Source organism: Ursus arctos, unplaced genomic scaffold, assembly GCF_023065955.2.
Source record: "Ursus arctos isolate Adak ecotype North America unplaced genomic scaffold, UrsArc2.0 scaffold_1, whole genome shotgun sequence".
Lineage (NCBI taxonomy): Eukaryota > Metazoa > Chordata > Mammalia > Carnivora > Ursidae > Ursus > Ursus arctos.
In genome coordinates this window covers 2,302,129-2,446,307 of record NW_026622763.1, presented here as the reverse complement: position 1 = coordinate 2,446,307, position 144,179 = coordinate 2,302,129, and positions in this window count along the sequence as shown.

Sequence of the window (144,179 nt, the reverse complement as noted above, 5' to 3'; positions counted from 1 at the left end):
ACAAGTATATAAAAAGATGCTGAATGTTACTAATAATCAAGGAAATACAAATCAAAACTACAATGAGATATCACCTCACACGAGCTAGGATGGCTATTAGTTTTAAAAAAAAAATTATTGTCAAGTATATGGGGAAATTGAAATCCTTGTATAGAATTGGCAGTAATATAAAATAGTGCAGCAACTGTGGGAAGTATGGCAATTACCCCAAAATTAAAAATATAACTGCCATGGGGCACCTGGGTGGTGCAGTCGTTAAGCGTCTGCCTTCGGCTCAGGGCATGATCCCAGAATCCCGGGATCAAGCCCCATGTCAGGCTCCTCTCCTGGGAGCCTGCTTCTTCCTCTCCCACTCCCCCTGCTTGTGTTCCCTCTCTCTCCGGCTGTCTCTCTCTGTCAAATAAATAAAATCTTAAAAAAAAAAAAAATAACTGCCAGGGATGTCTGGGTGGCTCAAATGGTTAAGTCTGCCTGTGGCACAGGTCATGGTCTCCAGGTCCTGGGACTGAGCCCCTTGTTGGGATCCCAGCTCAGCGGGCAGTCTGCTTCTCCCTCTCCCTCTGCCTCTCCCCCTGCTTGTGCTCTCTTGGTCTCTCTCTGTCTCTCTCAAATAAATAAATAAAATCTTTAAACCAAACAACTTTAAACCAAACTACCAAACCAAACAATAAATAGATATACACACACCATATACATATAAACAGATATATGGGATATATATATATATATATATATATATATATATATATATATATATACCATATGAATATGATGCAGCATCCCACCTCTGGATATTTACACAAAATAATTGAAATCATGATCCCAAGGAAATATTAGAGCCCTTATGTCCATTTTCAGCACCATTTACAAAAACCAAGATGAAACGACCTAAATATTTATCAACAGATGAATGGATAAAGAAAATGCATCTATATACAGATAATAGAATATTATTAATTACTTAAAAAGAAGGAAATCCTGCAATATACAACGTGGATGAAACTTGATGACATTATGCTAAGTGAAATAAGCCAGTTACTGAAGAACATATACTGCATGATTTTATTTATAGGAATTATCTAAAATAGTCAAACTCATAAACAGAAAGTAGAATGGTGGTTTCCAGGGACTGGGGGAAGGGGGAAATGGGGAGGTGCCAGTCAATGGGTATGAAGATTCAGTTATTCAAGATGAATAAGTTCTAGAGATATGCTGTACAACATCATGCCTGTGGTTAGCAATACTGTATTGTACACTTAAAAATCTGCTGAGAGTAGATCTACAAATTAAATTTTTTATTTTTTATTTATTTTTATTTTTTTTTAAAGATTTTATTTATTTATTTGACAGAGATAGAGACAGGCATCGAGAGAGGGAACACAAGCAGGGGGAGTGGGAGAGGAAGAAGCAGGCTCATAGCTGAAGAGCCTGATGTGGGGCTCGATCCCAGATCGCCGGGATCACGCCCTGAGCCGAAGGCAGACGCTTAACCGCTGTGCCACCCAGGCGCCCCTAAATTAAATTTTTTTAATCATAAGGAGCTGTTTTAACTCCATTGTATAGAAATACTCCATGTATGATTAATATTTTTATATATTAAATTATTAGATATTATTTAGGTTACATAAAGTACATATTCTTTCAAACTGGTTTAAATTCTGGTCAGATTATTGTCTTGAACCACTTTTTTACAAATATGCTATATTTTTAGTTTACCTGATTATAAACTTTATGTAGCTTTTTTTACAATAATAATTATTTTGTTATGTTAGTCACCATACAGTATATCCTTAGTTTTTGATGTAATGTTCCATGACTCATTATTTGCATATAACACCCAGTGCACCATGCAATAAATGCCTTCCTTAATACCCATCACCGACCTATACTAGTCCCCTACTCCCCTCCCCTCTGAAGTCCTCAGTTTGTTTCCCAGAGTCCACCCTCTCTCATGGTTCATTCCCCCTTTGGTTTCCCCCCCTTCATTCTTCCCTTCATTCTCCTACCTATCTTCCTATTTCTTGTGTTCCATAAATGAGTGAAACCATATGATAATTGTCTTTCTCTGCTTGACTTATTTCACTTAGCATTATCTCCTCCAGTCCCGTCCATGTTGCTGCAAATGTTGGGTAATCATTCTTTCTGATGACTGAGTAATATTCCATTGTATATATAGACCACATCTTCTTAATCCAGTCATCTGTTGAAGGGCATCTCAGCTCCTTCCACAATTTAGCTATTGTGGAAAATGCTGCTGTGAACATTGGGGTGCATATGGCCCTTGTCTTCACTACGTCTGTATCTTTGGGGTAAATACCCAGTAGTGCAATTGCTGGATCATAGGACAGCTCAATTTTTAACTTTTTAAGGGACCTCCACACTGTTTTCCAAAGTGGCTATACCTACTTGCATTTCCACCAACAATGTAGGAGGGATCCCCTTTCCCCACATGCTCCCCAACATTTGTTGTTTCCTGCCTTGTCAATTTTTTGCCATTCTAACTGGTGTAAGATGATATCTCAATGTGGTTTTGATTTGAATTTCCCTGATGGCTAATGATTTTGAACATTTTTTCATGTGTCTATTAGCCATTTGTATGTCTTTATTGGAAAAGTGTCTGTTCCTATCTTCTGCCAATTTTTTGATTTGATAATTTGTTTCTCGTGTATTGAGTTTGAGGAGTGCTTTGTAGATCTTGGATACTAGTCTTTTATCTGTAGTGTCATTTGCAAATATCTTCTCCCATTCTGTGGACTGCCTCTTAGTTTAAATATATATGGAAAACAAAGGTCTTATAATAGTCAACAAATTACTATAAAAAATAAACTTCGAAGACTTACTAGCCTACTTCAAGACTTTCTATAAAGCTTGAGTAATAAAGACAGTGTAGTATTAGTTAAAGAAGAAACACATATACTAATGGAATAGAATAGAGAGCCCAGAAATCCCACAAAATTAGTCAACTGATTGATGACAATGGCACAAAGTCAATTAGATGGATAAAAGAGAGTCTTTCAACAAATGTTGGTAAGGCAATTGGAGATCCATATTTTTTTTAAATGTACCTAGACCCTGACACTTTACATAAAAATTAACTCAAAATGGTCATAGGTCTAAATATAAAATGCAAATTTACAAACATTTTAGAAGAAAATATAGGAGAAAAATCTAGGTGACCCTGAGTTTGATAGTTTTCAAATAGAACATGAAAATTACCACCCAAAAACGAAAAACAAAAATTGATAATCTGGACTAACAAAATACTTCTGCATTGAGAAAGATACTGCTAAAAGAGAATGAAATAATGAATCATGGAACATTACATCAAAAACTAAGGATATACTGTATGGTGACTAACATAACATAATAAAAAATTACTATAAAAATGAAAAAAAGGGAGAACGAAAAGACAAGTCATGGATAAAGATAATTATAAAGCTCATATAAAGAACTTGTATCCAAAATTAGTTAAAAATATTTTGGTACCAGTTCAAGATGACAATGTAGAAAGATCCTGAACTCATCTCCTCCCATGGACAGACCAAACCTACAGCTCTGTATGAACAATTTTCTCCGGAAAAAAAAAAAAAGTCAGACAGAGTTACCCCCTCACATCAAGAAAATGAGAGGGGGAGAAAAGAAATAAAATGAGGGGGACACCCATGGAAGTGCATAGAAGAGGCTAAGAAAAATCTTACCATAAAAATCACCCCCAGAACTGAGACCCCCAACTGAGAGAGAAGTCAAAGATTTGAGCTTCTCTTTGAAGAGCAAAGGGTTTATTCTCCACATTGGGCACCCCAACAATTGAGAATAGCATCTAAAATATAAGTCCCCCAAAACATCTGTCCTTGAAGAGCAACAGGACTTGCACCATGAGGCCCACAGGCCTGTAGCAAACTGAGGAACAAATCTTAAGAGGTCTGCATGCAGACTCACTGATCCTAAGTCCCAGGACAGAAGAAATCCTTTGAAAATTGCCCAGGATTTATATGAAAAAGATTTATTTGCTAATTTTAAAGCATTGGTATGAGGAGTAGGGACCAGCACCACCATCTTTTTCTTTCTTTCTTTTTTAATTTTTATTCTTTTTTTTCTTTTCTTTCTCTCTCTCTCCCTCTCCCCCCCCCCTCTCTGGAGGGTGCCATCTGTGCACCTCTTCTGCTTCCCTCCAACCAGTGTGCACATCTTCATGCTTTCCATCTGCCATGTGCCAGAGTGCTAGTATCTCCTGGGGGGCAGTTAATATATTCATTCAATGCCTGGTTTTTATATCTGGTAACGTGGTTTTTGTTGCTGCCATCTAGGGGACACCCTTGTCTACCTGGCGGCCAGGAATGTTATGTTGCTGGGTCCCCTGAGACTGTAACAGTAGAAAGACAGTTCTTGGCAGACTACCATCCCCAGGGCACTACACAGGCAGCAGAGAGCAAAACACTCCCAGTCTTTCTGACAAAGAGTCCTATTTCCTTGTCCAGGAGCTTGGCCTGAGGGGCAAGCATCTGGCTTGACAAAGAAGGTAAGAGCTGAAGAAGGTGATTTCAGGTAATGGACACCAGTGAATGCAATCTTTGTGTATCCATCTGCCTGCTCCAGCTCAATGGTATCTTCCAAAAAGGAGCCTATATCCTTGCCTCATGCCCTGATTTCTGTAGCAACTTTGGAAGGGACACCTCCATATCACCTGGTTCTTGTGGCCTGTCAGGCTTATGTTCATGGGTCCCACAGGGCTATATCCAATGAAGAAAGAGTTCTCAAATAGCTACACCCTTAGGGCAAAGCAAGAGGCAACAGACCCAGAAGCTCAATTTTTCCATGAAAGAACCTATTAACTTATCATCGTAACTGCAGCCTGAGTGGCAGGTTTTTAATTAAACACATATCTCAGGTCTGGCCTTTTGTGAGACCTCAGAGGGTGGGGACTATCTTTGCTCTATCCCTCTGCCATGCACTGGAGCACCAGCATCTTTCAGAGGAAGGCATTTATACATGTTTAGTATCCCAGTTTTTACATCTGATATTCTATTTTTTTGATCACCTGGCTCTGGTGGTCAAGGGGTCTTGAATTCTTGAGTTCCATGGGATTACAACAATCAAATAGACAGTTCTTGGGAAGCCAGCACGCCCAGAGCACTGCAGAGACAGCAGACTGAAACACACCCCAGCCTTTCTCTGACAGAGGTCTACTTGCTAACCCTGGAGCTTTGGCCTCAGGGTCAGGCTTCAGATCTGGCACACATCTACAGTCTACAGAAGTTCTCTCAGGAATGTGGGCCTGGAAATGCCATCTTTGTACTTTCCCTCTGCCTCATGATAGCTCATTCACATCTCCCAGAAGGAGCATATACACTCTTCTGGAGCCCTGATTTTTATGACTGCCACCCAGGGACACATGCAGATTTTCTGGCTCTAATGGACAATAGGTCTTACATTTGTTGCACCACAGGACTGCACATGTTTGTATTTTTTTTAAAGGTGCTTCCTGAGGGTCTGGCTTCTAATCAGCCTGCATCTATGTGCAGAATCAAATCTTCCTTTTTGATAAGTCAAGCAGAGAAAGACAATTACTCATTTGTGGAACATAAGTAATAGCAGGGAGATTGGTAGGAGAAGGAAGGGAATAATGAAGGGGGGGTTAAACAGAAGGGGGAATGAACCACAAGAGACTATGGACTCTGGAAAACAAACTGAGGGCTTCAGAGGGGAGGTGGGGATGGGTTAGCCTGGTGATGGGTATTAAGAAGGACACATATTGCATGGAACACTGGGTGTTTTATGCAAACAATGAATCATAGAACACTACATCAAAAACTAATGATGTACTGTATGGTGACTAACATAACATAATTTTTTATTAAATCTTCCTTTTTGAAACACTAACTGGTCTTAGCACACTTTCAATGACTAGGAGTTATTAAAAATAAAATAGGCTGCTTGGACAACCATAAAGGTCTGAGAGATAATCAACAGCTAGGGCAGTGTTGAACAATAAGATTCATCTCCTACACAAGGCCAGCCATTTAAGACTAGGAGAGGTGGCTATTTCATCTAATGCATAGAAATCATTACAGAGTCAAGTGATATAAGGAAACATCTGAATATACTCCAAATGAAAGAATAAGATAAAACCTCAGGGGGAAAAATTAATGAAACAGAGATAAGTAATTTCCATGACAAAAAGTTCAAAGTAATAGTCATAAAGATGCTCACCAAGTTCAGGAGAAGAAAGAATAAATGCAGTTAGAACTTCGCTAAAGAGATTAAAAAATATAGGAAAGTACCAAACAAAAGTCAGAGTTGAATAAGGTAACTGAACTGAAAAATACACAAGAGGGATTCAATAGCAGACTAGATGAAACAGAAAAAAGGATCAGTTAACACAAAGACATGAAAAAGAAAGTCACCCTACCAGAGTAGCAAAATTAGAAGTAAATGAAAACAAAGTGAAAATGGTTGAAATGACTTATGGGACAACATCAAATAGACCAACATTCACCTTATAAGAGTCCCAGAGAGAAAAGAAAGAAAGGGGCAGAGAACTTATTTGAAGAAATAGTGGCTGAAAACTTTCCTAACCTTGGAAAGGAAACAGACATTCAGATCCAGGAAGTCCATACAGTTCCAAATAAGATGAACCCAAAGAGACTCACACCAACACACATTATAAGTCAAGTGAAAAAGAGTTAAAGGCAAGGAGAGAATCTTTAAAGCATCAAGAGGAAAACAACCAGTTGCATACAAGAGAACTGCATAAGACTATGAATAGAATTTTTCTTTTTCTTTAGCAGGAACTATGCAGGTCAGAAGAGAATGGTATAATATATTCCAAGTGCTGGGGAAAAAAAAAAAAAAACGCTTCCAACGAAGAATACTCTATCTAGCAAAGTTATCCTTCAGAATTGAAGGAAAGATAGAGAGTTTTTCCAGACAAGCAAGAGTTAAAGGAGTTAATCATTACTAAACTAGCCTTTCAAGAAATGTTAAAGAGACTTCTTTAAGCTGAAAATAAGGGCACTAATTAGTAACAAGAAAATATATGAAAGTATGAATGTCCCTGATAAAGACAAATATATAGTAAAGGTAGTGGATTAATCACTTTTTAAGCTAGTATGAAGGTTAAGACAAATGTAGTAAAAAAAATCATTGTAACAACAATAATTATTTAAGGGATACACAAGATGAAATGATGTAAAATGCAACATCAAAAACATAAGACATGGTTGGGGAGAGTAAAAATGTCAAACTTTAGAATATGTTCAAACTTATGTTGTGATCAACTTAACATAGATGGTTATAAATGTAAATTCTTATATGTAAGCCTCATGGCAACCACAAAGCAAAAATCTATAGTACGTACTCAAAAGATAATGAGAATGGAATCTAAGCATCACACCAGAGAAAGTCATCTAACCCCGAGGGAAGAGACCAAGGGAAGAAAGGGACAGAGGAAGTACAAAACAGAAAACAAGTAACAAAATGGCATTAAGTATATACCTATCAATATTTATTTTACTTTCAAATGGACTAAATTTCCCAATCAAAAATATATAATGGCTGAGTGTATAAAAATACAAGACCCATCTATATGCTGCCTCCAAGAGACTCACTTCAGCAGATGACACACTGAGACTAAAAGCGAAGGAATGGGCAAAGATGTTCCATGCAAATGGAAACTGAAAGAAAGTAATACCCATATCAGTCAAAATAGGTTTTAAAAGAAAAAATGTAATAAAAGACAAAAACAAGCATTGCATAATGATAAAGGAGTCAATCCAACAACAGGATATAACATTTGCAAATATCTATGCACCCAATGGAAGCACCTAAACATATAAAGCAAATATTAAGAGCTATAAAGGGAGTAATTAATGGCAATAAAATAGCAGTATGGAATTTAGGGTAGATGAAATGGGCGAAGAGGGTCAAAAGTTATAAAGTTTCAGTTATGAAATAAGCCATGGGGATGTAATATACAATGTGGTGACTATATTTAATAATACTTCATATTAGAAAGTTGTTAGGACTTCTTATTTTTAGCCATTCTGACCAGTATGAGGTGGTATCTCATTGTGGTTTTGACTTGTATTTCCCTGATGTCAAGTGATGGTGAGCATCTTTTCATGTATTTGTTGGCCATTTGGATGTCTTCTTTGAAGAAATATCTGTTCGTGTCTTCTGCCCATTTCTTGATTGGATTATTTGCTCTTATTTGGATTGTTTGCTAAGTTCTTTATAGATTTTGGATACTAGCCTTTTATCTGGTAAGATATTTGCAAATACCTTCTCCTATACTGTTGGTTGTTTTTTGGTTTTGTGGACTATTTCCTTTGCAGTGCAAAAGTTTTTATCTTGATGAAGTTCCAAGAGTTCTCTTTTGCCTTTGTTTCCCTTGCCTTTGGAGACATGTCTAGGAAGAAGTTGCTGTGGCTGAGGTCACAGAGATTGCCACTTGGGTTCTCCTCTAGGATTTTGATGGATTCCTTTCTTACATTTAGGTCTTTCATCCATTTTGAGGAAACAACAGGTGTTGGTGAAGATGCGGAGAAAGGGGAACCCTCTTACACTGTTGGAGGGAATGCAAGCTGGCGCAGCCACTCTGGAAAACGGCATGGAGGCTCCTCAAAAAGTTGAAAATAGAACTACCCTATGACCCAGCAATTGCACTATATGTTAATTAATTGAATTTAAATTAAAAGATAATGATATTAACATAGTGAAAAAAATAAAAAATAATGAAAAAATATTAATAACAAAATAAATTTTAACATAAATATATGACACAATAAATATACCAGAAAAAAAATAGAGTAAATTTTAAAAGTTCTCATCACAAGAAAAAAATTATATAACTATGTATTGTGACAGATGTTAATTAGACTTATTGTGGTGATTATTTCATAATACACACGAATATTGAATAATTATGTTGCACATTTGAAACTAATAAAATGTTGTATATCAGTTATACCTAAAAAAAAAATCTTAAAACTTAATGGTGAGAAAATGAACAACCAGATTAAAAATTTACAGCAGATCTAAACAGATACCTCACCAAAGAGGATGTTACACATGACAAATAATCATATTAAAGATATTAAACATCATTTCTCATGTATATACCACTACACACGTATTAGAATGGCTAAAATTTTAAAACCTGACCAAACCAATTGCTGGTGAGGTTGTAGTGCAATAGGAACTCTCTCTTTCTGGTGGGAATGCAAATATGTACAACCACTTCAAAAGATAGTTTTATAGTTTCTCTCAAAGCTAAGCATAGTGTTACCATACTACCCAGCACTACTGGTTATGCACCCACTGATTTAAAAAATATGTCCCCACAAAAAGTCTTGCATGTAAATATTTATAGCAGCTTTATTATTGCTAAAAACTTGAAGAAATAGAGATGCCCTTCAACAGGTAAATAAATAAGCAAAATGGAATACTATTCAGTAGTGAAAAGGAATTAGCTGTCAAAATGTACAAAGATGTGGACTAAAATATATATTTTTAAGTGAAAGAAGCTAGTCTAAAAAAGCTGCATGATTCTAGTGATATGACATTCTGGAAAACACAAAACTATACAGACAGTAAACAGATCAGTGGTTGCTATAGTTCAGGGGATGGGGATAAATATGTAAACACAGGAGAATTTTCCAGGCACTGAAAGTATTCTGTATGACATTTTAATGAAAAGTTTTCTATATGACTGCAACTGTCAAAATCCATAAAACGTTAAAGCAGAAAGAATGAACTTTAATGTAGGCAAATTAAAGGGGGAAGAAAAGCATTTTGGGGGCAATCCTCATGCTCAGTCTGTTGAGTGTTTGACTCTTGATTTCAGTTCAGGTCATGGTCTCAGAGCTGTGAGATCAAGCCCTGCATGGGGCTCTGTGCTCAGTGTGGAGTCTACTTGAGATTCTCCCTCTCCCTCTGCCCACCCTCACTCTCTCTCTCTCTCTCTCTCTCAAATAAATAAATAAATAAATAAATAATATCATTTTTAAAAAACCATATTTTGGAAATCTAGGGTTCCCAGGATGTAATGAGAACTGTAACAAAGAACTCTAATTTCATTGCATATATTTAAAACATCCTTACTGTGGAGGGTGTTATAAAATGTTGACTTGGGTATGAATGGAATATGTAAGATTATAGACAAAAGAAACTGAACATAGCACCTGATCTAGTATGAAAATATGGACTCTGAGAAACAAACTGAGGGCTTCAGAGGGGAGGGGGTGGAGGAATGGGATAGGCTGGTGATGGGTAGTAAGGAGGGCACGTATTGCATGGTGCATTGGGTGTTATACGCAAGTAATGAATCATCGAACTTTACATCAGAAACCAGGATGTACTGTATGGTGACTAACATAATATAATAAAAAAACATTAAAAAAAAGAAAAATAGTTTCCAGTGAAGACACGGCTTAACAATTCTGAAACTGCTATGTATGTATAGTAAAATTAAACAGTTAAGTAAAGGAATGGCTGATGATTAGAGCCAGGTTTCTCATTGTTAGAGTGGATGCTTTAAGATAATCAACAGAGAGGAATAGAATCATGTATCAGGTAATGGATTAGGTTTAGAAAATTGATATGAAGTTGTGTCTAGCTTAACATAGACACAGATGAATACACCTAAAATATTTATAGATATGTATAAGTGCATACATATATGTAGGGTAACATACATGTATGTATTTCTTTGCTCTATTAGCTGAGAGAGACTAAAACTGATGACAAATCTCAAGAATAGCAACAAACACCCTTAATGTCCAAATCTTGGTTCCTAATATTCTCCAATAAAAGAAACCAAGTTCCTTGTAGAAATGGCTGATTATAGGACTGGAACAGGAACCTGGAGCACCTTGTAGTGTCAGGAAGTGAGGAAGTGTGCACACACACAGTATGGGAATACATCAAGGGGACAAATGAACCAAATTAAAGTGCCCAATGACTAAAGCCGGAACAAAGTGAAGAATAAAATAAATAAAATATTACTGGATTATAATGTAAAATATAAAATACATATTCATGAACCTCTTTTTTTTCACAGTTTTATTTTATTTATTTATTTTTTATTATATTATGTTAGTCACCATACAGTACATCCCTAGTTTTTGATGTAAAGTTCCATGATTCATTACTTGCATATAACACCCAGTGCACCATGCAATACGTGCCCTCCTTAATACCCATCACCAGCCTATGAACCCCTTCTTATATAAAGGTCTTAGTCAACTCAAGATGCCATAACAAAATACTGTAAACTGGGTCCTTGAGCAACAGAAGCTTATTTCTTACAGTTCTGATGCTGGGAAGTTGAAGGTCAGCATGCCAGCAGAGTCAGGTTCTGATAAGATCTCTCCCTGGTTTGGAAATGGACACCTTCTTGCTATGTTCTTAGATGGCAGAGAAATCTTTTTGGGTGTTCTTTCTTTTTATTATTATTATTATATTATGTTAGTCACCATACAGTACATCCCTGGTTTTTGATGTAAAGTTCGATGATTCATTAGTTGCGTATAACACCCAGTGCACCATGCAATACGTGCCCTCCTTACTACCCATCACCAGCCTATCCCATTCCCCCCTCCCCTCCCCTCTGAAGCCCTCAGTTTGTTTCTCAGAGTCCATAGTCTCTCATGCTCCATTTCCCCTTCTGATTACCCCCCCCTTTCTTCATCCCTTTCTTCCCCTACCGATCTTCCTAGTTCTTATGTTCCACAGATGAGAGAAATCATATGATAATTGTCTTCCTCTGCTTGACTTATTTCACTTAGCGTTATCTCCTCCAGTGCCGTCCATGTTGCAGCAAATGTTGAGAATTCGTTCTTTTTGATAGCTGAGTAATATTCCATTAGGAACACAAATGTTATCATGATAGCCCCATCTTCATGACCCATCTAAACCCAATTACCTCCCAAAGACCCCATCTCTAAATGCTACCACATTAGATATGAAGTCTCCAACATATGAATAGGGGGCACAATTCAGTCCAACAGAATGAAATAGTGACAATTAAAAAAATCTCCCATACAACAGAATTCCAAACAACTTATGAAGATACTCTGTTCCCTAGGCTGTTGACTATATCCCCGCTCTTTAAGTGTGGGCTACATACAGTAAATTTCTTCCAGAAGGTGTAGTGCAGAAAGGGGGAATATTGTGGAGAAATCAAACAAACACTACTTCAGTAAAGTGATCAAGGTTAATATCCACAGTGATAAGTCACATGATAACATGTATCTTTGATACGATGTAATGAAAATGGCATTCCCTCTGTGGTTCCCTCCCCAAACTTGCAACACCAGTCTAACCACACACACACACACACACACACACACACACACACACACACCAGACAATTCCCAGTTTAGGGACATTATACAAAATACCTGACCAGTACTTATTAAAGCAGTCAAGGTCATCAAACATTTCTATTCCTCAGAGCTCAAATCATCCTACTTAATAAATGTTTTAATAAGATAAAAGTCCTTTTTTCATAATTGCTATAAATCATTCTGTCTAATATTAGAAATACTCCAGTCTATCCATCTGCTTATTATTCATGATTTTACTAAGACTGTAGGTCAAACATCCCCCTTCCAAGTATAATTTTGAATGCAACAAGGAGGCCCTTAATTATGTTGAGACTTTTGCATGAATATTAGCACAAAGGCTAAATCAAATCTATTTTCCAAAGTAGGTCTATAAAAGGGATTCCTATGTACTACTAAGATGCCTACACTAGTCTACACTATACTCTAGGAAATAACTGATAATGAGGGGAAAGGAGATCATGAGAATCAAATAGTGAGAGAAGTGTATAAATGACAGAAAGAGGGGAAATTTAGGGATAAAAAAGGGAACTGAGAGCCAGACAAGGGAAACTTAGGGACAGGGGATGGGACAGAAATGTGAAAAATGGAGTGAAGGGAAAACAATGTATGTGCACACACTCTGGGGCCTTAGCACCCCCACCCCATTGGATTTTACCAATCCATACAATGGGAGTTCCTGTTAACTTCATAAATAGATAAATGAACAAAGCTGCATAGAATACTGGTAGAGTTTGTGAATATGATGAATTTCCTATTTTATGGATTGATTTTGTTTGGTTGTTTTGGTTTGCAGGTGTTTTCTGTTTATTGTCAGAAACTCTAACTCAAGTTTTTATTTTAATTCAGATAGAGTTAACAGAGTGTTATATTTGTTTCAGGTGTACCATATAGTGATTCAATAATTCCACACATAACTCAGTTCTCATCACAAGTGCATTTCTTAAACTCTATCACCTATTTCACCCATTCCCCCCACCAACATCCCTTCTGGTAACCATTGCTTTGTTCTCTATAGTTAAGAGTGTTTCTTGGTATGCCTCTCTTTTTTTCCATTTGCTTATTTGTTTTGTTTCTTAAATTCCACATGAATGAATTCATATGGTATTTGACTTTCTCTGACTGATTTATGTTGCTTAGCATAATGCTCTCTAGCTCCATCTGTATAATTGCAAATGACAAGATTTCATTCACTTTTGTGGCTGAATAATATTCCGTTGTATATATATACAACTTCTTCTTTATCTAGTTATCTATCAACAGGCACTCAGGCTGCGTCCATAATTTAGCTACTGTAAATAATGCTGCTATAAACATTGAAGTGCATGTATCCCTTTGAATTAGTGTTTTTGGTTTTTTTTTTTTTTTTTGCTGTTTATTTTTCAAATTTTTATTTAAATTCTAGTTAGTTAACATATAGTGTAATACTGGTTTCAGGAGTAGAATTTAGTGATTCATCACTGCATATAACACCCAGTACTCAACAGAAGTGCCTTCCTTAATACCCATCACCCATTCAGCTCATCTGAATTAGTGTTGTTTTTTTATTTGGGGGATAAATACCCAGTATTATGAATAATGGATCACAGGGTAGTTCTATTTTTAGGATAGTTTAGGTAGTTCTATTTTAAGGAAACTCCATAGTGTTTTCTAGAGTGGCTGCACCAGTTTTCATTCCTACTAATAGTGCACGAGGGTTCCTTCTTCCACATCCTCACCAACATTTGTTGTTTCTTGTGTTTTTAATTTTAGCCATTCTGACAGGTATAAGTAACAATCTCATTGTAGTTTTGATTTGCATTTTCCTGATGATAATTAATAATGGGCATCTTTTCATGTATCTGTTGGCCATCTGTATGTCTTTGGAAAAATATCTGTTTATGTCTTCTGTCCCATTTTTAATTGGATTATTTGGTTTTGGGGTATTGAGTTGCAGAAGTTCCTGATATATTTTGGATACTAACCCTTTATCAGATATGACATTTGCAAATATAAACTCCCTTTCAGTAGGTTGCCTTTAGTTTTGTTTCCTTTGCTGTGCAGAAGCTTTTTATTTTGATGTAGTCCCAATAGTTTATTTTTGGTTTTGTTTTCCTTGCCTTAGGAGACATATCTAGAAAAATTTTGGTAATACCAACGTCAGAGAAATTAGTTCCTGTGCTCTCTTCTAGGATTTTTTGGGTTTCAGGTCTCATATTTAGGTCTTTAATGTATATTGAATTTATTTTTGTTTTTACTGTAAGAAAGTGGTCCAGTTTTCCCAACACAATTCATTGAAGAGACTGACTTTTTCCCATTGACTATTTCCCCCCTTTTGTCAAAGACTGATTGACCATGTAATTGTGGGTTTATTTCTGGGTTTTCTATTCTGTTCCATTAATCTATGTGTCTATTTTTGTGCCAGTGACATACTGTTTTAATTATTGCAGTTTTGTAAATTAACTTGAAGACTGGGATTGTGATACCTCCAGGTTTGTTTTTCTTTCTCAAGATTTCTTCTGCCATTCAGGGTTGGTTTTTTGTGTGGTTTTTTTTTGTGTGTGTGTGTGGTTCCATGCAAATTTCAGGATTATTTTTCTAGTTCTGTGAAAAATGCTCTTGGTACTTCAATTGAGAGGGAATTGAATGTGTAGATTGCTTTGGGTAGTGTAGACATTTTAACAATATTTGTTCTTTCAATTTCCTTATATCTTTTTCAATTTCCTTCATCAGTGTTTTACAGTCTTCAGAGTATGAGCCTTTCACCTCTTTGGTTAAGTACTATATTCCTAGGTACTTTATTATTTTTAGTGCAATTGTAAATGGAATTGATTTTTACTGGTGTATAGAAATTCAACAGATTTCTGTAGTTATTTTGTATCTTGCAACTTTACTGAATTCATTTATCAGTTTTAGATTTTTGGTGACATTTTTAGGGTTTCTGTACATATTATCATGTCATCTGCAAATAGAAATTTTACTTCTTCATTACCAATTTGGATGCCTTTTCTTTCTTTTTGTTGTCTGATTGCTGTGACTAGGACTTCCAGTGCTTTGTTGAATAAAAGTGTTGAAAGTGGATATCCTTCTCTTGTTCCTGACCTTAGGGAAAAAGGTCTCAGGTTTTCCTCATTTAGGATGATGTTAGCTGTGTTTTTTTCATATGTGAACTTTATTATGTTGAGATATGTTCCCTCTAAACCTACTTTGTTGAGTTTTAGCATGAATGAATGTTGTACTTTGTCAAATGATTTTTTTTTGCATCTATTGAAGTGATCATAGGGTTTTTATCCTTTTTCTTATTGATGTGATGTATCACATTGATTTATTTGCAAATTTTGAACCACCTTTGTATCTTGGAAAGAAATCCCACTTGCAGTTCCAAGATGGTGGAGGAGCAGGAGACCTCAAGTTCATCTGGTCCCAGGAATTCAGCTAGAGAGCTAACAAACCATTCTGAGTACCTATGAACACAACTGGAGAATGAAGAAAAGAGTAGCAGAAACTCTATGAACAGAAAAGCGACCACTTTCTGCAAGGAGGAGAAAAGATGGCGGAGGAGTAGGAGACCCTTTCTCAGCTGGTCCCCTGAATTGAGCTGGATATCTACCCTACCATTCTGAAAACCCACAGAATCAGACTGGGATGCAGGAAGATACACCTGGATCTCTACAAACGAACTTCCCCAGCACTGAATATTGAGGTACGAAAGGGGAGCTGTGAATCCATGCACAGATATTGGAAGATAAACAGAAGGGGGAGGGAGCCCACGGCCTTGGGCGCCAGGAAGCAGTAGCCACTTCCGCTGGGGAGCGGGCCAGACTCGAGGACCGGCACCCGCGAGAGAGCCGACTGAGACCGAGAGCCTGGGAATGCACGTGACCAGACTGAAAACTGGAGCTCCGGAGCGCTCACTGGTACCAGACTAAAACCAGGAGCTCAGGAGTGCATACGTGTCCAAACTGAAAACCTGAGCTCCGGAGCACACACTCAAACTAGACTGAAACTGAGAGCTCGGGAGTGTGCGCGCACGACCAGACTGAAAACCGGTGCTCCAGGGCGCGCACAAACAAAACTGAAACAGGGAGCTCGGGAGCGTGCACAGGAACCAGGGATGGCTGGCAGTGTTAGAAGCACAAAGGACAGAGATGGGCCAACCCTGGAAGTGAGGGCTGGGACACTGGCTGTAGAGTGCACATCCCGGGATGCTGCAGGGTTTTTAGCAGCATCGACAGAAACAGAGTAAAAGTGGCCAAAAGAGCTCAGTGGAGAGTGGACAGTGATCTCTCTGATCTGAGACAGAGGCTAGCATACAGCCACTGCTGCTGTGACTCTCAGAAGAGGCACAGAAAACTGCCAGGGAAAGCCACCAGAGAACAAAAGCCTGGAAACACCAGCTCACATTGTGCCCATCCCAATCGCTTCTCACAGGGGATGGAGCAATTCTATCCAAACAGGGTTGCCTGAATATCAGCACGGCAGGCCTCTCCCCCAGAAGGCAGGCTGAAAAATCAAGAAGCCCACATCCCTAAGGTCCTGATAAAACAAGTGAACACTGCCTGTGTCCTGGTCAATAATTTGGTCTCTGGGCATGCCCGCAACCTCTCCTCATCAGAATGACGAGGAGGAGAAATCCTCCCCCCAACAATAAAAAAGATAACGAGTCTGTGGCCTCTACCACAGAACCGATGGATATGGATATAACCAAATTGTCAGAAATGGAGTTCAGAGTAACCATGGTCAACACGATGTGTAGGCTTGAGAGACTATGGACACTGAGAAACAAACTGAGGGCATCAGAGGGGAGGGGGATGGGAGAATGGGATAGGCAGGTGATGGGTAGTAAGGAGGGCATGTATTGCATGGTGCACTGGGTGTTATATGCAACTAATGAATCATTGAACTTTACATCAAAAAAATAAAAATTAAAAATTAAAACTAAAACTAAAACAAATAAGTAAAACCTTAAAAAAAAGATGATGTGTAGGCTTGAAAAAACTATTAATGAAAATATTAATGAGAATATAGAATCTCTAAGGGCAGAAATGAGAGCAAGTCTGGCAGAAATTAAAAATGTCATGAATCAAAGGCAGTCTAAACTAGACACTCTGACAGTCAGGGTAAATGAGGCAAAAGAATGAATTAGTGAATTGGAGGATGGGTGGTAGAAGAGAAAGTTAAACCAGAAACTTGGCTCAAAAATTCCAATCACAAGAATGTAGATTACGGGAGATTACTGACTCAATGAAACATTCCAGTGTCAAAATCATTGGCATCCCTGAGGGGGTGGAGAAAGAGAGAGGTCTAGAAGAGATATTTGAACAAAATGTAGCTGAGAACTTCCCTACAAAGGAAACAAACATTTGTATCCAAGAAGCAGAGAGAATCCCTCCCAAGGTCAATGAGAACAGACCTACACCACGTCACGTCATAGTGTAAATTGGAAATATTAGATCCAAGGATACAGTATTGAAAGTGGCCAGGGGGAAGAAAATCCTTATGTACAGAGGGAAAAAATATCAGAATAACATCAGACCTGTCTACAAAGACCTGGCAGGCTAGGAAGGGTTGGCAGGGTATTTTCAAAGCTCTATCTGAGAAGAACATGGAGCCCAGGATCATTTATCCAGCAAGACTGTATTTCAGAATTGATGGAGAGATAAGGATCTTCCAGGATTGGCAGAAACTGAAGGAACTCATAACCACCAAACCAGCCCTATAGGAGATATTAAGGTGGGTTCTATAAAAGTAAAAAGGCCCCAATAGTTACAGAACTGAAATTTACAATCTATAGAAACAAAGACTTAACAGGAAACATGACATCATTAAAATCATCTCTTTCAATAATCACTCTCAATGTGAATGGCCTAAATGCTCCCATAAAATACCACAGGTTTGCAGATTGGATAAAAAGACATGACCCATCCATTTGCTGTCTACAAGAGACTCATTTTGAACCTAAAGATAAATCCAGACTGAAAGTAAAGGGATGGAAAACCATTATTCATGCCAAGGGACCTCAAAAGAAAGCTGGGATAGCAAATCTCATATCAGACAGATTAGATTTTAAACTAAAGACTATAGTTAGAGATACAGAAGGACACTATATTATTCTTAAAGGACGTATCCAGCAAGTGGATATGAAAATTATAAATATCTATGTCCCCAACAGAGGAGCAGCTAGATACATAAGCCAAATCTTAACCAGAATAAAAAGACATATAGATAATAATACGTTAATAGCAGGGGACCTCAACACTCCGCTCTCAGCAATAGACAGATCACCTAAGCAGAAAATCAACAAAGAAACAAGAGTGTTGAATGACATACTGAACCAGATGGACCTCATAAGTATATATGGAAGACTACACCCCAGAACAACAGAATACACATTCTTTTCTAATGCACATGGAACTTTCTCCAGAATACACCATAAACTGGATCACAAAACAGGTCTCAACTAATACCAAAAGACTGAGATCATTCCCTGCATATTCTCAGACCATAATTCTTTAAACTGGAACTCAATCACAAGGAAAAATTTGGAAGAAATTCAAACACTTTGAAACTAAGAACCATCCCACTCGAGAATGATTGGGTAAACCAGGAAATTAAAAATCAATTAAAACAATTCCTGGAGACCAATGAGAATGAAAACACATTGTTCCAAAACTTGTGGGAAACTGCAAAGGCTGTCCTAAGGGTAAATACATAGCCACCCAAGAATCACTCAAAAGAATAGAAAAATCTAAAATGCAGTTTTTATATTCTGAACTCAAGAAGCTGGGCTGGAACTGAAGAACAGCCTAAACCACTCACAAGAAAGCAGTTGATCAAGATTAGAGCAGTGATCAATGAATTAGAAACGAGGAGCACAGTAGAGCAAATCAACCAACACCAATGAAATAGGAAGGATCATTAGAAACTTTTATCAACAGCCTTATGCCAATAAATTAAACAACCTGGAAGAAATGGATGCCTTCTTGGAAACCTATAAACAACCAAGAATGAAAGAAGAAGAAATTGATTATTTAAACAGACCAATTAATTATGAAGAGATTGAAGCAGTGATCAAAAACCTCCTCAAAAACAAGAGTCCAGGGCCTGACGGATTCCCCGGGGAATTCTACTAAACATTCAAAGAAGAAATAATACCTATTCTCCTGAAGCTGTTTCCAAAAATAGAAACAGTAGGAAAACTACCAAACTCATTCGATGAGGCCAGTATTACCTTGATCCCCAAACCAGGCAAAGACCCCATCAAAAAGAATTACAGAATTATTTCCCTCATAAATATGGATGCTAAAATTCTCAACAAGATCCTAGCTAATAGGAACCAAAAGTACATTAAAAGGATTATCCATCAAGACCAAGTGGGTTTCACCCCTGGGACGCAAGGGTAGTTCAACTTACGCAAATTTATCAGTGTGATAGATCACATCAACAAGACAAGTGTCAAGAACCATATGATCCTCTCAACCAATACAGAAAAAGTATTTGACAAAATAAAGCATCCTTTCCTGATTAAAATACTTCAGAGTGTAGGGATAGAGGGTACATACCTCAATTTCACAAAAACCATTTATGAAAAGCCTACAGTGAATATCATTCCCAAAGGGGAAAAGCTGAAAGTGTTTCCCTTAATATCAGGAACACGACAAGAATGCCCACTCTCGCCACTATTATTCAGCATAGTACTAGACGTCCTTGCAACTGCAATCAGACAACAAAAAGGGATAAAAGGTATCCAAATCAGCAAAGAAGAAGTCAAACTGTCTCTCTTCGCAGGTGACATGATACTCTATATGGAAAACCCAAAAGAATCGACTCCCAAACTACTAGAAGTTATAGAGCAATTCAGTAATGTGGCGGGATACAAAATCAATGCTCAGATATCAGTTGCCTTTCTGTACACGAACAATGAGACTGAAGAAAGAGAAATTAGGGAATCCATTCTATTTCCAATAGCACCAAAAATCATACGTTATCTCAGAATTAACAAGAGACGTAAAGGATCTATATTCTAAAAATTACAAATCACTCTTCAAAGACATTGAAGAAGACACAAAAAAGATGGGGAAAAAAAGTCCATGCTCATGGATTGGAAGAATAATCATAGTTAAAATGTCTATGATACCTAGAGCAATGTACACTTTCAATGCCATCCTGATCAAAATACCAATGACATTTTTCAAAGAACTAGAACAAATAGTCCTTAAATTTGTGTGGAACCAGAAAAGACCGCAAATTGCCAAGGAATTATTGAAAAGGAAAAACAAAGGTGGGGGCATCACGTTAACAGATTTCAAGCTTTGCTACAAAGCTGTGATCACAAAGACAGCATGGTACTGGCACAAAAAAGGACACATAGACCAATGGAACAGACTAGAGACACCAGAAACGGACCCTTGGCTCTTTGGGCAACTAATCTTTGACAAAGCAGAAAAAAACATCCAGTGGAAAAAATAGTCTCTTCAATAAATGGTGCTGAGAAAATTGGACAGCTATATGCCAAAAAATGAAACTAGACCACTCTCTCACAGCGTACAGAAAGATAAACCCAAAATGGTTGAAAGACCTCAATGTGAGACAGGAATCCACCAAAATCCTAGAGGAGAACATAGGCTGGAACCCCTTTGACATCAGCCACAGCAACTTCTTTCATGACACATCTCCAAAGGCAAGAGAAGCAAAAGAAAAAATGAACTTGTGGGACTTCATCAAGATAAAAAGCTTTTGCACAGCCAAGTAAACCATCAAAAAAAACTAAGAGGTAGCCCACTGAATGGGAGAAGATATTTGCAAATGACTCTACAGATAAAAGACTGGTATCCAAGATCTACAAAGAACTTCTCAAACTCAATACACGTGAAACAAATAATCAAATCACTGACTCAATCTCTTCATAATTAATTGGCCTGTTTAAGAAATCAATTTCTTCCTTTTTCAGTCTTGGTAGTTTATAGGCAGAAGATATGAACAGACACTTTTCCAATGAAGACATACAAATGGCTAACAGACACATGAAAAAATGTTCAAAAACATTAGCCATCAGGGAAATTCAAATCAAAACCACCCTGAGATACCACCTTACGCTAGTAAGAATGGCAAAAATAGACAAGGCAAGAAACAACAATTGTTGGAGAGGATGTGGAGAAAGGGGATCCCTCCTACATTGTTGGTGGGAATGCAAGTTGGTACAGTCACTTTGGAAAACAGTGTGGATGTCCCTTAAAAAGTTATAAATTGAACTACCCTATGACCCAGCCATCACACTACTGGGTATTTACCCCAATGATACAGACGTAGTGAAGAGAAGGGCCACATGCACCCCAATGTTCATTGCAGCATTGTCCACAATAGCTAAATTGTGGAAGAAGCCGAGATGCCCTTCAACAGATGACTGGATTAAGAAGTTGGGGTCCATATATACAATGGAATATTACTCAGCTATCAGAAAGAACGAATTCTCAACATTTGCTGCAACATGGACGGCACTGGAAGAGATAATGCTAAGTGAAATAAGTCAAGCAGAGAAAGACAATTATCATATGATTTCTCTCATCTATGGAACATAAGAAATAAGATGATCGGTAGGGGAAGAAAGGGATAAAGAAAGGGGGTAATCAGAAGGGGGAGTTAAACATGAGAGACTATGGACTCTGAGAAATAAACTGAGGGCTTCAGAGGGGAGGGGGTTGGGGATATGGGATAGACCGGTGATGGGTAATAAGGAGGGCATGTATTGCACTAGGTGTTACACGCAACTAATGAGTCATCGAACTTTATATCAGAAACCGGGGATGTACTGTATGGTGACTAACATAATATAATAAAAAATCATTTAAAAAATAATCAAATAAAAAAAATGGGCAGAAGATATGAACAGACACTTTTCCAATGAAGACATACAAATGGCTAACAGACACATGAAAAAATATTCAAAATCATTAGCCATCAGGGAAATTCAAATCAAAACCACCCTGAGATACCACCTTACACTAATTAGAATGGCAAAAATTGACAAGGCAGGAAACAACAAATTTTGGAGCGGATGTGGAGAAAGGGGATCCCTCTTACACTGTTGGTGGGAATGCAAGTTGGTACAGCCACTTTGGAAAACAGTGTGGAGGTTCCTTAAAAAGTTAAAAATTGAGCTACCCTCTAATCCAGCCATTGCACTACTGGGTATTTACCACTAAGATACAGACACAGTGAGGATAAGGGCCATATGCACCCCAAAGTTCATAGCAGCATTGTCCACAATAGCTAAATCATGGAAGGAGCCGAGATGCCCTTCAACAGATGACTGGATTAAGAAGTCATGGTCCATATATACAATGGAATATAACTCAGCTATCAAAAAGAATGAGTTCTCAACATTTGCTGCAACATGGACGGCACTGGAGGAGATAATGCTAAGTGAAATAAGTCAAGCAGAAAAAGACAATTATCATATGGTTTCTCTCATCTATGGAACATAAGAACTAGGAAGATTGGTAGGGGAAGAAAGGGAAAAAGAAAAGGGGGGTAATCAGAAGGGGGAATGAAGCATGAGAGTCTATGGACTCTGAGAAACAAACTGAGGGCTTCAGAGGGGTGGGGAGTGGGGGAATGGGATAGGATGGTGATGGGTAATTACATCAAAAACCAGGAATGTACTGTATGGTGACTAACATAATATAATAAAAAAAAAACATTTAAAAAAAAAGAAGAAGATTTGGTCCATATATACAATGGAATATTACTCAGCTATCAGAAAGAAAGATTACCTAACTTTTGCAGCAACATGGACAGGACTGGTGGCGATTATGCTAAGTGAAATAAGCAGAGAAAGACAATTATCATATGGTTTCACTCATGTATGGAACATAAGAAATAGGAAGATCCATAGGAGAAGGAAGGGAAGAATGAAGGGGGTGCAAACAGAAGGGGGAATGAACCATGAGAGACAATGGACTCTGGGAAACGAACTGAGTGCTTAAGAGAGTATGGTCATGGGGGATTGGGCTAGGCGGGTGATGGGTATTAAGGAGGGCACATATTGCATAGTGCACTGTTATATGCAAATAGTGAATCATGGAACATCGCATCAAAAACTGGGAATGTACTGTGTGGTGACTAATATAACAAAATAAAAATCATTTTTAAAAAAAGAAATTCCACTTGCTTCTGGTGAATGTTGTTGTTGTTTAATGTATTGTTGAATTCAGTTTGCTAGTATTTTGTTGAGGATCTTTGCATCTATATTCATCAGAGATATGACCCTTTAGTTCTCTTTTTGTACTGTCTTTATCTGGTTTTGGTAAAGCATTAACTGCTGGCCTCAGAAAATGAATTTGAAGGTTTTTCTTCCTTGTCTATTTTTGGAATAGTTTGAAGAATAGGTATTAAATTTTCTTTGAATGTTCGGTAGAATTCTTCTGTGACGCCATCTGGTCCTGGACTTTTGTTTGTTGGGTGTTTCTTTAATACTGATTCAATTCCCTTGCTAGTAATAGGTCTGTTCAAACTTTGTATTTCTTCTTGCTTCAATTTTGTAGATTATATGTTTCTAGGAATTTATCCATTTCTTCTAGGTTGTCCAATTTGTTGGCATATAATTTTTATGAATTAATTTTAATTAATATGATATTAGTATTCTAATTATTCTTTTATAATTATTCCTATTTCTGTGATGTTTGTTGTTATTTCTCTGCTCTCATTCGTGATTATGTTTATTTGATTCCTTCCTCTTTATGTTTTTTTCTTCATGAGTCTGTCTACAGGTTTATCAATTTTGTTGAGTTTTTCAGAGAACCACCTGCTGGTTTCATTGATCTATTCTACTGGGGGTTTGTTTTGTTTTGTTATTTTCTATATCCTTTCTTTTTTTCTTTTCTTTTCTTTCTTTCTTTCTTTCTTTTTTTTTTTTTTTTTTTGTGAAAGAGAATGAGGGACTGCACAAGCAGGGGGCGGAGCAGAAAGAGATTCTCAAGCAGACTCCATACAGAGGGCAGAGCCCAATGAGGGGTTAATCTCACAACTCTGAGATCATTACCTGAGCCAAAATCAAGAGTCAGATGCCCAAATGACTGAGCCACCAAGGTGCCTCTATATCATTTATTTCTACTCTAATCTTTATTATTTCCTTTTTTCTGGTTTGAGGTTTTTTTTTTTTTTTTTTTTGTTCTCTTTCTAGCTCTTTAGGTGCAAAGCTAGGTTGTTTATTTGAGATTTTTCTTGCTTCTTGAAGTAAGCCTATATTGCTATAAACTTTCCTCTTCAAACCACTTTTGCTGCATTCCACAGACTTAAATTGTTGTGTTTTCATGTATTTTTTATTTCTTCTTTGATTCCTTGGCTGATCCATTTATTGTTTAGTAGCATGTTATTTAATCTCTATGTATTTGTGTTCTTTCTCAATTTTTTCTTGTCATCGATTTCCAGTTTCATAGCATTGTGGTCAGAAAAGATGGATGATGTATGATATGAACTTGATCTTTTTAAATTTGTTGAGACTTGTGTTGTGGCCTAATATGTGATCTATTCTAGAGAATATTCTATTTGTACTTGAAAGGAATGTGTATTATTAATTTCATTTATTGAGTTCTTCATCTCTAATTGGTTCTTTTTTATGTTTTTCATCTGTTAAGGGTCTTACTGATGTCCTTCACTCTTTTCTCAAATCCAGTATCTTTTCGATCATTATTTTAAATTCTCTATCAGGTATATTACTTATATCCGTCTCACTTAGGTCTCTTGATGTTGTTTTGTTGTTCTTTCATTTGGAACATATTCCTCTATCTCCTCATTTTATCTATCTTTCTGTGTCTGCTTCTGTGTGTCAGGAAAGACAGCTATGTTGCATGCACTGGAAGATAGTGGCCTTATGAAGAAGAAGTCCTATAGTGCCCTGATGTGTAGTGTCCCCTTTTCACCAGAACTAATACCTCAGGGGTGTCTGTCATGTGTGATGCATGCTCCCTGCTACTGTGACTGAACTGCTTTTTCCTTCAGTCCAGTGGTCCACAATGGCTCTTTTTGCCTTTTGTGGGCAGTGTTTGGTCCCCATGGTGTTAGTGGGCCAGTTTGGGAATACCTGGGACTTAAGATGAGTCAGACCAGGCATTTGCCAGAGATGCAGTTACACCAACCTGCAGGGTGCTTTCCCTGTGTTGTCCCCTGAGAAGCTTTCATTGGTGGGTGGGGCCTGCAGTCAGACCAGTTGACTGCTTCCAGCCCATTGTTGGGTCTTCTATCTGACTGGTGTGTGTGTGGTTATCTTTCTCTCTCTCTGAGAAAGGAGTGGTGCTGGCCACTGTAGGAGCTGCTAGCACACTGCCAGGCCTACAGCACTGCCCTGCATGGGCTCAGGCCAAAGGTGTATTAGAAAGGATTGATCCCCCAAAGCACAGTGATGCAGTGGTGGTGCAGAGGGGCAACAGTTCTAGCAAGCTTTGGGTGCTAAGATTGGGTCCCTGCAGCACAGGGACTGAGGCACCATCTAAAGGGTAGATCCTCGGAAGCACAGTATGGGGTGGGGAGGGTTGGCAGTGCTAGCAAGCTTTGCACACCCCAGGTCCTCTGGAGGAGTCCTGTAGCACCAGGACTGAAGCACAGTTAGTCCTCCACTGGAGGCACCTTGCCACAGGGAACTGAGGCAGGATATCCAGTGGGGTGGATCAGGAAGCTTGTGAGGGTGGTGCAGCAGTGTTAACAAGTAGGTAGCCATCCCTTAGGTGTCATGTTTAAGCTGGGAGGCAGGGAAAGGAAATGGTGCCTGCCAGTTCCTTTGTTCCTGGAAGAGTTTCCCCAGGGATTTCTGTCCCTCTGGGATACGCTCTGAGCTAGTAAATAACTCTCTTTCCCAGTATGCCCCAGGTACCTTTCAGACTGCTGTTTATATGCTATATTTCCATGGGCTGTTTGTTATGCTATCTTTTTATGGGTGGAAACTCAGTTTCCTCTCACCCACTGGCTCTCCCAGAGCTGAGCCCATTGATTTTTATAAATTCCAGGTTTTACATCCTGCTGGTTATAATAACTCATAAAATCAGACCCCTCTGGTTTTCAGAGCCAAACATTAGGGGGATTCATCTTCTCCTTGTGGGCGTCATGGTGTGGGAGTCTCTTTCTCTCCCTTTCCATGCCCAGAGTGTCCCTCCTACATGTAGACAGTCCTGTCAGTCCATTTAGGTCTCAACCATGCCTATGCCCTTCCTACCCTTTTCATTGTGGCCTCTTCTTTATATTTAATTGTGGGGTTTATTCAGCCAGTCTTCAGGTCATTGCCTGAGTGTTCTCTTGTTGTGTCCATGAGATGAGGTGAGCCTAGGCTCTTCCAACTCTGTCATCTTCCCTGGAAATCGAGGGAAGTTTTTTGATAAATTAACCTATTGTACCCTTTACCTCAAGCCGTACTATAAATATTATAGGGAAGCCTGTATGTGTTATCTTTGTCCTCAGTGTTCAGGGAAAACAGAGCCCCTAAATTCCTAGATGAAATTTTCCTGGGAGCCAGGAGTCAAAATACCCTTTTCCCAGAGAGCTGTGTCATAGATTCTTCCAGGATCCATTGATACATGTTGGGACAAACAAATATGATAGAGTAAACATCAGGCATGCATGCCAAAAATGACACCAATGCCATTGGGCCTCATTCTTTGGGGATACAGAAGGGAAGGTGGGAAGCATAACAGAGAAACAAACATTATCACTCCTGGATTTAGAATGAATGTAGGATTAACTTTTTGCCACTACAGTTAAGCATATGACTTAAATATCAGAGTGCTTGTGATGTATGGACTATGTCTTTCTCAGACTTCATATGAAAGAGTTCAGAGCATTTGTTTCATTGTAGATATCCAATTGGAGAAAAAAATAAAAAACAAATTAGCAAAATAACAGCAAAACACTCTGCCATTGGAATCAGTGGCAAAACTAAATAATTTCTTAATGGGTTATTGGGTTTCTATTAATGTAAAACTTTTAATAGGCAGTATTTCCTCCTTGAGTCAATAAGCATCATAATAAAAGGACACAAAATGAGCTCAATGCATGTTTTTTGTTCATATACATGACAGGCCTAAAGGACACACAGATCTTAGCTTATTTCAGGCAACAGGAAAGAATGATGCGTATGTTCCTATTTATAAACCAAGGTCCTATTTATACTTCTCTAGCAAAGGAACTTTATTTTTTCAATTAGCTTCTGCTGGGATTTAGAACATTGCCTTTATGAATAAATAATAATCTTCCATATGATTCAAGCCCTAATTTAAGCTCTCACTTTCTTTGGATGAAATCTGTAACAATGTAAGTTGGTTCAGGGTACTGAACACAAAGTGTGAGTCAGACAAGTAAGTTCAAATTGAGGTTTTGTCAAATATGCACTTCGTGAACTTGAATCACGTCTCTGAATCTCAACCACCTCATCTCTACAGACCTGTGTGAGGATGAAACAGGTACTGTAGTGTCATACTATGAATGCATAATTGCTCAATAAGTGACAGCAGTAACCAAGATAATACAATACGAGACATCCCAACACAATGGCAGGCATTGAATGAGCTCATTTTCCACAGAGCACCAAACAGAATCCATGAGTGTCAGCTTCTTCCCTTTTTCTCTTTTTCTGGAAGTCGTGTAAACCTCTCATGTATCCAGTTTTCACTACACAAGTGTAAATGGCACATTAACTTAGAAGTTTCTATGTCATTGATTCTTTTGTGGAATGGCCCAATTTAGTCTCCTTTCCAGGAAGACATGGGCCTCTATTTTCAAATCCCAAGGAAATTTTTCAGAGTTGTCCATAAAAAGTAGTTTATTATTCACCATTCTATAAGCACAATGGGTATCTGTCATGGATACTTATGGATACTTTAATTTCATTTTTCCTCATTGTATTTGTTGGGAACAGGAAAGGAATCCCATGAATGGTTGTTCTTGAAGTTTTTGTACACCAGTCAGGCACATCAGGAAGCAGATGGCTTATCTATTTGGGTTATTTGGAAAGAGTTAGTAAAGGGACTATTTACAAAATTGTTGTCATGGTATAGGGAAAGCACAAAGGATTGTAAGATACCCTGGGGGATAGTAATAATAGTCAGGTGAACCCGACAGGGCAAAGGTAGTAAATGGTTCCTGACTCCAAGAGGGGAGCCTGAGGGCAGCTTGCTCTGTGTGAAAAAAGGGAGGAGTGAATGAATGAGAATGAACACCCCAACTTCACTCACCTATCATCTTCTGCTATCATGGTGCCTCCCATTGACTGAACCAATTGGAAGCCAGAAAGAAAGGAGCCCATTCCAAGTGAGGCACAAAGAAAACTGACTGTATTGAATGTCTTGCTATATAATAAACTAACACACACCAATAGCTTAAAACAATATATATTTGTTAACTTACACTTTCTTCAGGTCACAAGCCTTGGCATAGGTTAGCTGGATTCTCTGGTTCAGGGTCTCATCAGGCTGCCATTTAGCTGTCAGCCAGGGCTGGGCTGTCATCAAAGGTTTGACTAGAGAAATATTTACTTCCTTCAGATTGTTGGCTGAATTACTTTCCCTGGGTGTTGCTGGGTGTTGGACAGTGTCCTTTCTCAAGTACTAGAGTTCTCTCACATATGACCTTTCACAAGCCTCCCATCACATGGCAACTTATTTCTCCAACATTAGCAAAGGAGAGTTTCTAGCTCCATTCTGCTAATGTGGAGTCTTATACAACACAACCTACTCATGGAAGGAAGAATCCATCACATTTACCATACTCTTTTTGTTAGAAGCAAGTCACAGGTTAAACCTACATCAAAGGGAAGAAATAACACAAAGGCATGGGCACAGTAAGTGAGAATTATTTGGGATCACCCAAGGATTTGTCCAACCCACTGAAGAAGAGTAGAAAAGGATAGAGAATGGGCCTGAAGGACCAACACACAATGCCCAGCACCCTGATGCCTGACCCTTCCAAATGTTGAATCATACATATAGATGAGATCTAGTCATGGAGTCTTGAAACTCATGTGGTCTTAACTACTAACTTTGGAACTGAAAAAGCTGCAGCATAGAAAGACACTAATTTTTTCAGGATCAGAGAGCCAAAAATCATTCCCAATTGTTCTTCCCATCTTGCCATGTTTCACAGTACTTTCCTGTCAGAACTCAAATTAGAAACCAGTCACATGGACTTTCAGCCCATGGATGTTTCCCATAGTCCACTTCATGATCAAGAAGTTAAAAAAAAAAAAAAAAAGAAGTTAGATGGGAAGGGGACCTGGGATTCAAAATTAGATGTCAATTCTGTTTGGAAAACATGATTCTAGAGGATATAACTTTTATATACTTCCATGTCTTCTCTATCTTTCTGCTAATAAGCTCTTAAATCTCACCATTCAACTTCCTGATGGTAGCCAACTCATTCTTCCCCAGAACACACAGACAAGAGAATTTTCCCCTCCCTTCAAACCAGCCAAGGAAGTCTTTGATCTGTGTGTTTATATTTCTCTCCGTCTTCAGTCACACAGTTACAAGCTGTCTTGTCAGCCTCCTTTGGTATTTATTGGGGAATTTGGGCCTACAAAAGTTTTCATGATTACAAGAGTTTTCACAAAACCTATAATAACTGACTTGCTTTACCAGAATGTAGTGGGTTGTTGTGGGATTTTGTTTGTTTGTTTGTTTGTTTTGTTTTGTTTTTTGAGGAGGAAGAGAAAGGAGACCCTTTGCTTTCCTTATAATCTTACCTTTCCATATTACCTTTTCCACCAAATTTTCCCTGGCTCTGTTTCCTGGAGAAAGAGCTGCACAGAAATGAAAAAACAGCCATAAATGATGGGGGTTCCTGGAGATACTAATGGCCTCAGGCTACATAGAAATGAATCACCAAACTTGGCAGCTCCTTCCTCATTGCTATTCCAACATTCCTTCTGGACAGGTTTTCAAATAAAGTACAGGGAAAGAAAAAGACATACACTGCATGCATATGCTCCCACAGGGAACATATATGATTGCTTAAGAAAAGAAGTTAGACAGGTGAGGGGCTTGAGATCAACTTGTCATTAGCTTCTAAATTTGCTTATTTCATCTTCCTTCATACTCTTTTCTAATAAAAATTTTTAAGTTTTTGGCACATATGGAATGAAGGGGGGAGGGGGAAGCAGCACTATCATATCCCATAAAGAAAAGAAGTTCTTTATAATCTAGTTACCAGGGGTCACAAACTTTTTCTAAAGATAAAATGTGCTTAAGCTATGGGGTGCCTGGGTGGCACAGTCAGTTGAGCATCTGACTCTTGGTTTTGGCTCAGGCCTGATCTCAGGGTCATGAGATTGAGCCCTGTGCTCAGCACAGAGCTGCTTGTGTTTCTCTCTCCCTCTCCCTCTGCCCCACCCCACTGCAGACTCTCTCTCTCTAAAATAAATAAAATTAATCTTAAAAAATAATTTTTAAATGTGCTTTAGTTCTCATTTCATAATTACAGAAATGAAGTATTGCAACAGAAAATACCTGGTCTGTTTTACAATGTTCTAATGAAATTGATAAGCAACAGATTATTTATTAATTAACAATGAAGATTTCTTTCATATCTACTACATCTAGACACTTTTTGAGTGAAAAGATAACAAACATATATTTTCCTATTTGTGGTGGTTAATTTTATGTATCAAATTGACTAGTCTATTGTGCCCAGTTGTCAGGTCAAATATCAGTCCAAATATTACTGTAAAGGTATTTTTAATATGTGATTAAATTTACATTGGTAAACTGAGTAAACAGATTATCCTTCATAATGTGCGTGGGTCTCATTTAATTACTTGGAGAGCTTAAGGGCAAAGACTGAGGCTTCCTGGAGAAGTTATCCTCAAGATTGCAACATAGAAGACCTGCATGATTTTCCAGATTCCTGCCCTCTGGAATTTAGATTAAAAACTAAAACATCAACTCTTACCTAAATCTCTAGCCCATGGACCTGCCCTATGGATTTTAGATTTGTCATTTCCCACAATTGCATGAGAAAATTCCTTAAAAAAGAGAGAGAGAGAAGCAAAAGGAGATATATAAATACATATACATATATATCCCCTTTTGGTTCTGTTTTTCTGGAGAATCCAACTACTACAAATTTTGATACTGGGAATGGTTCTGGAAGAAGAGAATCTTAAGGCTGAATTGTCTCAGTTGGTTCCAGGGCTACTGGAGTTGGTTATCTAATTTGATTAGATTTAAAGAGATCAATTAATCTATTTCCAGTAGTAAAGAGAGCACTAATAGCTTACAGTGTAATGTGGCAATAGAAATGCACAAAATAAAGTGATGCCACCAAGATGATAACATAGGTTATTCCTAACTTCACTCCTCCTCACAAGAATAAGTAACATCTATTCAAGAAAAAAGGAAGAGAGGGATCCTAGAACACCAGGGTAATGCAGAAGCACCTTTCTGCACCACAGAGACCAAAACAGACTGCATTAGAAGGGTAAGAGAAGCAGCTAAATGTTTACTACATTGCCCGTACCTAAACTAGTGTAGCACCATGTGGATATACCTCCTCTGAGTCTCTGATTTCCCCAATGGGAAAGGAGAACCCTAGGGGGGAAACCAGTCTCCTCCAGAAATGTGTGTCACTTTGTGGGAGCCCCTCCTCTAATCTTGCATCACAGGTACTACAGGGGAATCTATAGCACCCAGGCACTAGGAATCTTTCTATAACAGAGTAGTGGGGGGAAACTTGCAACAACCAGCATACAGATCCTAAAAGACCAACTTCATACCTATGGTACTAAAGTAGTAATCCCAACCAGTGGTTTTGCTCATCTACAGAATGAAGTCAGGGGCATACTCTGACCAGTGAACTCAGTGGAGTACAGATCTGTCTGACTGGAATCCTCAAGGAGTTTTGCTGGCTCTAGACCCCAGCTTGCTCATGCCTAGGCAAGGTGCTGAGTCATAACCCCACCCACTATAGAGAATGCCTTCCAGCCCCATCTGACCAGAAGGGCTGGCAACAACTCCTGGAAGCAGCGTGCCTCAGTGTTGCTTGAGCAAAAATGTTGGAAGGCAGAGCTGATTGTCCCTAGAATAAAATCAGTACTGGATGTGGAGGCTTTCCATGCTATGCACAGAAAAGGAGATTAATTTATAAACAAGACCAAGGGTAGCTCCCAGCCACTCCAAACTGGAAAGCCTATTTGTAAAATTGAGAGTAGCCTTGAGTGGTCACTCTTCCTCTATGTTAGGCAAGGTAGTTGAGATATACCTCTGCCTGCTGTGGAGAGTGTCTTCTAGCCCCATCTTACTACAAAGGCTGGTGAAAACATCTCAAAGTTGTGTGGACCCGCAGTGTTTGAGCTCAGAGAAAAGTAGACATAGCAGATAGTTTTCAGAGGAAAGCCAATGACTCTGGTTAGCCAAGTAAGTTGGAGTGTGTTTTGGCTTGGGTTAAGACAACAAAGAGCTTTACTGGTTTTAGAATTGTTTTTCCACTGTCTGGGCAGTGAATCTATTTTGTAATTCCTATCATTGCTAAACACAACCTTCAGCCTGTATGACCAGAGAATCTAAGCAGAGTACACAGGAAGATGTATAGCCCATTCAACAGTTCTACGTACAACGGCAATTGAACAGAGATCATAGCTCATGGCTTCCCCCAGCTACAGAGAAAAATTGGTGGCCTTTCCTGACCAAAAAATTTAATGGACACTCAGACCTATTTGGGCCCCCAAACAATGAGCTTGCAGGCCCTGGGTTTTGGACTGCCACCCTGCCAGGGTAGGGAAGCTAATTAATATCCCCATCTATTACTGAAAATAGTACCCAAACCAGAACACCCAGTAAGCCTAACCAGAGAATTCGCACAACCATGAAACCCATGCTACAGTCTCACATGGGTAGGGAACCAAGCCAGCAGTCTGATCCAACTAGTCTCAGCCAGTGGAACACTTCTCATCACCATCCTCAGAGCTCAAACAGTTGCCTTACCCTAAAATAGACCATAATAGCAGGCCTCACCTCCCTAACGAAATTTCCAGCAGACACACTCAGAAACCCAAAATGATCTGACTGGTAAAGAGCTGTCTCTGCCAAAGAAATCTGCAAAGTCTGGAAAAGGACCTATTATTCAAATGTACATATACCAACATAAGGAATCAAAGAGCACAAAAAACAGGTTAATATGACACCACCAAATGAAACCAAAAAAGCTCTATTAACTGATGCTAAAGAAGTGGAGCTCTATGAACTGTTAGAAAAGAATTCAGAATAATTCTCTTAAGGAAGTTAGGGAACTATGAGGAAACAAGGAAGACAACTAAACAAAATTAGGAAAACAATATCTGAACAAGAACAATATTTGACAAGAAAATAGAAACCATCAAATAAAACCAAACAGAAATTCTAGAGTTGAAAAATATAATAACTGAACTAAAGAATTCAACAGAGAGTTTCAAAAATAGATTTGACCATGCAAAAGAATCAGTGACCTGAAGGAGTTATTCAGTCAGAAAAACAAAAAGAAAAAAGAATGAAAAGAGCAAAGAAAGCCTCCAGAAATTCTGAGACACAATGAAAAGAAATGCTATTCATATGGGAATTCCAGACAGTAGAGAAAGAGAAAAGCAGAAAAGGCATATTTGAAACAATAACAGTGGGGGTGCCTGGGTGGCTCAGTCAGTTGAGCATCTGACTGTAGATTTTGGCTCAGGTTGTGACCTCAGATTTATTAGATCGAGCCCCACATTAGACTCTGCACTGGGAGTGGAGCCTGCTTAAAATTCTCTCTCTCCCTCTCCCTATGCCCCTATATCCACGCTCTCTATCTCAGATGATAGATGATAGATAGATAGATAGATAGATAGATGATAGATAGATAGATAGATAGATAGATAGATGATAGATGATGATAGATGATAGATGATAGATAGATAGATAGATAGATAGATAGATATAATTAAGTAATAACAGCTGAAAACTTCCTGAACCCGGGGAGAAAAATGGAAATCAAGATCCAGGACATACAAAGGATTCAAAATAGATTGAACCCAAATAGGGCTACATCAAGACACATTATAATTAAATTATCAAAAGTCAAAGACAAAAAAAGAATTTTAAGAGCACCAAGAGAAAAGAAATAGCATACAAGGGAAACCCCACAAGATAATTGGCAGATTTCTTAACAGAAACTTTTCAGGCCAAGAATCAACAGGATAACATATTCAAAATATTGAGGGGGGGAATCAACCAAGAATTCTATACTCAGTGAAGTTGTCCTTCAAAAATGGAGAAATAAACTTTTCTGAACAAACAGAAGCTGAAGGAGTTCATTACCACCAGACCTTCCTTACAAGATACAAAAGAAGTTCTTTGAATGGAAATTAAGGAACACTAATTATCATAGCAAGAACATAAAAAGGTAGAGTAAATCTCAGTGGTAATGGTAAATAAATAGTCATAGTTAGATTAGACAATATGATAAGAGGGGTATATAGCATACTTTATTTTAAAAGTTAAAAAAATAATGTAACAAAAGTAACTACAAATACAACAATTTGTTACTAGTTATACAAGATTAAAAAATGAAATTGTAACAGTAATAACCTAAATGTGAGGAGGAAAATAAGTAAAAGTATAAAGCATGTGAATTCTATTGAGTTGTTTTTATCAATTTAAAATAAGGTATTATAAGTTTAAAATATTTAATGTAAGCCTCATGGTAACCACAAGGGAAAAACTTGTAGTAATTACACAAAACAACATGATAAATAACCTAAAACATACTGATACCAAAAGACATTTAAAACCCAAAAAGAGTAGGATAAGAAATAAGGAAAAATGGATATACAAAATAACCAGAAAACAATTAACTAAATTGCAATAGTAAGTGCTTAGTTATCAATAGTTACTTTAAATATAAATGGATTAAATATTTCAATCAAAAGTCATAGAATGACTGAAGGAATAAATACAAACAAGATCCAACAAAATTCCAAGTACAAGAGACTCACTTTAGTTTTAAGGACACTCATAAACTGAGAGTGAAGGGATGGAAAAAGACATTTTAAGTAAATAGTAACTCCCAGAAGAGGAAGGAGAAGGAGAAGAAGAAAAAGAAGAAGATGAGGAGAAGGAGGAGTGGGAGGTGGAGGGGGAGGAGGGCAGGGGGGGAGGAGAAGGGAGGGGGAGGGAGGGGAGGAGTGAGGTGGAGGAGGAAGAGGAGGAGAGCTACTTATTGCAGAAAAAAATAGACTTTAAACTAAAATGGTAAAGAGACACAAGTCATTATTTAATGATAAAGGGGTCAATCCATCAAGAAGATATAACAAATATGAATATTTATGTTACCAACATTGAACACTCAAATATATAAGCAAAAACAAATGGAGCTAAAAGGTGAAATAAACAATAATAAAATAGTCATTGGGAACTTTAATACACCACTCTCAATAATGGATAGATACCCAGAAAATTGTTAAGGAAGCAGCAAAATAGAAAAATTGTTAGAAACATACAACTTACCAAGACTAACTCAGGAAGAATAATAAAATCTGAACAGATCAGTTACTATAAGGAGATTGAGTCAGTAATGAAAAATAATGAAAAATCCCCCAATGAAGAAAAGCCCCGGGCCATATAGTTTCATGGGTGATTTTACCAAATATTTAAAGAATTAACACCAATCATTCTCAAACTCTCCCAAAAAAATCAAAGAGGAAGGAATACTTTCAAACTCACTTTATTAGGCCAGGTATATCCTGATTTAAAAAAAAATCAGAAAAGTAAAATACTAGTAAAGAAAACTACAGGCCAATATCCTGATAAATATAGATGCAAAAACTCTTGATAAAATACTAGCAAACCAAATTCAGCAGCACATTAAAAGGATCATTCACCATGATCAAGTAGAATTCATTCTTGGGATGCAAGTGTGGTTTAACATATGCAAATAAATCAATGTAATACATCACATTAATAGAATGAAAAGAATTATACAATCATCTTCATATCTTTTTAAAAAGCATTGGGCAAAATTCAACATCCATTCATGATAAAAGTCTTAACAAATTAAGCATAAAAGGAACATATCACAATATAATAGAGCCATATACGACAAGTCCACAGCCAACATTATACTCAGTGGTGAAAGAATGAAAATTTTCCTCTATGATCAGGAACAAGATAAGGGTGCCCACTCTCACCATTCTTATTAAACAAAGAAAAGAGAACTAACATACAGCAACTCCATTTCTGAGTATTTATCCAAAGGAAAGCAAAACAAAACATCAACCCAAAGGAAATGTGCACCCACATTTCACGACAGCATTATGTACAATAGCCGGATATGAAAGCAATCCAAGTGTCCACTAATGGATGAATGGATAAGGAAACCTTGGTATATACATATACAGTGTAATATTATTCAGCAATTAAAAAAAAAAACAAAGAAATCCTGCAATTTGTGACATGAATGGACCTTGAATGCATTATGCTAAGAGAAATAAGTCAGATAAATTTGTCAGAGAAAGACAAATACTCAATCATCTAACTTACATATGGAATCTTGGAGAAGATAAAACAACTCTAAGAAAAGGAGATCAGATTTGTGGTTACCATAGGAGTGGATAAGGAAAGGAGGAATTAGGGGAAAATGATCAAAAGTACAAACTTTCAGTTATAAGATAAATAAGCGCTGTGAATGTAATGTAAAACATGATGAATGCAGCAAACACTACTATGTGATATATAGGGAAGTTGTTAAGACAGTGAATCCCAAAAGTTCTCATCATGAGGGGAAAACATTTTTCTTTATTATTTTCTTCTTTCTTTTCTTTCTATTGTATCCATATGAGAAGATAAGTGTTAGTTGAACCTATTGTAATTATTTCACAATGTATGTAAATCAAACCATAGTCCTGTGTGCCTTAAATTTATACAGTAAGGTATGTCAGTTATTTCTCAATAAAACTGGGGGGAAATGATTTTTTAGGGAAAAAAATTCCATGGAGAAATAATAGATCATCACTTTTTTTATACTGAGTATGGACCATAAAGATGAAAAGTAGTTCATGACAAGATTTCACTCTTTTTTTATGGCTGAATAGTATTTTATATATATATTATATAAAAATTATATATATATATATATATATATATATAATACACCACATCTTCTTTATCCTTTTATCTGTTGATGGACATTTGGGCTCTTTCCGTAATTTGGCTATTGTTGATAATGCTACTGTAAACATCAGAGTGCCTGTGTCCCTTCAAATTAGTGATTTGTATCCTTTTGTTAAATGCCTATTAGTACAAATGCAATGACATAGGTGAAGCTGGAGAATATTGTGTGAAGCTAAATGTCTGTCAGAAAAAGACAAATACCATATGATTTCATTCATATGTGGGATGTAAGAAACAAAACAAATCAACATACAGGGGGAAAAGAAGGAGAGGCAAACCAAGAAACAGACCCTTACTTATGGAGAATAAACTGATGGTTCCTAGAGGGGAGATGGGTGGAATAGTGGGTTAAATAGATAATGGGAATTAAGGCGTATACTTGTCATGATGAGCACTGGGTGTTATATGTAAGTGATGAATCACTAAATTCTATACCAGAAACCAACATTACACTGCATGTTAACTAACTGGAGTTTAAATAAAAATTTGGAGAAAAAAAAAAGAAGCATGGAGAAAGATTTAAGCTTACCTCATTAAAACTACACTGTGTCAAAATAAACTTCTTTCAAGTAACATCTTCATTAAAATATATAAAGGAAATAGAAATTCTAGAAAAGGAAATGAACAAAATACCACCATTGGATAATCCTAATCAAATACTCTTGAGAAGCAAGACTTTGAGTAACTATGTATTTGATAACTTAGAACATTTTTTGTCAAATTAACAAGCATAATGAGATTAACAAGCATAATGAATATTAACATAATGAGGAAAAAAACAGTATGAGCTCAGGGATTCCAATTCCCAGCTGAAGCACCACATAAATGACCTGAAAGCTTCTATGTATGCCCTGAAAGAAACTCATCTCCTGCAGCTGCAGAGATGGCATTGCTGAAAACCAAACTGAGAGTCTAATCCTGCAAATGGCTAAATTATAACACAAATTGAATTCCCAACTCTGGATATCTGGTCTTAAAGTGAGTACATTAATTGGGAAGGAATGGAATCCTGAAACTTGGAATGAGGAAATGCAGGAAAACTGATGAAGCTAGAGACATGGAGTGTGTAAATTCTAATGAGTCTTCTTTGACAGTAAGAGCATCATCTCCACCCCTGTATGAGATTAAGCCTGCTTTGCCTGAGGAAACTGTAATGCCTCCTTTAAGATATTTGTCTTCCAAGACACTGATGGCTTTCCTCAGAACCCATCCACTCCCTCTCATTTTTGGATCTACATCCAAGACTAGACTTAAGTCCTAGCAAGCTCTAAAAGATGAGGTAAAAAGTGTGGTCAATGAGGAGATACACCACACTCCTTAAGAACTACATGGTGTTTCCAATTTATACCAGCAGAAATATGGGGAATATGTGAGAATGACTATTAAAACTGTGGGTTAATGTAGTCCTAATTTTTGCTTTTGTTTCTCTCGCCTTAGGAGACATATCTAGAAAAATGTTGCTATGACTGATATCAAAGAGATTACTGCCTATGTTTTCTGCTAGGATTTTTATGGCTTCATGTCTCACATTTAAGCCTTTAATCCGTTTTGAGTTTATTTTTCTATTTGATGTTAGAAAGCTTCATTTTTTTGCATGTAGCTGTCCAGTTTTCCCAGTACCATTTATTAAAGAGACTTTTCTGCATTGTATATTCTTGCCTCCTTTGTCATATATTAATTGACCATATAAGCCTGGGTTTATTTCTGGACTCTCTACTTTATACCATTGATCTATGTGTATTTGGTCCAGTCCCATACTGTTTTGATTACTAAATGTTTGTAGCATATAATGAAATCTGAGATTGTGATACCTCCAATTTGTTTTTCTTTCTCAAGATTGTTTTGGCTATTCAGGGTATTTTGTGGTTCCGTACAAATTTTAATATTAAAAAGCTTTTACACAGCAAAGGAAACCATCAATAAAACAAAAAGGCAAACTATTGAGTGAGAGGAGATATTTATAAGTGATATATACAATAAGAGTTTAATAACCAAAATATATAAAGAACTTACACAACTCAACACAAACACACTCACACTCACACATACATATCCAATTTAAAAAATGGGTAGAGGCCCTGAATAGAAATTTTTTCCAAACAAGACATACAAATGGTCAATAGACACATGAAAAGATACTCAACATCAATTATCATCAGGGAAATTCAAATCAAAACCACAATGAGACATGACCTTACACCTGTCAGAATGGCTAAAATCACAAAGACAGGTGTGGTGAGGATGTGTGGGAAAAGTATCTTTCATACACTATTGAAAATGTAAACTGGTACAGCCAGTGTGGAAAACAGTATTTAGGTTCCTCAAAAAATTAAAAATATAAACACTATATGATTGATTAATTCCACTTTACCCAAGAAAGTGAAAACAGTAGTTCAAAAAGATACAGGCTTTCCCACGTTTTGCAGGAGTATTTACAATAACTAAAATATGAAAGCAACCTAAGCACCTTTTGATAGATGAGTGGATAAAGGTGTGTGTGTGTGTGTGTGTGTGTGTGTGTGTGTGTGTGTGTGTAAGAGAGAGGGAGGGAGAGAGAGAGATGGAATATTGCACAGCTATAAAAAAGGATGAGTTCTTGCCATTTGCAAATGGATGGACCTAGAGGGTATTATGCTAACTAAAATAAGTTAGACAGAAAAAAACAAATACCACATGAAATACATATACTCATATGTTAGAATCCAAAAAAGAAATAAACAAAAAGCAGAATCAGACCCACAAATACAGAGAACAAATTAATGGTTGCCAGAGAAAAGGGGGTGGGAGGACAGGCAAAATGAGTGTGAGAGGTACAGGTTTCCAGTTTGGGAATGGATAAGTCACAGGAATAAAAAGGGCAGCATAATCAGTGATATCATATGGTATTTTATGGTGACAGATAGTAGCTACACTTGTGGTGAGCATAACGTATAGAGATGTTGAATCACTATGCTGCATACCTGAAATTAATGCAACATTGTATCAACTATACTAAAAAAAAACTTACAAAAAAGGAGTGTGGGGGAATAGCAAAAGGAACATAAAGTTAGATCAGGCCTAATTTGCATAAATGAGCCCTAAGCAGAGATTCTAGATTAATGCTGCAGTTTGGGGGGTTAGAAAATATCTAATCACTTGATTGGTTGATGGAAACATGGACCAAAAGGTGGCCTACACTAAATGAAGTTGAAGTGGTGACTTGCCTTGGTATAAAGTAAAGAAAAGGATTCAAAGTCTTGAATAGTGGAATGATAGAATGGATTTATTATTTAAGACATGCTCACTCACCCCAAAGGGGTCCAGAGGACACACCTTGCATCATGACTGTTAGAAATAAAATTGTGAGGGGGAGTCCTAGAATCTTTGAAGAGTTCTGTGGCTGTGCTTGTCCATAGGCTAGAAATTATTATGAGAATTGCTGCTATTGAATCGAGAAACCTAGACATAATGGAGATAATTGGATCTCAGGGTGGCAGGGACCAAGTGATGTCACTTAAAGAAAAGGTGGGCACAGTTACTATAATGGATAGCAGATTTAAAATAGTATTCAGAATAGTCTGATTCACAGAGACTTGTGGCATTGGCTAGATGATCATAGTGTCCTCAGAAGTAAAAATTATGGCAGTCTAGTAAATTCTTACTTAATCCATGTAAGTAGAAGAGGTCTAGGTCAAGAGAACTAAAATCTAACTTGAATTATAAAAGCAAAGTCACCACCCCTCAACCTATTCCCAGAATTGTGACAGTTTGCAGGTCAAGAACCCCCTGAATAAAGGGAGTCTGGTCCCCTTAAAGAAGGATCCTGGGACACTGCCAGAAATGTCTACTGCTAATCTTTCTTTCAGCCTTTCCCCAGTGGATTACAGCCTTTTTCCAGGGTGACCGCATTGAGGTAAATGAAATAACCACACTTTGGGGGTATTACAGACACTGGCTCTATACTGACACTAATTTTAGGAGACTAAAAATGTTACCATGGTCCACCAGTCAGAGAATGGGTTTTTGGAGGTCATATGATCAATGAAATTTTAACTCAGGTCCATTTCACATGACCAAAGGTCCTCAAACCCATCCTGTGGTTATTTCCCCAATTCCAGAATGTCTGATTGCACCGGACATACTTAGCAACCAGCAGAATCCCTGTTTTGGTTATATAACCTGTGAGGACTATTAAGATTAAAAAAAAAAAAGTTGAAGCTGCTAGAACTCTCTCTACCTAGGAGAATAATAAACCAAATGCAATACTGCATTTCTGGAGGGATTCAGAGATTATGCCACCATCAAGGATTTAAAGGATGCAGGAATGTTAATTCCCACCACATTCCCATTCACCCCCCCCCCCGTGTGACCCATGCAGAAAACAAATAGATCTTAGAGAATGAAAGTGGGTTGTCATAAGCTTAACCAGGTGATGATTCAATTGCAACTGCTGTACCAGGTGTGTTTTCATGGCTTGAGCAAATTAACACATCCCCTGGTACTTGGTATGCAGCTATTATTTCTGACAAATGCTTTTTTTCCTCCATACCTGTTAATATAGACCACCAGAAGCATTTTGCTTTTAGCTGCCAAAACTAGAAATACACCTTTACTGTCTTATGTCAGGGGTATATCAACTCTTTAGCCCTTTGCCATAATTTAGTCTGCAGGAATCTTGATTACCTTTCTCTCCCACATGATATCAACTTAGTCCATTACATTAATGACATTATGCTCAATGGACCTAGTGACCAGAGTAGCTACTGCTCTTGATTTATTGGTAAGATATTTGTATGTCAGAGGGTGGGGAATAAATCTGACAAAAATCCAGGGGTCCTCTATCAGAAAAATATCTAGGGGCCCCATGAGCTCCAATTCTGTCCCCTTGATCTAGTAGAGCATATGTAGCCCAATTATCAAAGATGACATTTTAAATGCTAAAAAGGAGGTCTTTGTGACATCACTACCACTTCTGGGTTCCAGGTCCTCACTATTTCTAGCACAATCACCTGGAAAACTAGCATTTGCCAGTACCACTGTGGATATAATGTGGCAAAGTGGTTAGAAGCCCTCATGCTCTGGCTCCAGGAAGATGTGGGCTGCAATCCTGTCCTACTACTGAGCTTTGTGACTTTGAGCAAGTTGTTTAAATTTTCAGTGACAGGGGCCCCTGGGTGGCGCAGTTGTTAAGTGTCTGCCTTCGGCTCAGGGCGTGATCCCGGGATTCTGGGATCGAGCCCCACATCAGGCTTCTCTGCTGGGAGCCTGCTTCTTCCTCTCCCACTCCCCTGCTTGTGTTCCCTCTCTCGCTGGCTGTCTCTCTCTCTGTCAAATAAATAAATAAAATCTTTAAAAAAAATAAATAAATTTTCAGTGACAAATTTCTACATTTTAAAAATCAAAATAATAGTACCCACCACTAGAGGTGTTGGGTAGATTAAATGAGAAAATGCATAAGTAGCTCTTCCTGAGTTTCCAGGCTTAATAATTGTTATACTCTCATTATGATGTAGGAAAGATGTTAGGATTTGAAACTGCTGGCCAAGAAAGAATTCTTGTGTTGTCTTTGGTGTGAAAGGGTGGTTATATTAAAACATGGGGACATGACCCATAGGCAGAAATTGCTGCACTGGGGTCATGAGGAGTGGCTCGTTACATACTTTTAAGTTGGGAGGGGGTTAGGGATAACATCAGTTTCTAAGGAATTTTGGGAGCTAGGCATCTTGGACCTTGAGGGGCTAGCTATTGTTACGGAAAGGTCATTTATTACTGTCTAATAAAACCTTAGTCATGAGCCCCTTCAGATGTATATTGGTGGGTTGTACGCTTGGGGGATGATTTCCAACATGTATTTTAGCAAGGTAGAGATAAAGGAAGTTTCCAAAGGAATTTTTTTTATTTTAAGTAGACTTACAGGATCTTGGGGTTCTGATTAAGATTGCGTTTTGCCCTTAACAAAGTATTAACATTGAGGCAGCCACGCTCATATAGGAATGCTACTCTGCCTGTTTCAAGGAATGGACTGTAAGTAGTAAGGAAATTTAGATTTTTCTTTTGCCTTTGTTTCCCACATCTATCATATAAAATGCCAGAAATGAACATAGCTCTCTTAACAAAAGGAAGCCAAGAAACTTCCTCCCATGGTCTAATATGTATGAAAGTGTAATTGCTGTTAAAGAAATTTAAATTTTGTCTATTTTTAGCAATCACGGTACTCTACTAATTCACATTGGAATTTTACAAATTAAGAAATTTTTTTGGCACACCAGTGATGCCAACCCATGTTTCCATACAATACTTGAATCTCTATTTTTTTCCAATTAAAAATGTTAAGGTAATCCATGCATAAGTCAAAAAAATCAAATGTGTAATGGAATTTAGTGTGTTCCTATTAAGATGATTTCCTATCCCTAATCCCAATTTCCCTATTCTCTTCCATAAAAATGACCACCACGACCAACTTTTTATGTTCTTCCAAAGATAGATACTAGATTCTCTCTCTTTCTATCTCACTTTTTCCCTTTTCCTCCATTATTAGTTCCATGATATTCTCATTGATCTGCATTTTGATTTTGTTATATTTATGAGGATACATAAAACTTCACTTTATTCTTTTTAATATCTGCATGATATTCTGTTATAAGAATATCTTATTGGGGCACCTGGGTGACTCAGTCAGTTAAGCATCTGCCTTTGGCTCAGGTCATCATCCCAGGGTCCTGGGATCGAGTCCCACATAGGACTCCCCCTGCTCTGTGGGGAGATTGCTTCTGTCTCTCCCTCTGCTGCTCCCCTTGCTTGTGTGCTCTCTATTTCTTTCTGTCAAATAAAATCTCTTTAAAACAAAAAAGACTATCTTATTTATTTTTGTTTCCAATTTTTGCTCCTAAACATTGTTTAAATTAATATTTTATACATATATTTTCACATATATGTACCTGTAGAAAAATTCTTAGAACTAACAATGTAGGATACAAATATTATCCTTTTTTTTTCAAAATGGGTTATAAGAACTTTTATTCTCACTAAAAGTTTAAGGAATATGGATTTTCCTATACTCTCATCATTATAATAAGCAATCAAATTTTTGAGCAATTAAATAGATGAAAATGGATTGGCGGTTAAGATGGTGGAGGAGTAGGGGACCCATTCTACAGCTGGGCCCCTGAGTCAAGTTGGATAGGTACCAGACCAGCCTGAACATCCACAGAATCAGCCTGAGATGCAGGAAGATACATCTGGAACTCTACAAATGAACATCTCCAGCGCTGAGTATTGAGTTATGAAGCAGGGAGCCCTGAAACCACGCACAGATATCGGAAGATAAATGGAAGGGGGAGGGAGCTGCTGTGTTCAGGCACCAGGAAGCAGTAGCCACCTGCACAGGGGAGCGGGCAGACTCACAGACCAGCACACGCGAGAGAGCAGACTGAGACAGTGAGCCTGGGAATGCGTGCCACCAGACTGAAATGGAACTCTGGTGCGCTCACTGGAACCAGACTGAGACCAGGAGCTCCAGGAGTGCACAGGGGCAGCTGGTGGCTGGCGGCTGGCAGTGTTAGAAACACAAAGGACACAGATGCACCGGCCCTGGAAGTGAGGGCTGGGACGCCAGGTGTGGGGCGCACATCCCGGGATGCTGCAGGGTTGAGCAGCATAAACAGAAACAGAGTTAAAGTGGCCAGAACATCAGTGGAGAATGGTCCACGATACCTCTGTTCTGAGACAGAGGCTGAGATTTGGCCACTGCTGCTCTGACTCTCAGAAGAGGCAGAGAAACTGCCAGGGAAAGCTGTCAGAGAACAAACGCCTGGAAATACCAGCTCACAGTGTGCCCATCCCCATCCCCCCTCGCAGGGGACATGGAGACTCTACCAAAACAGGGTTGCCTGAGTATCGGCATGACAGGCCCCTCCCCCAGAAGGCAGGCTGAAAAATCAAGAAACCCACACTCCTAAGGTCCCTATAAAACAAGGGTGCACGGCCTCGGTCCTGGTCAATAATTTGGGCTTTGGAAAACCCCGCAACCTCTCCTCATCAGAATGATGAGGGGAAATCCCTCACCCCAACAAAGAAAAGACAATGAGTCTGTGGCCTCTGCCACAGAACTCATGGATATGGATATAACCAAATTATCAGAAATGGAATTCAGAGTAACAATGGTCAAGATGATGTGCAGACTTGAAAAAAGTATTAATTAAAATGTTAATGAGAATATAGAATCTCTAAGGGCAGAAATGAGAGTGAATCTGGCAGAAATTAAAAATTCTATGAGCCAAATGTGGTCAAAACTAGAGGCTCTGACGGCCAGGGTGAATGAGGAAGAAGAACGTATCAGTGATTTGGAGGATGGGTTAGTAGAAGAAAAAGCTAAAATAGAATCTGGACTTAAAAGAATCCAATCTCGAGAATGTAGGTTACAGGAGATTATTGACTCAATGAAACGTTCCAATGTCAGAATCATCAGCATCCCTGAGGGGGTGGAGAAAAACAGAGGTCTAGAAGAGATATTTGAACAAATTGTAGCTAGAAACTTCCCCAATCTAGCAAGGGAAACAAACATTCATGTCCAACAGGGAGAGAGGACCCCTCCCAAGCTCAACTACGACAAACCTATGCCACGTCATGTCATAGTGCAATTCACAAATATTAGATCCAAGATTACAGTAGTGAAAACAGCCAGGGGAAAGAAATTTCTCACGTACCAAGGCAAAGGTATTAGAATTACGTCAGACCTGTCTACACAGACCTAGAATGAGAGAAAGGGGGGGGGGGCATTTTAAAAACCCTTTCAGAGAAAAGCATGCAGCCAAGGATTCTTTATCCAGCAAGGCTGTCATTCAGAATGGATGGAGAAATAAAGACCTTCCAGAATCGCCAGTCATTGACCAATTTCATAACCATGAAACCAGCCCTACAGAAGATATTAAGGGGGGTTCTATAAAGGTAAAAAGGCCCCAAGAGTGATACAGAAGAGAAAGTCACAACCGATAGAAATAAAGACTTTACTGACAACATGGCTTCATTAAAATCATATCTCTCAATATTCAGTCTCAATGTAAATGGCCTAAATGCTCCCATCAATGACACAGGGTTGCAGATTGGATAAAAAGACATGACCCACCCATATGCTGTCTACAAGAGACTCATTTGAACCTAAGGATACATTCAGACTGAAAGTAAAGGGATGGAATATAATCTTTCCTGCCAATGGACCTCAAAAGAAAGCTGGGGTAGCAATTCTTATATCAGATAGATTAGATTTTAAACTAAAGACTATAGTTAGAGACACAGAAGGGCACTATATTATTCTTAAAAGATGTATCCAACAAGTGGATATGACAATTATAAATATCTATGCCCCCACAAGGGGAGCAGCAAGATACACAAGCTAACCCTTAACCAGAATAAAGAGACATATAGATAAAAATACATTAATAGTAGGGGACCTCAAGACCCCACTATCAGAAATAGTCAGAACACCCATGCAAAAACTCGAAAGGAAAAAAAAGCTTTGAATGCCTTACTCGACGAGTTGGACCTCATAGATATATATAGAACACTACACTCCAGAACCAAAGAATACTCATTCTATTCTAATGCCCATGGAACATTCTCAAGAATAGACCATGTGCTGGGACACAAAACAGGTCTCAACCGATACCAAAAGACTGAAATTATTCCCTGCATATTCTCAGAACAAAACGCTTTGAAATTGGAACTCAACCACACGGAAAAATTTGGAAGAAACTCAAACACTTGGAGACTAAGAACCATCCTGCTCAGGAATGATTCGATAAACCAGGAAATCAAAAATCAAGTTAAACAATTTATGGAGACCTACGAGAATGAAAACACAACGGTCCAAAACCTATGGGATACTGCAAAGGCAGTCCTAAGGGGGAAATACATAGCCATCCAAGCCTCACTCAAAAGAATAGAAAAATCTAAAATGCAGTTTTTATATTCTCACCTCAAGAAGCTGGAACAGCAACAGAGGGACAGGCCTAATCCACACACGAGGAAGCAGTTGACCAACATTAGAGCAGAAATCAATGAATTAGAAACCAGGAGTACAGTAGAGCAGATCAACAGAACTAGAAGCTGGTTCTTTGAGAGAATCAATAAAATTGACAAACTGCTGGCAAGACTTATCCAAAAGAATAGAGAAAGGACCCAAATTAATAGAACTATGAATGAAAAAGGAGAGGTCATGACCAACACCAATGAAATTGGAAGGATTATTAGAAACTATTATCAAGAGCTATATGCCAATAAATTAAGCAAACTGAAGAGATGGAGGCCTTCCTAGAAACCTATAAATTACCAAGACTAAAACAGGAAGAAATTGATTTTTTAAACAGGCCAATAAATTATGAAGAGATTGAGTCAGTGATAAACAATCTTCCAAAAAATTAAACTCCAGGCCCAGACAGTTTTCCTGGGGAATTCTACAAAACATTCAAAGAAGAAATAATACTTATTCTCCTAAAGCTATTTCAAAATATATGAACAGAAGGAAAGCTACCAAACTCATTCTATGAGGCCAAAATTACCTTGAACCCCAAAACCAGGAAAAGACCCCATCAAAAAGGAGAATTACAGACCGATTTCCCTAATGAATATGGATGCCAAAATCCTCAACACAATCCTGGATAATAAAATCCAACTGTACATTAAAAGGATTATCCATCATGACCAAGTGGAATTCATCCCTGGGATACAAGGGTGGTACAACATTTGCAAATCTATCAGTGTCTTAGATTTTATCCAGAAACAAAAATTCAGAAATCATATGATTCTCTTAATAGATGCAGAAAAAGCATTTGACAAAATACAGCATCTTTTCCTGATTAAAACCCTTCAGAGTGTAGGAATAGAGGGTACATTTCTCAAGCTCATAAAAGCCATCTATAAAAAGCCTACTGCAAATATTATTCTCAATGGGGAAAAGCTGGAAGCCTTTCCCTTAAGATCAGGAACACCACAAGGATGCCCACTCTCGCCACTGTTATTCAACATAGTACTAGAAGTCCTTGCAACAGCAATCAGACAAAAAAAGGGATAAAAGGTATCCAAATAGCCAAAGAAGAAATCAAACTGTCTCTCTTCGCAGATGACATAATAATCTATATGGAAAACCAAAAAGAATCCACTCCCAAACTAATAGAAGTTATAGAGAAATTCAGTAACGTGGCGGGAACAAAATCAATGCTCAGAAATCAGTTGCATTTCTATACACGAATAATGAGACTGAAGAAAGAGAAATTAGGGAATCCATCCCATTTACAATAGCACCAAAAACCATACGTTACCTTGGAATTAACTTAACCAGAGACATAAAGGATCTGTATTCTAGAAACTATAAATCACTCTTGAAAGACATTGAGGAAGACACAAAAAGATGGAAAAATATTCCATGCTCAAGGATCAGAAGAATTAACATAGTTAAAATGTCCATGCTACCCAGAGCAATCTACACTTTCAATGCTATCCCAATAAAAATACCAATGACATTTTTCAAAGAACTGGAAGAAACAGTCCTTAAATTTGTATGGAACCAGAAAAGGCCCCGAATCACCAAGGAACTGTTGAAAAGGAAAAACAAAGCTGGGGGCATCACAATGCGGGATTTCGAGCTGTAGTACAAAGCCGTAATCACAAAGACAGCATGGTACTGGCACAAAAACAGACACATAGACCGATGGAAAAGACTAGAGAATCCAGAAATGGACCCTAAGCTCTTTGGGCAACTAATCTTTGATAAAGCATGAAAAAAACATCCGGTGGAAAAAAGACAGTCTCTTCAATCAATGTTGCCGGGGATATTGGACAGCTACATGCAAAAGAATGAAATTTGACCACTCCCTCACACCATTAACAAAGATAAACTCCAAATGGATGAAAGACCTCGATGTGAGAAAGGAATCCATCAAAATCCTAGAGGAGAACATAGGCAGCAACCTCTACGACATCGGCTAAAGCAACCTTTTTCATGACACATCTCCAAAGGCAAGAGATACAAAATAAAATGAACTTGTGGGGCTTCATCAAGATCAAAAGCTTCTGCACAGCCAAGGAAACAGTCCAAAAAACTAAGAGCCAGCCCACGGAATGGGAGAATATATTTGCAAATGATGCTACAGATAAAAGACTGGTATCCAAGATCTACAAAGAACTTCTCAAACTCAATGCACGAGAAACAAATAAACAAATCATAAAATGGGCAGAAGATATGAACAGACACTTTTCCAATTATGACATACAAATGGCTAACAGACACGTGAAAAAATGTTTAAAATCATTAGCCATCAGGGAAATTCAAATCAAAACCACACTAAGATACCACCTTATGCCATTTAGAATGGCAAAAATTAACAAGGCAGGAAACAGCAATTGCTGGAGAGGTTGTGGAGAAAGGGCAGCCCTCCTGCATTATTGGTGGGAATGAAGGTTGGTGCTGCCACTCTGGAAAACAGTGTGGAGGTCCCTTAAAAAGTTAAAAATTGAGCTACCCTATGACCCAGCCATTGCACTACTGGGTATTTACCCCAAAGATACAGACGTAGTGAAGACAAGGGTCATATGCACCCCAATGTTCATAGCAGCATTGTCCACAATAGCTAAATCGTGGAAGGAGCCGAGATGCCCTTCAACAGATGACTGGATTAAGAAGCTGGGGTCCATATATACAATGGAATATTACTCAGCTATCAAAAAGAACGTGTTCCCAACATTTGCTGCAACATGGATGGGACTGGAGGAGATAATGTTAAGTGAAATAAGTCAAGCCGAGAAAGACAATTATCATATGATTTCTCTCATCTATGGAACATAAGAACTAGGAAGATCGGTAGGGGAAGAAAGGGATAAAGAAAGGGGGGTAATCAGAAGGGGGAATGAAGCATGAGAGACTATGGACTCTGAGAAACAAACTGATGGCTTCAGAGTGGAGGGGAGTGGGGGATTGGGATAGACTGGTGATGGGTAGTAAGGAGGGCACATATTGCATGGTGCCTTGGGTGGTATACGCAACTAATGAATTATCGAACTTTACATCAGAAACGAGGGATGTACTGTATGGTGACTAACATAATATAATAAAAAAATTAAAAATAAATAAATAAATAAATAAATAAATAAATAAATATGCTATCTCAATAAATGAATTCATTAAAGTCTCAGGATACAAAGACAACATACAGAAATCTGTTACATTTCTGTATATTAACAATGAAGCACCAGAAAGAGAAATCAAGAAAACAATCCCATTTACAATTGCACCAAAAATAATAGAGTCCCCAGGAATAAACTTAACCAGAGAGGTTAAACATCTGTCCTCTGAAAACTATAAAACATTGATGAAATAAAATAAAAAGGACACAAAGAAATGGAAAGATCTTCCTGTTCATGCATTGGAAGAACAAATATTATTAAAATGTCTATATTACCTAAGGTAATCTACAGATTTAATGCAATTCTTATCAAAATACCACCAGCATTTTCACAGAACTAGAACAAACAATCTTAAAACTTGTATGGAACCACAAAAAACCCTGAATAGCTGAAACATTCTTGGGAAAGAAAAGCAAAGCTGGAGGCATCACAATTCGAGACTTCCAATTATACTACAAGGCTGTAGTAATCAAAATATTATGGTAATGGCACAAAAATAGACACATACATCAATGGAGCTGAATAGAAAACCCAGAAATAGGCCCACAATTATATGGCCAATTAATCTTCGACAAAGCAGGAAAGAATAACCAATGGGAAAAAAGGCAATCTCTTCAACAAACAGTGCTGGGAAAACTGGAAAGCTACATGTAAAAAAATTAAACAACCATTTCCCTACACCACACACAAAAACAAATCCAAAATGGATGAAAGACCTAAACATAATACCTGAAATCATAAAAATTCTACAAGACAGCACAGGCAGTAATTTCTCTGACATTAGCTATAGCAACATTTCTCTAGATATGTCCCCTTAGGCAAAGAAAACAAAAGCAAAAATAAATTATTGAGACTACATCAAAAGAAAATCTTCTGCACAACAAAAAATAATCAACAAAACTAAAAGACAACCTACTAAATGGGAGAAGGTATTTGCAAATTATATATTCAATAAGTGTCAGTACCTAAAATACGTAAGGAAGTTCTACAACTCAATATCAACAACAAAATTCAATTAAAAATGGACCAGAATACATGAACAGACATTTCTCTGAAGAAGACATACAGATGATAAATAGACACATGAAAAGATGCTCAACATCATTGATCATCAGGGAAATGCAAATTGAAACTACAATGAGATATCACCTTTCACTTGTCAGAATGACTAAAATTAAAAACACAAGAAACAAGTGTTGGCGATGATGTAGAGAAAAAAGGAAACCTCGTGCACTGCTGATGGGATTGCAAATTGGTGCAACCTCTGTGGAAAACAGTATGGAGTTTCCTCAAAAAGTTAAAAATAGAACTACTCTATGATCCAGTAATTACACTACTGGGTATTTATCCAAACAACACTAATTCAAAGAGATACATGTACCCTATGTTTATAGCAGTATTATTTACAATAATGAAATTATAGAAGTGGCTCAAGTGTCCATTGATAGTGGAATGGTTAAAGAAGTGGTATCTATACACAGTGGAATATTCTTCAGCCATAAAAAAAGAATGAAATCTTGCCATTTGCAATGACATTGATGGAACTACAGAATATAATGCTAAGTATAGTAAGTCAGTCAGGGAAAGACAAATACCATATGATTTCACTCATGTAGAATTTAATAAAGAAATGAGGAATGGAAAAAGAGAGGTCGAGAAACAGACTCTTGACTACTGAGAACAAATTGGTAGTTACCAGAGGGGAGGAAGGTGGGAATGGGTAAAATAGGTGATGGGGATTAAAGAGTTCATTTGTCATAATGAGCACTGGGTAATGTATGGAATTGTTGAATCACTAAATTATACACCTGAGGGGCGCCTGGGTGGCACAGCGGTTAAGCATCTGCCTTCGGCTCAGGGCGTGATCCCGGCATTATGGGATCGAGCCCCACATCAGGCTCCTCTGCTACGAGCCTGCTTCTTCCTCTCCCACTTCCCCTGCTTGTGTTCCCTCTCTCACTGGCTGTCTCTATCTCTGTCAAATAAATAAATAAAATCTTTTAAAAAAATAAATTGTACACCTGACACTAATATAACACTGTATGTTAACTATACTGGAATTAAAATTATTTAATTAAATTAATTAAATTAAATTAAATTAAATTAAATTACAATAGCTAGGGGTGCCTGGCTCAGTCATTAAGCATCTGCCTTCAGCTCAGGGTGTGATCCTGGTGTTCTGGGAGTGAGCCCCACATCAGGATCCTCCACTGGGAGCCTGCTTCTTCCTCTCCCACTCCCCCTGCTTGTGTTCCCTCTCTCGCTGGCTGTCTCTATCTCTGTCAAATGAATAAATAAAATCTTTTAAAAAATTACAATAGCTAAACAAAATTGGTAAATCTTCAGGTAGACTAACCAAGTTAAAAAAAGAGAGAGAGAGAACTCAAATCAATAAAATTACAAATAAAATAGGAGTCATTACAACTGACAACAGAAATACAAAAGGTTATGAGACTATTATGAAAAAATGTATGTAAATAAATTGGAGACTCTAGAAGAAATGAATTCATTTATAAACATATAAACAATCCAAATTCAATCAAGAAGATATAAGAAATCTGAGCAGACCAATAAGGAGTAAGAAGATTGAATCAGTAATTTTATAAATATATATACATATATAATATATATACATATAATGAGAAGAAAGAAAGAAAGAAAGAAAGAAAGAAAGAAAGAAAGAAAGAAAGAAAGAAAATAGAGAAAGTAATGATTTTATTGGTGAATTCTAACAAACATTTAAAGAATTAATACCAATTTTTTTCAAACTCTTCCAAAAATTTGAAGTGAGGAGACACTCCTAAACTCATTTTACAAGGCCAGCATTATATTGATCCCAAAAACAGATTAGGAAAAAACAAGAAAAGTACAGGCTATTTAATTTTCCTGATGAAGATAGATGCAGGAATTCTCAACAAAATACCAGCAAATTGAATTTTACAGCATAATCATATAAAATGATTATACCCCATGATCAAGGGGATTCATCCCTAGGATGCAAAGATGGTTCAACATTTACAAATTAATACATATGATACATGTGATACACCACATTAATAGAATGGAAGATAAAACTACATAATATACTCCACAGCTGCAGAAAATGCATTAACAAATTCAACATCATTTTATGATAAAAATTCTCAATAAATTGGATATAAAGAAAATGTACTTCAATACAATGAAAGTCCTCTATGACAAGCCTACACCTAACATTGTATTCCGTGAGAGGCTGAAAGCCTATGCTCTGAGATCAGAAACAAGATAGTATGCTCGCTCTCACCACTATTATTCAACATAGTAGTGGAAGTCCTAGCCACAACAATCAAGCAAGAAAAAAAGATAAAAGCTATTTAAGTTGGAAAGGAAGAAGTAAAATTATCTCTACTGATGACATGATCTTATAGATAGAAAACCCCAAAGATTCCACTAAAAGAAAAATAAAGAAAACATCTGTTAGGGAGGTGGCAGTTCAAGATGGCAGTAAAGGAAGACCCTGATTTTACCTACTCCCACAGACACACCAAATCTGCAACTTCATACAGTAAAATCCTCTCTGAAAAAGACCTGAAAACTACATGAACTCAACTCCTGAGCTCCTCCACAATAGTTCACCTTTGGTGTGTTAACCCACAATCAGAAGGGACCTCACAAACACAGAGTGTTTTTTCCGAAGAACAAGGGGGTTCCCATCAGGCACCCCAACCTTGGGACTTGCACTAGAGACATCAGCTCTGGCTTAGAAACTAACAGGGCTTGTCAAAGAGACACAAAGTGCTGTAGGAAACTGAGACTCCACTCTTAACTCATACACAGACCCCAAGATTCAGCACAAAAGCAGTAGGTGGAAAAGTGCTTAAACCCTATCCAAAAATGATTTATTTGTTAAAGTTAAAGCATCTGCCAGAGGGACTGGGGTCTGTTGGAAATCTCTCTGGGGATGGAAGAACTGGCAGGGGTCATTTTTTGCATTCTCCCTCTATCTTGTTTTGCTTGACTCACCCCTGCACTCCCTATGTAGACTCACCCCATCAAACCCAGCAGGAGACTCTGCCCCAGCCTAGTGCTCCCTGGCAGCCCTACCCCACCAAATCTTGCTGGCAGATGTTATGAATTCAGCACTCCCCTGCAGCTGTGTCCTGACCCAAAGCACCCCATGGCCCCACAAAACTCAGTAGATACATGTGGTCTACACAGGAGATATCTTTTGAACACCTGGCACTCGTGGCCAGGGGTTTGTGTTTCTGGGCCCCATGGGACTATAACAATTGAAGAGAGAGTTCTTAACAGGCTACCACCCCACAGCATTATGGCGAGAACAGACTGAAATACAACCCCAGTTTTTTTTCACCTTTGATGGATTGATTGATTATTGACGTGTAATTAACATACAGTGTTATATTAGTTTCAGGTATACAATATAATGATTAAACAATTCCATACATTACTCAGTGCTCATCATGATAACAGTACTCTTAATTCTCTTTTCTATTTTACCCATCCCCCCATTCGCCTTCCCTCTGGCAACCAACAGTTTGTTCCCTGTATTTAAGACAAAATTCAATGTCCATTTATGATAAAAACTCAAGAAACTATGCATAGAAGGAACATATCTCAACATATTAAAAATCATGTATGACAAGCTCACAGCTAACACTATATTTAAATGGTGAAATGTTAAAAACTTTTCCTCTAATATCAGCTCTCACCACTTTCCTTCAACATAGTATTGGAAGTCCTACCTGGAGCAATTATTCAAGAAAAAGAAATAAGACATCCAAATTGGAAAGGAAGAAGTAAAACTGTCATTACTTGTGAACAACATGATTTTAAATACTGAAAAATCCCAAGATTACACAAAAAAACCCTGTTAGAATAAATTAATTCAATAAAGTGACAGAATACAAAATCAATATTCAAAAATCTGTTGTATTTTAGTAAACAATGAACTCTCAGAAAGAGAAATTAAGAAAAATATCTCACTTACAATTGCATCAAAAATAATAAAATACCTAGGTATAAATTTAATCAAGTAGCTAAAAGACCTGTACACTGAAAATTATGAGACGGGGATTAAAAAACTGAAGAAGATGCAAATAAATGAAAATATAGTCCATGTTCATGGATTTGAAAAATTAATATTGTTAAAACATCCATATTACCCAAAACAATATGTAGATTCAATGCAATCCTTATCAAAATTCCAATGGCATTTCTCACAGAAATAGAAAAAAAAAAAAATCCTAAAATTCAGTGGAACCACAAAAGATCCAAGTAGCCAAAATGACTGTGAGAAGGAAGAACAAAACTGGAGGCATCACACTCCTCATTTCAAATTGTATTTTAAATCTATAGTAATCTAAACAGAATAGTATTGGTATAAAAACAGACACAGAGATCAGTGGGCAGAGTAGAGAGCCCAGAAATAAACCCACATGTACATGTTCAATTCATTTACAACAAAAGGTGCAAGAATATACAATGGGGAAAGGACAGTCTCTTTCATAAATGGTGTCAGGAAAACTGTATATCACATGCAAAATAATGAAACTAGACCACTATCTTACATTATACACAAAAATCAACTCAAAATTAATATAGGATCAACCATAAAGCTCCTAGAAAAAAATATAGGTAAAGAAAATACAGGTAAACTTCTTGACATTATTTTTGGTGATTTTTTTTTTCTGATCTGATTCTAAACACAACAGCAACAAAAGCAAAAAAAATAAACAAATGGGACTACATCAAACTAAAAAGTTCTGCACAGCAAAGGAAACCATCAACAAAATAAAAATGCAATCTAGTGAATGGGAGAAGATATTTGCAAATGACCTATCTGATAAGGGGTTAATATCCAAAATATATTTTAAAAAAGTATACAACTCAATAACAAAAAACAAACAATTTGGGGGCGCCTGGGTGGCACAGCGGTTAAGCGTCTGCCTTCGGCTCAGGGCGTGATCCCGGCGTTATGGGATCGAGACCCACATCGGGCTCCTCTGCTATGAGCCTGCTTCTTCCTCTCCCACTCCCCCTGCTTGTGTTCCCTCTCTCGCTGGCTGTCTCTATCTCTGTCAAATAAATAAATAAATAAAATCTTTAAAAAAAAAAAAAAAAACAATTTGGATAAAAACCGGGCATAAGAACTTTTTCCAAAGAAGACATACATATGGCCAATATGCATGTGAAAAGATGCTCAATATCAATAATCATCAGAGAAATGCAAATCAAAGCTGTAATGAGATAGTATCTCACACATGTCAGAATGGCTATTATCAAGAAGATAAGATATAAAAGCATTGGTGATAGTGTGGAGAAAGGGATACCCTCATGCACTGTTGTTGGGGATTCAAATTGGTGCAGCCACCAGGGAAACAGTATGAAGGTCCCTTTAAAAACTAAAAATAGAACTACTATAAGATCTAACAATTTTATTCCTGGGTATTTTTCTGAAGAAAATGAAAACACTAATTTAAAAAGATATATGAACCCCTATGTTTATTGCAGCTTTATTCACAATAGCAAAGATATGGAAACAACCAAAGTGTCCATCAATGGATGAATGGATAAAGAAGATGTGGTGTATATATACAGACAACGGAATGCTACTCAGCCATAAAAAAATAATAGAAGTTTTCCTCTGGTGACAATATGGTTGGACCTTGAGTGCATTACACTGATTGACATAAGTCATTCAGAGAAAGACAAATACTGTATGATTTTATACATAGGTGCACTCTGAAAAACAAACTTAATTCATAGATGCAGAGAACAGATTGGTAGTTGCCAGATGAGAGGGAGGTTAGGGGAATGGACAGAATGGGAAAAGGGGATCGAGTGTATAAACATCCAGTCATAAAATAAGTTATGAAGATGTAATATACAGCATGGCAATTATAGGTAATATTGTTGTATCACATATTATGTAACGTTATGTAGCAACAGGGGGGAAATGAGGCTTATGGTGGTTATCATTTCACAATGAATACAAATATCAAATCATTATATTGTACAACTGTAAATAATAATATGTCATATGTCAATCACACCTCAAATAAATAAATAAATAAATAAATAAATAAATAAATCTACACAAATTAAAAAAACTTTAGAACTAATAAATTCAGTAAAGTTGTAGGATGTAAAACCAACACTTTAAAAACAATTGTGTTTTATACACTAGCAACAAACTATCTGAAAAAGAAATGAAGAAAACAATCCATCCCATTTGCAATAACATCCAAAAGGTAAAATACCTAGGAATAAATTTTTTATTAAGTTCAATTAGCTTACGTATAGCACATCATTAGTTTTTAATTTGATATAGTGTTCAATGATTCATTGGTTGCATATAACACCAGTGTTCAATTTAACCAAGGAGGTAAAAGAGGTGCACAATGAAAATTTTAAGAAAGTCCACAAGGAAACCTCTAAGAAAATAACTCAAAAAATATAGTAAAAATTGTTCATCATTAAATATCTATTTAACCAAAAGAAAAATTGATGAATAGAAGAAGGGGAAAAAAGATGACAAATAAAAATAAATAATAACATGGCCATTTACCTTAATTGTCTTATCAGTAATAACTTCAAATGTATATGGATTAGACACCACTAAAGGAGATTGACAAAAACCTTGGCTTAATTATATGTCTATAAGAGACAAATTTTAAGCTAAAAGACTCAAATAGTTTGAAAGCAAAAGAATGGAAAATGTCATGTCACACAACTAAAAGAGAGATGGAGTGGCTAATACTAATATCAGGCAAAATATATTTTATACATAAATATTACTAGGGACAAAGAAAGACATTCTGTAATGATAAAATGTGAATTCATCAAGAATACATAACAATTATAGGTACATGCACCTAAAAACAGAGCCCTAAAACCCATAATAAATAAATAGATATATTGATAAATACATGATAGACTAGATAAGTAGATGATAGATGATGGATAGATAGATAGATGATAGATGATGATAGATAGATGATAGATAGATGATAGATAGATGATAGATAGATAGATAGATAGATAGATGATAGATAGATGATAGATAGATAATAGATATAGATAGATTAGATAGATGATAGATAGATAGATGATAGATAGATAGATAGATAGATAGATGATAGATAGATAGATAGATAGATAGATAGATGATAGATAGATAGATGATAGATGATAGATAGATAGATGATAGATAGATAGATAGATAGATAGATAGATAGATAGATGATAGATACATAATTTAAGGGAGAAACACATAATTCAGCAATCATAGTTGAAGATATCAATACCTCGCTTTCAACACAGAACTATACAGAAGATCATTAAGGATATAAGACTTGAACAGCACACTACATCAACTATACCTAACACATATCTGCTAAAACCCCCACCCAACAAGAACAGCATACACATTCTTCTCAAGTGCATATGAAATATTCTCTAGATAGACCAAATGTTAGGATATAAAACAAGTTCCATTAAGTTTGAAAGAATTGAAATCATACAAAATATAACCTCTGACCGTAGTGGATTGAAATTTAAAACTAATAAAAGAAGGACATTTGTGAAAAACACAAATTTGTGGAAATTAAACAATACACTCTTAAATAGGTAATGGACAAAGAAGAAAGCAGTAGAGACATTAGGAAATACTTTGAGATGAATGACAACAAAAATACAACATACCAAATACTATTAGATGCAAATACACCAGTGCTAAGTTTTTAGTTGACATGCAATTAGTGACCTATTCATCTACCTTAATAAACTAGAAAAAGAAATACAAACTTAAACCAAAACAAGCAGGAAGGAGGAAATTAAGACTAATACCTAATAAAGATTAGAATGGAAATAAATGAAACAGAATACAGAAAAATAGAGAAAATCTATTAAGTCAAAAGCTGTTTATTTGGAAATATCAACAAAATTGACAAAACTTTAGCCATACTGAGCAAAAAAAAAAATCAAATTCCTAATATCAAGAAAGAATGAAGAGATATTACTCTCACCTGATAGAAATAAAAAAAAAATTATAAGGGAATAGTGTAAAGAACTACATGTTACAAACGTAAACAATCTAGATGGGATGGACACATTCTGAGAAAGAAACAAACTTCCAAAACTAATTCAAGAAGAAATATAAATTCTGGACAGAACTCAAAGTTAGAAAATAGAAATAAGAATAATAAGACTGAAGAAAGAGAAATTAGGGAATCCATCCCATTTACAATGGCACCAAAAACCAGACATTACCTTGGAACTAACTAAACCAGAGAGGTAAAGGATCTATATTCTAGAAACTATAAATCACTCTTGAAAGACATTGAAGAAGACACAAAAAGATGGAAAAATATTCCATGCTCATGGATCAGAAGAATTAACATAGTTAAAATGTCCATACCACCCAGAGCAATCTACACTTTCAATGCCATCCCGATCACAATACCAATGACATTTTTCAAAGAACTGGAACAAATAGTCCTTAAATTTGTATGGAACCAGAAAAGGCCCCGAATCACCAAGGAACTGTTGAAAAGGAAAAACAAAGCTGGGGGCATCACAATGCGGGATTTCGAGCTGTCTACAAAGCTGTGATCACAAAGACAGCATGGTACTGGCACAAAAACAGACATATAGACCAATGGAACCAAATAGAGAACCCAGAAATGGACCCTTGGCTCTTTGGGCAACTAATCTTTGACAAAGCAGGAAAAAACATCTGGTGGAAAAAAGACAGTGTCTTCAATCAATGGTGCTGGGAAAATTGGACAGCTACATGCAAAAGAATGAAACTTGACCACTCTCTCACACCATACACAAAGATAAACTCCAAATGGATGAAAGACCTCGATGTGAGACAGGACGCCATCAAAATCCTAGAGGAGAACATAGGCAGCAACCTCTATGACATCAGCCAAAGCAAACTTTTTCACGACACATCTCCAAAGGCAAGAGATACAAAACAAAATGAACTTGTGGGGCTTCATCAAGATCAAAAGCTTCTGCACAGCCAAGGAAGCAGTCAAAAAAACTAAGAGCCAGCCCACAGAATGGGAGAATATATTTGCAAATGATGCTACAGAGAAAAGACTGGTATCCAAGATCTACAAAGAACTTCTCAAACTCAATACAAGAGAAACAAATAAACAAATCATAAAATGGGCAGAAGATATGAACAGACACTTTTCCAATGAAGACGTACAAATGGCTAACAGACACATGAAAAAAATGTTCAAAATCATTAGCCATCAGGGAAATTCAAATCAAAACCACACTAAGATACCACCTTACGCCAGTTAGAATGGCAAAAAATGACAAGGCAAGAAACAACAATTGCTGGAGAGGATGTGGAGAAAGGGGATCCCTCCTACATTGTTGGTGGGAATGCAAGTTGCTACAGCCACTCTGGAAAACAGTGTGGAGGTCCCTTAAAAAGTTGAAAGTTGTGGGGGCGCCTGTGTGGCACAGCGGTTATGCATCTGCCTTCAGCTCAGGGCGTGATCCCAGCGTTATGGGATCGAGCCCCACGTCCGGCTCCTCCGCTATGAGCCTGCTTCTTCCTCTCCCACTCCCCCTGCTTGTGTTCCCTCTCTCGCTGGCTGTCTCTATCTCTGTCAAATAAACAAATAAAATCTTTAAAAAAAAAAAGTTAAAAGTTGAGCTACCCTATGATCCAGCCATTGCACTACTAGGTATTTACCCCAAAGATATAGACATAGTGAAGAGAACGGCCATATGCACCCCAATGTTCATAGCAGCATTGTTCACCATAGCTAAATCGTGGAAGGAACCAAGATGCCCTTCAACAGATGACTGGATTAAGAAGTTGTGGTCCATATATACAATGGAATATTACTCAGCTATCAGAAAGAACAAGTTCTCAACATTTGCTGCAACATGGACAGCATTGGAGGAGATACTGCTAAGTGAAATAAGTCAAGCAGAGAAAAACAATTATCATATGATTTCTCTCATCTATGGAACATAAGAACTAGGAAGATCAGTAGGGGAAGAAAGGGATAAAGAAAGGGGGTAATCAGAAGGGGGAATGAAGCATGAGAGACTATGGACTCTGAGAAACAAACTGAGGGCTTCAGAGGGGAAGGGGGGAAGGGATAGACTGGTGATGAGTAGTAAGGAGGGCACGTATTGCATGGTGCACTGGGTGTTATACGCAACTAATGAATCATCAAACTTTACATAAAAAACCAGGGATGTACTGTATGGCGACCAACATAATATAATGAAAAAACATTAAAGAAAAAGGAAATAAGAATTTTAAAACTTTCCACAAGCTAAAGTCCTGGTCCACATGGCCTCACTAGTGAATTCTTCCAAACACTAAAAGAAGAGTTAACACCAATCTTTCACAAGATCTTCTTAAAAAATAGAATAGCAAGGAATATTTCTCAACTCACTGAATGAAGCTAATATGTATTGAAATTAAACCCAAAGAAATCACCACACACAGGTACACAAAAATTGGAAGAAGAAAAAAATAAATCCTTACCGAAATTCTTAGCAACTGAATCCAGGAATATATAAAAAGAATTATAAACCTGAACAAGTGAGATTTTTGTCAGGGATGAAAGTTGGGTTTGACATTTTAAAAACAATCAGTGATAACTAGAAATAATAATAAAAGTTTATTTTAGCAGGGTGGCAAGAGCAAAATGGAAGAACCACCAAATTGTTCATCCCCTGTAAGAACATTCTTTTAAAATAATAATAATAATCATGAGAAACTGTCCAAACTAACTTTGTAGGAGCTTTTGCAAACAAATAGAGATTAAAAGCATCCAAGGAAAGATTCAATCAAGAAAATTCCATTATAAAAATAGCAGAAAAGTTTTGCAGGGTTTTGCTCACCTTCACCACCTACACAGCATGCTGTCAGTCTTGGTCTTAAGTGGCAACAACCTGGCCACCAGTAAACCCATTGACTGGTGGGAGAAAGCAGAACAGACCTTATTTACAAATGACTGTGCACCTCTTTCAAACCTGACTGGGAAGTACCTGAAGGACTTCTTTTTTATTATCTCCCATTTAGCCAGTAATGCAGATAGGAAAAGCAGCTAGCACTGTTCATTAAGCTATGCAGGAACTATAAACCCATAGATGCAGAGGCAAGATTCCAGGTGGTGACATACAGTAGACCATCTAAGGCCCAGATGAAATGCTAGGATGAAGCTCATTGGTAAATTAGGACATTCAAAATTAGCTACATGTACAGAATAATTTAGAAAGCTATCCAGGTTGCCTGCACACTCAAGTAGAATGCATGTGTAGAAAAGCCCTGAGAAGACCTGGAGCTTGGAATATTTTTCCATCTTTTTGTGTCTTCCTCAATGTCTTTCAAGAGTGATTTATAGTTTCTAGAATATAGATCCTTTACACCATGCAAATGATGTCCAGGCCAAGAGGAAGCCTACCTAATTGATGAAAATTTGGCCCAGCACAAAGCCAATCTGATTTGTCTCAGCTATCAGCTCCTGACATTAGAAAAAATCTCTATAAAAACATTAGCTGAGGGGCACCTGGGTGGCTCAGTGGGTTGTGTCTGACTCTTGATTTCAGCTCAGGTCATGATCTCAGGGTTGTGATATTGAGCCTTTCATCAGGCTCCATGCTAGGTGCAGAGCCTGCTTAAGATTCTCTCTCTACACCCCCACTCCTTCTCAACCTCTCTAAAAATAAAAAGTAAAAAAATAAAAGCAAGACCTTTCTGATTAAAAATTACATTAGAGAAATACTTTTTTCTTTCTTTTTTACTTAAATTCAATTAATTAACATATAATGTATTATTAGTTTGAGAGGTAGAGGTCAGTAATTCATCAGTCGTATATAATACCCAGTTCTCATTACATCAAGGAAATGCTTTTTAAAAAATATTAGCTGAGGGGCGCCTGGGTGGCACAGCAGTTAAGCGTCTGCCTTCAGCTCAGGGCGTGATCCTGGCGTTATGGGATCGAGCCCCACATCAGGCTGCTCTGCTATGAGCCTGCTTCTTCCTCTCCCACTCCCCCTGCTTGTGTTCCCTCTCTCGCTGGCTGTCTCTCTCTCTCTGTCGAATAAATAAATAAAATCTATAAAAAAATAAATAAATAAAGGAAGAAACAAAGTATTCCCTCTGTTCCTCAGGTATTTTTCTAAATTGCATGTGCTGGTGGATGCAAAAATTCTCAATAAAAAAAAAACAGCAAATCAAATCTAACAGCACATTAAAAAATCATTCACCACAATCAAGCAGGATTTATTCTGGAGCTGCAAGTGTTGTTCAATATTTGCAAATCAATCAACATGATACATCACAGTAATAAAAGAAAGGATAAGAACCATATTATCCTTCTGCATCCCAATAGATGCAGAAAAAGCATTTGACAAAGCACAACATCCATGCATGATAAAATCCTCAAAAAAATAGAGATAGAGGGAACGTACCTCAACATCATAAAAGCTATATATGAAAGACCCACAGCTAATATCATCCTCACTGGGGAAAAACTGAGAGCTTTTCCTCTACGGTAGGAACAAGACAGGGATGTTCAGTCTCACCACTGCTATTCAACATAGTCCTAGAAGACCTAGCCTCATTAATCAGAAAACAAAAAGAAATGAAATGTATCCAAATCAGCAAGGAAGACGTCAAACTTTCACTACTTGCAGATGAGATGATACTCTATATAGAAAACCCTAAAGACTCCACCAAAAAATTGCTAGAACTGGACTCTGAGAAACAAACTGAGGGCTTCAGAGGGGAGAGGGAGGAATGGAATAGACTGGTTATGGGTAGTATTGCATGGTGCACTGGGTGTTATACGCAACTAATGAATCATCGAACCTTACATCAAAAACCAGGGATATGGGGCGCCTGGGTGGCACAGCGGTTGGGCGTCTGCCTTCGGCTCAGGGCGTGATCCCGGCGTTCTGGGATCAAGCCCCACATCAGGCTCCTCCACTATGAGCCTGCTTCTTCCTCTCCCACTCCGCCTGCTTGTGTTCCCTCTCTCGCTGGCTGTCTCTATCTCTGTTGAATAAATAAATAAAATCTTTTAAAAAAAAAAAAACAGGGATGTACTGTATGGTGACTAACATAATATAATAAAAAAATTTTTTTTAAAGAAAAAAAAAAGAACTGATACACGAATTCAGTAAAGCCCAGGATAAAAAATCAACATACAGAAATCTGTTGCATTTCTATATATCAATGAAGCAGCCAAAAAAGAAATCAAGGAATCAATCCTATTTACAATTGGACCAAAACCCATAAGATATCCAATAATAATAATAGATCTAACCAAAGAGGGAAAAGATCTGTACTCTGAAAACTATATAAATTTTAAAATGCTGCTAGCAACTGAAAAATGTGCATTCACCTATTGACAGGCACCTTTGCCTAGCAGGATATTTTCTCCTTGGGGCTCACCTCCACTACTGTCCTTTTCCACCATCTATCTGCCCATCATCCCTTCCTTCTTTTGCTCCTTTCATTCTGCAGGAGAAACAACAGGTACAAAAACCCAATGGAATGAGACACCATGGGGACTGGGATCTATAATTTCAAGTGTTTCGGTTAGTAGGGTAATCTCACTCTTAATTCACAGAGTGATTTACTGAGCTCCTATGAAAACTTGGATGTGAACTGGATTGTCAGATCAACTTTATAACTACTGGGGCCTTACAAGAAATAAATACCAGGCAGGAGGGTTATGAACTAATCTTCAACCACATCTCCCCTTCTTATAGGTACATTTCACTCCTCCAAGTGGAGGAGTCCTGTTATTCCCCATCCTGCCTCAACATTTTAATATTAGAACCAATGAACACTGAACTACTCTGATCAATTGCTCTAAAGTTTATAAATGCTTACATTCTTTTTTGTTGTTGTTGTTTTGTTTTATTTGTTCATTTATTGCCACCTTCTCCCATTTTGTCCACACCCACCTGCCTCTAGCAACCAAAACTAAGTTGTTCTCTGTATCTATGAGTTCATTTGTTTGTCTTTTTAGATTCTGCATATAAGTGAGATCACACAGTATTTGTCTTTCTCTGCCTGACTACTTCACCTAGTGTAACACCCTCAAGGTCCATACATGTTGTAATAAAAGGCAAGATTGCCTTCTTTTTTATGACTGAATAGCATTTCAATATACGTATAATTTTTCTATACTCATGACTGAGTAGTATTTCAGTATATATATGTATATATACATATGTATATATACAACATGTATGTGTAATTGCATTTTCTATATCCATTATTTTTTATAATAATATTTTTTTATTAAATTATGTTAGTCACCATACAGTACATCCCTGGTTTTTATCTAAAGTTCAATGATTCATTAGTTGCGTATAACACCCAGTGCACCATTCAATACGTGCCCTCCTTACTACCCATCACCGGTCTATCCCATTCCCCCACCCTCGTTCCCTCCAAAGCCCTCAGTTTGTTTCTCAGAGTCCATAGTCTCTCATGCTTCATTCCCCCTTCTGATTACCCCCCTTTCTTTATCCCTTTCTTCCCCTACTGATCTTCCTAGTTCTTATGTTCCATAGATGAGAGAAATCATATGATAATTGTCTTTCTCTGCTTGACTTATTTCACTTAGCAGTATTTCCTCCAATGCCGTCCATGTTGCAGCAAATATTGAGAACTCATTCTTTCTGATAGCTGAGTAATATTCCATTGTATATATGGACCACATCTTCTTAATCCAGTCATCTGTTGAAGGGCATCTCGGCTCCTTCCATGATATAGCTATTGTGGACAATGCTGCTATGAACATTGGGGTGCATATGGCCCTTCTCTTCACTACTTCTGTATCTTTGGGGTAAATACCTAGTAGTGCAATGGCTGGATCATAGGGTAGCTCAATTTTTAACTTTTTAAGGGACCTCCACACTCTTTTCCAGAGTGGCTGTACCAACCTGTATTCCCACCAACAATGTAGGAGGGATCCCCTTTCTCCACATCCTCTCCAGCAATTGTTGTTTCTTGCCTTGTCAATTTTTGCCATTCTAAGTGGCGTAAGGTGGTATCTTAGTGTGGTTTTGATTTGAATTTCCCTGATGGCTAATGATTTTGAACATTTTTTCATGCGTCTGTTAGCCACTTGTATGTCTTCATTGGAAAAGTGTCTGTTCATATCTTCTGCCCATTTTATGATTTGTTTATTTGTTTCTCATGTATTGAATTTGAGAAGTTCTTTGTAGATCTTGGATACCAGTCTTTTATCTGTAGTGTCATTTGCAAGTATCTTCTCCCATTCTGTGGGCTGCCTCTTAGTTTTTTTGACTGTTTCCTTGGCTGTGCAGAAGCTTTTTATCTTGATGAAGTCCCACAAGTTCATTTTATCTTTTGTTTCTCTTGCCTTTGGAGATGTGTCATGAAAAAGATTGCTTTGGCCAATGTCATAGAGGTTGCTGCCTATGCTCTCCTCTAGGATTTTGGTTGATTCCTGTCTCACATCGAGGTCTTTCATCCATTTGGAGTTTATCTTTGTCTATGGTGTGAGAGAGTGGTCAAGTTTCATTCTTTTGCATGTAGCTGTCCAATTTTCCCAGCACCATTTATTGAAGAGACTGACTTTTTTGCACTGGATGTTTTTTCCTGCTTTATCAAATATTAGTTGCCCAAAGAGCCGAGGGTCCATTTCTAGGCTCTCTATTCTGTTCCATTGGTCTATGTGTCTGTTTTTGTGCCAGTACCATGCTGTCTTTGTGATCACAGCTTTGTAGTACAACTTGAAATCTGGCATTGTGATGCCCCCAGCTTTGTTTTTCCTTTTCAACACTTCCTTGGTAATTCGTGGCCTATTCTGGTTCCACACAAATTTAAGGGCTGTTTGTTCCAGTTCTTTGAAAAATGTCATTGGTATTTTGATCGGGATGGCATTGAAAGTGTAGATTTCTCTGGGTAGCATGGACGTTTTAACCATGTTAATTCTTCCAATCCATGAGCATGGAATATTTTTCCATCTTTTTGTGTCTTCTTCAATATCTTTAAAGAGTGATTTATAGTTCCTAGAATATAGATCATTTATGTCTCTGGTTAAGTTAATTCCAAGGTAATGTATGATTTTTGGTCCTATTTTAAATGGGATGGATTCCCTAATTTCTCTTTCTTCAGTCTCATTGTTCATGTATAGAAATGCAACTGATTTCTGAGCATTGATTTTGTATCCCACCACATTACTGAATTGCTCTATATGAATGCCAACATTCTCAACAAGAGCCTTGCTAATAGTATCCAACAGTACATTAAAAGGATTATCCATCATGACCAAGTGGGATTCATCCCTGGGATACAAGGGTGGTTCAACATTCTCAAATCTATCAGTGTGATAGATTATATCAACAAGAAAAAAACCAAAAATCATATGATTCTCTCAATAGATGCAGAAAAAGCATTTGACAAAATACAGCATCCTTTCCTGATTAAAACCCTTCAGAGTGTAGGCATAGAGGATACATTCCTCAATTTCATAAAAACCATCTATGAAAAGCCTACAGCAAATATCATTCTCAATGGGGAAAAGCTGGAAGCCTTTCCCTTAAGGTCAGGAACACAAGGATGCCCACTCTTGCCACTATTATTCAACATAGTACTAGAAGTCCTTGCAACAGCAATCAGACAACAAAGAGGGATAAAAGGTATCTAAATCGGCAAAGAAGAAGTCAAACTGTCTCTCATCGCAGGTGACATGATACTCTATATGGAAAACCCAAAAGAATCCACCCCCAAACTACTAGAAGTTATAGAGCAATTCAGTAATGTTACGGGATACAAACAATGCTTACATTCTATTTCTGTACTTGTCTCATCCCAGTTTAGGGGCCAGCAATATTCCACAGACCACATCAGAGCAGCACTGCTCTCTAGGGTGTCTGGGTACTAGAGTTAGAGGAACTGACTCTCAGTGCTGCACCTGAGGAGGGGAGCCACAGCAGTATAACTGTCGGGTGAATGTATACACCAAAGATAACAGAAATTGAGACTGACTGAAACTTGAACTCAAATATGCAAACTCATTCCAAGCTCCTTTCTGTCTGCCTCTCTGTTGAGAAAGATGTCTTATAGGTAAAACATTTAAATACATTGTTACATATACTGTTACAGCATTTTACTTGTTTCTAAAAACACCCTGCTGTTTAAGAAGTCAGAGTTTATACAGTTACTATTATGTATCTTTCTTCTCTAGCACACCTTCTAATCACCTGGTCCTTATTTATGAAGGGAAGGAATCAATTAGTGTTCTTCGAGTATTACAGTGGAAATGAACCTTAATAGTCTCCTCCTAAGACCAATCTTTGAGTTGAAAAACAAAGCTATTCCTCCAGTGCTTCTGTTTGGAGGAAGGGGCCCAACTCTGCAGGGGTCCAACTCTGAAGACACACAACCAGTTGGTTATGTTAGGAGTGAGTGGATCCACTGTTTGCTGTCTCACTCAGCCATAGTCCCAAACACAGCTCACGTGGGGGCATGGGACCATGGAAATCTACATCCATTGATCTGATGCATCTGAAAATCCCCTTCAAGCCTGGGAAACATGATTTCCAGGATTCTACTTATGGAGATTCTTATCCAATAGATCAAGAGTGGACCCAGGAACACGTATTTAAACAAGCTTCTTATGTAGGTGGTATAAAAGAAAAAATTTGGCACCAGACAATTGTTAAAAACAGCAGGACAGATTTTTTTTAAGCTACTGCAATAGGGGATAGAAACTTCAACATAGAACTGAGCTCAACACAGAACACAGCAGACAGGTGGGGATCTATAGCCAATAAGCAGAGTGAGGGGTCTGTGGATGGAGAATTACTATTAGGAACTATTACTCAAGGATTAGACATCAGGGTAAGGGAATTCTTCTTAAACAGGTTTAGTAGAATGCTTGATAAAGGCAGGCCAAGGACTGGGACATCAAAAAGAGTGATGAGGAGCTTGCCAGCTATCAAGGATAGGGTTTCTCACTAAATTGACAGGATTCAGGCAGTTGAAGGGCCCAAGCCAATGCCTAGTCAAGCAGGGCACTCAGAGGAGCCTGAAAGGGATGCTTACATTTATGATGTTTGAAAAAAAAAAAAGAGTCCTGAATTTCTTCCAAGTATGGAAGAGCCTGCTTGTGATTCTTTTATAGACACCATTCATCTCTTCCTATCCCCTCCTGATCAGACTTTCTATGATATATACACTCTCTAAAGTCAGGCTTTGTGCTTTTATGGAAAGCAAGCAAATCTATATGAGTCATAGATCCTCCACTTGGTTTCAGATTCTGCTCTATACATCTGTGACAGTTCCTTGAGATTCTCAGGCTCAATTCCTGGATTCCTAGAATCCAGCATGGCCATGTCTGCCTCATTCCTTCCTCAAGTCACTCCTGCAGCGTGATGTTGCCAAAGGAAAGTACTGGAACAGGTGTCTAGGTTGACCCCATTTGTCTATCTGCATCCCATCAAATTTAGATGACCTAGAAGTCACATTATCTCAGATCTACTTTGCTCAACTGTACAATGAGGATAATACTACCTATCTTCTAAGAAGTTTTAAGAATTGAAAGAATTAATAGATGTCAAAATACTTTGAAAGCTGTAAAACTCTCTGCCTCTACCAACATAATCTTTTATTGCTCTCTTCCTCCCAGATATATTTGCACCCTTCATCAATAATTATGCTTAGAATCTAACGAATACCGTCTGAGTTATGAATGCAGAGGAAGGAAGAGCTCATATATTGACAGTCTCTTGATTCATGAAGGAAAAATAATTAAGAGTCATATAAAAGTATGATTTATGATTGCTTAGCTCTATTAAGTATAGAAAGAGAGTTAAATTCTTCAGGAGGTAATCCAAAGAGCCTGAGAACTTGGCACCTGATGAGCTTACTCTCCCCAAACACACACACACACACACACACACACGCACACACGCACACATGCACACACACATGCACACAAACACCTTATTACTCAGCCAATTTATATGTACTCTTTAAGTTAAAACTCTTACCTTAAGTTTACCTCCTCTGTGTAGTCTTTCTGGGAGGGGGTCTAACTACTGTCTTTATCGCTACATCTGCAGCAACAACTATCTCTCTGTGTTGGGCATATTTCTGTGCATGCATATTTCTCCTGGGCCTTTCCTGAGGGTGCAGTGAGTCTACATCAGGCTCCAATCTGAATACAGGTGGCCCAGAACTACAACATTAGTCTCAACCAGAGAGGACTGGTAGGGAAGAGCACAGGTTTTCAAATCAAAGGGTTGGGTGCATGCTGGATTCACAATGGGGTAGAGTGATGGGAAAAGTAAAAAACTGAATGACTAGTGATTGCTCAAATGCCAGGAGATCCCAGATGCAAAATAACTGCTGCTGTTGTGGCTTACAGAAGACCCAGTGGACTTTGGAATACAAGCACTGAATTCACTAGTGGTTGCCCTCTAGAGGATTCCTATCTGGACAACCTCCACATCCCACAGTCTGTTTAGTTTCTCAAAACTCTTTTTCCTGCAGGTTAGAGTAAGATTTGATTCACTTCCTTTACCCAGAAAAACTGCCTTGTTGCTCCAAGAAGCCCAGATATTTTTGAAGAAATGTTGAGAGGGAAATGAATGTGGGTTTCTGTCTTTTTCAAAGCACCAAACACAGGGAAGGAGGCTGTGGGAGAATCAGCCTTAGGTTCTTTGGCAATCCACGCAATTGCTGTTACTCTTTGCCCTTTGGCCATACACATCCTAGGTAATTTATAAGTGCTTTGTAATTTTGGTTGGTCTTCTAGTGCACTGTTTGTTATATTTTCTAGTCCTGTCAAGAATAGCAGAATTCTTTATTTAATAAAAAAGACACCAAAAGATTGTCTTTGTAAAAATTTTAATGGAAGGGATAGTTGCCAGTGTATATGCTGCCCCAATTTGCCCCCCAGTTCATGAAGGAATGAGAATGGAGCTGAGGGAATAATTGCTTTATTACTGAAGGTAGACACAGAAAAGGGTGTATAACCAGGGTAGCCATGCCTAGCTGCCACACTGAGGGAATAAATAACAAATGCTTTTTTATTAGGAAAAAACGTTGATGGATTAGCTATTGCCATCTGTAGGAATTAGTATGTGGGACAATCAGTGAAGAGGTAAGATTGTGAGGAGGGAGGGGAACAATGCCTTGTCAGTTAAGCAGGGTTGCAGGAGATAAATGTGTAGTACAGTTCCAGGGCAAAAATATTTTGGGGGCTGTGGAAACACAGCTGACTGGTGAAAAGCAGAATCCCTGCCTCTATTTCCCCCTACCCTCTCTGAAATCTGACTATGCTAATATTCTAAGTTTGAAGACCTGAACTGTTTCTCTGCTGACCTTGGAACGTTGTCCAAACCCCTCATCCTCCCTCTCTCTAGACACATACTCTGCTCCAACCCCATGCTATCTGATGTTCTAGCCAAGTTTAAATAATTAGAAACATTCTGGATTTTCCATCATTTAAAAAAATTATTTGAGTATATTTAGCACAAAATTTTGCATTAATTTCAGGTGTACAACATGGTGTTTCAACTTCTCTATATGTTATGCTACACTCACTACAAGTATAGCTACCATCTGCCGTCATGCAACACTATTACAATATCATTGACTATATTACCAATGCTGTGTCTCATATTCCTGTGTCGTATTCATTCCATAACTGGAAGCCTGTACCTTTCAGTCCCCTTCACCCATTTTTCCCATCCCCTACCCCTCCTCTCTGGCAGCCATCAGGGTGGTTTTTTTTTTTTTTTTCTGTATTTACAGGTCTGATTCTGCTTTTCATTTGTTTATTCATTTGTGGGGTTTGTTGTTTGTTTGTTTTTTTATTTAGATTCCACATATGAGTGAAATCATGTGGTATTTGTCCTTCTCAATCTGATTTATTTCACTTGGCATAACACCCATTTTTTGAGAGTTTAAATGAAATGTAATTCACATACTATACAATTCATTGGTTTTTCAATATAGTCACAGATATGTGCAATCATCATCACAGTCAACTGTAGAACATTTTCATGAAATGTTATAACCTTTTAGCTATCACCTCTTTAGATGTCCCCACTCTACCTTCAGCCCTCAGTAACCACTCATCTACTTCCTGTCATTATAGATTTTCCTGTTCTGGGCATATCATATGAAGAAAATCATATACTATGTTATTACCTATGACTGGTTTCTTTCATTTAGCATGTGTTCAAGTTTCATCCATGTGGTAGCATGTATCAAAACTTCATTCCTTTTTATAACTGAATAATATTCCATTGTATAGATACACTATATATTGCTTACCCATTCATCAGTTTATAGGCATTTATGCTGTTTACATCTTTTGGCTATTAAAAATAACACTATGTCTACACAAAACCTTGTACATCAATGTTTTGTGTAGACATAGTGTTATTTCTCTCAGGTATATAAGGAGGGGTGGAATTGCTGTGCCATGTAGTAACTCCATACTTGATCATTTGAGGAATTGTCATACTCTTTTCCAAAGTGGCTATACCATTTCACATTCCTACTAACAAGAATCCTGAATTCTCCTCCTCATCACCAATACTTGCTACTATCTAACTTTTTTTTAAATTCTAGTCATCCTAGTGGGTGTGAAAAATAGTATCTCACTGTAGTTTCGATTTGCATTTTTGTGATTACTAACGAAGCTATACATCTTTTCATGTACTTATTGGCCATTTGTGTATTTTCCTTCAAGAAATATCTATTCATGGGGCGCCTGGGTGGTGCAGTCATTAAGCGTCTGCCTTCGGGTCAGGGCGTGATCCCAGTGTTTGGGATTGAGCCCCACATCAGGCTCCTCTGCTGGGAGCCTGCTTCTTTCTCTCCCACTCCCCCTGCTTGTGTTCCCTCTCTCACTGGCTATCTCTCTATATCAAATAAATAAATAAAATCTTTAAAAAAAGAAATATCTATTCAGATCTTTTGTGCATTTTTTAATGGAGTTATTTGTCATTTTTATATTGACTTGAAAGAATCATTTATATAGTCTGGATACATGTTCTTTTTCAGATATATGATTTGCAGATATTTTCTTCCATTTGGTGTGTTGTCCTTTCACTCTCTTGATTGTGTGCTTTGAAAAACAAAAAAATTTAATTTTGATGAAGTTTTTTTATTGTCCATGGTTTTGATATCCAAGAATCCTTTGTCAGACACAAGTTTATAGAGATTGACCTTATTTTTCCTGTAATATTTCTATAGTTTTGCCTTTTATATTTAGGTCTTTGACTCATCCAAGTTACTTTTTTCTATAACAGGTAAAGTAAGGCTTAAACAATCTTTTTTTTTTTTTTTTTTGGATGTGGCTATTCATTTGTCCCAGCACTATGTGTTGAAAAGCCTGTTCTTTCCTCCTTGAATGGTCTTGGCACCATTGTCAAAAGTCAGTTGATCATAGATGTGTGTGTTTATTTCTGGACTCTTCTAATTCCATTACATTGATCTATATGCCTACCGTTATGCCTGTATCACAGTGTATTGATTACTGTTACTTTGCAGTTGGTTTTGAACTAAGGAAGTGTAAGTTTTGTTTTTTGTCTTTAGTTTTTTTTTTTTTTTCAAAATTGTTTTGGCTATTCTGAGTCCCTTGCAATTCCATCTGAATTTTAAAACTGGCTCTTCAATTTCTTTTTTTATTATGTTTTTTATTTAAATTCCAGTATTGTTAACATACCATGTTATATTATTTCTAGGGGTACAATATAGTGATTCAACAATTCCATATATTACTCCAGTGCTCATCATGGTAAGTGTACTCTGGATCCCCATCACCTATTTCACCCAGCCCCACTCCCACTTCCCCTCTGGTAACCATCAGTTTGGTCTCTATAGTTAAGAATTCTGGTTTTTTTTTTTTTAAGATTTTATTTATTTGACAGAGAGAGAGACAGCCAGTGAGAGAGGGAACACAAGCAGGGGGAGTGGGAGAGGAAGAAGCAGGCTCCCAGCAGAAGAACCTGACGTGGGGCTAGATCCCAGAACTCCGGGATCACTCCCTGAGCCGAAGGCAGACGCTTAACGACTGAGCCACCCAGGCGCCCCTATAGTTAATAAATCTTTCCTTTGTTTCTCTCTTTTTTCCCCTTTGCTTGTTTTGTTTCCTAAATTCCAAATTTGAGTGAAATCATATACTATTTGTCTTTTTCTGAGTGGCTTATTTCACTTAGCATTACACTCTGTAGCTCCATCCATGTCATTACAAATGGCAAGATTTCATTTTTTATGGCTGAATAATATTCCATTGTGTATATATTTAAATAAATATATACCAATTCTTCTTCATCCATTCACCTATCACGGACACTTGGGCTGCTTCCATAACTTCATTATTGTAAATAATGCTGCTATAAACTTAAGGGTGCAAGTATCCCTTTGAATTAGTGTTTTCATATTTTGGGGGGTAAATACCCAGTAGTGTGACTACTGGATCATATGGTAGCTCTATTTTAAAATTTTGAGGAAACTCCATACTGTTCTCCAGAGTGGCTGCACCAGCTTGCATTTCCACCAGCAGTGCAAGAGGGTTCCTTTTCCTCTACATCCTCAGTAACACCTGCAGTTTTTGTGTTGTTGACTTTAACCATTCTGACAAGTGTGAGGTGATATCTTATTGTAGTTTTGATTTGCATTTCCCTGGGGATGAGTGATGTTGAGTAGTGTCTCATGTGTCTTTTGGCCATCCTATCTTCTTTTGAGAAATATCTATTCATGTTTTCTGCTCATTTTTAACTGGAGCATTTGTTTTTTGGGTGTTGAGTTGTAGAAGTTCCTTATGTATTTTAGATACTGACCCCTTATCAGGTATGTCATTTGAAAATATCTTCCTCCATTCCATAGGTTGTCTTTCAGTTTAGTTGATTGTTTCCTATGCTGTACAGGAGCTTTAATTTTGAGGTAGCCCCCGTAGTTTATTTTTGCTTTTGTTTCCCTTGACTCAGGAGGCATATCTAGAAAAATGTTGCCATAGCCAATGTCAGAGATTACTTCCTACACTCTCTTCTAGGATTTTTATGGTTTCAGCTCTCACACTTAGGTCCTTCATCCATTTTGAAGTTTTTTGTGTTTGGTGTAAAAAAGTGGTCCAGTTTCATTCTTCTGCATATTGCTTTCCAGTTTTCCCAACACCATTTGTTGAAAAGACTGTCTTATTCCCATGCATATTCTTTCCTGCTTTATTGGACTTTATATGGACTAATTGACCATATATTTCTGGGTTTTCCTGGGTTCTCTGTTGTGTTCCATTGATCTATGTGTCTATTGTTTATACCATTTTGATCACTACAGCTTTGTAATACAGCTTGAAGTCTGAAATTGTGATACTTCCAGTTTTGTACTTTTTCTTTTCCAAGATTTTTTTGGCTATTTGGGGTCTTTCTTGGTTCCATACAAATTTTAGGATTATTTATTCTAATTCTGTGGAAAATATTGTTGGTATTTTTTTTCAAATTTTTATTTAAATTGTAGTTAGCTAACATACAGCACAATATTGGTTTCAGGAATAGAATTCATTGGTTCATCACTTACATATAACACCCAGTGCTCATCATAACAGGTGCCCTCTTAATACCCATCATCCAACTAGCCCATCCTCCATCCACCTCTCTCAATCAACCCTCAGTTTCTCTATTGTTAAGATTCTCCTATGGTTTGTTTCCCTCTCTCTCTCTTTTTTCTCCCTCCTATATGTTCATCTTAAATTCCACTTATGAGGGGCACCTGGGTGGTTCAGTCAGTTAAGCGTCTGTCCTAGGCTCAGATCATGATCCCAGGATCCTGAGATGGAGCCCCACGTCAGGCTTCCTGCTCACTGGGAGTCTACTTCTCCCTCTCCCTGTACCTCTCCCCCCACTCATGAGCACTCTCTCTCTCTTGCTCACTCTCTCTCTCAAATAAACAATTAAGATCTTTTTTAAAATTCTGCATATGAGTGAGATCATGTGATATTTATCTTTCTCTGACTGACTTATTTCATTTAGCATAATATACTCTAGCTCCATCCACATCATTTCAAATGGCAGGATTTCATTCAGGGATTGCATTAAACATGTAGTTTTCTCTGGGTAGTATAGACATTTTTAACAATATTTTTTCTTCCAATCCATGATTAGCATCTCAATTTCTATAAAGAAGTCACCTGAGATTCTTATGGGGATTGTGTTGAATCTGTAGATCAATTTAGTATTTGGCATTTTAACAACGCTATTCTTGCAATCCATGAGCACGGGTTGTTTTTACTACTACTTAGATTTTCCTTAATTTTCTTCAACAATGTTTTGCAGTTCAATTCTCACTGGAGACCTCACTCTTTCCTACTTGTGCTCCTTGAGGAGATGAAGGAGCTTCATCTGGCTGACTGCCTATTGTCTCTAGGTGAGGGAAACAGAGACTCTAGGAAATGGAGGCAAAGATATCTTCCCACGCACTTCTTGCAATGGGATCTCTCTTGCACGTTACCCTGCAACACAAGTGTCCCTGGGTGAGGGAGAGGAGTCTCAGGACTGGTGGGGAAGGTCAAGACTTCCTTAGCTGAAGCTGCTTGTTATGGCAGAATCACCCTTCCTGATCCACTTCTCCAATCTTGATATGGTTGAGAGCAATAGGTCATTTAGAATGCCTTGATGACTAATGCAAAACATAAACTCAAGCCTTTATTCTAGAAATTTTTAATATCATGTTTGCAAAGATACAGAGGCAGTGTTTCCAATATATCAAACATTACAGGATCAATTTCTCTTTTTTTAAAATAATTTTTTTATTATATTATGTTAGTCACCATACAGTACATCCCTAGTTTTTGATGTAAAGTTCCATGATTCATTACTTGCATATAACACCCAGTGCACCATGCAATACGCGCCCTCCTTAATAATACCCATCACCAGCCTATCCCTTTCCCCTACCCCCCTCCCCTCTGAAGTCCTCATTTTTTTTCCCAGAGTCCATAGTCTCTCATGGTTCATTCTCCCTTCTGTTTAACCCCCCCCCCTTCTTCCTTCCTTTCTTCTCCTACCGATCTTCCTACTTCTTATGTTCCATCTTGACCAGTGTCTGCTGGCCACATCCTTCACAAGTACTCCAAACAGATTAGGGGGACTTGCTTTCTTTGTGAGTCAGCAAGTGTGAAATGGTCTCTCTCTCTCTTCAAGTTGTCTTCCATCTGCCTAGGGTGTCATTATTATTATTATTATTATTGATAGAAAGAGATAGCGAGAGAGGGAACACAAGCATGGGGGAGCTGAAGAGGAAGAAGCAAGACTCCCCGCTGAGAAGAGAGCCCAATGTGAGGCTCGATCCCAGGACGCTGGGATCATGACCTGAGCTGAAGACAGACGCTTAACAACTGAGCCACTCAGGCACCCCTGCCTAGGGTGTCATTATTAACCACAGGAAACACCAGCTGCACCATGCAGGAAAAGTGTCTTCAGATGTATGATGCAGACAGCAAGTCCTGCACAGTCTTGAAGAAGACAGAGGGTATTGGGGCTACAGAGAACTCCCTTCCACACACACTTCCTGAGCCTCTCTTCAGTGCTAGGCCCTGTCTTTGAGGTTGAGTATGTGGTGGTAAAAGCCATGCTTTCTTCCCTCCAATGATCTCCCAGTCCAGGGAGGAGAAAGACGGTATGGCCAGAATTATGAAAAAACACAGGATGGTGAAGGATTATGATAGAGAAGCCAAGTAGCTATAATCAGAGGTTTTTCTAAAATAAGTGCTCTTCAACTGAGTCTTTAAAAGACAAAAAGTTACTGTCACAAAGGAAAAGGAATGCATTCCAGGCTGAAAGGGCAGCAGGAGTGAAAACATGGAAAAATCTGCATGGCTTATGTGAGAAGAGGTGCAGACAAGACAGGAGAGGAGGGAGAGGGTACCTCTATACTTTGAACTGCACTGAATGTAGGACACGCACTGAGCTGAGAATTCCCAGAAGAGAAGCATTAGGCTGGTTGAAGAAAAGAAAGCATGTCACTCTAGGTACCAAAATGGTATGGGGTATAAATGAGTATGCTCTGCTGCAGCATATGTCCCCTGGTAAATGGCTGCTGAGATGCTCTGCCATGGGAAAGAATAATAAGAAAGCTCTTATTTCAGCAATGCTTCCAAATGCCCCTTCTTTCCATTTTAATTCATGTTTCTTTTTACATTCCTATCCTTTTTCAGGTTAAAATTCTAATCTGTCAAGAACTATAGACTCTCTCTATGGATAAATACATATATACATCATATAAATACATATACACACTATTTTTATACAATTTCAGAAGTTTCATGCTTTTGCTGAAATGTGTCCATAAACACCAGGGTCAATCATTATAACCTGAAAACTGAACTCCAGTAAGTTTCTATGCTCAGTGATCCTCTCAGTGGGCATCAGGAATATAGCCAACATCCACACCAAGGGAGACAGAAAGACGGACAGACAAACGTTAGATACAGATGACAGATTAATAGGTGGATAGTAATAGATACATGTTCTATGTGTTATAAAGTCATGACAGTGTCTAAAAGAAAAGGAAAATTTTTATCACAATACATATTCCTTGTTTTCCTTCCCAATAATTGGTCTATGCACACATGGCTTTCATGTTCTGAAAGCAGTTTTTTTAATAGAATCTAATATGCCTCTCCTGACACAAGGTGGAAAGTAGGAATATTTCCTCCACCTAGCCAGGGTAAGTTGGGGTTTTAGTATGATGCTATTTTGCAAGCATTCCAGGAGCTGGGGTAAAATCAACCTGGGGATGACTGTACTGTCATGACTACAGGGAGATTCATATTTTGGTAATTATCCTAATGTTACTAAGGTACCTGATGCAGATGATGTCTGAATGGCTATGAATCAAGGCACCTTCTTATGTTTTTAACAAGTCGTGTGTGTGTGTGTGTGTGTGTGTGTGTGTGTGTGTGTTGAGAAACTGGGATTGAAAGAGCAGATGATTCATTTTTTTTAAAGATTTTATTTATTTATTCGACAGAGATAGAGACAGCCAGCGAGAGAGGGAACACAAGCAGGGGGAGTGGGAGAGGAAGAAGCAGGCTCATAGCGGAGGAGCCTGATGTGGGGCTCGATCCCAGAACGCCGGGATCACGCCCTGAGCCGAAGGCAGACGCTTAACCGCTGTGCCACCCAGGCGCCCCAGATGATTCATTTTTAGATTCCACATGCAGAAAGCATTATTTACATCTACTGTCTCTCTGATCTGGTATATATCAATATTTATTGCTAATTCAATGTCAGAATCTGACCTTATCTTTTTAGTCAATATATGCTTCTTAGAGCAACAAATCTCAGTAACCACCACAGTTTAAATCAATATCTGTTTATTATCTATTTATCACCTACAAGTCAACCTTCGTACATTTCAGGTACTTGGTCACTAGATTTCTAAGGATTTCCACTGAGATCCCTATTGAGATCAAAGACTTCATCTTACCAGCTTTAAAGCTGAATATAAAAACTGAAATAAAAGCAATACAACAGGAAAGGCTTATAAGTGGTTTGATGAGCCAGAAAACTGTTGCGTTGTAAAATATTTGCAGCAGAAGAGACAAATTTATTTAAGTATATCCACACAATATATCTTTAATACTAGGGTAGGCCTCTATCTTGCTGTAGAGATCAAGTGACCTAAAAACATGTTAAGCAGCATATAACATCAAGGTTGGCCTTTCCCACCGTAAGGCTCTTAACTTCAGTTGTGGGAGTTATGTTAAGGATGGAACCATGGACCAAATCAGATCGTGCCACCTAACAATGCCTTCTTCGTGGCTCTAGCAGGTAACTGGGCTCAGACCAATGTCTGATGCAGTGAACCCTGGGTCACCACAGAGATTTGAGTCAGTAATGACATAAAGTGGTGCTGGCTCTAGACTCTAACAGCTCCTCAGTCCTGGCAGCTCATCCCAGCAAGTGCATTCTTCAGAGGACTCACACTGGCTTTGGTTTCTTCTTTGATTCATGGATTACTTAAAAGTGAACTGCTTAATCTCCAAACATTTGGGGATTTTCTAGTTTTCTTTCTGTTGAGTTTTAATTGATTTGAGTTTTAATTTGACTCCACTGTGGAAAAAGAACATACTGATATGATTTCTGTTCTTTATATTTTGTTACAATGTGCTTTATAGCCTAGCCTATGGTCTCTTTTGATAAACATTTAAGATATTGAAATATCTTGACTATAATGTATATTCTAAAGTTGTTGGTATGTCCTCCCAGGTCAGTTGGTTTAAGTTTGTTTATTGTGTTGTTTAAATATTCCATATTTTTACCACTTTGAGTTTGTTTATCGTATCAGTAGAGAACGTTGTTGAAATATCCAAGTACAATTGTTATTTTTTCTATTTCTTTATTGCCATAAATTTTTGCTTTATATTTTTAAGGCTCAGATCAATATAGATATAAAATGTTTACATAATTCAGTTAAATTGATGCACTTATTGAGCTGCCTGGGCGGCATAGTCAGTTAAGAATCAGACTCTTGGTTTCCACTCAGGTCCTGAACTCAGGGTCATGTAATCAACCCATGTCAGGCTCCTCCACACACTGTTGTGTGCTTCTTTTACTGTGCTTGGTTTCTTTCACTGAATATATGTCTGTGAAATTTATTCACATTATTGCATGTGAGTGTAGTTCACTTTTTTCTTTCTGTTAGTACTCTGTCATGTGAATATATAGCAATTTATTTATGTATTGCTATGATCTGAATGTTTGTGCCCCACAAAATATATATGTTGAAAACCCAATGCCCAAGGTGCTAGGATTGGAAGATGAGACCTTTGAGAGGTGATTAAGTCATAACAGCAGAGCACTTGTGAATGAGATTGGTGCCTCCGTAGAAGAGGTTCCAGAGAGTTTGCTTCCACCATGTGAGGTGAGGACAAAGCAAGAAATTAGCCGTCTGCAGCCTACAGCAGGGTTTTCACCAGACCCTGACCATGCTGGCACCCCAATCTTGGACTTGCAGCCTCCAGAACTATAAGGAATAAATTTCTGTTGCTTATACACCACCCAGTCTGTGGTATTTTGTTATTCCAATATTTTTAAATATTTTTTATAAACGCATACATGCATTCCTTCCCCGCATATACTTACAGGAGTATAATTGCTGGGTCTTATGTTTATTTCATCCTCAGTAGATAGCACTAAACAAATTATCCCAAGTGTTCATTTCAGTTGCTGATCTTTCCAGCAGTGTAACCAAGTTCTTGATCTTCACACCCTTGCCAACATATGGCCAATGTCTTTTTCACTGTATTCAGTACAGTGGTGTCTCATGAATATAATTTCCATCAATCTAATGACTAATAAAGTGATGTACCTCTCTTATGTTTATTTATTATTTAGATATACTATTTTGTGAAATGCTATTACAGTACTTAGCTCATTTTTCAGTTAAGATGCTTTTCTTTTTCTAAATGGCTTGTAAGAATTCTTTTTTGTATTCTACATATGAATCCTTTGGCATCTATATCTTTTGCAGATGTCTTCTACAGTCTGGGGTTTGCTTTTTCCCCTTTCACTTCATGATGACTTTCTATCAACAGACTATTTTTTTTATTTTAGTTAATGTAAGATTTTAGATCGCGTGTGTGTGTGTGTGTATGTGTGTGTGTGTGTGTGTAGTTGACACAAGATGTTACATTACTTTCAGTTGTACTTAATAGTGATTCCACAAGTCTATACATTATGCTCTGCTTATCACAAGTGAGCTACCATCTGTCCCCGTACAACACTCCTCAATGACTATATTCCCTATGCTGCACTTTTTGTCCCCATGACCACTCATTTCATAATGGGAAGCCTATATCTCCCAATGCCCTTCACCCATTTCACCCATCCTCCCTTTTCCTCTGACAACCATCAGCTTATTCTCTGTATTTATGGGTAAACAGACTATTTTTAATATTAGTACATTACAACCTATTAATTTCTTTTTCCTTCATTGTAATTAGTGTTTTTGTGTTCAAGAAATCTTTGCTTATCCCAAGTTATTCTCTTATGTGTTTTTCTAAAAATTTATTTCTTGTTTCATATGTATTTATTTTACCTTTTAAATTCAAATAAACATTGAACACTATAACAAAACTAATGATGTATTATATGTTGGCTAATTGAGCTCAAACAAATAAAAAACAACAAAATAAAATAAATTCAAATTAAATTCATCTTAAATCATTTTTACATATAGTATAAAGTATCTAGTATTCTTTTTTCTATATGAAAATCCATTTGATCCAATAGCATATATTGAAAAGTTTATCCTTCCTCGCTGCACTGCATTATCACCTTTGCTATAAATCTACCATTTATATGTGTAGAAATCTCTGTGTTTTAATTGGATTAATTTAATTGGGTTTTAAAAACATATAAAATTTATATTTAAAAAAATTATTTTTTTAAAGATTTTATTTATTTATTTGACAGAGATAGAGACAGCCAGCAAGAGAGGGAACACAAGCAGGGGGAGTGGGAGAGGAAGAAGCAGGCTCATAGCGGAGGAGACTGATGTGGGGCTCGATCCCATAATGCCAGGATCACGCCCTGAGCCGAAGGCAGACGCTTAACCGCTGTGCCACCCAGGAGCCCCTAAAAAAATTTTTTTTAATAGCATGAAATTAATTTTTATTTTTTTACTGTAACTTTTTTTATAATATATTTTTATTATGTTATGTTAGTCACCATACAGTATATTTTATATATTACAGGTACATTTGCATTTAAATGTACCTTCTTCCTATTTATTTTATTTTTTCTCATTTTTTTGTAACTTTTCTCTAGTTCTATACTTTTTTATGGTATTAATCTAGATTTGTATTTGTCCCATTCTCCTCTTCATTAAAAGATTTTCTAAATATATGTGGATATATACTCCATGTCAAAGCAGTATACATCCTTGATTTATTATAGTCTGCCTGAAATTATTGCTTTAATGCCTTCTGAACAGTGAAAGAATCTGAAAATGATTTAACATTATTTATTTACCTTTCTTACACCTTTTGTACAAATATATTGTCATGTATTTCTACATAGACTTTGACCCTATAAGACATTTGAATCCTGTTTCAGTCAATATTTATTTGGATTTGTCTACATATTTATCTTCTCCTGTTATTTTTTTTTTCACTTCTTTCTCCTCTAACAGGCTTCCAGTAGGAAACATTTCCCCTTCTTTAAGAATTCTGTTAAAGGAAATACTAATTTCTGTACTGAAGGTCAAGAAATTCTTTCAGTCTTTCAGTTTGTATGAAAATGTCTCTATTTTGCCTTATTTTTTTTTGAAGAATAACACCAGTAACATATATTTTAGATGTTTTCACCATGTTCAATCTATCTCTTAAGCTCTTACTTTTTAAAAATTGTTAAATTTTCCCATGACACCTTTGGGTCAATATTCCGGTTCGTTTTCCTTTGCCTAGCCTGCTAAGTATAACCTGTTAAAAATACACTTAACTCTATTTTTAAAAATTCTTAATTTCATTATATTTTTCATTTATAATATGGTTATTTTATTTTTCAATAGATTCTAGTTGTCTGATGGAATTATCCAGAATTTTTAAAAGATTATTTATTTATTATTTATTTATTTATTTATTTATTTGAGAGAGAGAGCTCAGGAGCAAGGGGGGGGGGTAAACAGAGAGGGAGAAGTGGACTCCCCACTGAGCAGGGAGCCCAATGTAGGGCTCAATCCCAGTAACCTGAGCCAAAGCCAGATGCTTAACCAAATGAGCCACCCAGGCACTCCAGAATTATCCATAATTTTATCTATTTTCATGAACATATTAATCATAGCCCTTTTAAACCCCTGGTAACACCAATATCTGGGTTTTTTCCATTATCCATTTTTTTTCTATGAACTTAGAGTCTTTGGTCCTTTTTCTTGACATGCCTGGTAACATTATCTAAATATCCATATTCCATGTATGAAATAAACATGGATAATGTCATCCTCCAGGGAGGAGTTGTCCTTCTGAGAGGCTGGTGGCCTAGGGAACATCACTTGATGTGGTTAAGGTATGGTTCAGGCTTTGTTGTTTCATAAGTTCCCAGTTTCCCCTACCCCTAAGGCACAGTTCTTGCTGTGATCACCCCTCTGGTAATCATCAGTTTGTTCTCTATAATTAAGAGTCTGTTTATTGGTTTGTTTCTCTCTCTCTTTTTTTCACTTTTCTCATTTGTTTTGTTTCTTAAATTCCACAAATGAGTAAAATTGTATGGTATTTGTCTTTTTCTAACTGATTTATTTCACTTAGCATTATACTATTTCCATCCATGTCATTACAAATGTCAAGATTTCATTCTTTTCCAGTCTTTTTTTATAGCTGAATAAAATATTCTATTGTATATAATATCTATACCTATATCAATATCTATATCTATATATATTTGATGAACACCTTTAGTATTCATTTGTCTGGGAAACTTTTTATCTCTCCTTCTATCCTGAAGGATAGCCTTGGTGGATAGAGTATTCTTGGCTGCAGATTTTTCCCATTCAGCACTTTGAATATGTCATGCCACTCTACTCCCTTCTGTCTCACAAAGTTTCTCCTGAAAAATCTCTGCTAGCATTATGAGTTTTCCCTTGTAAGGTACAAACTACTATTGTCTTGTTGCTTTTAAAACATTTTCTCTACTACTATTATTTACCAATTTATTTTTTAAAGATTTTATTTATTTATTTGACAGAGAGAAAGAGAGAGAGAGCATGCACAAGTAGGCAGAGCAGCAGGCAGAGGGAAAGGGAGAAACAAGCTCCCTGCTGATCAGGGAGCCTGATGTGAGACTCAATCCCAGGACCCTGGGACCATGACCTGAGCTGAAGGCAGATGCTTAACCAACTGAGCCACCCAGGTGCCCATATTATTTACCAATTTAAATACAATATATCTTGGTGTGGTTTTACTTTTGTTGATTTTGATGGGAGTTCTCTTTGCCTTATGGGTCTGGACATCTGTTTCTTTTCCCAGATTAGGGAAGTTATTGTTTCTTCAAATAAATTTTCTGCCCCATTTTCTTTCTCTTCTTCTATTAACTCCTACAATATGAATGTTACTACATTTGATGGAGTCATTAAATTCCCTAACTCTATTCTTGTTTTGCATAATTATTTTTTCTCTCCTTAGTTCAGCTTGATTACTTTCCATTACTCTGTCTTCTAGGTCACTTATTCATCTGTTTCTTCCATCCTGCTCTTCATTCCATCTAGTATGTTTCTCATTCATTTATCTCTGTTATGTTATTCCTTATCTCTGTGTTGTGTCTCATTCATATCTTCACTCTTTTCTCAAGTCCAGTGAGTATACTTATGATCATTGCTTTAAATTCTCTATCAGCCATTATACTTAATATATGTTTCACTTAGATCTCTGACTATGGCCTTGTCCTGTTCTTTCATTTGGGATAAATTGCTCTGTCTGTTATTTTGTCTGCTTCTCTGTGTCTGTTACTGTGCACTAAGAAAGCCAGCTATGTTCTCTGCTCTTGAAAGTAGTGACTTTAAGAAGAAGAGGTCCTACAGTGCTTTGCTGTGCCCTGCAGTGCAGTGTCCCCTGTTCACCAGAGCCTGGCACTTTAGAAGAGTATCCTATGTGTGTCATTTATGCCCTGATGTTGTGTCTGAGTCACTTTTCCTTTCAGTGCCATTGTCTTCACTTACTCCCTGCCTGTTGTGGGTTGTGCTTGCTCTTTGTGGTGTTTATGGGACCTAGGTAGTCCAGCTCTGAAGGGGTATGCCCTCTGGGGAACTTGAGAGCAGAGCAGCAGTGTTAGCAAAATTTGCACTGGGCCACTAGTCCTATATTAGATCCCCTAAAGCACTACATTGTCTGGGGGTTTCATGCTGGAGCAGCCAGGATGTGAGGCTGGGGGTGGTATATGGAGATGTGTGGGCATGGCTGGGCCTGGCAGGTGTTGTTGGCCAGGGGCATGTGGCAGGGTGTGGTGTGTAGCAGTGGCTGAGCACAGCATGGTGGCTGGGCACAACGTGATGGCCACTGTGCACTTGGTAGCTAGGCAGGGTGCTCTCTGACAAAACTTGTCCTGAGCCTAGGTCCAAGGCTAGTAGGCTTGGAGCAGGTGAGTAGTCAGGAGAACCCTTGGGCATGGCACACTGTTAGGTAGCAAGGGTCTGTGCAGCACTGCCTCCCACAGGTGTCCCTGTGCTTATGCTGGGGAGGGGGGAGGAAAATAGCACCTGCCATCTCCCTTGTTTTTGCAGAAGTCCCCCAACATGCTCCAAAATCAATATGAATGGATCTGTCTCACATTTGCCCCAGGTGTTGTCTATAATATTTTTATGTTGCTTCTCTGCACAGGCTGCTTTCTCTTTAAGGGTGGCAACTCAACTATCACTCACCCTTCTGGCTCACTCAGCTGATTCTGCTGACCCCCAAAGCTCCAGGCTCTGAATCCCACTGATTTTACAAACTTATGGAATTCGGCCCCTCCAGTTTTTAAAGTTATATGTTATGGTGATTAGTATTCCCTGTGTGAGCTCCCTGGTGCGTGTCTCTGCCCTCTCCATACACAGCACACTCCCCCGTTCAGGAAGCCTCCCTCCACCTTTCTGACCTTCCTAAACTTTCAGCTGCAACTTCTTCTCTGTATTTAGTTGTGGAGTTTGTTCTACCAGTCTTTGAATTGCTCTCCAGTTATTGGCTTGGACGTGGATGATATCCAGTTGTAAATGTTGGATAGGTGAGCTCAAGGTCCTCCTATTCCACCATCTTTCCAAGCTTCTTTGGAGTTATTTTGTGTGAAAAGTGCAGAAAAGGGAATGACATTTACTTAGAACAGCTGCACTCACCTTGAAGCTCTGAGGATGCCAGAAATTTCCACGACTTTTGTTTGTTTTGCTACATGTAGGAAAAACTAAATTTAATATTGGACACTTCCAGGAGAATTATAATTGTGAATCAAAAGAGTGTTTGTGATAATCAAGCACATTGGATACGTACTACACCTTTTAAGCATTTCTTTTTCCCAGTGATAATGGGAATTTCTTTTTCTTGGCTATAATGTGTACATTTCGACAGTTCCTGAGTCTTATTTATTGTAGGTTTTAAGAATCTCCCAGGGTCATCTCTTGGAGCATAGTAGAATTAGTTAGTATAAATATCTTATTTGCTCTAAGCAGAACTGCTGGGTAAAATATAATTTAAAATAGAAGGTATTGAAAGAAAGAGAGATTCTCAAGTAGCAGAAATAAATAAGGACTGTACAACCAATAACTCAATGAGGTGAGCTAATGCCTCTGAGGCCCAGAGGGAGAAAAAATTGAATATAGGGACTAGAAACAGAGTTTGACCAACCAAACGACAGTAAAAGAGGCAGCCTTGGACCCATGTAAGGCAAGAAGGTAACCCTGAGAATTCTGCATAAACCTGGTAGTGATGTATCATTATTATTTATCATTTTTATACACCAGGCAATGTCATATGTATTTCATATGTATTAATTTATTTGATTCTCATAATAGCTATTTTTGCATGTATTATGTAGAATGGCTCTATTTCAAAGATGCCAAAACATAGATAATTGTTCCAACATAAAAGAAGCATTTTTTTCTGTCTCCAATAGGAGTGTTGGATTGTACAGATATCAGCAGGATGGTCTTTCTCAGAATTATTCAAAGTCAAGCTGATGGAAGCTTTGCTATCTTCAGACTTGTTTTCCAAGATCATATTGAAATTAGTGTCTATTCCAGACAACAGACTAGAGAAAGGAGAGTAAAGATACCCATTGAAGGTTTGTATGGGCCCGGTTGGATGTGGTTCACATCATTTACACCCAAAATTCATTAAAAGTTACATGACTGCAACCAACACCAAAGAAGGGTAGGAAGTATATTCCACTTTTGTGCCCTGGAAGAGTAGGAAACAGGTTTGGTGAAGAACCAGCAGTCTCTACTGTAAACCTGAGAAAGGTCATATTATTATCATTGTTTCATATATGAGAAGCTTGAATACAGAGCAACTAACTTATGGAAATTACAGAGCATTTGGGATTGAAATCCAAATTGTCTGGTTCTCAATCCTACAGTGTTCTTGCCTATTTGGAACACACCATTATACATACTAACTTTCTTCATAAAAGAAGAAATTATAAACTACAACTACCAAACCAGGAAAGTAGGAGGAAAACAATACTCCTACTCTGGTAGAAAAAGCAGACTCTCTCACACACACACACACACACACACACACACACACAAACAACTCCTGACCATGCCAGGTGCTGATGCTAATCTCAAATTTGCACTGCTACATGGTATAAGACTTAAAACTAAAAAAATAAATAATAATAATGATTAATAATAATATATAAATTGGTTCTTGACCTTAAAAAGACTTTGAGATGTCCAGCAAAAGCAAAAGTAAAATGAATTTGAAGATCCACTTCCACAATGTAGAACTTATGTGAATAACAAAGGGGGGAGAAAATATGAGTTCATTTGAAGCTATTCAAGGAAATTAACTCAGGGTAAAGATAAGTTCAAAGGTACAACTATAAGATTCCTTGTTAAGACCTTTCAGATGGACAATAAATGTTTCTCAGAATCTTTAGGGGACTGTCCAGCAGCAATCTCACACATAGCCTATCTCAAGAACACATGGAAATGAATTTTAATTTGATTTAATTATATTTGTATTAATTATTATATATGAAATTATACTAGCTTGACCTAAAAGGAACTACAATTCAAAATAAGTGTTTTCTGAGCCCTCAACTTTCTATGGGAAGAAAACAGTTTAAAGGGACACCTGGGTGGCTCAGTCAGTTAAGTGTCTGCCTTCGACTCAGGTCATGATCCCAGAGTCCTGGGATCAAGCCCCACATTGGGCTCCCTGCTCAGCAGGGAGTCTGCTTCTCCTTCTCCCTCTACCCCTCACCCCACTGGTGTTCTCTCTTTCTCACTCTCTCTCTCAAATAATAAACAAAATCTTAAAAAAAGAAAAAAAAAGAAAACAGTTTAAGAATGCTACTCAACTGCAAACAGAAGCAATTCTCTGGTATTTTTTGTTTATTTTTGGAGAAGCAATTCTTATGGAAGAGGGAGAAGAATTCACAGGGCAGAGCCAAAAGCCATGGAAAACCATTCCCAGGGACCAGGACTAGAAACGTGTACTGAATCAATTCCAAGACTAGTATGGACCAGTGACTGACATATGACTTCTCTTCCACAACATTTTGTTTACTAATTTGTCTATTGTGATTAACTGATCTCTTTATTATCATATGTTAGGTGATGAGATATTTCTGTGTCTCTTTACTTCACAGGTCTTCCATTTAGGAAGGACAATACCTGAGGTGTGCCTGAGGGACAGTATCCAAACAGTGTTGCTCACATCTGGACCTGATATGGGTGACAAGATCCTGGCTTCAGGCCTGAACACAAAGCCTCACTGGAAATAGATTTGGGGAGTTCTGGAGGAGGTGAGCATATTTTGCATGTGGGAGGAGTATGAGTCTTGAATGCCAGAGAGAGAACATGAAAACTATTTGGCAGACATGCCACACAATAACACATGTCCCTCCCTCATTGAATCTGTGATAACTTGTGATGACGTGTTAACCAATAGAATTGTGGTACAAATGATGCTGTGTCAATTTTAGGTCTCAGCATTCAAAATGCAGGGTTTCTGTTTTGCATTTTTGGGAGCTCTGAACTGTCCTGTAGAAAGTCTGGCTACCTTATGTAAGAGACCATCTATAGATCAAATGGAGAAGCTAAGTAGCAAAGGGGAGGCCCTGAAACTACATGGCAGAAGAGAGAGTAGCCTAGACATACCACAAGCATCCCAACTGAGCTAAACTTCCAGCCATCTCCACTAAGGTGTCAGACATGGGAATAAATGATCTTACACATTCTAGCCCAGTTAAGCACCTAGATAATTACATCCATAGTCAATATCACATGGAACAGAGAAATGATCTGCTTGAACTCCCCAGATAAAATCGTTGTTGTTTTAAACCATTGTTTTAAGGGATGCCTTGTTATGCAGCAAAAGAAAACCAAAATAATTGATGGTTTAATCTATTCTATATAGAAGTTCCCAGGCTCATTGTGCAAATTGATTCACCCTTTAGTTCTCCAACCTATTCTTCCCCTGTTCTTCCAGCTGGTCCCCATGGCCTCTACGCAGGCAATGAACTAGCTATGCTGTATCTTGGTTGATGTAAAACCTCTTCCCCTATTTTAGGGAAGCTCTTGTTTTTCCCCCAAAAAAGCAGTAAATCTAAGAAAGGAACAATAATAACACAGAATAAAATCAGGTGCCCCAATGATTAAACAAAAGAGACAGATAAAAGGAGAGAAAGAAGGGTGAGGAGGGGGAAGTCTGCTGTATGAATATTAAGCAACGAATCAACATGTGGCACCTATTAAATGTATATTTATGTATATGAATTTATGGCAAATGTTATGGTCCATATGGAGAAAGTTGTCCACCTGCCAAGAGGTGCACTTATTTGAAATGGCCAGATGTTTCTACCTAAACCCAGAAAGCAATTTTGGAGCCATGAAAAGCTAGTTGAGGTGGAGTGCACTTGCAAAGAAAACTATTACTTAGAGAGATTTCAAATTCCTCTGACTTATATTGTCTCAGAAATACAAAATAATGAGACAATTAAGTGTCACAAAAATACACTAAATTAATCTGAAAGCCAGATGCCTATTAAGGCATAAGTCAACCATTTATAAAATATATTTTGGATATTTTTAATTTTGAAAATCTCAAAAATATACAAATTCAAATGAATATTATAATGACCTTCCTTTTACCCATCTGCTTGGTTCAAAAATTACCCACTCTTGGTCAAACTTGTTTTATTTATTCATTCACCCACGTTCCCACTTGACAAATTATTCTAAAGAAGATCCAGAGAGAATGACACCAGCAAAATAGTAGAATAGAGGCTTTTTCACATGACATTTTCACATTACCTGTGTCACTATTCCCTTAAGGTGGTGAGAGAGATCTCCTTGGCCTACATTTTCTCTCACAGAGAAAAGCAAGAGCATATGAGTGAGCCCAGATTCTCCAGCTGTGTGAGAGACTGACAAAGAGGACTACCTCATTCTCACCTCATTTGGAGTACTGCGGTGTGTTGCACAACTGTGGGGGAAGGATGGGCTGGGAGGACAGCAATGAGGGCCCTCAGAAGGAGCAAAGGGACACAGACTGTCCTGAACATTTCATGAAGTCCATCAGAAAGTCTGCCACTGGGCTACCAGGGATGCCTCAGTGATGATTCCCCAACTGGCACAAAAGCACCCCACACTCCATGTGCCCCATCCTTACACATTAGCTCCCTATGTGTGCCCTCAATGGTGGCAAGTGTGAGCTTTGCAGATGGTTAGTGAGCACATGTGGAAAGCTGGCCTGACAATGTGAGATTGGGAGAAAGCACACAAATTTGATCATTCAGTATTGCTCTAATGAGAGCAAATGGGAGGTTGTCAGCACCTTGCCTGCCTTTGCAGGACTGAGAAGGCCAAACAATGAAAATCCTCCCAAGGGGAAACAAAAAGTATAGAGCAGGGATATCAATAGACAAGGTTTGGGATAGCTTCAAAATCCCCGACAGGGTTGCCAGAAGGTGTTTCTCTTCAAAGCCAATCAGTACAGACAGGGAGGAGGTAATTGTTTCAGATGTGAAATCAATAATGCAAGACTTCAAAGAACATGAAAAAATCAAGAAAACATGACAACACCAAGGGAAGACAATAATTTTCCTGTAACTGACCTGAAATGAATGAAGATTTGCAATATGTCTGATAAAGATTTCAAGAGTTGTTTCAAGGAAGCTTGATGAAGTACAATAAAACAAAGGAAGACAATTCAACAAAAGCAGGGGGAAAAACAATATATGAACAAAATAAATTTACAGAGATGCAAATCATAAATATAATATATAATGAATAATATCAAAAAATGAAATAAACACCATCAATAACAGAATCATTAAAAAAAAAGAATCAGTGAAGTTAGACAGGCCATTGGAAACTATCCACTCAGAGGTGAACAAAGAAAAGAGAATGAAAAAGAGTGAAGGAATTCTATATGAATTATGGGATACCATCAAGTGAAATAATCCAAGCATTACTGGAAAACCAGAAGAAAAGAGCAGAAATTGTATTTTAAAAAATAATGGCTGAGAACTTGCCAAAACTGGGGAGCAATTGGAACACCCAATTTCATGAAACTAATAAACCCCAAAATGATTCCCCTAAAAGATTTCCTCCAAGGCATATTTCATAGAACTGTCTAAAATCAAAGACAAACACTGCTATGTTTATTACAGCATTATTTACAATAGCCAAGACATGGAAGCAACCTAAGTGTCTATCAATAGACAAATGGATAAAGATATCTCTCTCTCTCTCTCTCTCTCTCTCTCTCTCTCACACACACACACACACACACACAGAGGAATATTACATAGCTGTAAAAACAAGAATGAGATCTTGCCATTTGTGACAACATGGATGCACTAAGAAGGTATTATGCCAAGTGAAATAAATCAGAATAAGAAAGACAGATACCATATTATTTCACTCATCTATGGAATCTAAAAAACAAAACAAATGAATAAATAAACAAAAAACAGAAGTAGACCCATAAATATAGAGAACAAACTGATGGTTGCCAGAGGGGAAATGGGCAAAATGGATGAAGGAAAGCAGGAGGTACCAGCTTCCAATTATGGCATGAATAAGCCACAGGAATAAAAGGCATAGCATAAAGAATATAGTCAATGATAGTGTAATAGTGTTGTATGGTGACCAATGGTAGCTACACTTGTGATAAGCATACCATAATGTATAGAGAAGTTGAATCACTATGTTATATATTTGAAACCAATGCAACATTACGTGTCAACTATACTCAAATAAAAAAAAATAAGTTTTGGCAATAATGTGGAGAAAAGGGAACCCTCTGCACCAGTGGTGGGGATGTAAACTGGTACAAACATCATGGACAATGGTATGGAGATTCCTCAAATTTAAAAACAGAACTACCATACGATACAGCAATCCCACTTCTGTGTATATACATGAAGGAAATAAAATTACTATCTTGAAAAGGTATATGCACCCTCATGTTGTTGCAGTTTTATTCACAAAAGCCAAGATACAGAAAAACCTAAATATCCACTGACAGACGAATGGATAAGGCTGTGTGTCTGTGTGTATTCAGCCATGAGAAATAAGGAAATCGTACATTTGCAACTATATGGATAAACCTAGAGAGCATTATGCTAAGTGAAATTAGTAAGACAGAGAAAGACAAGTGCTGCATGATGTCACATATATGTGAAATCTTAAAATGTAGAACTCACAGATACAGGGAGTAGGATGGTTGTTTCTGGGGCTGGGGAATGGGGAGATGCTGGTAAAAGAGTATAAACATTCAGTCATAAGATGAATAAGCTCTGGGGATCTAATGTGCTACATTGTGGTTCTAGTTAATAATACTGTGCTGTGTACTTGAAATTTACTAAGAGAATAGTGTGGTTAAGTGTTATCACTGCAAACAAACTAACAAAAAATGTGAGGTGATCAATGTGTTAATTCACCTGATTGCAGTAATCATTTCACAGCATATATGTATGTCAAATTAAGTTATGCACTTTAAATATATTCGAGTTTGTTTATATAACTCAATAAAGCTGAAAAAATATTTTCTATTGACCATTAAAAAAACCCATGGCATCATATAGTTTTATCCACAAACATTTCCGTGTGTGTCATTAGAAAGAGAAAAATAGGGGAGGAGAAAAGACGGCGGACTAGTAGGACACCCTTTCTCAGCTGGTCCCTAGCCGAGCTGGATATCTACCAGACCATCCAGAAAACCCACGGAATCAGCCTGAGATGCAGGAAGATACATCTGGATCTCTAGTAAAGAACATCTCCAGTGCTGAATATTGAGATATGAAATGGGGAGCCATGAATCTGCGCATAGATATCAGAGGATAAATGGAAGGGGGAGGGAGCTGACATGCTCGGGGGCCAGAGGCAGTGGCCACTTGCACTGGGGAGTGGGCCGGACTTGTGGACCACCACCCATGAAAGAGCAGACTGAGCTCTCTTCCCTTGAGCCCAGGAACACACATGTGACCAGACTGAAAATCGGAGCTCCTGGAATCAGACTAAAACCGAGATCTTGGGAGCGCATGCAGCGCTCCAGAGCATATGTGAACCATACTGAAACAGGGAGCTCGAGAGAGCACGGGAACTGGGGGCGGCTGGCAGTGTTAGAAGCACAAAGGACAGAGATGTACCAGCCATGGAAGTGAGGGCTGGGACACCGGCTGTGGGTTGCACATCCCGGGACACTGCAAGTTTTTTGGCAGCACTGACAGAAACAGAGTTAAAGTGGCCAAGAGAGCTCAGTGGAGAGCAGACTGCAATCTCTCTGTTCTGAGACAGAGGCTCGGATTCAGCCACTATTGCTCTGACTCTCAGAAGAGTCACAGAAAACCGCCAGGGAAAGCAGCCAGAGAACAACAGCCCAGAAATACCAGCTCACATTGTGCCCATCCCCTACCCCCTAGCAGGGGACAGGGCAAATTTACCCAAACAGGGTTGCCTCAATATCAGTGCAGCAGGCCCCTCCCCCAGAAGGCAGGCTGAAAAATAAAGAAGCCCACATCCCTAAGGTCCCTATAAAACAAGTGCACACTGCCTGTCTCCTGGTCAATAATTTGGTCCCTGGGCATCCCCGCAACCTCTCCTCATCAGAATGACGAGGAGGAGAAATCCCCCCCAGCAAAGAAAAGATAATAAGTCTGTGGCCTCTGCCACAGAAATGATGGATATGGATATAACCAAATTGTCAGAAATGGAGTTCAGAGTAACAATGGTCAAGATGCTGTGTAGGCTTGAAAAAAACATTAATGAAAATATTAACAAAAATATAGAATCTCTAAGGGCGGAAATGAGAGCGAGTATGGCAGAAATTAAAACTGCTATGAATCAAATGCAGTCTAAACTAGACACTCTGACAGCCAGGGTAAATGAGGCAGAAGAACAAATTAGTGAATTGGAGGATGGGATGGTAGAAGAGAAAGGTAAAACAGAAACTTGCTCAAAAAAAAAAATCCAATCTCAAGAATGCAGATTATGGGAGATTACTGACTCAATGAAATGTTTCCATGTCAGCATCATCAGCATCCCCGAGGGGGTGGAGAAAGAGAGAGGTCTAGAAGAGATATTTGAACAAACTGAAGCTGAGAACTTCCCTAATCTGGCAAAGGAAACAAGCATTCACGTCCAAGAAGAAGAGAGAACTCCTCCCAAGGTCAATGAGAATAGATCTACACCACGTCACGTCATAGTGCAATTCGTAAACATTAGATCCAAGGATACAGTATTGAAAGCAGCCAGGGGGAAGAAAATCCTTACGTACAGAGGGAAAATATCAGAATAACGTCAGACCTGTCTACAGAGACCTGGCAGGCTAGGAAGGATTGGCAGGGTATTTTCAGCAAGGCTGTCTTCAGAATTGATGGAGAGATAAGGACCTTCCAGGATTGGCAGAAACTGAAGGAATTCATAACCACCAAACCAGCCCTACAGGAGATATTAAGGGGGGTTCTATAAAAGTAAAAAGGCCCCAAGAGTGATACATAACAGAAATTTTCAATCTATAGAAACAAAGATTTCACAGGGAACATGATATCATTAAAATCATATCTCTCAATAATCAGTCTCAATGTGAATGGCCTAAATGCTCCCATAAAATACCACAGGGTTGCAGATTGGATAAAAAGACATGACCCATCCATTTGCTGTCTACAAGAGACTCATCTTGAACCTAAAGATACATCCAGACTGAAAGTGAAGGGATGGAAAACCATTTTTAATGCCAAGGGACTTCAAAAGAATGCTGGGGTAGCAATTCTCATATCAGACAGATTAGATTTTAAACTAAAGACTATTGTAAGAGATACAGAAGGACGCTATATTATTCTTAAAGGATGTATCCAACAAGTGGATATGACAATTAAATATCTATGCCCCCAACAGGGGAGCAGATAGATACACAAGCCAACACGTAACCAGAATAGAGAGACATATAGATAATAATAGAATAATAGTAGGGGACCTCAACACTCTGCTCTCAGCAAAAGACAGATCACCTAAGCAGAAAATCAACAAAGAAACAGGAGTTTTGAATGACATACTGGACCAGATGTACCTCATAGATATATATAAAACACTATACCCCAGAACAACAGAATACTCATTCTTTTCGAATGCACAGGGAACTTTCTCCAGAATAGACCATATACTGGGTCAAAAACAGGTCTCAACTGATACCAAAAGACTGAGATTATTCCCTGCATATTCTCAGACCACAGTGCTTTGAAACTGGAACTCAATCACAAGGAAAAACTTGGAAGAAACTCAAACACTTGGAAACTAAGAACCATCCTGCTCAAGAATTATTGGGTAAACCAGGAAATTAAAAATCTATTTAAACAATTTATGGAGACCAACGACCACAAAAACACATCACTCCAAAACCTACGGGACACTGCAAAGGCAGTGCTAAGGGGAAAATACATAGCCATCCAAGCCTCACACATAAGAATAGAAAAATCTAAAATGCAGTTTTTATATTCTCACCTCAAGAAGCTGGAGCTGGAAGAAAAGAACAGGCCTAACTCACGCACAAGAAGGCGGTTGATCAAGATTAGAGCAGAGATCAATTAATTAGAAACCAGGAGCACAGTAGATCAACAGAACTAGAAGCTGGTTCTTTGAAAGAATAAATAAGATCAATAACCCACTTGCCAGACTTATTCAAAAGAATAGAGGAAGGACCCCATTTCATAAAATTATCTATGAAGGGAGAGATCACAACCAACACCAATGAAATAGGAAGGATCATTAGAAACTGTTATCAGTGGCTTGATGCCAATAAATTAAACAACGTGGAAGAAATGGAGGCCATCCTGGAAACCTATAAACTACAAAGACTGAAACAGGAAGAAATTGATTATTTAAATAGACTGATCAATTTTGAAGAGCTTGATGCAGTGATCAAAAACCTCCCCAAAAGCAAGAGTCCAGGGCCTGACGGATTCCCCGGGGAATTCTACTAAATATTCAAAGAAGAAATAATACCTGTTCTCCTGAAGCTGTTTGCAAAAAGAGAAACAGAAGGAAAACTACCAAACTCATTCTCTGAGGCCAGTATTAACTTAATCCCCAAACCGAGCAAAGACCCCATCAAATGGAGAATTACAGACCGATATCCCTGATGAATAGGATTCCAAATTCTCAACAAGATCCTAGCTAATAGGATCCAACAGTACATTAAAAGGATTATCCATCATGACCAAGTGGGAATCATCCATGTGATGCAGGGGTTTTTCTACATTCGTAAATGGATCCGTGTGATAGATCATATCAACAAGAAAAGAGTCAAGACCCATATGATCCTCTCAATTGATGCAGAAAAAGCATTTGACAAAATACAGCATCCTTTCCTGATTAAAACCCTTCAGAGTGTAGGGATAGAGGGTACATTCCTCAATTTCATAAAAACCATCTATGAAAAGCCTACAGCAAATATCATTCTCAATGGGGAAAAGCTGAAAGCCTTTCCCTTAGATCAGGAACACGGCAAGGATGCTGACTCTTGCCATTATTATTCCACATAGTACTAGAAGTCCTTGAAACAGCAATCAGACAACAAAAAGGGATAAATGGTATCCAAATCAGCAAAGAAGAAGTCAAACTATCTCTCTTTTTAGATGACATGATAGTCTATATGGAAACCTCAAAAGACTCCACCACCAAACTACTAGAACTTATAGAGCAATTCAGTAATGTGGCGGGATACAAAATTGATGCTCAGAAATCAGTTGCATTTCTATACATGAAAAATAAGACTGAAGAAAGAGAAATTAGGGAATCCATTCCATTTACAATAGCACCAAAAATCATACGTTATCTCGGATTAACTTAACCAGAGACGCTAATGATCTATATTCTAGAAACTACAAATCACTCTTGAAAGACATTGTAGAAGACACAAAAAGATGGAAAAATATTCCATGCTCATGGATCGGAAGAATAAACATAGTTAAAATGTCTATGCTACCCAGAGCAATGTATACATTCAACCCCATCCCGATTAAAATACCAATGACATTTTTCAAAGAACTGGAACAAACAGCCCTTAAATTTGTGTGGAACCAGAAAAGGACTGAATAGCCAAGGAAGAGTTGAAAAGGAAAAACAAAGCTATACTACAAAGCTGTGATCACAATGACAACATGGTACTGGCACAAAAACAGACACATAGACCAATTAACTGAATAGAGAACCCAGAAATGGACCCTCGGCTCTTTGGGCAACTAATCTTTGAGAAAGCAGGAAAAAACATCCAGGGGGAAAAAAAAAAAAACAGTCTCTTCAATAAACGGTGCTGGGAAAATTGGACAGCTATATGCCAAAGAATGAAACTTGACCACTCTCTCACACCATACACAAAGATAAACTCCAAATGGATGAAAGACCTCAATGTGAGACAGCAATCCATCAGAATCATAGAGGAGAACATAGGTTGCAACCTCTTTGACATCGGCCACAGCAACTTTTTTCATGACACATCTCCAAAGGCAAGAGAAACAAAAGAACAAATGAACTTGTGGGACTTCATCAAGATAAAAAGCTTCTTCTTAATCCAGTCGTCTGTTGAAGGGCTGGATTAAGAAGAAGCTTTTTATCTTGATGAAGTCCCACAAGTTCATTTGTTCTTTTGTTTCTCTTGCCTTTGGAGATGTGTCATGAAAAAACTGGCTGCTGGATTAAGAAGCTGTGGTCCATATATACAATGGAATATTACTCAGCTATCAGAAAGAACGAGTTCTCAACATTTGCTGCAACATGGATGGCACTGAAGGAGATAATGCTAAGTGAAATAAGTCAAGCAGAGAAAGACAATTATCATATGATTTCTCTCATCCCTGGAACATAAGAACTAGGAAGATCGGTAAGGGAAGAAAGGGATAAAGAAACGGCGGGTAATCAGAAGGGAGAATGAAGCATGAGAGACTATGGACTCTGAGAAACAAACTAAGGGCTTCAATGGGGAGGGGGGTGGGGGAATGAGATAGATTGGTGATGGGTAGTAAGGAGGGCATGTATTGTATGGTGCACTGGGTGTTATATGCAAGTAATGAATTATCGAACTTTACATCAGAAACCAGGGATGTACTGTATGGTGACTAACATAATATAATATAAAAACATTAAAAAAATACTTATTAGGTAATTCTAAAAAAAAAAAAAGATAAAAAGCTTCTGCACAGCCAAGGAAACAGTCAATACAACTAAGAGGCAGCCCACAGAATGGGAGAAGAAATTTTGCAAATGACACTACAGATAAAAGACTGGTATCCAAGATCTACAAAGAACTTCTCAAGCTCAATACACGGGAATCAAATAATCAAATCAACAAATGGGCAGAAGATATGAACAGACACTTTTCCAATGAAGACATACAAATGGCAAACAGACACATGAAAAAATATTCAAAATCATTAGGCATCAGGGAAATTCTAATCAAACCACCCATGCATCCCGGGAATAAATCCCACCTGGTCGTGGTGAATAATCCTTTTAAAGTACTGTTGGATCCTACTGGCTAGGATCTTGTTGAGTATTTTGGCATCCACGTTCATCAGGAATATTGATCTGTAATTCTCCTTTTCGATGGGGTCTTTGTCTGGTTTTGGGATCAGGGTAATGATGGCTTCATAGAATGAATATGGAAGTTTTCCTTCCATTTCTATTTTTTAAACAGTTTCAGTAGAACAGGTATGATTTCTTCTTTAAGTGTTTGCTACAATTCCCCTGGGAAGCCATCTGGCCCTGGATCCTTATTTTTTGGGAGGTTTTTGATTACTGCTTCAACATATAGCTGCTGGTAAGAAGTTCTAATAATTGTCCCCATTTCCTCGGTATTAGTCATGATTTCTCCACATTCATTCACGATTTTATTAATTTGGGTCCTTTCTCTCTTTTTTTGAATAAGTATGGCCAGAGGTATATCGATCTTATTAATTCTTTCACAAAATAGCTTCTAGTTTAATTGATCTGTTCTACTGTTCTTGTAGCTTCTATTTCATTGATTTCTTCTCTAATCTTCATTATTTCTCTTCTCATGCTTGGTTTAGGTTTAATTTTCTGTCTTTCTCCACCTCCTTTAGGTGTAAGGTTAGCTTGTGTATTTGGGATTTTTCTAATTTTTTGAGAGAGGCTTGGATGGCCATTGTACTTCCCTTTAAGGACCTTCTTTGCAGAATCCTATAGGCTTTGAAACAATGTGTTTTCATTTCCATTACTTTGCATGAATTGTTTAAGTTCTTCTTTAATTTCCTGGTTGACCCAGGAGACTCTTTAACCTCTAACTGTTTGAGTTCCTTCCAAATTTCTTCTTGTGGTTGAGTTCCATTTTCAAAGGATTCTGATCTGAACATGTGCAAGGAATAATCTCATTCTTTTTATATCAGTTGAGACCTGATTTTTGACCCAGGATGTGGTCTATTCTGGAGAAAGTTCCATGTGCAGGTGAGAAGAATGAGTATTCTGTTGTTTTAGGGTGGAATGTCCTGTATATATCTATGAAGCCCATCTTGTCCAGAGTGTCATTCAAAGCTCTTGTTTCTTTGTTGATCTTCTGCTTAGATGATCTGTCCATGGCTGTGAGTGGAGTGTTGAGATATCCTTCTATTAATGTATTATTATCAATATGTTTCTTTATTTTGGTTATTAGTTGGTTTATGTAATTAGCTGCTCCCATGTTGGGGACATTGATATTGACAATTGTTTGATTTTCTTGTTGGATAGACCCTTTAAGTATGATATGGTGTCCCTCTACATCTCTTACTACATCTTTGGTTTAAACTCTAATTTGTCTGATATGAGGATTGCTACCCCAGATTTCTTTTGAGGTTCATTGGTGTGGTAAATAGTTCTCCATCCCCTCACTTTCAATCTGGAGGTGTCTTTAGGTTCATAATGAGTCTCTTGTAGACAGCATATGGATAGGTCCTACTTCCTTATCCAATCTGAAAACCCGTGTCTCTTTTCTTTAATGAATGAATGAATTAATTAATTTTTAATGTTTTTTATTATATTATGTTAGTCACCATACAGTACATCCCCGGTTTCAGATGTAAAGTTTGATGATTCATTAGTTGCGTATAACACCCAGTGCACCATGCAATACGTGCCCTCCTTACTACCCATCACCAGTCTATCCCATTCGCCCACCCCCCTCCCCTCTGAGGCCCTCAGTTTGTTTCTCATAGTCTTAGTCTCACATGCTTCATTCCACCTTCGGATTACCGCCCCTTTCTTTATCCCTTTTTTCCCCTACTGATCTTCCTAGTTCTTATGTTCCAGGGATGAGAGAAATCATATGATAATTGTCTTTCTCTGCTTGACTTATTTCACTTAGCATTATCTCCTTCAGTGCCGTCCATGTTGCAGCAAATGTTGAGAACTCATTCTTTCTGATAGCTGAGTAATATTCCATTGTATATATGGACCACATCTTCTCAAACGTGTCATCTGTTGAAGGGCATCTTGGTTCCTTCCACGCTTTGGCTATTGTGGACATTGCTGCTATGAACATCGGGGTGCATATGGCCCTTCTCTTCACTACGTCTGTATCTAGGGGGTAAATACCCAGTAGTGCAATGGCTGGGTCATAGGGTAGCTCAATTTTTAAGTTTTTAAGGGACCTCCACACTTTTCCAGAGTGGCTGTAGCAACTTGCATTCCTACCAACAACGTAGGAGGGATCCCCTTTCTCCACATCCTCTCCAACAATTGTTGTTTCTTGCCTTGTCAATTTTTGCCATTCTACCTAGCATAAGGTGGTATCTTAGTGTGGTTTTGATTTGAATTTCCCTGATGGCTAATGATTTTGAACATTTTTTCATGCGTCTGTTAGCCATTTGTATGTCTTCATTGGAAAAGTGTCTGTTCATATCTTCTGCCCATTTTATGATTTGTTTATTAGTTTCTCTTGTATTGAGTTTGAGAAGTTCTTTGTAGATCTTGAATACCAGTCTTTTATCTGTAGTAACATTTGCAAATATCTTCTCCCATTCTGTGGGCTGCCTCGTAGTTTTGTTTTTTGTTTTTTGTTTTGTTTTGTTTTGTTTTTTTACTGTTTCCTTGGCTGTGAAGAAGCTTTCTATCTTGATGAAGTCCCACAAGTTCATCTTCTGTTTCTCTTGCCTTTGGAGATGTGTCATGAAAAAGGTTGCTTTGGCCGATGTCGTAGAGGTTGCTGCCTATGTTCACCTCTAGGATTTTGATGGATGCCTTTCTCACATTGAGATCTTTCATCCATTTGTAGTTTATTTTTGTGTATGGTGTGAGAGAGTGGTCAGGTTTCATTCTTTTGCATGTAGCTGTCCAATTTTCCCAGCACCATTTACTGAAGAGACTGTCTTTTTTTCCACCAGATGTTTTTTCCTGCTTTCTCAAAGATTAGTTGCCCAAAGAGCCAAGGGTCCATTTCTGGGTTCTCTATTCTGTTCCATTGTTCCATGTGTCCATTTTTGTGCCAGTACCATGCTGACTTTGTGATCACAGCTTTGTAGTACAGATCAAAATCCAGCATTGTGATGCCCCCAGCTTTCTTTTTCCTTTTCAACAGTTCCTTGGAGATTTGGGGCCTTTTCTTGTTCCATGCAAATTTAAGGACTATTTGTTCCAGTTCTTTGAAAAATGTCATTAGTATTTTGATCGGGATAGCATTGAAAATGTAGATTGCTCTGGGTGGCATGGACATTTTATCTATGTTAATTTTTCCGATCCATGAGCATGGAACATTTTCCCATCTTTTTGTGTCTTCCTCAATGTCTTTCAAGAGTGATTTCTAGTTTCTAGAATATAGACCCCTTACGTCTCTGGTTAAGTTAATTCCAACGTAACGTATCGTTTTTGGTGCTATTGTAAATGGGATGGATTCCCTAATTTCTCTTTCTTCAGTCTCAATTTTCATGTATAGCAATGCAACTGATTTCTGAGCATTGATTTTGTATCCCGCCACATTACTGAATTGCTCTATAACTTCTAATAGTTTGGGAGTGGATTCTTTTGGGTTTTCCGTAGGTAGTATCATGTCGTCTGCGAAGAGAGACATTTTGACTTCTTCTTTGCCGGTTTGGATACCTTTTATCCCTTTTTGTTGTCTGATTGCTGTTGCAAGGACTTCTAGTACTATGTTGAATAATAGTGGCGAGAGTGGGCATCCTTGTCGTGTTCCTGATCTTAAGGGAAAGGCTTCCAGCTTTTCTCCATTGAGAATGATATTTGTTGTAGGCTTTTCATAGATAGTTTTTATGAAATTGAGGAATGTACCCTCTATCCCTACACTCTGAAGGGTTTTAATCAGGAAAGGATGCTGTATTTTGTCAAATGCTTTTTCTGCATCTATTGAGAGGATCATATGGTTCCTGAGTCTTTTCTTGTTGATATGATGTATCACGCTGATCAATTTGTGAATGTTGAACCACGCTTGCCTCCCAGGTATGAATCCCACTTGGTCATGATGCATAATCCTTTTAATGTACTGTTGGATTCTATTAGCCAGGATCTTGTTGAGGATTTTGGCATCCATATTCATTAGGGAAATCAGTCTGTAATTCTCCTTTTGATGGGGTCATTGCCTGGTATGGGGCTCAAGATAATATTGGCCTCATAGAATGAGTTTTGTAGCTTTCCTTCTGTTCATATTTTTTGAAATAGCTTTAGGAGACTAGGTATTATTTCTTCTTTGAATGTTTGGTAGAATTCCCCAGGAAAGCCGTCTGGGCCTGGAGTTTTGTTATTTAGAAGGTTGTTTATCACTGACTCAAACTCTTCATAATTAATTGGCCTGTTTAAAAAATCAATTTCTTCCTGTTTCAGTGTTGGTAGGGTTCCAGGAAGTCCTCCATCTCTTCCAGATTGCTTAGTTTATTGGCATATAGCTGTTGATAATAGTTTCTAATAATCCTTCCAATTTCATTGGTGTTGGTCATGACCTCTCCCTTTTCATTCATAATTCTATGAATTTGGGTCTTTTCTCTATTCTTTTGGATAAGTCTTGCCAGCAGTTTGTCAATTTTATTGATTCTCTCAAAGAACTAGCTTCTAGTCCTGTTGATCTGGTCTACTGTACGTCTGGTTTCTAATTCATTGATTTCTGCTCAAATCTTGGTCAACTGCTTCCTTGTGAGTGGATTAGGCCTGTCCCTCTGTTGCTGTTCCAGCTTCTTGAGGTGAGAATATAAAAACTGCATTTTAGATTTTTCTATTCTTTTGAGTGAGGCTTGGATGGCTGTGTATTTCCCCTTAGGACTGCCTTTGCAGTATCCCATAGGTTTTGGACTGTTGTGTTTTCATTCTCGTTGGTCTCCATAAATTGTTTAAATTGATTTTTGATTTCCTGGTTTATCGAATCATTCCTGAGCAGGATGGTTCTTAGTCTCCAAGTGTTTGAGTCTCTTCCAAATTTTTCCTTGTGGTTGAGTTCCAATTTCAGAGCGTTGTGGTCTGAGAATATGCAGGGGATAATTTCAGCAAGGCTGTCATTCAGAATGGATGGAGAAATAAAGACCTTCCAGAATCGCCAGTCATTGACCAATTTTGTAACCATGAAACCAGCCTTACAGGAAATATTACGGGGGGTTCTATAAAAGTAAAAAGGCCCCAAGAGTGATAAAGAACAGGAAGTCACAATCTATAGAAACAAAGACTTTACTGGCAACATGGCATCATTAAAATCATATCTCTCAGTAATCAGTCTCAATATAAATGGCCTAAATGCTCCCATTAAGAGCCACAGGGTTGCAGATTGGATAAAAAGACATGACCCATCCATTTGCTGTCTACAAGAAACTCAATTTGAACCTAAAGATAATTTCAGACTGAAAGTAAAGAGATGGAATGCCATCTTTCATGCCAATGGACCTCACAAGAAAGCTGGGGTAGCAATTCTCATATCAGACAGGTTGGATTTTAAACTAAAGACTACAGTTAGAGATATAGAAGGGAACTATACTATTTTTAAAGGATGTATACCACAAGTGGATATGACAATTATAAATATCTATGCCCCCACCAGGAGCACAGCAAGATACACAAGCCAACTCTTAACCAGAATAAAGAGACATATAGATAAAAATACATTAATAGTAGGGGACCTCAACACTCCACTATTCAGCAATAGACAGAGCACTGGAGCAGAAAACCAACATAGAAACAAGAGCTTTGAATGCCATACTTGACGAGTTGGACCTCATAGATATACATAGAACACTAGACCCCAGAACCAAAGAATACTCATTCTATCCTAATGTCCATGGAACATTCTCAAGAATAGACTGTGTTCTGGGACACAAAACAGTCTCAACCGATACCAAAAGACTGAAATTATCCCCTGCATATTCTTAGACCACAACACTCTGAAATTGGAACTCAACCACAATGAAACTCCATGTCTCTTGATGGGGAGCATTCAGCCTGTTCATGATGAGAGTAACTATTGAAAGATATGAATTAGGTGCCATCGTATTGCCTGTAAAGTCCCTGTTTCTGTAGATTGTCTCTGTTAATTTCTGGTCTATATTACTTTCAGGGTTTCTCTTCGCTTACAGAATTCCCCTTAATATTTCTTGCAGGGCTGGTTTGGTGGTCACATATTCCTTCATTTTCTGTCACTCCTGGAAGCTCTTTATCTGCCTGTCCTGAATTATAGCCTTGCTGGATACAGTATTCTTGGCTGCATGTTTTTCTCATTTAATACCATGAATATGTCTTGCCAGCCTTTTCTGTCTTGCCAGGTCTGTGGATAGGTCTGATGTTGTCCTCATGTTCCTCCCTCCATATGTAAGGAACCTCCACTCCCTAGCTATTCTCAGGATAGATTCTTTGGCTGTAAGATTTGTAAGCTTCACTATTATAGGTCAGGGCGTTGATCTATCTTTATTGATTATGGGAGGGGTTCTGTCTGCCTCTTGGATTTGAACACTTGTTTCCTTCCCCATATTAGGAAAGTTCTCAGCTATGATTTGCTCAAATATACCTTCTAGTCATCTCTTTCTCTCCACCCCCTTGGGGATCCCAATAATTCTGAATGTTGGAACATTTCATGGCATCATTAATCTCTCTAAGTCTATTTTCATGGGCTACTAGCTGCTTATCTCTGTTTTCCTCAACTTCCCTCCTTTCTATCAGCTTATCTTCTAGATCACTGGTACTCTCTTCTGTCTCATTTACTCACATTTACTGGCTCTTAGAATATCTAGTTTAGACCGTATCTCATTCATAACATTTTCAATTCTGGCCTGATCTCATTTCTGCCCTTTGACATTCTATATTGTCACTAAAGCTTTTTTCAAGCCTAGCTATTGACTTGATGATTGCAATCCTGAATTCTATCTCTGACATCTTGCTTATACCCATATCCATTTGTTCTGTGGCAGAGGACATCATTTAGGTTCTTTTCTTTGTTGAGAGTTCCTCCTCCTAGTCATTCTGTTGAGGAATGGTTGAGAGAATGAACAGAGTTTTATTATCAACCACGACCCAAGCAAAATGTACCCTAGATAACATCCAAAGTGGTCAGAAGCTACCACAGATATGCAACCAAAGCCAAGATGATCCAAAACAACAAAAAAAGAAGGGATGGATATTATAATCTCTCAGGGTTGTCAAAGCAGAGTGATTTGCCTGTTCCTGATTGATTTTTGGTCTGTGTTTTAGAAGACACTAAATCCCCAAAAGGCAAAGGAATTGTTTGTGTGTGTGTGTGTGTGTGTGTGTATATATATATATATATATATATATATATATATATATATATATATATATATATATATAAAGAGATAGAGAGAGAAAGAGAGAGTCTCAAGATAAAATTGAATAAAGTGAAAAATGGGCTAGTATGTGGCATAAATCTATAAAACATAGTTGTGGGAAAAAAAGAAAGTTAGAAAGCAACTTAAAAACATAACTTGGGAAATAAGAATCTATTTGAAAAGGGAACAGGGTAAAAAAAAGGAATAAGAAAGGAAAAAAAAATGTAAATTTTTTGCCTGAAGTATAAATGAGTCATGAGGGAACACCTGAAACTCCCTATATTATTTTCCCCTGATGTCAGAGTTTTACAGTCCTGTGGGAAATAAGCTTATCATTCACATGTTCTTCCAGTCTGTTTTCTGCAGGAGGAGCTTGTGGCTCAGTTTCTCAGGTATCTTTGCCTGAGTGGAATTCCCCCCCCCCCCCCCCCCGTCAGGGGATGGGCTTAATGTGAGCTGGTCAGCTGCATGACTTTTGTTCCCTGGTGTCTTTCCACTTCTCTTTAGATGTGTCAAAGCAAATATGGCTGTGTGGGAATCTCTGGCCCACAGCCACAAGGTCGAGGTCCCCTTTCTTCAATAAACCCTCTATGTCAAACCATCTCCACTTCTGTGTGTACCAGACTCCACAGACTCATGCTATTTGGCCTACTGCGGCTCTCCCAGGGGAATTCCAGGGACCTGTGAGCGTCTGTGCACTTTGTGACTTTGCATTTGCTAGCAACTGTGGACTCGTGTGTGCATCTTCTTCCACAGCTCCCAGGTAATGCTGGGTATCATCCCAGGGTCTTTTCGGGGGTCACACAACCTTAAGAGCTGTTGCACAGTTGTGGGCACAGCCTTTTTGTGTTCCAAACTGCCAAATCCCACAGTTCCCACCTGCTGCACCTCTCTCGGGGGAGTTAAAGGACCTCTGAGCATCTCTGTGCTTTGTGACTTTGGAATTACAAGTAGCCATGGGCTCATGCATGCACCCTCTTCTGCAGGTGACCCAGTGTCCTTTCATGGGTCACACCACCCTGAAAGCTCTTGCCCTGTCATAGGAACAAGCAGTTTTATATCTCCCCTGGGATGTTAAATAGCCCACACCTTCTAGTCCTTTTCAGGGTGGTCAGGAAGAGGGTGATCTCCCTACTAACTGAGCTTGCAGTTTATGGTGAATGGAGCTGAGAGTCCCTTTTGGGCTTGCTGATCATAACTAGTCTCCCCGCTCCACTGCTTGGGGACTTTATCAGTTCAGGCTCCCCCATTATTTCTGAGTCTCTTGGAATCCTGAGACCACAATGATCCACCTATAATTCTGCCCTATTCATTCTCTGTGTCCTTTTCAGAAAGGGGTGTCACTCACTGGAGCAGTTTTCCAAGGGTCCCAATACTTTGCTCCAGTATTATATCACTTTCCAGTGGCTGGCTTATGGAGGCTCCCTCTCCCCTCCATTTATCTTCTGATATTTCCCCCTGAAGATTCAAGGTTCTGCACCTCCTACTTTGCAATAAGTAGTTATTTTTCTGCCTGTAGAGATCCAGATAAATCTTCAGGGTGAATTCATGCGTGCTCAGAAAGGTTTGATAGATATTCAGCTAAATTCAAGAGACCAGATAAAAGGAGGTCTCCTACTCTGCTGCCATCTTTCCACCCCCCAGATATCTTCTTTTATAGCAATTATTTTCAGGATCAGGAATACAACAGACTAACCCAAAAACAAAACAAACAACACCAACAACAGAAAAAACAGTGACCCAGACGAAATCACAAGAAGGATGAATTTACTGCAAACCAAAAAAAGCAGGAAGAAGTCATGGTCAAAGATTTAATCAATACAGATACAAGTAATATGTCTTAACCAGAATTTAAAACAATACCATAAGGACACTAGCTGGGCTTGAGAAAAATATAGAAGACACTAGAGACTCCCTTAGTGCAGAGATTAAAAAAATAAAAATAAAAACTAGTCAGGCCAAAATAAAAAATGCTACAACCTAGATGCAAAACCAAATGGATGTAATGACAATGAAGATGGATGAAGCAGGGAAACAAATCGGTGATATAGAAAATAAAATATGGAAAACAAAGAAGCTGAAAACAAAAGAGAGAGAGAGAGAGAGAGTGAGAAAGAAAGAAAGGTATTGGATAACAAATGTAGATTTAGGGAAATCAGAAACTCCTTAAAGCATAATAACATTCAATCATAGGGGTCCCAGAAGAAGAAGAGAAAGAAAAAGGAGCAGATTTATTGGAGCAAATTATAGCTGAAAACTTCCCTAATCTGGGGGAGGAAACAAACATCAAAATCCAAGAAACACGGAGAACTCCAATTAAATTCAACAAAAGGGTCACCTGGGTGGTGCACTCAGTTAACCATCTGACTCTTGGTATAAGCTCAAGTCGTGATCTCAGTGTCATGAGGTCCAACCTCGCAATGGACTCCATGCTCAGCACAGAATCTCCTTGAGATTCTCTCTCCCCCTGTCCCTCCCACTCATGTTCTCTCTCTCTGAATGAAAGAAAGAAAGAAAGTTCTTTCTTTATTTTTATTTATTTATTTATTATTTAGCATAAGATCCATGAAACCTTTATTATTCTTTTTCTTTTTGATGTAAAGTTCGATGATTCATTAGTTATGTATAACACCCAGTGCACCATGCAATACATGCCCTCCTTACTACTCATCACCAGCCTATACCATTCCCCCACTCCCATCCCCTCTGAAGCCCTCAGTTTATTTCCCAGAGTCCATAGTCTCTCATGCTCCATTCCCCCTTCTGATTACCCCCTTCTTTATCCCTTTCTTCTCCTACCAATCTTCCTAATTCTTATGTTCCATAGATGAGAGAAACTATATGATAATTGTCTTTCTCTGCTTGACTTATTTCATTTAGCATTATCTCCTCCAATGTCGTCCATGTTGCATCAAATGTTGAGAAATCATTCTTTTTGATAGCTGAGTAATATTCCATTATATATATGGACCACAACTTCCTAATCCAGTCATCTGTTGAAGGGCATCTTGGCTCCTTCAATGATTTAGCTATTGTGGACAATGCTGCTATGAACATTGGGGTGCACATGGCCCTTCTCTTCACTACGTCCATATCTTTGGGGTAAATACCCAGTAGTGTGATGGCTGGGTCATAGAGTAGCTCAATTTTTAAGTTTTTAAGGGACCTCCACACTGTTTTCCAAAGGAGAAAAAAGTCCTTAAACTACAAGGAAAGACAGATCAGATTCACAGCACATCTGTCCACAGAAACATGGCAAGCCAGAGACAGTGGCAGGTTATATTGAGCATACTGAGTGAGAAAAATATACACCCCAGAATACTTTACCCAGCAAGGTTGTCATTCAGAATAGGAGAGATAAATAGTTTTCCAAAAAAACCTGAGGGAGTTTGTTACCACTTAATCAGCCCTGCAAGAATTATTAAAGGAGCTCTTTGAGTGGGTTAAAAGGCAAAAGGAACAAAGACTAGAAAGAAACAGAATATAATGGCACTAAATTCATATCTATGAATAATAACTCTGAATGTAAATGGACTAAATGCTCCAATTAAAAGACATAGGGTATCAGAATGGATTAAAAAGAAAAAAAAAAACAAGACCCATCTATATGCTGCCTACAAGAGACTCATTTTAGACATAAAGACATTGGCAGGTTGAAAGAAAGGGGATAGATGTCATGCTAATGGACATGTAAAGAAAACCAGAGCAGCCATACTTATATCACACAAATGAGATTTGAAATCAAAGACCGTAACAAGAGATGAAGAAGGGCACTATATCATAATTAAACAGTTTATCCATCAAGAAGATCTAATAATTTTAAATATTTATGCCCCCAAATTGGGTGCACCCAAATATATAAATCGATTAATAACAAACATTAGGAAACTCATTGATAATAATAAAATAATAGGAGTGGACTTTAACACCCCACTCACAGAAATGGATAGATCATCTAGGGACTTTAACACCCCACTCACAGAAATGGATAGATAAATCAACAAGGAAACAATGGCTTTGAATGACATACTTGACCAGGCCGACTTCACAAATATATTCAGAACATTTCAACCTAAAGCAATAGGATAAACACCTAGCCAGACTTATTAAAAGAAAAGAGAAGGGAACTAAATAAATACAGTCATGAATGAAAGAGGAGAGATCACAACCAACAACACAGAAATGCACACACTTAAAAGAGAATATTATGAAAAATTATCTGCCAACAAGGTGGGCAATGTGGAAGAAATGGACAAATTCCTAGAAACTTAACGAACTACCAAAACTGAAATAGGAAGAAATAGAAATTTTGAACAGACCCATAACCAGTAAAGAATTGAATCATTAATCAAACGTCTTCCAACAGACAAAAGTCCTGGGCCAGATGGCTTCCCTGGAGAATTCTACCACACACTTAGAAAACAATTAATACCTATTCTTCTCAAAATGTTCCAAAACATAGAAATGGAGGGAAATGTCCAAACTCCTTCTATGAGGCCAGATTACCTTGATTCCAAAACCAGACAAAGACCCCACTCAAAAGAAGAATTATAGGCCAATATCCCTGATGAACATGGATGCAACAATTCTAAACAAGATACTAGCAAATTGAATCCAACATTACATTAAAAAAATCTTTTGCCATAATCAAATGGGACTTATTCCTGGGATGTAGGTTTGGTTCAGTATTTGCAAATCAATCAACATAATACACCACATTAAAAAAAGAAAGGATAAGAAACGTATAATCCTCTTAATGGATGCAGAAATGATATTTGACAAAATACAGCATCCATTCTTGATAAAAAAAAAAAAACCTCAACAAACTATGTATAGATGAAACATACTTCAACATCATAAAGGCCATGTATGAAAGACCCACAGCTAATATCATCCTCAATGGGGAAAACTGAGAGCTTTTCCTCTATGGTAGAAATAAGATAGGGATGTCCACTCTCACCATTACTATTTAACATAGTACTAGAAGACTTAGTCTCAACAATCAGGTAACAAAAAGAAATCAAGGGCATCCAAATCAGCAAGGAAGAAGTCAAACTTTCACTCTTTGCAGAAGACACGATACTCTATGTTGAAAATTCAAAAGACTCCACCAAAAAATTGCTTGAACTAATACATGAATTCAGCAAAGTTACAGGATATGAAATCAATGCACAGAAATCTGTTGCATTTCTAGACATCAATAATGAAGCAGCAAAAAAAAAAGGAAAGAAATCAAGGAATTAATCCCATTTACAATTGCACCAAAAACAGTAAGATATCTAGGAATAAACCCAACCAAAGAGGTAAAAGATTTGTATGCTGAGAACTATAGAACACTTATGAAAGATATTGAAGAGGACACAAATAAATGGAAAGACATTCTATGCTCTTGCATTGGAAGAGCAAACATTGTTGAAATGTCCATACTACTCAAAGCAATCTACACATTTAATGCAATCCCTATCAAAATACCATCAGCATTTTTCACAGAGCTAGAACAAAAAATCCTAAAATTTGTATGGAACCACAAAAGACCCTGAATAGACAAAGCAATCCTGAAAAAAAGAAAACAACCTGGAGATATCACAATTCCGGATTTCAAGCTACATTACAAATTTGTAGTGATCAAGACAGTATGGTATTGGCACATATAGACACAGAAATCAATGGAACAGAATAAGGAACCCAGAAATGGACCCACAACTCTATGTTCAACTAATCTTTGACATAGCAGGAAAGAACATCCAATGGAAAAAGACAGTCACTCAATAAATGGTGTTGGGAAAACCGGACAGAAATATGCAAAAGAATGAAACTGAACCACTTCATTACAACTCTATGTTCAACTAATCTTTGACATAGCAGGAAAGAACACCCAATGGAAAAAGACAGTCACTCAATAAATGGTGTTGGGAAAACCGGACAGAAATATGCAAAAGAATGAAACTGAACCACTTCATTACACCATACACAAAAACAAATTCAAAATGGATGAAAGGCCTAAATGTGAGAGAGGAAACCATCAAAACCCTAGAGGAGAACACAGTCAGCAACCTCTTTGACCTTGGGCATAGCAACTGATTGCTAGACACATCACTGGAGGCAAGGGAAACAAAAGCAAAAATGAACTATTGGGACCTCATCAAGATATAAAGCTTCACACAGAGAAGAAAACAATCAACTAAAGTAAAAGGCAGCCTATGGAATAGAAGATATTTGCAAATAACGTATCTGTTAAAGAGTTAGTATCCAAAATCTATAAAGAACTTATCAAACCAACACCCAAAAAAACAAACAATCCAGTTAAGAATTGAGCAGAAGACATCAGTAAATGTTTTTCCAAAGAAGACATTCAGATGGCTAACAGACACATGCAAAGATGCTCAACATCACTCATCATCGGGAAATACAAATCAAAACTACAATGCGATACCACCTCACACCTGGCAGAATGACTGAAATCAACAACACAAGGAACAACAGATGTTGGTGAGGATGCAGAGAAAGGGGAACCCTCTTGCACTGTTGGTGGGAATGCAAACTAGTGCAGTCAATCTGGAATCAGTATGGAGACTCCTCAAAAAGTTGAAAATACATCCATCAATTGTACTACTAGGTACTTACCCAAAGGATACAAAAATAGAGATTCAAAGGGTATATGTACCCTGATGTTTATAGGAGCATTTTCAATAATAGCCAAACTATGAGGGCAACTGGGTGGCTCAGTCTGTTAAGTGTCTGCCTTCAGCTCTGGTCATGATCTCCAGGTCCTTGGACTGAGCCCTGCCTTGAGCTCCCTGCTCAGCAGGGAGTCTACTTCTCTCCCTCTCTCTCTCTCCCTCTGCCCCTCCTCCCTGCTCATCCTCTCTCTCTCTCTCTTTCTCTCTCTCTCTCTCTCACACACACACACACACACACAAACAAATAAGTACAAATCTTTAAAAATACTACTACTAGTAATAATAATAATAATAATAATAATAATAGCCAAAATATGGAAAAAGCATAAATGTCCACCAACTGATGAATGTGATATAAAATAAAGAAATGGTATGTATATACAATGGAATATTACTCAGCCATCAAAAAGATTGAAATCTTGCCATTGCAATGATGTAGATGGAGCTCTAGTTTATGCTATGCAGAATAAGTCAGTCAGATAAAGACAAATGCCATATGATTTCACTCATATGTAGAATTTAAGAAATAAAACAAATGAACATATAGGAATGGAAAAAAAGAGAGGAGGGAAGCAAACCAGAAGAGACTTTTAATGATCAAGAACAAACTGAGGGTTGATGGAGAGATGGGTTAAATGGGTGATGGATGTTAAGAAGGGCACTTGTTATGATGAGCACTGGGCGTTATATGTAAGTGATGAATCCTTAAATTCTACTCCTGAAACCAGTATTATACTCTATGTTAAATAATTAGAATTTAAATAAAAATTTAGAAGGAAAAATATACTACTATAAAGAGAATCTGTGAACTTTGAATTTTTTCTGTTAGGATTGTTCCTTGCAAGTGTATAGAAATATTATAGAATTTCTATATAGAAATATAGAAATTATTTTTGTGTACTGATTTTATATCTTGCAAGTTGCTGAGTTTACTTATTAACTGTAACAATTCACCAAAATCTGGTCATATTCCTAACAATTATACTTGGATATTTGGAAGACTGACTCCTCCAAGAATGCACTCGTGCCCTCTGACCTAGCTAAACAGGATAGCCTTGGCCATCCTCTGCTTCAGAGAGATTATTGCAGCCTGCATCATTGCCTCCAGGTCCATGGCTCTGACATGAGCCATGGAATCATGTGTGACATTGACCTGAATGTCCCACCAATATAAACTACTTATGGTCTTCCCTTTATTGCATTCAACTTTACCAGTGGTCTTTGGCATGGGGTACAAATACCCAGGTAATTGTCTGGATGATTCATTTAGATCTGGGAAGAAACTATTAATGGTTCTGTTTCTATTTATACCTATCTGAAAAGAAAGTAATTAAATTTTGCTAGTATTAAATCTATGGCTTAGTCTGTGTCAGATCATTGTCAGTTACAGTGTGAGGAGTATGAGGGCAGGAGAGGCTCTGAAATGTGGAAGGATAAGCCATATGAACACACTCATGAATGCCCACTGCATCACCAAGTACTGCAGTGTGTTCAATCACTTGTGGACAAATGATATCACCTCTTTTTAAGCAAACTAGCCTTCCCCAAAATGGAGACATATCTTATAACAGTTACTGCAAAATGTCAGTTAAAAATTAGTATGCAAAGACAAGGTAACCAATTTTTTTTCACAACTGAATGTTTTTCTCCTTTAAATATGAGCCCTTTGTCAACAAAAAATACCCAATGAAAAAATGAAAACAATGGCAAAGATCTGGCATGAAACAGGTAGATTAACTAGAAATTGTTATAAATAAAGGAAGGAAAAAATGGCAGAGGAGTAGGGGACCCCTTTTCAGCTGGTCCCCTGAATTGAGCTGGATATCAACCAGAACATCCCGAACACCCATGAAATCAGCCAGAGATGCAGGAAGATACATCTGGATCTCTACAAACAAACATCTCCAGTGCTGAGTATTGAAGTACAAAGCGGGGAGCTGTGAATCCGTACAAAGATATAGGAAGATAAATGGAAGGGGGAGGGAGCCACCACACTTGGGCATGAGGAGCAGTAGCCACCTGCACTGGGGAGCAGGCCAGACTCACGGACCAGCACCCATGACAAAGCAGACTGAGACCGTAAGCCTGGGAAAGCAATGGGATCAGACCGAAAACTGGAGGTATGTAGTGCTCATTGGAACTGGAGTAAAACTGGGAGCTCAGGAGCACGTGCACATCCAAACTGAAAACCCGAGCTTGGGAGTGCACACTCGAACTAGACTGAAACTGAGAGCTCGGGAGAGCACATGCGACTAGATTGGAAACCGGTGATCTGGAGATCACAGGAACCCACACTGAAACAGGGAGCTTGGGAGCATGTGTGGGAACCAGGGGCAGCTGGCGATGTTAGAAGCACAAAGGACAGACATGTGCCGAACCTGGAAGTGAGGGCTGGGAGAGTGGCTGTGGGGCACACAACCCAGGATGCTGCAGGATCTTTAGCAGCACCCACAGAAACAAAGTTAAAGTGGACAAGAGAGCTCAGGGGAGAGTGGACTGCGATCTCCCTGTTCTGAGACAGAGGCTAGGATATGGCCACTGCTGCTCTGACTCTCAGAACAGTCACATAAAACTGCAGGGAAAGCTGCCAGAGAACAAAAGCCCAGGAATACCGGTTCACATTGTACCCATCCCCATCCTCCCTGGCAGGGGACGGAGAGTCTTTACCCAAACAGGGTTGCCTGAGTATCAGTGTGGCAGGCCCCTCCCCCAGAAGACAGGCTGAAAAATAAAGAAGCCCACATCCCTAAGGTCCCTATAAAACAAGTGCACACTGCCTGTGTCCTGGTCAATAATTTGGGTTCTGTGCATCCCTGCAACCTCTCCTCATCAGAATGAAGAAGAGGAGGAAACCTCAGCAAAGAAAGGACAAAGAGACTGTGGCCTCTGCCACAGAAATGATGGATATGGACATAACAAAATTGTCAGAAATGGAGTTCACTTAGTATAATCTCCTCCAGTCCCATACACTTTGCTTATGCTAAGTGAAATAAGTCAAGCAGAGAACGACAATTATCATATGGTTTCACTCATTTATGGAACATAAGGAATAGCAGGGAGATCGGTAGGAGAAGGAAGGGAAGAGGGGCGCCTGGGTGGCACAGCGGTTAAGCGTCTGCCTTCGGCTCAGGGCGTGATCCTGGCGATCTGGGATCAGGCCCCACATCAGGCTCCTCCGCTATAAGCCTGCTTCTTCCTCTCCCACTCCCCCTGCTTGTGTTCCCTCTCTCGCTGGCTGTCTCTGTCTCTGTCAAATAAATAAAATCTTAAAAAAAAAAAAAAAAGAAGGAAGGGAAGAATGAAGGGGGGGTAAACAGAAGGGGGAATGAACCACGAGAGACTATGGACTCTGGGAAACAAACTGAGGGCTTCAGAGGAGACGGGGGTGGGGGATTGGCATAGGCCGGTGATGTGTATTAAGGAGGGCATGTATTGCATGCTGCACAGGGTGTTATACGCAAACAACGAATCATGGAACACTACATCAAAAACTAAGGATGGTGACTAACATATCATAATAATAAAAAATTAATAAATAAATAAATTAAAAAGAAATGGAGTTCAGAGTAACAATGGTCAAGATGATGTGTAGTCTTGAAAAAAATATTAATGAAAATATTAATGAGATAGAATCTCTAAGAGTGGAAATGAGAGCAAATCTGGCAGAAATTAAAAATGCTATGAATCAAATGCAGTCTAAACTAGACACTCTGACAGCCAGGGTAAATGAGGCAGAAGAATGGATTAGTGAATTGGAGGATGGGATGGTGGAAGAGAAAGTTAAACCAGAAACATGGCTCAAAAAATTCCAATCTCAAGAATGTAGATTATGGGAGATTACTGACTCAATGAAACGTTCCAATGTCAGAATCATCAGCATCCCTGAGGGGGTGGAGAAAGAGAGAGGTCTAGAAGAGATATTTGAACAAATTGAAACAGAGAACTTCCCTAATCTGGCAAAGGAAACAAGCATTTGTGTCCAAGAGACAGAGAGGACCCCTCCCAAGGTCAATGAGAACAGACCTACACCACGTCACGTCATAGTGCAATTTGCAAATATTAGATCCAAGGGTATTGAAAGTGGCCAGGGGAAGAAAATCCTTACATACAGAGGGGAAAATATCAGAAAAATGACAGACCTGTATACAGAGAACGGATAGACTAGGAAGGGTTGGCAGGGAATTTTTAAAGCTCTATCTTAGAAGAACATGCAGGCAAGGATCCTTTATCCAGCAAGGCTGTCATTCAGAATTGGTGGAGAGATAAGGACCTTCCAGGATTAGCAGAAACAGAATGAATTCGTAACCACCAAACCAACCCTACATGAGATATTAAGGGGGTTCTATACAAGTAAAAAGGCCAAAGTGTGATACAGAACAGAAAGTTACAATCTACAGAAACAAAGACTTCACAGGCAATGTGACATCATTAAAATCATAGCTCTCAATAATCACTCTCTATGTGAATGGCCTAAATGCTCCCAAAAATGCCACAGGGTGGCAGATTGGTTAAAAAGACATGACCTATCCATTTGCTGTCTACAAGAAACTCATTTTGAACCTAAAGTTACATTCAGACTGAAAGTAAAGGGATGGAATACCATCTTTCACGTCAATGGACCTCACAAGAAAGCTGGGGTAGCAATTCTCATATCAGACATATTAGATTTTAAACTAAAGACTGTAGTTAGAGATACAGAAGGACACTATATTATTCTTAAAGGATGTATCCAGCAAGTGGATATGACAATTATAAATATCTATGCCCACAACAGGGGAGCAGATAGATACACAAGCCAACACTGAACCAGAATAAAGAGACATATAGATAATATAAGTTAATAGTAGGGGATCTCAACACTCCGTGCTCAGCAATAGACAGATCACCTAAGCAGAAAATTAACAAACAAACAAGAGTTTGAATGGCATACTGGACCAGATGAACCTCATAGATATATATAGAACACTACACCCCAGAACAACAGAATACTCATTCTTTATGAATACCCATGGAACTTTCTCCAGAATAGACCATATACTGGGTAACAAAACAGGTCTCAACCAATACCAAAAGACTGAGATTATTCCCTGCATATTCTCAGACCACAGTGCTTTGAAACTGGAACTCAATCACAAGGAAAAATTTGGAAGAAACTCAAAGACTTGGAAACTAAGAACCATCCTGCTCAAGAATGACTGGGTAGGGGCGCCTGGGTAGCGCAGTCATTAAGCGTCTGCCTTCAGCTCAGGGCGTGATTCTGGCATTCTGGATTGAGTCCCACATCGGGCTCCTCTGCTGGGAGCCTGCTTCTTCCTCTCCCACTCCCCTGCTGTGTTCCCTCTCTCACTGGCTGTCTCTCTGTCACATAAATAAATTTAAAAAATCTTAAAAAAAAAGAATGACTGGGTAAACCAGGAAATCAAAAATCGGTTTAAACAATTTTTGGAGACCAATGAAAATGAAAACACATCGGTCCAAAACCTATGGCCACTACAAAGGCAGTCCTAAGGGGAAAATACATATCCATCCGAGCCTCACTCAAAAGAATAGAAAAATCTAAAATTCAGTTTTTGTATTCTTACTGCAAGAAGCTGGAACAGCAACAGAACAGGCCTAATCCATGCATGAGAAAGCAGTTGATCAAGATTAGAGCAGCGATCAATGAATTAGAAACCAGGAGCACAATAGAGAATATCAACAGAACTAGAAGCTGGTTCTTTGAAAGAAAAAATAAGATGGATAAGCCACTGACCATATTTATTCAATAGAATAGAGAAAGGACATCATTTAATAAAATTATGAATGAAAGAGGAGAGATCACAACCAACACCAATGAAATAGGAAGAATCATTAGAAAATTTTATCAATAGCTTTATGCCAATAAATTAAAAACCTGGAGGAAATGGATGCCTTCTTGGAAACCTATAAATACTAAGACCGAAGCAGGAGGAAACTGATTATATAAATAGACCAATTAATTATGAAGAGATTGAAGCAGTGATCAAAAACCTCCCCAAAAACAGGAGTCCAGGGCCTCACAGATTCCCCGGGGAATTCTATCAAACATTCAAAGAAGAAATAATACCGATTTTCCTGAGGCTGTTTCCAAAAATAGAAACAGAAGGAAAACTACCAAACTCATTTTATGAGGCCAGTATTACCTTGATCCCCAAATCAGGCAAACAAACAAAGAAAAAGGAGAATTACAGACCGATTTGCCTGATAAATATGGACACCAAAATTCTCAACAAGATCCTAGCTGATAGGCTCCAACAGTACATTAAAAGAATTATCCATCAAGACCAAGTGGGATTCATCCCTGGGATGCAAAGGTGGTTCAACATTCGCAAATCAATCAGTGTGGTAGATCATATCAACAAGAAAAGACAGAAGAACCATATGATCCTCTCAATTGATGCAGAAAAAGCATTTGGCAAAATACAGCATCTTTCCTGATTAAAACCCTTCAGAGTATAGGTATAGAGGGTATATTCCTCAATTTCATAAAAACCATCAAAGAAAAGCCTACAGCGAATATCGTTCTCAATGGGGAAACCTGAAAGCCTTTCCCTTAAGATCAGATCACGACAACGATGCCCACTCTCTCCATTATTATTCAACATAGTACTAGAAGTCCTTGCAACAGCAATCAGACAACAAAAAGGGATAAAACGTATCCAAATTGACAAAGAAGAAGTCCGACTCTCTCTCTTCGCAGATGACATTGGACTCTATATAGAAAACCCAAAAGACTCCACCCCCAAACTACTATAACTTATAGAGCAATTCACTAATGTGGCGGGATACAAAATCGATGCTCAGAAGTCAGTTGCATTCTATATATGAACACTGAGACTGAAGAAAGAGAAATTAGGGAATCCATTCCATGTACAATAGCACCAAAAATCATACGTTATCTCAGAATTAATTTAACCACAGATGTAAAGAATCTATATTCTAGAAACTACAAATTACTCTTGATAGACGTTGAAGAAGACACAAAAAGATGGAAAAATATTCCATGCTGATGGATGGAAGAATTAACATAGTTAAAATGTCTATGCTACCCAGAGCAATGTACACTTTCAATGCCATCCCAATCAAAATACTAATACATTTTCAAACAACTGAAACAAACAGCCCTTAAATTTGTGTGGAAGCAGAAAAGTCCCCGAATTGCCAAGGACTTGTTTGAAATGAAAAAACAAAGCTGGGGGTATCACGTTGCCAGATTTCAAGCTATACTACAAAGCTGTGATCACAAAGAAAGCATGGTACTGGCACAAAAACAGGCACATGGACCAATGGAACAGATTAGAGACTCCAGAAATGGACCTTCAGCTCTTTGGGCAACTAACCTTTGACAAAGCAGGAAAAAACATCCAGTGAAAAAAAGACGGTCTCTTCAATCTACGGTGTGGGAAAATTGGACAGCTATATGCCAAAGAATGAAACATGACCACTCTCTCACACCACACACAAAGATAGACTCCAAATGGATGAACAACCTCTCTGTGAGACAGGAATCAATCAAAATCCTAGAGGAGAACATAGGCTGCAACCTCTTTGACATTGGCCAAAACAAATTTTTTCATGACACATTTCCAAAGGCAAAGGAAACAAAAGATAAAATGAACTTGTGGGACTTCATCAAGATAAAAAGCTTCTGCACAGCCAAGGAAACAGTCAGAAAAACTAAGAGGCAGCCCATGGAATGGGAGAATATATTTGCAAATGACACTACAGATAAAAGACTAGTATCCAAGATCTACAAAGAACTTCTCAAACTCAATACTGGAGAAACAAATAATCAAATCAATAAATGGGCAGAAGATATGAACAGACACTTTTTCAATGAAGACAAACAAATGGCTAACAGGCGCATGAAAAAATGTTCAAAATCATTAGCCATCATGGAAATTCAAATCAAAACCACCTTACGCCAGTTAGAATGGCAAACATTGACAAGGCAGGAAACAACAAATGTTGGAGAGGATGTGGAGAAAGGGGATCCCTCTTACACTCTTGGTGGGAATGTAAGTTGGTATTGCCACTTTGGAAAACACTGTGGAGGTCCCTTAAAAAGTTAAAAATTGAGCTACCCTATGATCCAGCAATTGCACTACTGGGTATTTACCCCAAAGATACAGATGTAGTGAAGAGACGGGCCATATGCACCCCAATGTTCATAAGCAGCATTGTCCACAATAGCTAAATCGTAGAAGGAGCTGAGATGCCCTTCAAAAGATGACTGTATTAAGAAGATGTGGGCCATATATACAATGGAATATTACTCAGCCATCAGAAAGAATGAATACACAACATTTGCAGCAGCATGGACGATTTGGATACCTTTTATCCCTTTTTGTTGTCTGATTGCTGTTGCAAGGACTTCTAGTACTACATTGAATAATAATGGCAAGAGTGGGCATCCTTGTCTTGTTCCTGATCTTAAGGCAAAGGCTTTCAGCTTTTCCCCATTGAGAATGATATTCTCTGTAGGCTTTTCTTTGATGGTTTTTATGAAATTGAGGAATGTAACTTCTATCCCTATGCTCTGAAGGGTTTTAATCAGGAAAGGATGCTATATTTTGTCAAATGCTTTTTCTGCATCAATTGAGAGGATCATATGGTTCCTGAGTCTTTTCTTGTTGATATGATCTATCACACTGATCGATTTGCAAATGTTGAACCACGCTTGCATCCCAGGGATGAATCCCACTTGCTCTTGATGGATAATCCTTTTAATGTACTGTTGGATCCTATTAGCTAGGATCTTGTTGAGAATTTTGGTGTCCATATTCATCAGGCAAATCGGTCTGTAATTCTCCTTTTTCTTTGTGTCTTTGCCTGGTTTGGGGATCAAGGTAATACTCATGTAATAAGTTTGGTAGTTTTCCTTCTGTTTCTATTTTTGGAAACAGCTTCAGGAAAATCAGTATTATTTCTTCTTTGAATGTTTGGTAGAAATCCCTGGGGAATCCGTTAGGCCCTGGACTCTTGTTTTTGGGGAGGTTTTTGATCACTGCTCAATCTCTTTCCAATTAATCAGTCTGTTTAAATAATCAGTTTCTTCCTCTTTCAGTCTAGGTAGTTTATAGGTTTCCAGGAGGGCATCCATTTCTTCCAGGTTGTTTAATTTATTGGCAAAAAGCTGTTGATAAAGGTTTCTAATGATCTTTCCTATTTCATTGGTGTTGGTTTTGATTTCTCCCCATTCATTCATAATTTTATCAATTTGGGTCCTTTCTCTATTCTTTGAATAAGTCTGGACAGTGGCTTATTGATCTTATTTTTTCTTTCAAAGAACCAGCTTTTAGTTCTGTTGATCTGCTCTACTGTGCTCCTGGTTTCTAATTCATTGATCGCTGCTCTCATCTTGATCACCTGCCTTCTCATGCATGGGTTAAGCCTGTTCTTCTGTTCCACCTCTAGCTTCTTGAGGATATAAAAACTAAATTTTAGATTTTCCTATTTTTTTGAGTGAGGCTTGGATGGCTATGTATTTTCCCCTTAGGACTGCCTTTGCAGTGTCTCATAGGTTTTGGACCCATGCTTTTTTGTTCTTATTGGTCTCCAAAAATTGCTTAATCTCATTTTTATTTCCCTGGTTTACCCAATCATTCTTGCACAGGATGGTTCTTAGTTTCCACATGTTTGAGTTTCTTCCAAATTTTCCCTTGTGATTGAGTTACAGTTTCAAAGCATTGTGGTCTGAGAATATGCAGGGAAAAATCTAGTCTTTTGGTATCCATTGAGACCTGTTTTGTGACACAGTATATAGCCTATTCTGGAGTAAGTTACATGTACATTCGAAAAGAATGAGTATTCATTGTTCTGGGGTATAGTGTTCTGTATATATCTATGAGGTCCATCTGGTCCAGTATGTCATTCAAAGCTCTTTGTTTCTTTGTTGATTTTCTGCTTAGGTGATCTGTCTATTGCTGGGAGTGGAGTTTTGAGGTCCCCTACTACTAACTTATATTATCTATATGTCTCTTTATTCTGGTTACGTGTTGGCTTGTTTCTATCTGCTCCCCTGTTGGGGGCATAGATATTTATAATTGTCATATCCACTTGTTGGATACATCCTTTAAGAAAAATATAGTGTCCTTCTGTATCTCTAACTACAGTCTTTAGTTTAAAATCTAATCTGTCTGATATGAGAATTGCTACCCCAGCTTTCCTTTTTTTAAATAATAATATTTTTTATTATATTATGTTAGTCACCATACAGTACATCCCTGGTTTTTGATGTAAAGTTCGATGATTCATTAGTTGCATATAACACCCAGTGCACCATGCAATACATGCCCTCCTTACTACAAATCACCAGCCTATCCCATTTCCCCAACCCCTCCCCTCTGAAGCCCTCAGTTTGTTTCCCAGAGTCCATTGTCTCTCATGTTTCATTCCCCCTTCTGTTTACCCCCCCCTTTCTTTATCCCTTTCTTTCCCTACCAAAGCTACCCCAGATTTCTTTTGAGGTCCCTTGGCATGAAAAATTGTTTTCTATCCCTTCACTTTCAGTCTGGATGTATTTTTACGTTCAAAATGAGTCTCTTGTAGACAGCAAATGGATGGGTCATGTCTGCAACCCTGTGGCATTTATGGGAACATTGAGGCCATTCACATTGAGAGTGATTATTGAGAGATATTATTATTTTATTTTATTTTTTATTTTTTTTACCAGCAAAAATGCATTTATTTGGGATTAACAGAGATTACAATTCAGGACCTGCAAGCTATGGCAAAACCACAGCCAAGTTCAACAAACAAAGGAGAGGGACTTATTTCATAGCAAAGAAGGAGGAAGTTGAGAAAGGTTGTTTTGAAGGAAAGTCCATTGCAGAAAAGCAAGAATTGGGGGTGATGACAGTTTCTCATTGTCTGGGTTGCAGGGGTAGTCAATATCTTGTAGGATATACAATGTACATCTTTTCCTGCTGGGGCCTGTAACTGATGATTCTTTCCTGTTGAGGATTCTTCTGTTGGGTCTGTAATTGAAAATCCTTCCTGTAACTGACACTGAGTGGTGTGATTGTTCCTTCCAGCTTCCCCCGAGTTCACTTTGAAAAGGCTGCTCTTTATTTTCACAGGCTATGACAATAGAGCGTTGAAAGAATTCTTTCCATCTCTTTGCATCACATACCCATTGTGAGGTAAACAGTGTTAACCCCACTATAAATTAAGCCTTAAAAATGAGGTGTAGCATTAAGCCACTTAACTAAGCTCTGTTTGCTCATTTCTTTTTTTTTTTTTTTTGTTAATTTTTTTATTTTTTTTTTGTTTTTTTTTGTTTTTTTTTTTAATTTTTTTATTATATTATGTTAGTCACCATACAGTACAAAACCTATGGGATACTGCAAAGGCAGACCTAAGGGGGAAATACATAGCCATCCAAGCCTCACTCAAAAGAATAGAAAAATCTAAAATGCAGTTTTTATATTCTCACCTCAAGAAGCTGGAACAGCAACAGAGGGACAGGCCTAATCCACACACAAGGAAGCAGTTGACCAAGATTAGAGCAGAAATCAACAAATTAGAAACCAGGAGTACAGTAGAGCAGATTAACAGAACTAGAAGCCGGTTCTTTGAGAGAATTAATAAAATTGACAGACCACTGGCAAGACTTATCCAAAAGAATAGAGAAATGACCCAAATTAAAAAAATTATGAATGAAAATGTAGAGGTCACGACCAACACCAATGAAATTGGAAGGATTATTAGAAAGTTTTATCAACAGCTTTATGCCAATAAATTAAGCAATCTGGAAGAGATGGAGGCCTTCCTGGAAACCCATAAACTACCAAGACTGAAACAGGAAGAAATTGATTTTTTAAACAGGCCAATTAATTATAAAGAGATTGAGTCAGTGATAAACAATCTTCCAAAAAATAAAACTCCAGGCCCGGACGGTTTTCCTGAGGAATTCTACCAAACATTCAAAGAAGAAATAATACCTATTCTCCTAAAGCTATTTCAAAAAATAGAAACATAAGGAAAGCTACCAAACTCATTCTATGAGGCCAATATTACCTTGATCCCCAAACCAGGCAAAGACCCCAAAAAAGGAGAATTATAGACCGATTTCCCTAGTGAATATGGATACCAAAATCCTCAACAAGATGCTAGCTATGAGAATCCAACTGTACATTAAAAAGATTATCTATCATGACCAAGTGGGATTCATCCCTGGGATGCAAGGGTGGTACAACATTCGCAAATCTATCAGTGTCTTAGATTTTATCCAGAAACAAAAATTCAGAAATCATATGATTCTCTCAATAGATGCCGAAAAAAGCATTTGACAAAATACAGCATCCTTTCCTGATTAAAACCCTTCAGAGTGTAGGAATAGAGGGTACCTTTCTCAAGCTCATAAAAGCCATCTATGAAAAGCTTACAGCAAATATTATTCTCAATGGGGAATAGCTGTAAGCCTTTCCCTTAAGATCAGGAACACGACAACGATGCCCACTCTCGCCACTATTATTCAACATAGTACTAGAAGTCTTTGCAACAGCAATCAGACAACAAAAAGGGATAAAATGTATCCAAATCAGCAAAGAAGAAGTCAAACTGTCTCTCTTCACAGATGACATGATACTCTATATGGAAAACCCAAAAGAATACACTCCTAAACTATTAGAAGTTATAGAGCAATTCAGGAATGTGGCAGGATACAAAATCAATGCTCAGAAACCAGTTGCATTTCTATACACGAATAATGAGAGATATTATTTTAATGATGACATGTTCCCTGTGAAATCTTTGTTTCTATAGATTGTAAATTTCTGTCATGTATCACTCTTGGGAACTTTTTACTTTTATAGAACCCCCCTTAATATCGCCTGTAAGGCTGGTTTGGTCGTTATGAATTCCTTCAGTTTCTGCCCATCCTGGAAGGTCCTTATCTCTCCATCAATTCTGAAGACAGTCTTGCTGAAAATACCCTGCCAATCCTTCCTAGCCTGCCAGGTCTCTGTAGACAGGTCTGACGTTATTCTGATATTTTCTCTCTGTACGTAAGGATTTTCTTTCCCCTGGCCGCTTTAAATACTGTATCCTTGGATCTAATGTTTGTGAATTGCACTATGACGTGACGTGGTGTAGATCTATTCTCATTGACCTTGGGAGGGGTTCTCTCTTCTTCTTGGACACGAATGCTTGTTTCCTTTGCCAGATTAGGGAAGTTCTCAGCTTCAGTTTGTTCAAATATCTCTTCTAGACCTCTCTCTTTCTCCACCCCCTCGGGGATGTCAATGATTCTGACATTTTAACATTTCACTGAGTCAGTAATCTCCTGTAATCTACATTCTCGAGATTGGATTTTTTTGAGCCAATTTTCTGTTTTAACTTTCTCTTCCAGCATCCCATCCTCCAATTCACTAATTTGTTCTTCTGCCTCATTTACCCTGGCTGTCAGAGTGTCTAGTTTAGACTGCATTTGATTCATAGCATTTTTAATTTCTGCCAGATTTGCTCTCATTTCCACCCTTAGAGATTCTATATCTCATTAATATTTTCTTTAATATTTTTTTCAAGCCTGCACATCATCTTGACCATTGTTACTCTGAACTCCATTTCTGACAATTTGTTTATGTTCATACCCATCATTTCTACAGCAGAGGGCACAGACTTTGTATGTTTTCTTTGTTGGGAGGGATTTCTGCTCCTTGTCATTCTGATGAGGAGAGGTTGCAGGGATGCCAAGGGACCAAATTATTGACCAGGAGACAGGCAGTGTGCACTTGTTTTATAGGGACCTTACGGATGTGGGCTTCTTGATTTTTCAGCCTGCCTTCTGGGGGAGGGGCCTGCCACACTGATACTCAGGCAACCCTGTTTGGTAGAGACTCCCCATCCCCTGTGAGGAGGGATGGGGATGGGTACAATGTGAACCGGTATTTCTGAGCTTTTGTTCTCTGGCTGCTTTCCCTGGCAGTTTTCTGTGGCTCTTCTGTGAGTCAGAGCAGCAGTGGCTGTATCCTAGCGTCTGTCTCAGAACAGAGAGATTGCAGTCCACTCTCCACTGAGCTCTCCTGGCCACTTTAATTCTGTTTCTGTCAATGCTCCTAAACCCTGCAGTGTCCTGGGTTATGCGCCCCACAGCCGCTCTCCCAGTCCTCGCTTCCAGGGCCAGCAGGTCTCTGTACTTTGTGCTTCTAACACCGCCTGCCACCCCTGGTTCCTGTGTTCACCCCCGTGCTCCCTTTTTCAGTGTGGTTCTCATGCACTCTGGAGCAACGGTTTTCTGTCTGGTCTTGCGCACGCTCTAGAGCTCCCACTATCAGTCCGGTTCCAGTGAGTGTTCCAGAGCTCCTGGTTTCAGTTTGATTCCAGTGAGTGCTCCAGAGCTCCGGTTTTCAGTCTGGTCGCATGCGCATTCCCAGGCTCATGGTCTCAGTCTGCTTTCTCCCGGGTGCCGGTCCATAAATCCGACCCACTCCCCAGTGCAGGTGTTTACTACTTCCCAGCACCCAAGCACAGCGGCTCCCTCCCCCTTCCGCTTATCTTCTGATATCTGTGTGTGGATTCATGGCTCCCCATTTCATACCTCAATACTCAACACTGGAGATGTCCATTTGTAGAGATCCAGATGTATCTTCCTGTGTCTCAGGCTAGCGTTGTGGGTATTCAGGATGGTCTCATAGATATCCAGCTCGATTCAGGAGACCAGCTGTAAAAGGGGCCCCCTACTCCTCCACCATCTTTACCCCATTACAATTTTAGAATCAGTTTGTTGATATCTGCAAAATAGCTGGAAGGGACTTTGGGAATTTATTGAATGTATAGATTAAGTAGAAAAGAGTTCTTACCATTATTGAATCTTCCAATCCATGAATACAGTATATCTACCCATATTTAAATATTTTTATTTCCTTCATCAGTTTTTGTAGATTTCCATATATAAAACCTGTACCTATGTTGTTAGATTAATGGGTATTTTATTTTTGGGTGCTATTATAACTATTATCTTTTTAAAGATTTTTTTGAAGTGTTTTTTTTTTTAGATTTTTTTAAAAGATTTTTTTAAGATTTTTTTTTTTATTTGAAAGAGAGATGGAGAGAGAGTAAGCACAAGAGGTGGGAGAGGCAGAGGGAGAAGCAGATTCCCCACTGAGCAGGAAGCCTGACATGGGGCTCCATCCCAGGATCTGGGATCATGACCTGAGCTCTCAGCAGACGCTTAATCAACTCAGCCACCCAGGTGCCCCATAACTGTTATTGTTTAAATTCATATTCTAATTGTTCATTGCTGGTATACAGGTAAACAATTGACTGTTCTTTTTTATATCTTTATTGAGACATAATTTATATAACATAGAATTCACCCCTTAAAATGTGCAACTTAATGGTTTTCGTATATCTACAGAGTTTTTCAAACCTCATCACAATGTAAATTTAGAATAATTTCATCACCTCAAAAAGAAAACCCATATCTGCTAGCAGTCACTCCCCATTCTCCCAACTCACTATCAGATAGATAGATGATAGATGATTGATAGATACCAAGATAATAGATATATAGATAGATGATAGATAATATTCCAATGAGCTATAGATACATATAGATATCTAGATATCTGTATATCTTCTTTATCTATTCATCAGTTAATGGACATTTGAGCTGTTTCCATAATTTGGCTATTATAAATAATGCTGATATAAACACACATATACCCCTTTGAATTAGTACTTTTGTATTCTATGGGTAAATACCTAGTAGCGTGATTGCTGGATTGGAGGGTAGTTCTATTTTTAACTTTTTGGTGAACATCCATACTGTTTCCAGAGTGGCTGCACCAGTTTGCATTCCCACCAACAGCATAAGATGCTTTCCTTCTCTCCATGTCCTTGATAGACCTGTTGTTTCTTGTGTTGTTAATTTTAGCCATTGTGATAGGTGGGAGGTGATATTTTATTATGTTTTTTATTTGTATTTCCTTGATGATGAGTGATGTTGAGCATCTTTTCAGGTGTCTCTTGGCCATCTGTATGTATTTTTTAGAAAAATGTCTATTCATGTCTTCTACCCATTTCTTTACTGGATTATTTGTTTTTAGGGTGTTGAGGTTTGTAAGTTCTTTATATATTTTGGATACTAACCCTTTATCCGATATGTCATTTGCAAATATCTTCTCCCATTCTGTAGGTTGCCTTTTTGTTTTATTGATTGTTTCCTTTGCTGTGCAAAAGCTTTTTATTTTGATGAAGTCCCAATCATTCATTTTTGCTTTTTGTTTCCCTTGTGTCAGGAGACACTAAGAAGTTGCTACAGCTGATGTCAAAGAGGTTATTATCTATGTTCATCTCTAGGATTTTAATGGTTTTCTGCCTCACATTAAGGTCTTTCATCCATTTTGAATTTATTTTTGTGTATGCTGTAAGAAAGTGGTCCAGTTTCATCCTTTCGCATGTTGCTGTCTAGTTCTCCCAACACCATTTGTGGAAGAGACTGTCTTTTTTCCATTGGATATTCTTTGAAGATTAATTGACCTCAACATAGCAAAGGCTACATGAGAAAAACCTACACAGCTAATATCATTCTCCATGGGGAAAAGCTTAGAGCTTTTCCTCTCTAGTCAAGAACAAGATAGGAATGTCCATTCTCACCACTGTTATTCAGTGTATTACTGGAAGTCCTAACTGCAGCAATCTGACAACAACAACAAAAATAAATAAATAAAAGGCATCCAAATCAGCAAGGAAGAAGTCAACTTTCACTATTTGCAGATGACATGATATTCTATATAGAAAACCTAAGAGACTCCACCAAAAAAAAAAAAAAGCCAGAACTAATACACAAATTCAGTGAAGTCACAGGATACAAAATCAACACACAGAAATCTAGTGTATTTTTATACACCCATAAATGAAGCAGCAGAAAAAAAAATCAAGGAATCAATCCCATTTACAATTGCACCAAAAACCATAAAATACCTAGGAATAAGCTTAATCAAAGGGGTAAAAAAGCTGTACTCTGAAAACACTGATGAAAGAAAATTGAAGATGACACAAAGAAATGGAAATACATTCCATGCTCATGGATTGGAAGAACAAATATTGTTAAAATGTCTATACTACTCAAAGCAATCTACACATTTAATGCAATCCCTATCAAAATAACAGCAGTATTTTTTGTAGAGCTAGAAAAACAATCTTAAATTTTTTATGGAAACACGAAAGACCTCAAACAGCCAAAGAAACCTTGAAAAAGCAAAGCAAAGCTGGAGGCATCACAATTCCAGACTTCAAGTTACAATAGAAAGCTGTAGTGATCAAGACAGTATGGTACTGGCACAGAAATAGGCACATACATCAATGGAACAGAATAGAAAACCCAGAAATGGACCAACAATTATATGGTCAATTAATCTTTGACAAAGCAGAAAAGAAGACAGAATGTTTCAAACACTATTAGTACCATGACAAAACCAATGGTTTCACAGAGGGGAAAACATGAATATGGTTTTTGTTTTGTTTTGGGAAAATTACAGATCACATCAGTTGTAAGACATAATAGAACCCCCCTAGTATACTTTGTCCAATTTCCTCCAATGGCAACATATTGAAAAAATATGCTATATCCAAGCTATTGATATTGATACAATCCATCAACCATACTCAGATTTACTAAGTTTTACTTGTACTCATGTGTATCTGTGTGTGTGTATTAAGTCCATACAACTTTATCATCTATCAGATATATACACCCACCACTACAGCACAAGTGCTAAAAACTTCCAACACCATAGGAATTCCTTTTGTTGTCTTTTCAACCACACTCACCTTCTTTCCATTCCTTCTGGCCCTAACCTCTGTAAGTAGTATTGAATTCCTTTATAACTACTTTAATGTCAATGGGATCAATGGTGAAGACCTCTCTCATTTGGTTATAAGTAATTTGTGCCTTCTCTCTTTTTTTCTTTGTTCACCAGGCAGAGGCTTATCAACTTTATTGATCGTTTCAAAGAAGAAACTTTGGTTTTGTTGATTTTCTCTAGTGTTTTCCTATTTTCAATGCCCTTGATTTCTTTTCTAATTTTTATTATTTCCTTCTGTTTGCTTTGGATTTACTTGCTTTTCTTTCTCTGGTTTTTCAAGGTGGAAGCTTAATTTTTTAACTTTTAACTTTCTTCTTTTCTAATAAATGGATTTAATTCTACCAATTTCCCACAAATCACTGATCATCTACATTCCATAGATTTTGATATGCTGTATTTTCATTTTTATTTAATACAAAAAATTTAAATGCCTCTTGAAACTTCTTTGACCCATGGATTGTTTAGAAGTGTATTGTTTAATTTTCAAATATTCAGGACCTTTCCAATTATCTTTCTGTTATTTATTTCTACTTTAATTCCATTATAGTCAGAGAACATACCTTGTGTGATTTCTATTCTTTTAAATGTGTTCAGGTAAGTTTATAGCTCAGACTATAGTCTATCTTGATGGATGTTCCACGTGAGCTTGAGAAGAATGTGCAATCTACCATTGTTGGATGAAGTATTCCATTAATGTCAATTAGATCATGTTGACTGATAGTGCTTTGAAGATCATCTATATCCTTACTGATTTCCTGCCTGCTTTATCTATCAATTACTGATAGAGATGTTGAATTCTTCAAGTACAGTAGTGGATTCATCTATTTCTTCTTGCAGTTGTATCAGTTTTCACCTCATGTATTTTGATGCTCTGTTGTTAGGCACATACACATAAAGAATTGCCTTCTGGGAAAACTGACTACCTTATAATTATACAATGCCCCTCCTTACCCTTGATATTTCTCCTTGCTCTGAACTTTGCTTTGTCTGAGATTAATATAGCTACTCCAGCTTTCTTTCTCTTAGTGTTAATATGGCATATCTTTTTCCATCTTCTTACTTTTAACCCCTCTGAGTCTTTGTATTTAAAGTGGCTCTCTTTTAAAAGGGAGTAATCAAGCCTTGTTTTTATCTATTCTGACAATCTCTGTCTTTTAATTACTGGGTTTAGACCCTGCATATCTAAAGTAATCATTGATATAGTTGTAATCTATATCAATATCTAAAGTAATCATTGATAACATCTATCATTTTCCTTTTGTTATCTTTATTTCTTTTGTTTTTCTTTTTATGCCCCCTTTGGTTTTAACTGAGCATTTTACATGAGTTCAATTTACCTTCTCTCTTAGTATATTGTTTAAATTTCTTTTTTTTAATTTAGTGGTTAGCCTAGAATTTACACCATACAAAAAAATTTCATTTCTTGCTCTTATGATATGTCAGTCACAGGTCGGTTACACATCTATTCTATCCTGGGATTAAGGCAGAAGGATTGGTCCCTATGTGGTATATGCTAGTCTCACAAAAGATGTAAACTAGAAAGAAAGTGGGAAAAAACACTTGTTAGCTCTTAGAGTTTCTGCTCAGACATGGCATGCATGCATGACTAAGCCTAACATCAATAGGGAGGGAAAATTTCTTCCACTCATAGAATGGCACTTCAATTCACCTGGAACCAATGAGGATATAAAACCCTCTTACAAGGCAGGTATAGAACAATGAGAACAATAGACCTATGTACAGCCTATGGCTGAGAAATGGGGGTGGGGGGTTGACTGGCTCCCAGGGACTGTGGCTGATGCTATAGAGCAGAATCCATTGTTTGGTACCAGATAAGCCTGTTAGGTCTGCTCTATTACAATCCAAAAGCAGCAATCCTACCACTAGTTACCACTAGAGCAGGACAAGGAAAACATCTTCCTTCCTCTTTTCCATATTTTTAAAGTCTGCATTCCAGGGATTTATGTGCACTGAGGCACATCTTGCTTCTCAGTTGCCAGCTGGTGAGAATAAACAAGCAAAAAAGATTTTAGTTTATAAAGTTTTCTTCAAGTCTAAAGAAGTGTTAGGGTTGTTCTCATTGTGATTTTGATAATATCAATTTGAAGCTGCTCATCAAATCCCAGAGGAAATTCTAAACGTCACTTCTTCACAATCTACTTTTCCACAGCTTCCCTTTGTCTCCCCAAGGCTGAAGCTTCAGTAGATGTGAGAGTCACTGGGGCAATGGGTGGGAATATCAATGAATGCATGGTTTCCCCTGTAGTTAGGAAAAAGGGAGTTGGAACTGAAAAGTCAAAACAAAAGCAAAGGGGAGAGAGGAAGAAATGAAAACAGTCAGAATGTGACCCTTACATGAAGCCATGAGTACAGTGCAGAGCCCCTTTCTGGGAGACCGTGCAGCCCAATGACAGGAAAGCTATTTGTGCATTCATTCACTGAACAGCTGCCAGAAGTGGAACATGAGAGGCCTGGACAATGTCATTGTGAAGAGTGGTGGTTGATGGCTCTCTGAGAGCTGACTCAGTGAAATGATGGGAAACAAAGCCACATCACAGAGGTTTGAGGAGTAACAGGATGAAGAGAAAGTGACAAATCTGCTAGGAAATGTGATGGAAAGATAGTTTGTGCCTCTGCTCCCCAGACATGCTGCTCTCCCAACACCACTGATGAGGCAAGAGTGTATGCCCCTTCCCTATTTAGCCTTCTTTCTTGGTCAGTCACAGGGCCATTCATGCCAGGCTACTCATCTGTGCAAAAGCAGAGCTCTGCGTCTTTTCCTATAACTGAACTTGAATTCTCAATCAGTCTGTGTACAGAATGATTGCATCCTTCCCCACATAAGCTGAGTTACTTCCAATTGTTTTTTGGCTTGTTCACCATTTCCAGCCCAGTTGTTGGACTTTCCCCCCAGCAACCCCCACCCGCCCTGCAGTTTAGGCAGTGTTGTGCATCATCAGAGTCTAGGCAGTTCTCAGCCCTAGCCAATCCTCCCCTGGCACCTGTTAGCCTCCCCGGTTGTCCCATTTCCTGTTGTTTCTCTGTGGTCCCACCCCAGTCTTGGGACATTTCTCTCATACCCATCATTCTACCATCCATGACTGTCAGGCCCTATTGAAGCAACCTCCTTCACCCTTTTCTGAACCTTTGGAAAGCGTGGGAAATTCTGAAGTGTCTCCCACATCACAAAGAGGCCAAACAATGCTCCCAAGGATGGCATTGTCCCACACTGCCTACAGCCATGTCCAAGCCTATGGGACACCCTCTTCTGGCATAGTGCAGAGGCATCCAGACCCTGCTGGAAGCAGTCCTGAACCATCTTTGTTCTTACATTATTCACTTTACCAGGAATATTTCCTCTTAGCTCCCTTTACCCAACGCCCTAGGACTTAGGCCATGGAGGGCAGGCACTGGATCCAATCCCATTAAGTTATTTGGTCTTTGACCTTTGATGTCCCACCAGCCCTTCTTCCCTGTCCCCAACCCTGTTTAAAGTTTCCTTCTCTATTTCCCCTGTGCCAACTTTCCCACTGAGATAATGGCATTCCTGCCTGGCTCCCAGTCCTAGAAGAGATGCCTAAGAGTAGAAGTGAGTAAATTCCATGGAATAGAGAGGAAAAGCATCTGTTCTCAATATTCTTCTGTACAGCAATAAAATAATTGCCACCACTGACCAATCACCTAAAGCTGATACTTTCATTTGTTACCTCATGCTTTGAGTATCATCACCCTATAAGGAACGCAGATCATAGGCATGAATTTGTTGTGTGGGCAAGGTCATACCAATGTATTCCTGATCCCACCTGCAACACACAGCATTTCTCTTCTTCCACCATTATCCTTCAGGTTTCCAATTTCTCCGTTTTCTCCTAATTTGATTTTATTTTACTCTCAACACATGTCAAGACTCTTTGTTACCTGTAGGGTTCCCTAAATTGCTGCTGAAAGAAAACCCTGGCAGTGAGGGTTTATGGTCTAAGATAGCCTTCTTGCTATCAAGACCAGATGTGGAATCACATTTTGAATCAGACTAAGTTCCTAGAGTGCTAGTGCAGGTTCAGAAGGTTCTCTAGCTGGGAAGCAGGTGTCTCCTTTGAGCCATCTTAGATGAGGATACTGTAGGGTCCTATGTTGAGAAGGATTGGAAGGCTGTGCACAGGCAGCAGGGCCAAGTGAGGGGCTCACCTATTGATGTCGCCCTGAGGAAGGGGAAGTTGGCATGTGTGCCAAGCTTGTACAACTTGTTCCATGTCCTTCTATGACTAGTTGCTTTACTATTATTTTGGGGGGTTTTGATGGTTTATTTTTTTAAGTTTTTATTTAAATTCCAGTTGTTAACATACAGTATAATATTAGTTTCAGGTGTACAATATAGTGATTCAACAATTCCATACAACATCTGTTACTCATCACAAGTGCCCTCCCTAATCCCCATCATGTATCTCACCCATCCCCTCACTCACCTCCCTCCCCTCTGGTAACCCTCAGTTTGTTCTCTGTAGTTAAGAGTCTGTTTCTTAGTTTGCCTCTCTCTTCCTTTTTTTTCCTCCCTTTGTTCATTCTTCCCTGCCCCTTCCCATTTCTGGAGTCCTAGGACCCAAGCAGTCAGGTTTCCCAGGTAGATTGCATTATAGTTCCCCTTGGAGTGTTCCTCAATTGTTCCTATTTCTTGTCACATCTGGAATGAGCTGGAAAGGTCTGTGGTGTTTGTCCTTGCCAGTCTATACCATCTTTTGAGATCTCTTTGGCCCTCAGAGCACTTCTTTCCATCTCCTTCCTTCATCTCCAACCAGATCCCCTTCTGGAGCATGGAGGCCAATATCTGTGAAGCCCTTTCCCAAGGCAATAGTGTGTAGTCTGCCAGGTTTCTGTTGGTCCTTGAAATACATTTCCTTTCAATACAAGTTGTCAAATGACAGATTTCACTGTGGGAGGTTCAATGTGGAATAAAGTCTGCAACCTATTGAACTGAACAGGTTGCCAGAATGAATATAAGAGTAATAAAAGAAATGAAGTTTGGTCCTAGGTGGGGGCAGGGGGAACAGCTCCAGGATACAGCCACTGCTGTTGTCTTCCATGAGGATATATCTTTTATCTTTCACTCTGGTCCCTATGTAACCTCACTTCTTTCTGAATACTTTCTTTCAGCTGGGAATTCTGCTTATCAAACATATATTTTCAAATGGAATTATTGGAGGAAATCCAATTTCACCACATAAAGTTTAATTTATTTGTGGAATATTTCTTTCATGAATCCTACCTTTATCCAGTTTACTATAAAAGAGAATCAATACCATGTGATGGTCTTTAACACAATAGAGGAAATGGCTTACTTTATGTTTTTAAATAAAAGTACTGAGGTTGAAAACTGTATATATAACAAATAGTATTGGCTATCACCCAGAATTGATCTCTTTCTGTAAGAGATTTTATTTGGTTCCTCAAATTTTATTCATGAGGAGGACATGCAGAAGTGTGAGAAATCCTGAAGTGTTGTGTTTTAGAGTGCCATCCACTTTCACTAGGAAGAATTCAAAGTGTTTCTTGCTATCTCCCTTGAAAGCCTCCTGGGTTTGCTTGGCTCAGGGCATCCAGGCCTAGGGCAATAAGAATGCCTAGCCCTGTAGCCTGAAATGTCACCAAACTAGTCCCAGCTACCCCAGGGTTTATGTCACAGCCTTAGTATGCTTAGCAGTAGATGTCCTGAAACACCTGCCTCTATGGATGGTCTTGGGGGTTCTGGTATCCTAGAAATATTGTCATATTCTTAAATGAAATTTATCTCACAAATGCTTGACAACCTGATTTTAAGAAAAAGATGAAAAATTGGGCTCTTCTAGTCTTAATTTGTATTTCTCTAATGTCTAACAAGGATAAGAATTTTTCACAGGACTATTGGCTATTTGTAACCCTGCTGGGAAACTTGTCCAGTCTTCAAATGCATTCATTGTCTTTTTTTCCTTTTTTTTTTTTTATCATTTTAAGATCTTTGCAGGAGCTGTGTCCCAGTGCAACAGGAATTCCTCTTATGTTAGAAGATGTCATAGCCAGAATATTGCCCTCCCCCTCAAAGACGTACAGGCCCTTCTCTCTGGAACCTGTGATTTGTTAGGTTACATGATGAAGGGATATTAAGGTCACAGGTGGCGTTATGTTTCCTAATAAACCGACATCAAAGAGAGAGATTATCCTGGATTATATGGTGGCTCCAGTGTAATCACAAGCATCCTTATAAGTGGAGGAGAGAGGTGTAAAGACGGCAGTATGAGAAAGACTTGCAAACATTGCTGGCTTTGAAAATGAAGGAAGGAAGAAGCCACAAGGCCGGAGTGCAGGTGGCCTCTAAAAGACTTTCTGGCTTTTAGACGGGGAGAAAACAGATTATCTCCTGGAGCTTCCTGAAAGGAATGCAGCCCCATGAAACCCATGTCAGACTTCTGACTTCCAGAAGTGTAAGGTAATAAATCTGTGTTATTTTAAGCCCCTGAGTTTATGGGAATTTGTTACAGCGGCAATGGAAAATTAATACAGAGGATACTGCAAATGAATTTCTAATTTTTATTTTATTTTATGTTAGTCACCATACAGTACTTCATTCATTTTTGATGTAGTGTTCCATGATTCATTGTTTGTATATAACACCCAGTGCTCCATGCAATATGTGCCTTCCTTAATACCCATCACTGGGCTAACCCGTCCCCCCACCTCCCTCCCCTCTGAAACCCTCAGTTAGTTTCCTGAAGTTCATAGCTTTTATGGTTCATCTCCCTCTCTGATTTCCACCCCTTTTCATTTTCCCCTTCCTTTCCTTAATGTTCTCCATGCTATTCCTTTTGTTCCACATATAAGTGAAACCATATAATAATTGTCTTCCTCTGCTTGACTTATTTCACTTAGCATAATCCCCTTCAGTTCCATCCATGTCACCATCATTTGGATCAACATGGATGGAATTTTAATTTTTAAACTTTATTTATCTCCAGTATTTCAGGGCTATAATCCCCTTCAGTTTCATCCATGTCACCATCATTTGGATCAACATGGATGGAATTTTAATTTTTAAACTTTATTTATCTCCAGTATTTCAGGGCTGCCTCATTAATCAGTGAATTCCTAACCACAGATTATCAGTAACTTTTGCAATCCTGCTTTCCACACTTCTCAGGAGTATCAAAGAGGTTTACACCAAGTCCTGCATTTCCAAACACAGATTACTGAATTTGTGCCTTAGAATAAGGTTCTTACCCTGGAACTTTAAGAGAGACAGAAGAATTTAATAGTTAAATGTATAGGCTCTAACATTGGAATGCCAGGGTTCAACTCCCAGTCATGTCATTTATGAGCAAAGCAACTTAACTGACAAGTACAGAATACTGAACCTAACAATGTCAGGGCACATGCTTTAAAAAAAATACTAATGGGGGTGCCTGGGTAGCGCAGTCGTTGGGCATCTGCCTTCGGCTCAGGGCGTGATCCCGGCGTTTCAGGATCGAGTCCCACATCGGGCTCCTCCGCTGGGAGCCTGTTTCTTCCTTTCCCACTCCCCTGCTGTGTTCCCTCTCTCACTGGCTGTCTATAAAAAAAATCTTTAAAAAAAAATACTAATGGAACGTTATAAAACTTGATCATATGTTGAGTAATAAAGCAAGATTTAAAACATTTCATCATTCAAACTCTTCTTTCTGACCACATTGGAATTAAGGTAGAAATCAATAACAAAAGGAAAATGGCAGGAAAATCCCCAACTGCTTCAAAATTAAGCAATTAGCTTCCAAGTAACTCATGGATAAAAGAAAATTACAAGTGAAATTGTAAAATATTTAGAACTGAAAGAAATGAAAAATAATTAAAATTCATGGGAGCAGCTTTAAAATGCTTAGAAATATATATAACCTTAAATTCTGCATATAAAAAAGTAAAAAAAGTCGGGGTGCCTGGGAGGCACAGCGGTTAAACGTCTGCCTTCAGCTCAGGGCGTGATCCCGGAGTTCTGGGATCGAGCCCCATGTCAGGCTCTTCCGCTATGAGCCTGCTTCTTCCTCTCCCACTCCCCCTGCTTGTGTTCCCTCTCTCACTGGCTGTCTCTCTCTCTCTGTCGAATAAATAAATAAAATCTTTTTTTTTAAAGTAAAAAAGTAAAAAAGTTGAAATTAATTACTTAAGCTTCCATGTCAACATGCTAGAAAATAGCAGCAAGTAACATACAAAGAAAGTAAATGATATAACAAAGGTAAGAATAGAAAACAATGAAAATAGGATACTTATAGGATATGTTCAGTTATCTGTAGGCATATTATAGTAGATTATTTAAAATTACTTTCCAAAATAGAAAGATAATAGTAATGCACACCTACAAAAGCATGAAAAAGTGTTAAGTGTGCTGATCTACTATCTAGGTGGGTCTAGAGGTACCAAAACTGACAATAAATAACCTGATGATAGTAGCATTGAAATTTCATTTTTTAGGTATCTAAATCCTGACTGCTTATGGCAAATTTGAAAATATGTTACTCAAACAATGTTTTCTGAAGCAAGATGTTTATATAAGAAAAACTTAGATGATTTCATGTCTTACTTTGATTCAATTAATTGAAATAAGATGGAAATTAGGGGATAACAAGATATAGGGACCAGTCAATTTATTCACTATTCAATAAAATAATAAACATTGTTCAGATATTATTTTCACTGTAATCATCTGTCTGCTCAATGTGTCATTTCTCTGCATGTTGGGACAGTCAAGGACAACAATATGGCAAAGCCAGTATGGGATAGACAAAGAGGGGCTAGCCTGCCACAAACAGCAATTCCCTGGGCATGGCCCAGTGACTGCTCCAAGACAGATGGTACTCTGACCCCTTTATGTCTTCTGGGCAGAAACCGTGGGCCTTGGTGACATCCAATTTTATCTGTGCACTTTGTTGCATAGGCTGAGTTTCCTGAAATGCCCCTCAGATGAAAATGTGTGTGGAGGAAGTTTAGGGCTCTTGGGATTGACATTTTTAAGGGAAGAAGGGAACAGGACTGAAGAGAGGGAGAAGCTGGGATATGATGCAATAAAAGCAAAGGCCTCAGCCAATCCTATAGGGAGCCTGCCCCTGAGACAGCTGTGCTGAGCTAGCCAAGAGGGACAAGTGTTGATAGCCCAGCACCAATTAGTCCTTGGGTGCAGACATTCCCTGGGGAAGGTCTGTGTCTTCAAACAGGGTACTACAAGGTGTCAGCCTGCACCATTCCCAACATCAGGGAGAATAGTGTTTCTCCTTGCCATCAGGGAGAATAGGGGAAGGACACCATAACGTCCACTCCACCTTAATTAGGAAAAGTTTGGTAGGGACATTCTCTTTCAACTTCCGTGCCACCTTTGGAACACAGAAGCCAAACACCTTTATACTTTATAAAAGACAGCTAGTATTTAACAGCTGTGTCAACCTGGGCACTTTATTTGTCCTCATTTTCTCCAATTCCTCATATGTAATAGGATAATAATACTACATGTCTATTATAATTGCTTTGAAGAATAAAGTAAGTTAATACATTTAAGGCACATATTGCATGGCGCACTGGGTGTTGTACGCAACTAATGAATCATCGAACTTTACATTGGAAACCGGGGATGTACTGTATGGTGACTAACATAATATAATAAAAAATCATTTAAAAAAATCTCATCATTTGGGGACACCTGGGTGGCTCAGTTGGTTCAGCCTCTACCTTCAGCTCAGATCATGATGCCAGAGTACTGGGAAGGAGCCTCACATTGGACTCCCAGCTCAGTGAGGAGTCTGCTTCTCCCTCTCCCTCTGCCTCTCCCCTGGCTTGTGCTCACTTTCTCTCTCTCTCTCAAATAAAATCGTTTTTAAAAAAATTTCATCATTTGGTAAGTCCTCTTTGATATTTTCCTGGAACAAATGGGGTCTTTCAAAAGAATCCTTCAAGACTTTTAAATGCTTGTCCTGATAAAATGTATAGATTGTATTATGAGCAACAGACACCCTGACCTTGGAGTATTTCTTTACTATTCAACATGATTACCTTGGTTTTCACCTCAAAAGAAAGAAAGCTCTTGAGTGATAAAGTCTGCAGCTTTCCTCAAGAGCTGCTAGAGCACCTGTAAGAGAGTATGACCTCTCTAGTACATCCACAGGGTCAGGTGGGTTGACTAGGGAGCCTAGTCTGCAGACCAGAGACATCAGGTGTCACAAAAGCCCTGCAGACAGCAGACCCCTGACAGGGCTCCTTGAATCTGTATAGGCACCAAGTACTGTCTGCAAACTAACTGTAATACTAGTACAGTCAACTTTCAAATGTGTATTGAGGTTGGGATGGATGAAATACAAATAGATTTTTTAACTTATGAATACTTTTTTCATTATGAAGTTTCCCAATCAAAAAATGACAAATGTTCCGTTACTTATTGTTTGTAGCCCTTATAAAGTTTGCCCCTAAAAAGGGCTATTCCTTTTCAAAGTTTGGGAGGTCACCAGACTAGGGAAAGGGATATATTTTGGAGTCAGACAGACTTGGAAGTAAATCATATCTCCCCATCACTTGACACCAATGTGATTTTGGCCAAGCTACTTCTCAATTGTTAGGTTCAGTTTTCTTACTGAGGAAATGAGAATAGTTGCAATAAGGATTAAATGAAATAATTCCCATGGTAACACTGACTCATGGCAGGTGCTCAGAAAAGGCCTCTCAGCAATGACTACCATTGATATTTACTTAACTTCTTAAACTGATTATTACTCTCTGAATTCTATTATACTGTCTGTAGAATTTCTGCCCAAAATGATATGACCAGTTGAAAGTGCCACCTCCCTGTGCTTAAGAGTCAACACAACTACTCCTATCCCAACCCTTGCTTGGTTTCTTCTCAAGTTCACCTTGTAATAGAATGCTCAGTTAGCCATTCTTTTTTTTAAAAAATTTATTATGTTATGTTAGTCACCATACTGTACACCCTTAGTTTTTGATGTAGTGTTCCATGATTCATTGTTTGCCTATAACACCCAGTGCACCATGCAATATGTGCCCTCCTTAATACCTATCACTGGCCTATCCCAATTCCCCAACCGCCTACCCTCTGAAGCCCTCAGTTTGTTTCCCAGAGTCCATAGTTTCTCATGGTTCATTCCCCCTTCTGTTTACTCCCCCTTCATTCTTCCCTTCCTTCTCCTACCGATCTTCCTGCTATATCTTACATTCCATAAATGAGTGAAACCATATGATGTCTTTCTCTGCTTGACTTGTTTCACTTAGCATAATCTCCTCCAGTACCGTTCATTTTGCTGCAAATGTTGGGTAATTGTTCTTTCTGATAGCTGAGTAATATTCCATTGTATATATGGACCACATCTTAATCCAGTCATCTGTTGAAGGGCATCTTGGCTCCTTCCAGAGTTTAGCTATTGTGGACAATGCTTCTATGAACATTGGGGTGCATATGGCTCTTCTCTTCACTACGTCTGTATCTTTGGGGTAAATACCCAGTAGTGCAATGGCTGGGTCATAGGGTAGCTCTATTTTTAACTTTTTGAGGGACCTCCACACTGTTTTCCAAAGTGGCTGTGCCAACTTGCATTTCCACCAACAGTGTAAGAGGGACCCCCTTTCTCCACATCCTCTCCAACATTTGTTGTTTCCTGCCTTGTCAATTTTTGCCATTCTAACTGGCATAAGGTGGTATCTTAAGGTGGTTTTGATTTGAATTTTCCTGATGGCTTCAGTTAGCCATTCTGAAAGCAAACTGTCTCTCTCACTTTTGTCCTGGGCCTCAAAACATCCCTGATATCTCATAGCCTTGGTGGGAATAAGAATTTATTTTACTGATAGAGTGAAACCAAACACTTTTTTATCCCTCTTTGAGGTTTCCTTTTTAGCTGGATGGAAGAAGAAAGGAAAAAAACTGGCAGGAAATATTTAAACAGCAATTAAGTTTCAGAGAAAGACTTTCATTGCTGAAGGCTGCCACAGGCAAAAGCTGAGAGCAAGTTAATTTCCTGGAATTTATGATGCTGTATAAAATCTACAGTTGCACATCGTGGCTTAATAGATTAATTTTATTTCAGGAAGATAGTGTGCATGGCTGGGGACCTGAAA